The sequence below is a fragment of the Loxodonta africana genome, chromosome 19, assembly GCF_030014295.1.
Source record: "Loxodonta africana isolate mLoxAfr1 chromosome 19, mLoxAfr1.hap2, whole genome shotgun sequence".
NCBI lineage: Eukaryota > Metazoa > Chordata > Mammalia > Proboscidea > Elephantidae > Loxodonta > Loxodonta africana.
In genome coordinates, this window is record NC_087360.1 from 72,599,303 (window position 1) to 72,743,481 (window position 144,179).

Genomic DNA, 144,179 nt, shown 5'->3' on the forward strand with positions numbered 1-144,179 from the left:
TTCAATCCTTGTGGGTGGCTGCAATACTAAATACTAAACTCACTAACTAAGCAAAAAATAGATAAGCAACATTTAGGAAAAGTTTATATAATTAAATAGATGCCAAAATTAACATTTTTCCCTCAAATGTGGGAATTAAGAAAAAATTAGTAAGGTCGTACATTGATGAGAATGTGGAGAGTCAGTACTTCCTTATAGCCATTCTTTGGAAACCCTGTGGGGCAGTTCTACTCTGTCCTACAGAGCTACTACGAGTCAGAATCAACTTGAAGGCAATGGGTACTGTATTAAAAAAGTGGTAGTTAAATTCTTACACACATTATGGACCATTTAGGGCCTTGGCGGAGAAATGGTTAAGTGTTTGGCTGCTTACCAAAAGGTTGGCAGTTCGAATCCACCAGCTGCTCCTTGGAAACTCTATGGGGCAGTTCTACTCTATCCCATAGGGTTGCTATGAGTTGGAATCAACTTGACAACGATGGTTTTTTGTTTTGTTTTGTTTTTTTCTTTTAGAGGGGCATGGGCCATTTAGCAGGATTTAAATTTTGTTTTCAAGGTGCATACTCTTTTAACCTAGGAATTCTACTTTTTAATATCGGTCAAAGGGAAATTCTCACACATGTGCACAAGGAGAAATTCTCACACCTGGGCACAAGGGACAATGCACAAGAAGTCTAATTACAGCATTATTTGTAAAAAAAAAAAAAAAGAAAGAAAGAAAGAAACAACCTAAATATTGATTAACAGAGCAATAGTTGGATAAATTATGTTACCTTTCTACTATGGAACTTTATGCAACAGTGAAAAAGAAAGGCTATATATACAGACACAGAAAGTTCTCTAAGATCTCAGAGTAAGTCCAAAAAATGTAAATTGATCCCATTTACTTTAAAAACTGAATATTTGTTTTTGTGCTTACAGGGGTTACCTCTGGGGTAGAAGCTGGGATGGGAGGGATGATCAAGGGGGACTTTGTTTTGTATATATTATTTCAACTCTTTATGAGGAGAATATATTCCTGAATTATTCATGAATCTTACTCCAGAAAATCCTAATGTCAAAATGAAGTGATACATGCCCACTGTAAAATTCAATTCAGAGATATAGATAGTAAAGAAGGAAAGTCCTCCCCTTCTGCCTCCTTCCAGGAACAGTTTGGAGTGGAAGCTCACAGACTACTCCCTAAGTATGTGCAAACAAACATACATACATACAGGGTCACAAGAGAATTTATCATCCGAAGTGGAACCCTTCCAAAAAAGAGAGAAGGCACTAGTAATAATCACGCCTGGACAAAGGGCACACCCAAGCCTATCCTGGTAAATCTGTAAGGAAGTTCCCTCTGCACAGACACATGCCTCCCCGCCCCCCTCGCCCCACACACACGTAAATTAGATCCTCTTATCCATATCATAAGATCGCTATGGGCCGGAATCGACTTGACAGCAACTGGGTTTTTGTTTAAACCACATTGTACCGAAACTTTTTCTTTTCAGCAACCAGAATGCTCCTTAGAAGCAAGGATGATGAGACTACGTCTCACATACTTTGGACACGTCATCACAGGGATCAGTCCCTGGAGAAGCACATCATGCTTGGTAAGGTAGAGGGTCAGCGAAAAAGAGGAAGGCCCTCAATGAGGCGGACTGACACAGTGGCTGCAACAACGGCCTCAAGCATAGCTACAATTGTGAGGATGGCGCAGGACCGGGCAGTGATTTGTTCTGCTGTACATAGAGTCGCGATGAGTCAGAACTGACCCAATGACACCTAACAACAACAACAAAGCAATCTCTGAGGTCTATTTTGTTTTCCTGTAGGAAGGCAGAGACAGCTTCGGGGTGGGGGGAAAGCGACTCGGCGGCACTGGGTTTATTTGGTATTCTGGCTTAAGGAACTTCAGCTGGGTCCCTGGAGGTGTGTTATATAAATGAAAGAAAGATGACCTCCGTGTATTGGCTTCCAGGTTGCTTATTTCTTCATACGACACTGGAGTCCATTAGCCCCAAAACCCCGCTGGTCCCAAGTTCAGATTTTTATACATTCAATTTCTTCGAAAATAGCCCAAATGAGCAGATTTTTAGCCTGTTTTGTATGCACTGTGACACTGTGCTCAACATCTAAACCAAACAAAATCAAACCTGTTGCTGTCAAGTCAATTCCAACTCATAGCGAACCTAAAGGATAGAGCAGAACTGCCTTGTAGGGTTTCCAAGGAGTGCTGGTGGATTTGAACTACCTACCTTTTGTTTAGCAGCTGAGCTCTTAACCTCTGTGCCACCAGGGCTCCCAACATCTGCAAGCCATAGATAAATAAGCCCTGTAGTTATAAAGACCCCAAGCCATTGCTGCCCTTCAGAGCTCTCTGACCCAGCGTTTCCCCATCTGGCTGCTGAGGGACATTGCCTAGACATGTAAGCCCCCTCTCTGCTTCCCCCCTCCCCAGGGAGTTCCTTTGTTCTCTTCCCCTTCTGGTGCCCCTCCACCATATGCCACTTGCCTTTGAAGGCCCTTCTGCTGTGAGAGACTGCCCCCACATGCCACACCTGTCAACACTTTGGCTCCAGTAAATACCTTGTTTTGAAACACTGCTATTCTGTGGTCACAGGTTTTTCCTTGATGAGCCCTGAAATCCCTTGCACCCACTATATGGTGTTAAGACATAAATGCAAGAATCTTATTCTAACACTGCCAACAACTTTGGAGGGCTCAGGTTTTGGATTAAAAATGTATTTGATCACATAAACAAATATTAAGTTTTTAAAGTAAATGGGATCAATTTGCATTTTTTTACTTAATTTTATATTTCATAAGTTTTCAATTTCTTCTTTATGCTTATATATTTGTTGATTTCTTCCTACCATGCACAAGGCATTATGCTGGCCATTATTGGGGCCAAAAGAATAAATTAGAAGAGGCCCTCATCTGCAAAGAGAGTATGGAGACAGATCTCAAGGGCAAGAAAGGGAACAATATTTGGGGTAATTAGTCGTGTGCAGGGAGTTGCTAAGTGATGAGGAGCATGACTTGTAAGGCAAAAGTTCCAGGTTGAAACCCTAGTAAGTAGATTAGCTATGAGATATTAACTCAGCATTTGAGTGCTAAAGGAGTGTTTCCCCAGATCTGGGGGTTCTGGAGATTGTATACCCATTGCCATCAGCTCATAGCAGCCTTATAGGACAGAGTGGAACTTCCTCATAGGGTTTCCAAGGCTGTAATCTTTACGGAAGCAGACTGCCACATCGCTCTCCCACAGAGCCACTGGTGAGTTCAAACAGCTGACCTTTCAGTTAGCAGGTGAGCACTTAACCACAGCGCCACCTGGACTCTGAAGATTGAATAGAGGTTAATTTTAAAATCCTTTCCAGTGTCCAGATTACATGTGCTGAATCCTGCCACATACTGACAGTCTCTTGAATCAAGAGTTAACTTCCCCCTCTGTTGACAAATGCTTCAAATGCCATAAATTAAAAGCTGGGTGATGAGGACTTAGAAAATCTGACCCTATGGCTGAATCCATCCAATGAACTGTTTCCATTTCACTGTCTTCACAGACAGATGAGAGAGATAAATGCATTTTAATAGGTCCTTGCTGGAAATCCTTTGACAATAGCATCTCTGTGAAATTCCTGGAACTGTAAGACAAACAAACTTCAATATTTTACTGCTGTCAGGTTGGAAGTCTCTTGGAACATTGAGTTTAAGCTAGAACATTGAGTTTAAGCCCTTTAATCTTTTAGTGACAGGATGGCAACTGACTGATCAGGACAGTAGGATAGAAATGAAAATATACCAAAAGAGCTTTTTATATCTTCCTTATTGTTCTTTAATCCAACAGCATGTTCCTTTCTGCTTGACTTCCAAGACAACCAATAGAAGTCATCAGAACTCCCTGTGAGTCCTTCTGAACCAGTATGTGTTGAGCCCTGATACATGCCTGGGTGTGCTGAGAGGGCAAAGGGCACCAGGATCATTAAGACGAAGACTGTGCATATTTAGGAATTAGATATTTTTCAGATTGTTCTTAAAATATAAAAAAAGACAAAATCATAGATGATAAAATTGAGATTTGGAAGCAGGAAAAAAGTAGAAACTTTTATTGATCGCATATTATGGTCAGGCACTACACTAGGCACATTACCTTGGCTATCTCATTTAATCCTTCAAATACCCATAAAGGTAGATAAACCCAAAACCCACTGCCATTGACTCGATTCCGACTTGTAGCGACCCTATAGGACAGAGTAGAACTGCCCCATAGAGTTCCCAAGGAGTGCCTGGCGGATTCGAACTACCAACCTTTTGGTTAGCAGCACTTAACCACTATGCCACCGGGGTTTCCATAAAGGTAGATAGCTTTACTAATTTGTTATATGATGCAAACAAAATTTCTTCGTCTTTTATAAACCCTCAAGTTTCATCTAAAGAGTTAGTTTCTGATCACTGGAAGGTCTGATGTTTGCTCATCTTGAGATGGGGGTGGAAGTACAGCCTTGATGAGTTTGGAGATGCTAGGGTGTCATGGATTAAATTGTATCCCCCCAAAATATGTGTTGACTTGGTTAGGCCATGATTCCTAGTACTGGGTGGTTGTCCTTCATTTTGTGATTGGTATAATTTTCCTATGTGTTGTAAATCCTAATCTCTGCCTGTGGTTAATGAGGCAAGATTAGATTATGTTAAAGAGGATTAGGGTGGGATGTAACACCCTTGCTCCGGTCACATCCCTAATCCAATGTAAAGGGAGTTTCCCTGGGGTGTGGCCTACACCACCTTTTATCTTACAAGAGATAAAAGGAAAGGGAAGTGAACAGAGAGTTGGGGACCTCATACCACCAAGAAAGCAGCACTGGGAGCAGAGCTCATCCTTTGGACCCAGGGTTCCCGAGTGGAGAAGATTCCTTGACCAGGGAAAGATTGATGACAAGGACCTTCCTCCAGAGCTGACAGAGAAAGCCTTCTTCTGGAGCTGGCATTCTGAATTTGGACTTCTATCCTACTAGGCTGTTAGAAAATAAACTTCTGTTTGTTAAAGTCATCCACTTGTGGTATTTCTGTTATAGCACCATTAAATAGCTAAGACATAGGGACAAAGAATTCTGCTTAAGAAAGGCAGGAAAAAAAAAATAGAAAGGGTAAGAAAAGTAGAGGACTAGACTGAGGTTGGGGGCGAGGGGAGGGAGAGAAGAGGCTGTGTGAGGAACGGTCCAAGGAGGAGGAGGAAGGGAAGGAAACCAAGAGGCTGGCCATTGAGGAGAGGTATCAGAAGGGAAAAGAAATGTGTATAGTACTTTTAAAGAATGATAATCAACTTGCTAAGTATTTGCGATATAAACCACTTTTTCCATCTCCCGTTTCCCTCCTCTCCCTAAAAAGCAATTTCAATAAAGTCTACATTGGGTTTTCTTTGTGAAGAAATGCTAAGAGTTGCTTCAAAGAGGACATCGAGTGGGAACAGGGACTGCCAAGGCCAGAGCGGAGGGAGTGCCAACTCTGGAGTTTCATAGTGTTTGGATAACTGAGACTCCAGGAGTTTCAGTGACTTCCTCAAGAGATCATAGGTAGGAAGTGGAACTGGGATTTGAAACCAGATCTGTAGGATTCCAGAGTCCATTTCTGTTTGGTCGATACCAGTAGTTCACAGATGTAGTCCCTGGGCCAGCAGCACCAGCATCACCTGGGAACTTGTTAAAAATGCAAACTCTCAGGCCCTACGCTAACAAAGGAAATCCTGGTGGCACAGTGGTTAAGAGTTTGGCTGCTAGCCAAAAGGTCAGCAGTTTGAATCCAACAGGTGCTTCTTGGAAACCCTATGGGGTAGTTCTACTCTGTCCTATAGGGTTGATTGAGTCAGAATTGATTCGACAGCAACATTTTTTTAAAATACACTATACGTTTATAATATATATCTAAAATATTTTTCCAACTTTGACCTTTCCCATAACTTTGATCTCTTGTATCCACCTGCCTCTACTATATGTCCACATGAGCATCTAATAGGCATGTCATACTTGCTCATAACTGCACTCTCGATTTTTGCCCTCAAGTCCCAAAGATGCTTCCCAACTTACCATCTTAGTAAATGGCACCACCATTAATCTAGTTTTCCAGGTCTAAAAGCCTTGAGATTATCCTCAACTCCCTTCAATCTCTCACACTCAATATTTGATCCATCAAAATCATCTGGGTTCTGCCTTTAAAATATAGCCTGAATCAAAACAGTTCTCACCACCCTCACCCCCTTCATCCTACCATCATCTCCCTCTGAAAGTTCCACAGTAACTTCCTAATTAGCCTTGCAGTCTCCATCCTTGCCCCCTGTACTGAGTCTAACCATGCTAATTTAGCAGAAAAAAGATTTCTTGGAAGCCACTCAATGGCTTACAGGATCAATGGGAAAGATGAAGAAACAAATGTTTATATGAGCACCAATAAAAACTTAGAAGATCAGACTGCAGAACCAGACCACCAAGACAGAGACCACCACTTCCATAATCACTCAGCTGGTAAGCCAACAGATCTAGAACAATGCTGCTGAGCCGCAAATAGGAAGCCACCACGATCAGGAGTGCCACTTTCTCTGGCAATCACACCTGCCAACAGAAAATAGAAGTAATAGCCAATTGACAGCCTTTACCTTTCTAAATCTCTTGTGAGTGCCTCTGATTGGTGGAACCTACATCACTTCCAGAGCCTAGATAAACAGGAGTCTGGGTGGTGTGTTTTTATATTTCTGGTCTCTGCCGGACAGAAAGGCATTTTAGAAAGATGCTGGGATAAGTATTGAGCACCAAACCTCAGGACTCATTATACTCCCCAACAACCGCTTTACCATACGGCAGCCAGAGGGATCTTTTCTAACATAAACCTTACCACGTCATTGCGTTGGTCAGTACTCTCCACAAATGCTTTCCCATTCTGCTTGGAATAAGATCCCAAGTCCTTACAATGGCTTATAAGGCTTAACTTGGTCTGGCAGCAGACCCTACTTCCACTCTCTGCTTTGCTCTCTAGCATGCTAGAAAATGTCTGCTTCTAGGCCACTTGGGGTCCTGGTGGTGCAGTGTTTAAGAGCTCAGCTATTAGCCAAAAGGTCAGCAGTTCAAATCTACCAACAGCTCCTTGGAAATGCTATGAGGCAGTTCTACTCTCTCCTATAGGGCTGCTATGGGTTGGACTCAACTTGACACCAGCTGGTTTGGTTTTTTTGGTTTTTCTAGGCCACTTGCTGTTCACTGGAACCCTGGTGACACAGTGGTTAAGAACTATGGCATGCTATGGCTGCTAACCAAAAGGTCAGCCGTTCGAATCTACCAGCTGCTCCTTGAAAACCCTATGGAACAGTTTTACTTTGTTCTATAGGGTTGTTATGAGTTGGAATAGACTTGAGGGCAATGGGTTTGATTTTTGGTTGCTGTTCACTGGGCCAAGGAAGGTTTTCTCTCAGATGCTAGCAATGCTTGCTGTCCCACTTCACATAGATCTCTGTCCAAAACTCTCCTCATCAACATGACCTTCCCTGACAACCCTCTATTAATAACACTGCCAGCGGCCCTCCATCCATACCTGACCCCTACCTCCTCCATCACATCTCTGTCATCTTCTGACTCTGTATCTTGTATCATTTTTTGTCATAACCCTTATATTCCCTACACTATATTTATGTGTGTAAGTGTTCATAATTTGTGTCACCTCATTAAAACATAAACTCTACAAATGTGTTTTGTTATTCCTGCGGCCAAGAACAACAGTGTGTGGCACGTAGCAGGTGCTCAAGATGTATTTGCCAAGTATATTGATTATTCAGTCCATCAATATGAGCCCCGAAGTATGAAATAAGAAATGTAGGTATCAGTAACAAAGTAACTGTAGTTCAAATCTGCAATTCCTTGCCTTCAATTCTAAACTCCTTTTTTATAAACCCAATTTTTAAAATAAATTCCTTTTAGTAACTAGTCCACTATTTTTTTTTTTTAATGAAACACCATTTTTACTTGAAATAATGAATGACAGAAAATTATGGTTTTTTGGACTTGAGTATTTGGCAGACATTTTCTTGAAAATGAGTGATGTGAGCCCATTGCTTCAGGAAGGCACCTGGTGGTGTTTGTTGCTGATAAAAAAAAAATTCCATCTTTTACGTGAAAATTAAAATTTTGGAGAACTTGCATCTTCCACTGTGAGCTTGTCAGCTTCCCAATACTAAAGACTGTTCCGGCGAGATCAGTGGTGATGCTAATGAATGCCATTTTATTACTTTGTAGAGCAAATTATATTACTATTTGGAAGGTCTACATATCTCAGTGAACCAATATCTTCCAAAGGCGCCGTCTTACAAAATCATGCACAGGTGAAAGATTTTTTTCAAAATGCAAGAGAACCCAATGCAATTTCATGGATTAAAATACAAAAATTTTGTTGATAAGGTTTCAGGGTCCACATTGTAACTAACCTCGAAGAAACTGCTATTTATCAAGTTGTGGTGTAGTATTGGAGCCCTGGCAGCACAGTGGTTAAGAGGTTGGCTGCTAACCAAAAGGTCAGCAGTTTGAATCCACCAGCCACTCCTTGGAAGCCCTATGGGGCAGCTCTACTCTGTCCTATAGGGTCGCTGAGTCAGAATCAACTCGACGGCAGTGGGTTTGGTTTTTGGGTGTAGTATCAAAGAACACCCACCTTTACTTGAAAAGACTATTATAACACTTCCCTTTTCCAAATACGTATCTGTGTGAAGCCAAATATTTTTCATATACTTCAGCCAACATATCACAACATATTGAATGCAGAAACAGATATGAGAATCCAACTTTCTTTTATTGACCAAACATTACAGAGATTTTCAATAAAGTAAAAATAATGGGACTCCTCACCAATTTTGGGGGGAAATATAGTTATATTTTTATGATAATTATGTTATATATATATTAACATACAATGCATCTTCTGTTTTTAAATGAATTAACAAATAAAAATATCATGCTTTAATTCCTAAAAAAATAAACATCTACAGGTATTTTGCACATAAGCAAAAGCTCTTTGGAGTTTTTATTAATTTTTAAGAGCATAAAAAGAATCTCAGATCAAGAAGTTTGAAAAATGCTGTTTAAAGCATCTCATCAAATTAATCTATACATTTAATGTAAATAAAATCATAATACTAATGGTGGATTTTATGTAACTCAACAAAGTAATTCTGAAGTCTATTTGGAAAAGGAAAATGTGCATGACTACTAGCTGAGGATATTTTGAAAAAAGATTGGTGAAAGTGGATATCTCTACAAGATATGTAAATATATAATATAGCGTGGAAAACCTGATATTGGCACAAGATCAGACAAATAGATCAATGGAACAGAAACGAAAGTGCAGACATGTATCCTTATAATTATGGAAACTTGTTATGATAGAGGCATTTCAAATAAGTAGGAAAAAATGTTGCTCGATGAATGACTCAGGGGCAAATTTGGAGGAGAAACATAATTTAAATCCTGTTTTGGTCATGGTTTCTATTTGCAGGGAGTAAAATTCACTCAACTAGCTTAAGATAAAAAGGATTTATTAAGGGGCATGTGGAGTTCACAAAATGGTTACAGTGAATAAATGAAGGGAAACATTTCAGATTGAATTTCCAGGAATGGCTACCAAAACCACCCCAGAGAACTAAACAGTCAAAAAATCTCATGTGTGGAGTACAAGAGGAAGCTGTAGAACTGGGATGCTTATAGGTAGCACAGCTGTTTCTTCAGAACCACAACACTTGAGCCGTGGCAGGCAGCTGCCAACACAGGAGTCCATCTACCCTAAGTAGAAATGACCACCAAAGATGCTGACTTCAGACCTTGCTTCCTCTGCTGTGATCCAAGCCTGCAACATGGAGATCCCATGCCCTTACTTCTCCCTAAGTCCCCACCCCAGTTGTCGTGGAGTTGACTCCAACCCCTGGTGACCCCATGTGTGTCAGAGTAGAACTGTGCTCCGTAGGGTTGTAAATGGCTGGTTTTTCAGAAGTGGACCATCAGACTTTTTGCTAAGATACTTCCGGGTGGACTTGAACCTCGAAACTTGAGGTTAGAAGCTGAGCATATTAACCATTTGCACCATCCATGGCCTCCTTCTCCCTAAATAACTCACTTGAAATAAAAAAATTTCTTGTGACACATATACAAAGGGAAGAGACCATGTAAGGAACTGTCTATAATCCAAGGAAGGTGAAGGAACTCTTTACGGTTGCCGACAAGGAAGGATTCTCCCCTAGAACCAATGCCCTGATTTGGTCTTCTAACCTCTAAGACTGTGAGACAATATTGGTAGAGCAACCAGGCTTACATGCAAAATCCCTACCTATATGAGAGTCTGGAAAGCGGTTGGAATGGTCATTGACTGAGGCATTCCAGTGTTGACCACGACTCTGATCTTATGAAAAAGCAAAAAAAGAAGGTACTATAAAAGCATTATAAAAAAAACAGGACACAGGAAGGAGAAAGCTGTCACAAACAAAATACAAACCACAGGGCAAAAGATCGGTAGGTTTGACTACCTAAAAATTTAAAACTTTTGTGTGACAATAGATACTTAGACAAAATTAAAAAGACTTGTAACTAACTGGGAAAAATATTTGCAACATACGTAGCAAACAAAAGATTAATATCTAGAATTTATAAAGGGTTCTTACAAATCACTAAGAAAAAGACAACCAACCAATGACAATGGGGGAGAGGGGCAAGGAAGGGAATAAGACCAATAGGCAAATCGTTGAAGAACTGTAAATGACAAAAATTTGTTTGGTTTCCCTAAAAATTAGGAAAATGCAAATTAAGAAAACAAGAAGAATTTTTTACTTAGAAAAGTGTCAAAAATTTAACCAGACATTACTGTCCAGAGTTGAAAAAGGGACACTCCCATACACTGTAGTTGGTACAATAAATTGGTGGCGGCTTTGTAGAAGACCATTGGGGAATATCCATAAAAGTTTTAAATGAATTATAAATAATTCTTTGATACCACTATTCCCCTTTTCACTTTCCAGCCAGAAGGCACACATGCACTGTGCACACACAGAAGCAGACGGGGATTTTTATTATAGCAGTTTGTAATAATAATAACTCAAAAATAACCTAGATCTCTATGAATAGAGAAACGGTTAAATAAAATGGAGTAAATCCACATGATGAGTGTCACAGGAGCAATTAAAAAGAATGAAGCAAATCTCTATGTATGGAGAGAGAAAGACTTTTCAAGACTTAATTGTTAAATGAATAAGACAAGCAGTAGAATAATGCGTGTAGTCTGATAATATCATGTAAACATGGCTCTCCATCTTATCTGTAGAGGCAAATATATGTTTGCAATTGTGCAAAAAAATGTATAGGAACATAACACAAACCTTAACCAAGTTTACCTGTGGGTGGAGCGTACAGTTGGGATGGGAGAGAGGTTGGGAAGAGGACCTTTTTTTGTTTTCTGTGCAGTCTTGCTTATTGTTTGCATTTTTATAAGACTGTATTAAGGTATTTGTTTTATACATGAAACATAAGAGCTTATATTGCCGTTTTTACAATATTGGGCAATAAATATCTATTTTTACAAGTCAGCATGATCTGGGAGCTGTTCAGCACAATAATAACGATAGCGAGCCTCTATGACGTTTAGCTATGCTTTCTGAAAATCGGATTGTGGTTACACTTTGGGTCATGGCCATATTCTTAATAATCAGTTCTGTGTAATTTATACCATTTTATTTACTCATATGATGCATATCTCTTGATAATTGAAAAATATTTTATATTTTCTTTTCTATTTTGAGTAGTAATTACTGAGCCTCCAGCAATAGAGCCAGCATTACCAATTGCTACTTCCCTAATTTCGTACCAAATAACTACATCCTTATTTTTCTACCTACCTACAAGCATGAAATTGTAACTAATTCTAGAAATCACAAGAGAAAAGGAATATATGATGGGAGAAGAGTCTAAAAACGCTTTTTTCCCTGAAGGAATGCAGCAGTATTGATTTAGAGCAGTTGACTCCTTTTATCACTTCTGTAAATACATCAATCAGACAGAAATAGCTTATGAGAACTGAACCTCTTCCTGGTCAGAAAAGTGCTGTGGTGGTAGGATGGCTAAGAATTGTGGAGGACTTGAAATTGCCACAAAAAGAATTGAGGTCAAATTTAACAATAAATTTCATATCTGTGAAAGTTATTAAATATTTGAAGAATCATAGAACTCTGATGAACACCTTGCTTAAAAAAAAAGTAGTAATAATTGCTCCCCCCACCATCATCAATAGCATTTTAGCCACTCCACAAACGTTTTTTGAGTGCCTATCATGTGCCAACGTTTGTGCCAGTCACTAGGAAGTGTAAAGATGAATGAGATGTGATCCTATACACAAGGAATTTATCTAACCTGCAGAGCAAATGAAATGTACCCATCTATCCATTCATTGGAGCCCTGGTGGTGCAGTGGTTAAGAGCTTGGCTACTAACCAAAAGGTCAGCAGTTTGAATTCACCAGCCGCTCCTTGGAAACTCTTCGGGGCAGTTCACCCTGTCCTATAGGGTTGTTATGAGTCAGAATCGAGGGCAACGGGTTCGATTTTCTTTCTTCTTGTTTTTGTCCATTCATTATCCATGGATGGCACAAACGGTTTGACAACTAACTGAAAAGGTGATGATTTTAACACACCCAGCAGCATTGCAAAAGACAGGCCTGGGGATCTGCTTCTGTAAAGACTAGAGCCAAGAAAACCCTATGGAACTCAGTTCTACTCTGTAACACAAAGTGTTGCTATGAGTCGGAATTGACTCCACAGCAATGCGTAACGGGTACCCATTAATTCATTCGCTCATTAAAAAAGTATTATGGAGTGTTATTAAGCACCAGCCATTGAGCTAAACACTAGGGATACAATCACGACCAACTCAACCATGAAAGTGCAATACAGGAAGAAATTTCTGTGGTAGTTCAGAGTGAACCAAGGTTACTCCGTCTGTGATATGAAGTAAAGCTTCATATAAGAGACATTTGAGCTGAGTCAGGTATAGGATTTTAATAGCTCAAGAAGTGGAAGGAAGGAATTTCAGGTTGAATGAACAGTAGAAGCAAAGGGAAGAGAAGTGTGATAGCAAAGGATGTACTAGCACAGTGTCTATTACATAACTGAAATTCAGTATGAAATAAACCCGATAGGTGCTATAACAAATAGCCCCAAATCTCAGTAACTCACAACACAGCCAAATTCAGGAGTCAGTAGGTGGCATTCCACATGAAGATTCATGGACCCATGAATCTGGCAATTCCTGTTCCGTGTTCAGCAGTGAGATCGAGGCTAAGACTGAGATTATATCACATGGGAAGTTGTACAGAGTAGGGACCAGGCTGAAAGGCATCCATCACTCTGCCTACACTCTATTGACCAGAACTAAGCCACATGGTCCCACTGAACTGCAAGGGAGACTGGGCTATGTTGGCCTCCCCTTGTGCCCAGGAGGAAAGCAAATGTGGTTTGGTGATCACAAAGCATTGTCTCTGCCATAGAGACAATATTATCTATCAAGGCTAATTATTGTCCGTTATTTAAGTATTGCTACACCAAACATAATCATCATAATTTATATTGCAAGCAAATACTGAAGAATTACTTTGCAAGATGACGCGCTGGACTCTGGAGATGCAAGAAATGATGCCAAGTACTCAAGCTTACAGTTTAGTCAGGAATCAGGATCCACATGTCCTAAGAGAAATAACACAGTGTAGCAGCATGTACTAAGCGTCAGTAGACAAAGCAACACTTTATGCAGGTTTCGTTTATGATTTGTGTAACACTGTTCTGAAAAGAAGCAGAGAGAACATTCTCCGGATATCCTTACATAATTTAAAGTAGGCTCACAGTCTCTCCCAGCACAGAGACCGAGGTATTACCCATTTAAGACTCACAACTGGGAAAAAGAAGACTGAAGAAGACCTTGATGGACAGCGTGTGATTTGCTCTCTAAGGGCAGAGGCAATTCATACAGCTGTCACTGGGATTTATGCAGTAAAGCTTCTGAAGGCAGTTAATGGATCTCCTGACAAGTTAAAAAAAAAAAAGTTTTATTTGGATCATTTACATTTATCAAGTAGAGGAGATAAAATCCTTAAGAAAACTGGCTTTAAATTCAGATACAACTCAGTCCAAGTCAGAGCCCCATCACTTATTAGCTTTGGGCAAATTATTTAACTTCCCTTAGCCTCAGTATTTCCATTTGAAAAAAGAATGATGATGATAATAATAAAGGATTACATGAGATAATACATGCACTGGGCTTTTGCCCACTGCCTGCCACATGATAAACATCTTTAAAGTGAAATACGATGATGATAACAATGTTTTGGGACATTATTTAACACCATGATATATCACACAAAGACATGCCTCAGAGTAAAAATGGATACAGTATAATCTCAGTTTTGTTTTAGAAAATATTAAATAGGCACAGACAGCCAGGAAGGAGATTAACTAAATGTCAAACAATGGTGCCTTTAAGTGGTATGATGGTGAACTTTTTTTTTAGTTTCCATTTTTTTTTTTTAATTTTTATTGTGCTTTAAGTGAAAGTTTACAAATCAAGTCAATCTCTCCCACAAAAACTTATATACACCTTGCCACATTGTTTTGGGTACATACTCACAATTGCTCTCCCTCTAATGAGACAACCTGCTCCCTCCCTCCACTCTCTCTTTTCGTGTCCATTTCGCCAGCTTCTAACCCCCTCCACCCTCTCATCTCCCCTCCAGGCAGGAGATGCCAACATAGTCTCAAGTGTCCACCTGATCCAAGAAGCTCACTCCTCACCAGCATCCCTCTCCAACACATTGTCCAGTCCAATCCCTGTCTGAAGAGTTGGCTTTGGGAACGGTTCCTGTCCTGGGAAAACAGAAGGTCTGGGGGCCATGACCACCGGGGTCCTTCCAGTCTCAGTCAGAACATTAAGTCTGGTCTTATGAGAATTTGGGGTCTGCATCCCACTGCTCTCACGCTACCCAGGGGTTCTCTGTTGCGTTCCCCGTCAGGGCAGTCATCAGTTGTAGCCAGGCACTATGTAGCTCTTCTGGTCTCAGGCTGATGTAGTCTCTGGTTTATGTGGCCTTTTCTGTCTCTTGGGCTCCTAATTGCCTTGCGTCCTTGGTGTTCTTCATTCTCCTTTGATCCAGGTGGGTTGAGACCAATTGATGCATCTTCAATGGCCGCTTGCTAGTGTTTAAGACCCCAGACACCTCTCTCCGAGGTGGGATGCAGTATGTTTTCTTAATAGATTTTATTATGCCAACTGACTTAGATGTCCCCTGAAGCCATGGTCCCCAAACCTCAGCCCCTGCTACACTGGCCTTCGAAGTATTCAGTTTATTCCAGAAACTTCTTTGCTTTTCGTTTAGTCCAGTTGTGCTGACCTCGCCTGTATTGTGTGTTGTCTTTCTTGTCACCTAAAGTAGTCCTTATCTACTATCTAATTAGTGAATACCCCTCTCTTGTAATCATCAAAGAATATTTTCTTCTCCGTTTAAACTATTTCCTGAGTTCTTATAATAGTGGTCTTATACAATATTTGTCCTTTTGCAACTGACTAATTTCACTCAGCATAGTGCCTTCCAGATTCCTCCATGTTATGAAAATGTTTCACAGATTCATCTGTTCTTTATCGATGCGTAATATTCCATTGTGTGAATATACGTAATTTATTTATTCATTATCCTTTGGTGGGCTCCTTGGTTGCTTCCATCTTTTTGCTATTGTAAACAGTGCTGTGATGAACATGGGTGTGCATATATCTGTTCGTGTAAAGATTCTTATTTCTCTAGGATATAATCCAAGGAGTGGGATTGCTGGATCATATGGTAGTTCTATTTCTAGCTTTTTAAGGAAGCACCAAATCGATTTCCAAAGTGGTAGTATCATTTTACATTCCCACCAGCAGTGTAGAAGTATTCCAATCTCTCCACAGCCTCTCCAGCATTCATTGTTTTGTGTGTTAATGCCAGTCTTGTTGGAGTGAGATGGGATCTCATTATAGTTTTGATTTGCATTTCTCTAATGGCTAATGATCAAGAGCATTTCCTCATGTATCTGTTAGCTACCTGAATGTCTTCTTTAGTGAAGTGTCTGTCCATATCTTTTGCCCATTTTTTAATTGGGCTATTTGTCTTTTTGCAGTTGAGTTTTTGCAGTATCATGTAGATTTTAGAGATCAGGCGCTGACTGGAAATGTCATAGCTAAAAACTTTTTCCCAGTTTGTAGGTAGTCTTTTTACTCTTTTGGTGAAGTCTTTGGATGAGCATAAGTGTTTGATTTTTAGGAGCTCCAGTTATCTAGTTTTTCTTCTGCACCGTTAGTAATGTTTTGTGTACTGTTTATGCCATGTATTAGGGCTCCTAGCATTGTCCTTATTTTTTCTTCCATGATCTTTATCGTTTTAGTCTTTATGTTTAGGTCTTTGATCCATTTTGAGTTAGTTTTTGTGCATGGTGTGAGGTATGGGTCCTGTTTCATTTTTTTGCAGATGGATATCCAGTTATGCCAGCACCGTTTGTTAAAAAGACTGTCTTTTCCCCATTTAACTGTTTTGGGGCCTTTGTCAAATATCAGCTGCTCATACGTGGATGGATTTATGTCTGGATTCTCAATTCTGTTCCATTGGTCCATGTATCTGTTGTTGTACCAGTACCAGGCTGTTTTGACTACTGTGGCCGTATAATAGGTTCTAAAATCAGGTAGAGTAAGGCCTCCCACTTTGTTCTTTTTCACTAATGCTTTACTTATCTGGGGCCTCTTTCCCTTCCATATAAAGTTGGTTATTTGTTTCTCCATCTCATTAAAGAATGTCATTGGAATTTGGATTGGAATTGCATTAAATGTAGAGATCGCTTTGGGTAGAATAGACTTTTTTTTTTAATAATTTTTATTGAGCTTTAAGTGAATGTTTACAAATCGTCAGTCTGTCACATATAAGCTTTTATACACTTTACTCCATACTCCCACTTACTCTCCCCCAATGAGTCAGCCATTCCAGTCTCGCCTTTCATGACAATTTTGCCAGTTTCTAACCCTCTCTACCCTCCTATCTCCCCTCCAGACAGGAGATGCCAACAGTCTCAAGTGTCCACCTGATACAAGTAGCTCACTCTTCATCAGCATCTCTCTCCAACCCATTGTCCAGTCCCTTCCATGTGTGATGAGTTGTCTTCGGGAATGGTTCCTGTCCTGGGCCAATAGAAGGTTTGGGGACCATGACCGCCGGGATTCCTCTAGTCTCAGTCAGACCATTAAGTATGGTCTTTTTATGAGAATTTGGGGTCTGCATCCCACTGTTCTCCTGCTCCCTCAGGGGTTCTCTATTGTGCTCCCTGTCAGGGCAGTCATCGGTTGTGGCCGGGCACCATCTAGTTCTTCTGGTCTCAGGATGATGTAAGTCTCTGGTTCATGTGGCCCTTTCTGTCTCTTGGGCTCATAGTTATCATGTGACCTTGGTGTTCTTCATTCTCCTTTGATCCAGGTGGGTTGAGACCAATTGATGCATCTTAGATGGTTGCTTGTTAGCATTTAAGACCTCAGACGCCACATTTCAAAGTGGGATGCAGAATGATTTCATAATAGTATTATTTTGCCAGTTGACTTAGAAGTCCCCTTAAGCCATAGTCCCCAAACCCCCGCCCTTGATCCGCTGACTTTCGGAGCATTCAGTTTATCCCGGAAACTTCTTTGCTTTTGGTCCAGTCCAGTTGAGCTGACCTTCCATGTATTGAGTATTGTCCTTTCCTTAACCTAAAGTAGTTCTTATCTACTAACTAATCAGTAAATAACCCTCTCCCACCCTCCCTTCCTCCTCGTAACCACAAAAGTATGTGTTCTTCTCAGTTTATACTATTTCTCGAGATCTTATAATAGTGGTCTTACACAGTATTTGTCCTTTTGCCTCTGACTAATTTCACTCAGCATAATGCCTTCCAGGTTCCTCCATGTTATGAAATGTTTCAGAGATTCGTCACTGTTCTTTATCGATGCGTAGTATTCCATTGTGTGAATATACCACAATTTATTTAACCATTCATCTGTTGATGGACACCTTGGTTGCTTCCAGCTTTTTGCTATTGTAAACAGAGCTGCAATAAACATGGGTATGCATATATCTGTTTGTGTGAAGGCTCTTACTTCTCTAGGGTATATTCTGAGGAGTGGGATTTCTGGGTTGTATGGTTGTTCTATTTCTAACTTTTTAAGAAAACGCCAGATAGATTTCCAAAGTGGTTGTACCATTTTACATTCCCACCAGCAGTGTATAAGAGTTCCAATCTCTCCGCAGCCTCTCCAACACTTATTATTTTGAGTTTTTTGGATTAATGCCAGCCTTGTTGGAGTGAGATGGAATCTCATCGTAGTTTAATTTGCATTTCTCTAATGGCTAATGATCGAGAGCATTTTCTCATGTATCTGTTAGCTGCCTGAATATCTTCTTTAGTGAAGTGCGTGTTCATATCCTTTGCCCACTTCTTGATTGAGTTGTTTGTCTTTTTGTGGTTGAGTTTTAACAGAATCACGTAGATTTTAGAGATCAGGCGCTGGTCAGAGATGTCATAGCTGAAAATTCTTTCCCAGTCTGTAGGTGGTCTTTTTACTCTTTTGGTGAAGTCTTTAGATGAGCATAGGTGTTTGATTTTTAGGAGCTCCCAGTTACCTGGTTTCTAGTCGTCATTTTTGGTAGTGTTTTGTATTCTGTTTATGCCTTGTATTAGGGCTCCTAGGGTTGTCCCTATTTTTTCTTCCATGATCTTTATCGTTTTAGTCTTTATGTTTAGGTCTTTGATCCACTTGGAGTTAGTTTTTGTGCATGGTGTGAGGTATGGGTCCTGTTTCATTTTTTTGCAAATGAATATCCAGTTATGCCAGCATCATTTGTTAAAAAGACTATCTTTTCCCCAATTAACTGACACTGGGCCTTTGTCAACTATCAGCTGCTCATATATGGATGGATTTATATCTGAGTTCTCAATTCTGTTCCATTGGTCTATGTGCCTGTTGTATCAGTACCAGGCTGTTTTGACTACTGTGGCTGTATAATAGGTTCCAAAATCAGGTGGAGTGAGGCCTCCCCCTTTCTTCTTCTTTTTCAGTAATGCTTTACTTATCCGAGGCTTCTTTCCCTTCCATATGAAGCTGGTGATTTGTTTCTCTATCCCCTTAAAATATGACATTGGAATTTGGATTGGAAGTGCGTTATATGTATAGATGGCTTTTGGTAGAATAGACATTTTTACTGTGTTAAGTCTTCCTATCCATGAGCAAGGTATGTTTTTCAGCTTAAGTAGGTCCTTTTTAGTTTCTTGCAGTAGTTCTTTGTAGTTTTCTTTGTATAGGTCTTTTACATCTTTGGAAAGATTTATTCCTAAGTATTTTTTTAAATTTTATCTTCTTGGGGGCTACTGTGAATGGTATTGATTTGGTTATTTCCTCTTTGATGTTCTTTTTGTTGATGTAGAGGAATCCAAGTGATTTTTGTATGTTTACCTTATAACCTGAGACTCTGCCAAACTCTTCTATTAGTTTCAGTAGTTTTCTGGAAGATTCCTTAGGGTTTTCTGTGTATAAGATCATGTCATCTGCAAATAGAGATAATTTGACTTCCTCCTTGCCAATCCGGATGCCCTTTATTTCTTTGTCTAGCCTAATTGCTCTGGCTAGGACTTCTAGCACAATGCTGAATAAGAGCGGTGATAAAGGGCATCCTTGTCTGGTTCCCATTCTCAAGGGAAATGCTTTCAGGCTCTCTCCATTTAGAGTGATGTTGGCTTTTGGCTTTGTATAGATGCCCTTTATTATGTTGAGGAATTTTCCTTCTATTCCTATTTTTCTGAGAGTTTTTATCATAAATGGGTGTTGGACTTTGTCAAATGCCTTTTCTGCATCAATTGATAAGATCATGTGGTTTTTGTCTTTTGTTTTATTTATGTGGTGGATTACATTAATGGTTTTTCTGATAGTAAACCAGCCTTGCATACCTGGTATAAATCCCACTTGGTCATGGTGGATTATTTTTTTGATATGTTGTTGAATTCTATTGGCTAGAATTTTGTTGAGGATTTTTGCATCTATGTTCATGAGGGATATAGGTCTGTAATTTTCTTTTTTTACCTGGTTTGGGTATCAGGGATATGGTGGCTTCATAGAATGAGTTAGGTAGTATTCTGTCATTTTCTATGCTTTGAAATACCTTTAGTAGTAGTGGTGTTAACTCTTCTCTGAAAGTTTGGTAGAACTCTGCAGTGAAGCCATTTGGGCCAGGGCTTTTTTTTGTTGGGAGTTTTTTGATTACCGTTTCAATCTCTTTTTTTGTTATGGGTCTATTTAGTTGTTCTACTTCTGAATGTGTTAGTTTAGGTAGGTAGTGTTTTTCTAGGAATTCATCCATTCCTTCTAGGTTTGCAAATTTGTTAGAGTACAATTTTTCATAATAATCTGATATGATTCTTTTAATTTCAGTTGGGTCTGTTGTGATGTGGCCCATCTCGTTTCTTATTTGGGTTATTTGTTTCCTTTCCTGTGTTTCTTTAGTCAGTCTGGCCAATGGTTTATCAATTTTGTTAATTTTTTCAAAGAGCCAGCTTTTGGTTTTGTTAATTCTTTCAATTGTTTTTCTGTTCTCTAATTCATTTAGTTCAGCTCTAATTTTTATTATTTGTTTTCTTCTGGTGCCTGATGGATTCTTTCGTTGCTCACTTTCTATTTGTTCAAGTTGTCGGGACAGTTCTCTGATTTTGGCTCTTTCTTCTTTTTGTATGTGTGCATTTATCGATATAAATTGGCCTCTGAGCACTGCTTTTGCTGTGTCCCAGAGGTTTTGATAGGAAGTGTTTTCATTCTCGTTGCATTCTATGAATTTCTTTATTCCCTCCTTAATGTCTTCTATAACCCAGTCTTTTTTGAGCAGGGTATTGTTCAGTTTCCAAGTATTTGATTTCTTTTCCCTAATTTTTCTGTTATTGATTTCCACTTTTATGGCCTTATGGTTTGAGAAGATGCTTTGTAATATTTCGATGTTTTGGATTCTGCATAGGTTTGTTTTATGACCTAATATGTGGTCTATTCTGGAGAATGTTCCATGCGTGCTAGAAAAAAAAGTATACTTTGCAGCAGTTGGGTGGAGTGTTCTGTATAAGTCAATGAGGTCAAGTTGGTTGATTGTAGCAATTAGGTCTTCCGTGTCTCTATTGAGCTTCTTACTGGATGTCCTGTCCTTCTCTGAAAGTGGTGTGTTGAAGTCTCCTACTATAATTGTGGAGGTGTCTATCTCACTTTTCAGTTCTGTTAAAGTTTGTTTTATGTATCTTGCAGCCCTGTCATTAGGTGCATAAATATTTAATATGGTTTTATCTTCCTGGTCAATTGTCCCTTGAATTATTATGTAGTGTCCTTCTTTATCCTTTGTGATGGATTTAACTTGAAAGTCTATTTTGTTAGAAATTAATATTGCTACTCCTGCTCTTTTTTGCTTATTGTTTGCTTGATATGTTTTTTTCCATCCTTTGAGTTTTAGTTTGTTTGTGTCTCTAAGTCTAAGGTGTGACTCTTGTAGGCAGCATATAGACGGATCGTGTTTCTTTATCCAGTCTGAGACTCTCTGTCTCTTTATTGGTGCGTTTAGTCCATTTACATCAGCATAATTATAGATAAGTATGAAAATTTTTCTTATGTGTTTAGTGTTGTCATTTTGATGCCTTTTTATGTGTGTTGTTGACAATTTCATTTTTCCACTTACTTTTTTGTGCTGAGACTTTTTCTTTGTAAATTGTGTGTTCCTCATTTTCATAGTATTTGACTTTATGTTTGCTGAGCCGTTATGTTTTTCTTGGTTTTTATTTTGAGTTGTGGAGTTGTTATACCTCTTTGTGGTTACCTTAATATTTACCCCTATTTTTCTAAGTAAAAACCTAACTTGTATCGTCCTATATTGCCTTGTATCACTCTCCATATGGCAGTTCTATGCCACCTGTATTTAGTCCCTCTTTTTGATTATTGTGATCTTTTACATATTGACTTCAATGATTCCCTGTTTTGAGCATTTTTTTCTTTTTAAAATTAACCTTAATTTGTTTTTGTGATTTCCCTGTTTGAGTTGATATCCGGATGGTCTGTTCTGTGACCTTGTGTTGTGCTGGTATCTGATATTATTGGTTTTCTGACCAAACAATTTCCTTTAGTATTTCTTGTAGCTTTGGTTTGGTTTTTGCAAATTCTCTAAGCTTGTGTTTATCTGTAAATGTTTTAATTTTGCCTTCATATTTGAGAGTGAGTTTTGCTGGATATATGATCCTTGGCTGGCAGTTTTTCTCCTTCAGTGCTCTATATATGTCATCCCATTGCCTTCTTGACTGCATGATTTCTGCTGAGTAGTCTGAACTTATTCTTATTGATTCTCCTTTGTAGGAGACCTTTCTTTTATCCCTGGCTGCTTTTAAAATTTTCTCTTTATCTTTGGTTTTGGCAAGTTTGATGATAATATGTCTTGGTGATTTTCTTTTTGGATCAATCTTAAATGGGGTTCGATGAGCATCTTGGATAGATATCCTTTCGTCTTTCATGATGTCAGGGAAGTTTTCTGCCAACAGATCTTCAACTATTCTCTCTGTGTTTTCTGTTATCCCTCCCTGTTCTGGGACTCCAATCACACACAAGTTATTGTTCTGGATAGAGTCCCACATGGTTCTTAGGGTTTATTCATTTTTTTAAATTCTTTTATCTGATTTTTTTTCAGCTATGTTGGTGTCAATTCCCTGGTCCTCCAGATCTCCCACTCTGCATTCCAATTGCTCAAGTCTGCTCCTCTGACTTCCTATTGCATTGTCTAATTCTGTAATTTTATTGTTAATCTTTTGGATTTCTGAATGCTGTCTCTCTATGGATTCTTGCAACTTATTAATTTTTCCACTATGTTCTTGAATAATCTTTTTGAGTTCTTCAACTGCTTTATCAGTGTGTTCCTTGGCTTTTTCTGTAGATTGTCTTATTTCATTTCTGAGGTCATCCCTGATGTCTTGAAGCATCTGTAAATTAGTTTTTTATATTCTGTATCTGGCAATTCCAGGATTGTATCTTCATTTGGGAAAGATTTTGATTCTTTAGTTTGGGGAGTTGTAGAAGCAATCATGGTCTGCCTCTTTATGTGGTTTGATATCAACTGCTGTCTCCGAGCCATCACTAAGATATTGTAGTGATTTATTCTATATTTGCTCACTGAGTCTTATCTTGTTTTGTTTTCTTTCAATATACGTAGATGGGCTACTAGATTGCACTGTCTTGATTATTGGAGCCCTTGACTCACTTATGTCCTATTACCAGCTGGTTTGGGCTGTTACCAGATATATAAGCCTGAGTCCATTCACTATTCTGGAGTAGAATCTAATTTTGGGTCACCAAGTGTGTGGTGTAGACTGTCACCTGTCCATCTAGAGAAGTAGTGGTGATAGTTGTGTGCACCAGATTCTAGTAGCAGCAGGGGTTCACATTCCGGGGGGCGGGGGGCAGGATGCTGACAGGCTTCCCCCAAGTGCCAGTGGGATAGGTGTGTCTCTATTCCTAAAGCACTTTGGTGGGTGGGCTCTGCAGCTGTACCTTAGGCCCCCAATGCAAGTACCTCTACAGATTGGTAGGTGTCACTCTCCTTAGACCCCTAAGGCAGGAGGTTAGGTGGTCTGGGGGGAGCTTCAGCCCTCAGTTCCCTGTTGTGGGTCAGTGAGGGTTCTGTTGAATATGCAGAGATATCAGACCTGGGAAACTTGTCTTTCCAGTAATCGGCTAAAACAATTACAGTCAGATTCCTATCAGAAATGCCTTTGCATTATAATAGCCACCTTGTTCCCTGTAGGGATGAAAGCCCAAGACTGTGGATCACATATGCTTGGCTGGAGCTGGTTCTGTGTTTTTGGCCAATTAGGGAAGGATTTTTGGTCCCTGGGTTTTTTGTAGCTGCTTCTCTCAGGCCAGGAGAATGGGTTAGGAAAAGACCAAAAATAAAGAAAGAAAGAAAGAAAAACGGCAAGCAGTTCACTCTCTGGCTCAGGAAATTCCAATGTTAATGAAGCCACCTGGGAAGGGGAGGGGAGGGTTCAGAAAAACTGGAAAGAGTAGCACCCCGGAATATAGACAAAGTTACTTATCTTGCTTGGGATGACTGTTTTATCTGAGATTCCCGAGGGGCGCGTCAACTGTGTGCCCTGGCTGGGTAGAGATTGCCCCTGAGGGTCAGGCCCACATCCTGTGCTTGCACTGTCTCAGAAGCTGTGGTTAGTTCCTCCACTCCCAGTCCAAAGCCCAGCGCCAAAGTTCCCCTGCTGGGAAGCCACACTCCCGTCTCCAAAACCAGTCACTGCCTCCCAGTGACTTCTCCTCCTGTCAGCCGCGTCACTGCGCTACCTGCGTGCACTGGCTGGGCTTCCCCTGAGGTCACTTGTGGGGGCTAGGGCTGCGTCCCATGTTTGTACCGTCTCAGGATGCCCTGCTCAGCTCCCCTGCGCCCAGTCCAAAGCCCAGCGCCAAGGTTTCCTGACTGGGACGCTGGCTCCAGGCTCCGAAAACAGTCGCTGCTTCCCCTTGGTTGTTCATTCTCAGTCTCTGTCACTCAGGTCAACTGTTTAGATCTGTGTTTGATGGTCAGGGTTGGTAGATTGTCATGTATGTGATCAATTCACTTGTTTTTCTGAGTCTTTGCTGCAAGATGGATCCGAGGCAGCTTCTACCTAGTCAGCCATCTTGGCCCCGCTAGAATGGACATTTTTATAATGTTAAGTCTTCCTATCCATGAGCAAGGTATGTTTTTCCACTTATGTAAGTCTCTTCTGGTTCCTTGCAGAAGCATATTGTAGTTTTCTTTTTATAAGTCTTTTACATCTCTGGTAAGATTTATTCCTAAGTATTTTATCTTCTTGGGGGCTACTGTAAATGGTATTGATTTGGTGATTTCTTCTTTGATGTTCTTTTTGTTGGTGTAGAGGAATCCAAGTGATTTTTGTATGTTTATCTTGTATCCCGATACTCTGCTGAACTCTTCTATTAGTTTCAGTAGTTTTCTGGAGGGTTCTTTAGGGTTTTCTGTGTATAAGATCATGTTGTCTGCAAATGGAGATAATTTTACTTCTTCTTTGCCAATCTGGATGCCCTTTATTTCTTTGTCTAGCCTAATTGCTCTGGCTAGGACCTTCAGCACAATATTGAACAAGAGCAATGATAAAGGGCATCCTTGTCTGGTTCCCATTCTCAAGGGAAATGCTTTCAAGCTCTCTCCATTTAGAGTGATGTTGGCTTTTGGCTTTGTATAAATGCCCTTTATTATGCTGAGGAATTTTCCTTCTATTCCTATTTTTCTGAGAGTTTTTATCATAAATGGGTGTTGGACTTTGTCAAATGCCTTTTCTGCATCAATTGATAAAATCATGTGATTCTTGTCTTTTGTTTTATTTATGTGATGGATTATATTGTTTTTCTAATGTTTGAACCATCCCTGCATACCTAGTATGAATCCCACTTGGTCATGGGGAATTATTTTTTTGATATGCTGTTGAATTCTACTGGCTAGAATTTTGTTGAGGATTTTTGCATCTACATTCATGAGGAATATAGGTCTGTAATTTTCTTTTTTGTGTTGTCTTTACCTGGTTTTGGTATCAGGGGTATGGAATATGGCTTCATAGAATGAGTTTGGTAGTATTCCATCCTTTTCTATGCTCTGAAATACCTTTAGTAGTAGTGGTGTTAACTCTTCTCTGAAAGTTTGGTAGAACTCTGCAGTGAAGCCATTTGGGCCAGGGCTTTTTTTTTTGTTGGGAATTTTTTGATTACCTTTTCAATCTTTTCTTTTGTGATGGGTCTATTTAGTTGTTCTACTTCTGTTTGTGTTAGTTTAGGTAGGTAGTGTGTTTCTAGGAAATCATTTCTTCTAGATTTTCAAATTTGCTAAAGCACAATTTTTCATAGTAATCTGATATGATTCTTTTAATTTCGGTTGGGTCTGTTGTAATATCACACGATGGTGAACTTTTTGATTTTTTTTTCAGAATTTTCAGACATTTTTAGAGTAAACATTTATTTCTTTTAGATGCACTTTATTACCTCTAAAATCCCTATACCTCTTAAACTTTGTATGCACACACAGTTGCTTTATAAACATGATGTGATTTTTTATGTGACTTCCTCATAAAGGTAAGCAGCTTTCCCAGAGAAAACTCTTTGCTTTGCTTTGCTTTTGTGTTAGAATAATTGGTCGGCAACATTAAAAATTAATCTGCTGAGAGGCAAACAATATTTTTTCTCCTGGATTTTTTTTTTTTTCTTTCAGTTAACAAGAAAGAGTTAAAATATCATTTCAGATCCTTGTTTTTCCTCTTCTTTCTTTGGTGTTCACCTGTAACCTGTGAATCCAGCAGGAACCCAGCTGGAGTAATCCCAAATAACATATCATGTGAAATCTCATCAACAGTTGAAGAGGACAATGAAAGATACAGAGCTCTAGAATCCCAAACTATTATAGACTATCTTTAATGATGGGGCAAAAACTTGCTGAACTTATACATTTACTGTAGTTTATTAATTCAGGGTTTTCATAAGGTTTTCACTGGCCAGTTTTTTCAGAAGTAGATCACCAGGTCCTTCTTCCTAGGCTGTCTTAGTTTGAAAGCACCACTGAAACCTGTCCATCATGAGTGACCCTGCTGGTATTTGAAATACCTATGGCACAGCTTCTAGCATCATAGAAACATGCAAGCCACCAAGTACGACAAACTAGCAGATGAGTGGTGGTATGCTGAGCAAATGATCTGAGAGGCTGAATTAAGTGAAGAAGAATGCAGCATCAGGGTTGGAGGAAGACTCATTAACAACCCGCGTCATGCAGATGACACAACCTTGCTTGCTGAAAGTGAAGAGGACTAGAAGCACTGACTGATGAATATCAAAGATTACAGCCTTCAGTATGGATTACACCTCAACATAAAGAAAACAAAATCCCCACAACTGGACCGATGAGCAACAACATGATAAATGGAGAAAAGACTGAAGTTGCCAAGGATTTCGTTTTACTGGGATCCACAATCAACGCCCATGGAAGTAGCAGCAAGAAATCAAATGACACATTACATTGGGAAAATCTCTTGCAAAAAACCTCTTTAAAGTGTTAAAAAGCAAAGATGTCACTTTGAGGACTAAAATCTCCTCATATGCATGTGAAAGCTGGTCAATGAATAAAGGAAACCAAAGAAGAATTGATGCCTTTGAATTACGGTGTTGGCAAAGGATATTGAATATACCATGGCTTTCCAGAAGAAAGAACAAACCTGTCTCAGAAGAAGTACAGCCAGAATACTCCTTAGAAGTGAGGATGGTGAGATTTCATTTCATGTACTTTGGACATGTTATTGGGAGGGACCAGTCCCTGGAGAAGGACATCATGCTCGGTAGAGGGTCCAAGAAAAAGAGGATGACCCTCAATAAGATGGACTCACACAGTGACTGCAACAATGGGGTCAGACCCAGCAATGATTGTGAGAATGGTGCAGGACCTGGCAGTGTTTCCTTCTGTTGTACATAGGGTCACTATAAGTCAGAACTGACTAGAAGGCACCTAACTACAATAAAAATTTAGGAACAAATTGAAAATTTGGAAAGAAAAAGATATTCGGTTTTGTTTTCATGGCTTTCTCTTTTGCATGAATGTTTCTTGAATAAAGTTAACCTTTGTATTCAACTTGGGTGTAGAAAAATGGTGCTTGGTATTTTTCTTAAATTGCTCTCTTTAGATTATGCTGATTTGATTCACAATCAGACAGGATTGAGCTCACAGGAGAAGAGACCCTATATTACATTATATTTGCCTACATGTGGCTGAAATGGTGAATGTGGAAAAGCTTTTGCTCTGGGGAATGGCAGAGTCACTATCCGAAATGATGGATAAGTTCTCTCCTGCAAATAATAGAAAATGTACAAGCCTGAGGTGGTCCCCAAGGACTTTCTCACCTGTCTGCCCCTTGGCAGTGACTTCAACTTCTGGGCCATTTTCTCCTTGAAAAGGCATTCTCCTGCTTTGTTATTCTTGTTGGGTGATGGTTGTTTATTTTTTCTTTTAGACATAAAACCTTATTTGATCTTTTGTGGCTGCTTGTCTGTTCAGATGGTTTGTTTTTTTTTTTATGTTTTTCAAAAACCATTCTATTGATTTTTTTTTTTTTTTGCTTAATTTATTTCCTTTTCTTCTTTCACGTTAAACCAGAAAAAGGATGTAGAAATTCCAAATAACAGACATGAGCAAAACCAAAGACCCTTCTTGCCCTGGTTAGCTCTGCCGAGGTTCTTCAGAGTCCCTCCTCTTGTCTCAGCTGAATTCCTCCAACAATGGGATGAAAACAATCTTCACAACCCTCTCCTATGTTAGTTTATATCTTGATTTGATGAGATTATTTCCAAACATAACCAGTTTTCTTTGCAAGATAAAGAAGATGAGACCATCATGGGCAGGCAAGAGAAGGAGGCTGCAAAGCCTGTGTTGTACAAACACCAGCCTCACTCCTTGTCCAGACACGTGAAGTGACTCTGTGCTCTGACATTTCTCAAAGTCATTCGTGAAACCACAACCACATCAAAGAATCCCAGTCCTGCAAAGAACCTAGAGGTAAACTAAACCCGTCTTAGTTTCATAGTGCTGCTATCCTAGAAATAAAACAAGTGGATGGCTTTAATGAGCAGAAATTTATTTTCTCACAGTTTAGGAGGCTAGATGTCTGAATTTAGGGCTTCTGCTCTAGGGGAGGAAACCCTGGTGCCGTAGTGGTTAAGTGCTATGGGTGCTATCCAAAAGGTTGGTAGTTCAAATCTGCCAGGCGCTCCTTGGAAACTCTATGGGGCAATTCTACTCTGTCCTATAGGGTCACTATGAGTCGGAATCGACTCGACGGCAGTGGGTTTGGTGTTTTGGGGGGGGGCTCTAGGGGGAGGTCCTTGTCTCTTTTCAGCTTCTGTTTCTTGGTTCCTTGGAGATCTCATGTGGTGTGGCATCTGTCTTCCCCCGTCTCTGCTTGGTTGCTTGGTTGCTTGCTCATTCTGCTCTTTTTATATCTTAAAGAGATTTAAGACACACCCTACACTAATAACTGCCTTATTAACATAACAAAGAAAACCCATTCCCAAATGGGATTATAATCACAGGTATAGGTTTTATAGGGGTTAGAATTTACAACATATATTTTTGGAGGACACAATTCAATCCATTACATGTCCTATGTGATGAATGGATTCCCTCTGCAAACATAACCAGTAAGTGACCTGGCATCTGTCTGCCTGTTCAGAAACAAAGAATTGTACCTACTTTCAGGCAGCTCAAATTTTAGAAGTCTCTTTCTCTTGAGTCTAAATGTTCTTCCCTGTAACTTCCATTCGCTGGTCCTAGTCTGCCCTCTGGAGCCTCTCAGAATAAGTCTCCTTCCTTTCAATATTTTAAATTCCTCCTAAATTCTTCACATGAATTAAATAGAAGCTACTATCCACTATTTGGAGGCCTGGTGGCACAATGGTTAAGAACTCAGCTGCTAACCAAAAGGTCAGCAGTTTGAATCCACCAGCTACTCCCTGGAAGCCCTGTAGAACAGTTCTACTCTGTCCTATAGGATCGCTATGAGTTGGGATCTACTCAACAGCAATGCGTTTGGTTTCTGATTTTGACCCACTATAAAAGGATTCGTAGTGGTGCGGTGGATAAGCACTTGGCTGCTAACTTGAACTCACCAACCGCTCCACAGGAAAACATGTGGCACTCTGCTTTCATAAAGATTTCAGCCTTGGAAACCTCATGGGGCAGTTCTTCTCTGTCCTATAGGGTCCTATGAGTTGAAATCGACCCAAGGGTACACAACAACAACAATCTTTGTCGTCTTTTCCCCCATGGAGCGGCTGGTGGGTTCTAATCGCTCACCTTTTGGGTGAGCAGCAAAGTGATACACTTAGGAAGAGAGCTGACATTTGACTTTACCTAAAAGACAAAATGTAAATGTAACAGGTAATTTAGCTACAATGCAAGACGGGGCGCACATGGCAGTGTCTTTGACACAGTCACGAGTAGCTTTTTGATACGTGACTGCTGTGGTAATTATGACTTCTGTACTTAAAATGGCTGAGCTTTCTTGCACTGCTGCACTTGAGAGTTTCAAATAATAATAAAGGGATCAAGAGGGCTCTCCAGGTGTTGATATTGCTGCTCATACTCCTGACTGATAACAGCAAGAATGCAACATCAATCAAATCCAATGAAGAAAGAGTTGTAGCTGCAAAGGGCTATGTTTTGCTCCTTAAACACATATAATTCCTTTAAAAATATGGAAGGATACGAAAATAAAAATTCCATCACCCAGAGAAAACCACTGTTGATATTTTGGTATAGTCTTCCCAGTATTTTTCTTATGCATATATGCTGACCTTTTGGTTAGCTGTAGCTCTTCACCACTGCACCACCAGGGTTTCCTTTTTTTTTTTTAGTTTTTATATGCAAGCATATAATATTCACAAAATTGGGATCAAAGTGTTTTTTTCACTTAACATTATATTGTGTTTTCAGGTCATTGAATTGTCTTCAGAATTGTGGTTCTGTATTTTTTCACCTGCTGGAAAAGTTATTTATACAATCCATTCTCTGTTGTTGGAATTTTTTTTTTTTTTTTTTTTTTGCAGTCTTTCTTCCCTCTAATAACAAATAAGGTCACCTTTCCCATTCTCTGTCCATACCATGCTAGAAACAAGCAACACACAAAATCAAGCTTGAGGTAACGAGGCCTGAGAGTGCTTCTTGAAAAAGAATTATGTAATAACACTTTAAAAAAAAAAAAAAAAGATAAAGTACACCAGGAGACATGTCATTCACTGTTCTGGCAAAAAGCTGACTCCAAAAATTACAGGATCACAAATCGTAGATGGTAAAACAGCAACGTGACAAGAAGTCAGAGGGAAAGGATGCAGAAGTAATTCTAAGCAGGTTCAGAGATAGAGAGGAAGTAAGCAAATGGCACAAAGAATGGCTGGACGATGACCAAGTTTTCTGCTGGGGCAACAGAAACAGCGTTGTTTAATATCATCAGCAAACATTATGAACTACAGAAAGAAGAGAGACAACGGGCTCTTGCTGGTGATAACAACAAATTATTAAGGTACGTATACAAGCTGTTGCTATAAAGTAAAGGATATTCTTGATAATGCTGGCAAAGAAAACAAGAAGTATTTGGACATAGATGACCCATGGATTTGTGGTAATGGAAACAAAAGCAGATAGCTTAAGTGGTAGCACGTTGAGATCAATATTTGAATGGGTACCTGCTATGTGTTCTATTCAATCCTGTGCAATACAGGAAAATCACGCAGTTCAATGTCAGACGTAGGTGCATATGTTCCTTCAACAAAGACTTACTGAGTGCCCTCTATATGTCCTTCAATAGGAACTTATTGAACGCCCTCCCTATGCATGGTCCTGGGCTGGTACTTTGAGGGTACAAGAATGGACCCTATACCCATCTTTCCTTCTAGGAGGAAAGTGAGACACATGAGCGCTCACAATACTCGGTAGTCTCAATAGTCTTCTTTCAAGATTCTTGCTTCAGTTTGGAATTTTACATTTTATCTGTGATACTTGCGATTATTTGATTAACGTATTTCATCCTACCAGCCTCTAAGTTCCATAAGGAAGGTATTGCATCTGCTGTCCTCATTGTTGCTTTCCTACCACAGTGCCTGTTCTATGACAGGTATTCAGCAAATATTTGTTGAATAAATAAATGAATAAATAATTTTTATAAAAGTTAGTGATAAGTGTCACAAGAGGAAATAGATAAAGAGTGGTTAAATTCATAGAACAGAGAGGTTAGTTCCAGATAAAAGCTAAAGGTTTTACGGAAGAGCTGGTCTTGAAAACTGGAGATTAGATTAAACAATGAGAAGTAATGAGACCTCAATGACTAGGGTAGAAACAATAAGAAACAGAGAAGTGGATAAATATAAGAGGCATTGCAAAGATGAAACTGTCAAACAAAGGCTGCCAGTGGATATCAAGGGCAAGGAGAAGCAGAGCCCAAGCATGTGGCGGTTGACTGGGATGTGTGAAACAGCCCCAGTCTGGTTGTCTTAGACCAGAAGAACCTTGTATACAGTAAATTGTCAAAGTTAAAATAAATCAAATAGTTCCACCTATAAACCTTAACTGGAGTCCTAGTGCCACAGTGGTAAGAGCTCAAGCTGCTAACCAAAAGGTTAGCAGTTCAAATCCACCAGCCGCTCCTTGGAAATCCTATGGGGCAGTTCTACTCTGTCCTACAGGGTTGCTATGAGTCCGAATCAACTCAACAGCAAAGGGTTTGGTTTGAATTTTTTATAAACCTTAACTAATCTTTTTTAAACCCACAATGTCTTAACTTTCACATAGTCAAGCCAAGAATATTTGCAGCTATTACAACGAACAAAAGGACACGTGGCCCAATCACAAGCTTGCCCTCTGCTTCCAAAGTACCCTCCTTTGCCTAAATAATAAATTTTCCAAAACCTATCCCCTTCTTTCCAACTAACTTCCTCAAAGGTTCTATAAAAGGAGATTGCTATCTTTCTCAAATTGAAGTCCTTAGTATCTCCTCTTGAGTGCCAGGCTTCTTTGCTGCAGCAATTTGGTTTACTCCCATAAAATCCTTGTGAAAAATGTTTTATAACTCATCTCCTGAATCTGTCATTTAACAGAGGTTGGGGATTAGCAGAAGTGAGCAAAGAGTAGCTGATGAGGTCCATGGAGGGGACAGGACCTTAGACTCAGACATGTTGAGGCACCCTGATGGAGATGTTGAGCAAGTTGTTAGCCATGTGGGATCGGAGGTTTGATGAGAAGACTGTCCAAAGATAGAGACTTTGAGACATCTATACTGAGGTTCTGCTTGAAGTTATAAAGGTGGATGACGTTGGCCAGGGAGAGGTTATGGAGAAAGAAAAGCAGGAGGTCAAGGACAGGTGCTTCGAAAATGCTGAGGTTTGGCTGGGCTGTTTTTTTATGTAGTTTAGGAAGAGGGCACAATCCGTCTTAGAAGAAGTAAAACCAGAATGCTCCTTAGAAGCAAGGATGGCGAGACTGCATCTTACATACTTTGGACACGTTGTCAGGACGGATTAGTCCCTGCAGAAGGACATCATGCTTGGCAGAGTACAGGATCAGCAGAAAAGAGGAAGACCCTCAAAGAGGTGGACTGACACAGTGGCTGCAACAATGAGCTCAAGCGTAATGATTGTGAGGATGGCTCAGGACCGGGCAGTGTTTCCTTCTGTTGTGCATAGGGTTGCTATGAGTCGGCACCTAACAACAACAACAGGAAGAGGGCAGAAGGACTGTTCCTCTTCTTGGCCCCTAAATCCATGTCAGATAAGAAACATCTACCCACGATGCTGGGAAATTCACTGTTTACCCCCAGGAGGCTGACCACGTCCGCGGGTCTGAAGATTACCAGTTTCTTGGATAAAGGTAGCTGCTCCAGACTCTCTGGCACCAAAATGGCTGGAAAAGTGAAGGATTTAGGACTTAGATGGATGGCATCCTGGGACTCCAGCCAGTGCACATCTAGCAATGCCAAGGACAGCTCTTGGTTGGCATTCCTATTTCTAAGATGTGCTGATTTATATTAGAAACGGCTGGGGGCACGTTGCTCACCAGACCAGTCTGACTGGCTTGTTGTGGGGAATTCTTTGAAACCAATGAGGCCAATAAAGTTTGTGCTTTAACTATCTCTGTTGCCAGAATGTTTTGTCTTCAGCCTCCTAAAGTGAGCACTGTGGGAAGGCTGAAGGCCTTCCCAGTTTCTTCCTGTGATCTGCAGCTAACCTCATGCTCGTTTACCATTCCATGTGTTGAGAGGTCCCGTTGCCTTATGCACCAAGACCTTATTGTGCTAAACTAGTTAAATTCATTTAAAGATACAGGATGACTTTGAAAGGAGGAGATATGAGTAAAAACACAGCATATTACGAGTCCATTACACCCATAATAGATTAAGCACCCAAAGTTGCTAATAGCCAATACTTAGACTAGTGCCTTGTATGCAGTACCTCCTTGAAGTTGAAATACATCAAATAGTTCCATAAGTATTATGCAGCACAGTTTGAGTCTATGGCAACATATGCAAATTCATTCATTCAAATACATGCACTGAGCTCCATTTAAGTGCTATGAACTGTGATAGGCAATGAGAACAAAACAAATAATGGCTAAACCCTCTAAGGATAGAGCTTACACGCATTCCTCGCATATACCACACTTTAAGAGACACAGAGTTATGGAGCTTAGGGCTGTGTAAACTGGAGAAACCTGGTGATTTTCCTCGGGCAGAGAGGTAGGTTGGGGCCAGGCTGTGAGGAGCATTGTCCTCCATTCTATAGAATTTGTGGTATCTAATAATCAATGGCACCACTTGTCTGTCAGTTTCTTGTACTGTGGTAGATTGCATGTTGTTGTCATGCTAGAAGCTATGGTACCATTATTTCCAATACTAGCATGGTTACCCATTATGGACAGGTTACAGCAGAGCTTCCAGACTAAGATAACCTAGGAGGAAAGGCCTGGAAATCTACTTCCAAAAATTAGCCAATGAAAACCTTATGATCACAACTGAACACTGTCCAACTTGCTTGTTTTGGACATGTCTTCAGGAGGAATCAATTGCTAGAGGAAGACATCACACTTGGTAGAGGGCCAATGAGGGTGAGGGAGACCTTTGGGGAGATGGATTGGCACAACAGCCACAACGATGGGTCAAACACACTAGTGATCATGAGGATGATACAGGACTAGGCAATGTTTTGTTCTGTTGTACATAAAGTCATCATGAGTCTGAGTCAACTCAAAGGCACCTATCTATCTATATATCCATCTATCTGATAAGCAGTGGAGAGTTGGTGATGAATCTTGAGCAGAAGGAACACAAAATAATTTGTTTTCACTATTTGTTTATTATATTTTTCTTCCAAATTTCCACTAAATAAGCAGATAAAAATAATATCTGCTAAATTCTGGTTGTAAACTTTAAAATAATGATTTAGAGCAAAATGTTATTTTTTTTTTTTGGAAAAATATTTAATTTTCCTAATTAAAGAAAGTCAGTTGGAAACCATGACTTTATATGCAGCAATTTGTTTTAAGATAACATCTCCAGAAAGATATCTCTTCTGTTTTTATTAGGGGGAAAGAAGGCCAGTAAACTGCATATAGCAGTGGAAAGAATATTTATAGCTTTCCTTCCTCTTATGAGATTGTTACAGGTAATCAATGTGTTATCAGATGGTTGCGTTAATCCAGGTTATAAAAAAGAGAAACAGGTTTTCTTCACTGATATTACTTCATTAGGAAGCTGCGAAAAGTAAGGAAGAGCAAGCAAGTTTCCACAGCCGTAAGGAGCTCAGGAGGATCCCGTAGGTCAATGTGGAAACACAGGAGCCCCAGAGAGCAGAGTAGATTGAGTCGCTTAGTCATCAAGGCATCCATTGTCCTCTACCATGTGACTGGGGCATACACGTGGGTTGGTTTAACTCTTTGCCCCTCCTTGGGCAGTAAACTTAGTGGTGAAGAAGACAGGCTCTCTGTGTCCAGGCTCTGCCTCTGCCTCCTGTTGAGACACCAGGGGGAACCATCTGACTGGGACTTACCTCTGTCCGATGCAGCACTTATCTATTTGACGGAGCTCTCCCAGCAGGTTGCCCTGTAGGCTGTAAGACAAACTAGGCACCCTTTTTGGGTGGGGCCTCAGTAGGTGGTTGAATTAGCCACATAAGGGGATGCATGGCCGGGTTCCTATGTATAAGGAACCACCCTGAGCTGCTTTCCTCAGGAGGTGCCAGTGAGCAAGTAGTCCTCCGAGAAGCATGGCCTGCCATGCACTGCCTCAAGAGATACCTGCAGATCCAAAGAGCTAGTGGAAAAAGGAAGCTAAGCAATACAAAATGAAGTTTAAAAATAAACAGGAAAACACTTGTTCAACCTTCCACACTGGTCTGATACCTGTTGAGACAACCACAACACATTTTGTAATGCACTGTAAGAGAAACCCTGTTACTCTATACAGACTCTCCCTACCGTCTTAGTTGTCTTGTGCTGCTGTAACAGAAATGCCGCAAGAGATGGCTCCAACAAACAGAAGTTTATTCTCTCACAGTCTAGGAAGCTAGAAGTTCAAATTCAGGGTGCCAGTTCCAGAGGAAGCCTTTCTCTCTCTGTTGGCTCTGGAGGAAGGTCCTTGTCATCAGTCTTCCCCTGGTCTAGGAGATTCTCAGCACAGGGACCCCAGGTCCAAAGGACGCACTATTCTCCTGGCTCTTGTTTCTTGGTGATATGAGGTCCCCTTGCCTCTCTGCTTGCTTCTCTCTTTGATAACTCAAAAGAGATTGGTTTACTACACAATCTAATCTTGTAGATTGAGTTCTGGCTCATTAACACAACTGCCACTAATCCCATCTCATTAACATCATAGAGACAGGATTTATAACACAAAGGAAATTCACATCAGATGACAAAATGTTGGACAATCACACAATACTGGGAATCATAGCCTAGCCAAATTGATACACATATTTTTGGGGGACACAATTCAGTCCATGACACTTACTAATAATAGTCTCAGAGCGTGGCATCACTGATGTATTTGTTTTTTTGTTTTTCTTTTCTTCCTATAAATAATTTTCATTCTAACAGCCAGTGTTAGGAAATGTCATAAGACCGGTGCTGACTCACTGAAAGTAAAAATTTTCTTCTTGAAAAAAAAATGCAGATATCATAAATACAATGAACCCCATGTACTCGCCCAGCATTAGTGACTATCGTTGTTTTGCCAGTTTGTTTTTTCTAGCCTTTTCTCTTTTTTTGCTGGGAAATGAAAGGGGAATTCTAATGCAAAAAAATAAAGAAAGAAAGAAGAAGAAACTGTTAAAAAGACCAGCTGTCAAATAGCGAATGTTATGCTTCTGTAGTGTACAAATATTTTTCACATTCCCACAAAAGACAAAAAACCAAACCCCTCACCATGGAGTCGATTCCAACTCATGGCAAGCCCACGAGCTACAGAGGAGTAACTGAGCACAAACCATTTATGGCACCCACCGATTCTGGTGGTGACTGGGGAAATGCCTCTTAGGATGGTCTCAACTAGAATAATCTCTTTGTTTTTCTCCCTGTGTCCAAATAAGGAATTGGTCACTGAGGTCCACAGGCCTCTGCAAATTCCATACTTCTGCTTCAGCCAGACTGTGAGTCCCCAAAAAGGGTATGGAAATATTTTTACATTTCTTTATTACATACACAGGGGTGGGAGATATGGGAAGTATCCCAAAGCTTCTATCACAGGAGCCGATTACCTACAAAAAGTTAAGAACCACCCATTGCCCCTGCCCTATCCTGAGTGAAAGCACAACGTGCTTTCTTTCCCACTTCCATCCCTTAGCCAATTCTCCATATGAAAATCCTGCACCTATCACCCACCACCACCTCCAGGATCCCTTCCCTGACAACTCATCTATACTGACTTCCCTCGTATTTTCTTACACAATTTCAGACCACTTTAGTACTTACCACATCCTTTTTTTTTTTTTTTAATTGAGGTTTAGGTGAACTTTTACATAACAAATTAGTTTCTCACTAAATTAATATGCATATTATTTTGTGACATTGGTTGCCAACTCCGTAACGTATCAACACTCTCCCCTTCTCGACCTTGGGACCCCCATTTTCATTCGCCCGGGGTTTCCTGTCTCCTCCTGCCTTCTTGTCCTTGCCCTTGGGCTACTGTGCTCATTTAGTCTCATACACATGGTTGAGTTACATGTATTATTGTTTGTTTTATGGGCCTGTCTAATCTTTGGCTGAGGGTGAACCTCAGGACTGACTTCAGTACTGAGTTAAAAGGGTGTCCGGGGGCCATACTCTCAGGGTTTCTCTAGTCTCTCCAGGCTGGTAAGTCTGGTCTTTTTTGTATGACAGTCTGTTTAGATCCCATTCACTTGACAAGTATTTATCAGGTACCTTTACTGCATGTCAGGCACTTCTTGTTAGCTGCCATGGAGTCGATTCCTACTCACGGTAACCCCATGTGTGCAGATTAGAACTGCTTCATAGGGTTTTCAAAGCCATGACCTTTCAGAAGCAGATCACCTGTCTTCTAAGAAACCTCTCGATGGATTCGAACTGCCAATCTTTTTCACTAGTAGTCAAGTGCTTCACCTATCCCACCACCCAGGGATTCTTGCCAGGCCCTAGTACTACCCTTATTTAGTGTGTTCTGTCTCCTCTTGCACTGTTAGGACGGGTGAAGGAATTCCACAGTATCCAGCATGTATCCTGTGTTCAAGAACATGTTGTAGCTACAGTGAATGGAAGCAAAAGTGAGCAGTGCCTTTCAGCTGGCATTCAGCTCAAGAAGAACATATCAAACCAGGGTCATGGTATTTTGTTTTCATTTAAATAGGAAAAGGAGATGTTTACAGGAAAAGGAATTGTCAATATCCTGGGCTTGGTGATAAAAGGGCCCAAATCAAGGTCTGCCCCCACTCCCACCTCAATATACTGTGGCACTAGAAAACCATTTCAGAATTACAAACTGCGTGCTAACCTCCACCAGCCCTCCTGGTAGCACCTCGGACACACCCATGTCTCTGTGAAACACATAGGCGTGTCCCCACAAATAACCACCACTGAAAAAACAACTCAACATGAAGTCCCCCCCACCCCATGGATTGGCAGCATCAACCTCATACACAAAAGGGCAGCAGAGCAATTACTGAACGCTGGTTTTTTATATCAGCCTGTGCACTTGGTAAAGTACGTAGGCCCCTGATGAGAACTGAAAAGTGTGGTTGAATAATATGTGTGGAAGATGATTAAGATAAAGATCTGGCAGGAAGTAGTTAACACTATTGTTACAGAAGGCATAGCAGTGACGTCGCCAAAGAGGTGCAGACCACACCGGGTGACACTATAAAATTTTTGTGCAGTGTTTCAGCAGAAATTTATTACTTTTTATAAAACTATCCCTGTAGTTAGTTTTTTTTTTTTTTTGGTTTTGTAGTTAGATATAACATTTTTTTTTTCCTAAGCCCAGCTTACATGTATCCATATACCTACAAGGCTGTGCTAATTTACTTTTTGAACCTTCTAATGCCCTCTCAAAGCCAAACCCTGGTGGCGTAGTGGTTAAGAGCTGTGGCTGCTAACCAAAAGTTCAGTAGTTTGAATCCATCAGCTGCTCTTTGGAAACCCTATGGGGCAGTTCTACTCTGTCCTATAGGGTCCCTACAAGTTGAAATCAACTTAACAGCAATGGGTTTGGTTTTTGTTGTTTTTTCAATGTGCTCCAGTCAGGGCTGTCATTACGACCCAATTACCGGGAGGTTTCCAATTACATAGTTTACACATGCTACAAGCAGGAGCAGTTGTTTTCCTTGTCCTGGCGTTTTATAGTCACTCATTTTGTCAAATTTTCTGGAGTTTTAGCTAGAATATTGTGGTAGCTGGCATTGGGGGGTGACACCATGCGTTACTGCACTGGACGACATCAACCCTAGTGATGCCAGTGACAACAGTGGGGCACCATCCAATTTCAGACAGAAACTTTAAGTTTCATCCCTTCCTCTGATAGATGCTACTTCGAAGGGGCTAGTTTTGCAAAACTCTTAACAACAGATTAGAGGCTGTTTTGGTGGCAAGATCCGGAGGCTAAGCAGTCCACCTTGAGTCTAATCCCTCTGACCTTCGGTTAGCCCAAGTACCCAGTTGGGACATTAGTGCTGAAGTAGGTGGTTGCAAAGATCAAATGAGAAAAGACATGCCTAAGCGTCACGCAAATCCTGGGCGTTGTTGTCACCCCAGGTACTGCGTTGCTGCGCTCCGGGCCGGCCCAGGTGTGGCCGCCTTGGCGTCCTCTCCCTCGCAGGACAGGCCACGCCAGCAGGGACAGAGGAGACGAGGGCAGTGAGGAGGCAGGGAACTCACCCCAAAGCCCAGGCAGGAAGGGCGGGCAGAGCCTCACCCTCGGCACGTTTGGGCGGGGGTTCCCAGGGGACCGGGCAGGGAGGCCGACACTCCCCCGGCTCCGCTCCGCGCACCGCTCTGCTGACGGCCGCGGGCCTCGGTTCCCGGGCTGCGGAGCCGGAGCGCCGCCTTGGGAGAGGTGAGGGCGGCCCGGGGAGGCGGGGATGGGGACGGAGAGCCGCGCTCCCCTCGCCCCGGAGCGCTGCTTCCCGCGCGGGGCGCGCCCGGAGAGGCTGGCGGAGCTGGGACTCGGGCCGTGGCGGGAGGAGGAGCTTGCTAAGGGCCACCCCCAGCTCTGCCTGCCCAGCCGCGGCCCCGGAGGCGCCGGGGGCCTCGCTGCAACTTTGCTCCCTCCAAGGCCGACACGCCCGGGAGCGCGCACAGGCTCACCCTCGGGCGCGCGCACACCCGGCGCCTGGTCCCCCTGCGCGCTCGCGCGCGCTCCGTCTATTTTTTCCTCTTCCTTTTAGTCGCACACTCTAAAATAGGTCAAGGGGTGGGAATTACACCTGGTACAGCTCCTGGCCCTGATGCAAAAGCAGTTTTTGTCGCCGGCTCTGGCACAGCGTTTGAACTCTTCGGTTGTGTAGAGCGTCCCGCCCCCATACCGTGCAGAAAGCGCCGGCGACCGTGGCGCTGACAATAGTCTGCAGCGGGAGCGGCGAGACGCCTCTCTGCACCCTCAGTTCTGACGGCTCTGCGCCTGCCTCCCCCCGCGGGCACGGAGGAGGGGGCGCCACCGGCCGCCTGGGTGAGTTCTGCCCTTCCTGTGCCATTCACTAGCTGAACGTGAGCTGTTTACCTTGGAAACTTCGGCGTGATGAAAGCAGGCGAGCCTGCTGTGCAGGGAGGGATTGCGGGGTGGGCTTTAGATGTCAGACCTGATAAATCCGAGCCCAGAGCGGAAGGGGCTTAGTGACAGAAAGGTGAAAATGAATCTGTGTTATAAGGGATTGCACGTGCGTCTTGCCCTTTAGAAGATAGCACTTGGGGATTGGTTTTTAATTAGCAGGGTACCGCGAACCTGAGATAACTTGAAGCCAGAAAGTTTGTCGGCATATTTGATTAGTTTATCTGAAATAATTTATTGAAATAGTCAAACCTGGTAATGAGATTACCGTTTAAAAGGAAAGCCAAAACGGGGTAGTAGGACTGGTGTAATATCTGCTATGTGTATGTCATTTTCTACTGCCTGGGTTCTTGGTGGTAAAGGCTTTATGTAGAAAGAGGGCAAGACTAAACATTTACGTGCAAAGCTTTAGATTGGTTGGTATGCATGAATTAAATTGTCGGTAGAGCATTGCGAGTGGGTAAAGAGCTAGAATATATTGTATGGTTTTGAGGTTAAGTTACTTGGCAATGTTACGGACAGATAGCGATTGACATTGAACCCCTTGTTTCTGGAGCTACGAGTATTATTATTTCTGTGACTTGTGGGCACATCGAATCCTTGACCTTATTAATTTGTTTTGAACTTCAGCGAAGGGAGAATTGCAGGTTTTTCTGTCCTTGACGCCTGGTTGAAAGTGCAGTGTGAAAAGGCTCACTCTCCAGCGTTGGTGAGTGGTGCCTTGGAGTTGCCCAGAGCTGGGGAATCAGACAAAAATGAAGGAAGCTGGTTGATAGCCATTGATTGCATATAATTTATTTTAAAGGAGACCTTGACAAGTTGGAAGGTATCTTGTCATTAGGGAAACAGCTCCAGAGAACCGCTGCCTGATTCAGGCATTTGGTAAGATTTGAAAAGGAAACTCTCTATAGACTCCTTTTCCTAATTTGGAAGAAATCCTATTTCTAGAAAGACTCAACGACTGTAATGATGTTCTTTGAAAATAATTTGTCGTTGTGTGTGTGTCTTAATATAGCTAAAGAACCAAGGTACTGCAAAGGTCTTAATAGAATTTACTTACCAGAGGAATATGAAATCAGAAATGCAATGCGTGCAGTTAACCTTGGCTTAAAATGGGGGGGGGGGTCCCCAACAGATCTTAAATCTGTGTTTATGCATATCTTCTAAAGCCGGGTCATACTGGGGATTAAGAAGACTGTGAAGAAGGGTCACTCATGCCTATGATATTTCCGACGAGTGGATATGCGAACACTTCTATGCATTTCACTTGTGAAGAATTCATATGCGCCTACGGAAAACTAGCCTCCAAAAATTCTGATAAAAGGCTCTGTCACCGCTTTGAAGAAGACACAAAGGGCCAGACAAGCTTGACAATATACCGGATATCAGTGTTAAGAGAAAAAAAATGCAACAAAATCTTTGTGTTTACTGCCTGTCGATGTTCTTATTTATATTTTTAAATAAGAATTGAGTCCAAGCTCTCATGGCGATTTAGTGCATGGTATACTGCGTTGTTGAGTTTAGGCTGTCAGCACCTGTCTTTGCAATCTTACGTTTTTACTCATCAATGAATTAAGGAGTGTGCGGAGAAGAGCGTCGTGAATGTATTAAGATGCTGAGGAATTTATTTAAGGACAAGCTGAAGAAACTAAATATGGAGGCTGCTCCTGGCACAGGTGGTCCCTGCTAAGGCTGAAAGTATAGTGATGCTAAGTGGCCAGTTGAATGTGGTTCAGCTTTTGGGATTCTCTTCCCTTGGTTGCGTAAGAGAGTACATGGCATAGAACCGCTAGCTAAGAGCCAGTCTAAAGGTGTCCTCGCAATTCACTCAGCACTCATTTCACATTCAGGGAAGCTTTTAACTGTGCAAGAGAAGGAATTTTAGAATTTGAACTGCGTCACCTGAAGTGAGTGAGTCCCAGCTCTGAGCCCATTGTCTCCTCTGTGAAATGGAGATAATGGTCCCTTCTAAGGTGGCTGTGAGGAGCAAATGGAATAACAAGAGTAAAATGCCAGAGTACACTGTCAGCACGTGGTAAGCAGTCAGAGAGTGGTTCTAACAGGAACCAGAAATAGGTTGACGTCAGTGTCATCTCCTGGGGCTGCAGAGGAGTTGCTGCGTGAGTGGCGTGGAGTTGAATATTTGGGTAAATGGGTCACTCGCCAGTCCTGGTCTATGCAGTCCTTTAGTAGGCATTGCTCTTTGGGAACCAGGGGTTCTCCTCCACCTTGCGTTTTCTCCTTGCATCTCTGCCTTACACAGGCCTGTATGGATTGAGTTGTGTCCACCCGAAATTTGCATCAACTTGGCTAGACCATGATTCCCAGTATTGCGAGATCGTCCACCATTTTGTCATCTGATTTGATTTTCCTATGTGTTGTAAATTCTACCTCTTTGAGGTTAATGAGGCCGGATTAGAGGCAGTTATGTTAATGAGGCAGGACTCAATCTGCAGGGTTAGGTTGTGTCTTGAGATGTAAAAGAGCAGAGAGACAGAAGGACTTCATACCACCAAGAAAGCAGAGCCAGGAGCAGAGCTCATCCTTTGGATCCAAGGTCCCTGTGCTGAGAAGCTCCTAGACCAGTGGAAGACTGATGACAAGGACCTTTCCCCAGAGCCAACAGAGAGAGAAAGCCTTCCCCTGGAGACTGTACCCTGAATTTGGACTTCTAGTCTCTTAGACTGTGAAGGACTAAATTTCTCCTTGTTAAAGCCATGCACTAGTGGTATTTCTGTTACAGCAGCATTAATGACTAAGACACAGGCCTTTGACTTACTGAGATTAAAGAAGTTGCTTGTAACTTGATAGTGATAGAACATGACAGAAAGGGAAGGAAGGGGATGACTCGTTGAATTTTTAAAATAGAATTTAATTAAATAGTTTGTGTGCCTTAATGCAGTTAAGAAGTCCTGGTGGCACAATGGTTAAGTGCTTGGCTGTTAACCGAAAGGTTGGTAGTTTGAATCCACCAGTGGCTCTGTGGGAGAAAAGACCTGGTGATCAGGTCCCATAGAGATCATAGCCTAGGACAGCCTATGGGGCAGTTTTAATGTGTCCTGTAGGATCACTGTGAGTTGGAATTGACTCGACAGCACACAAAAGCAACAACAACAATGCTGTTAGAAGTATGTCCATTGCACCACCAAGGCATCTTCATTAGAAGTACGTCCGTTGCACCACCAAGGCTTCTTCATTAGAAGTACGTCCGTTGCACCACCAAGCCTCCTTCATTAGAAGTATGTCCGTTGCACCACCAAGGCTCCTTCATTAGAAGTATGTCCGTTGCACCACCAAGACTCCTTCCTTAGAAGTATGTCCGTTGCACCACCAAGGCTCCTTCATTAGAAGTATGTCCGTTGCACCACCAAGACTCCTTCCTTAGAAGTATGTCCGTTGCACCACCAAGGCTCCTTCATTAGAAGTATGTCCGTTGCACCACCAAGGCTCCTTCATTAGAAGTATGTCCGTTGCACCACCAAGGCTCCTTCATTAGAAGTACGTCCGTTGCACCACCAAGGCTCCTTCGTTAGAAGTATGTCAGTCACACCACCAAGACTCCTTCATTAGAAGTACAGTCTTAATCCAAAAACCAAACCAAATCCATTGCCGTCGAGTCGATTTCGACTCGCAGAGACCCTATAGGACAGAGTAGAACTGCCCCGCAGGGTTTCCAAGGCTGCCACCTTTAGGAAAGCAGGCTACCACACCATTCTCCCACAGAGCAGCGTGGGTTTGAACTGCCGGCCTTTTGAGCACTTAATGAGTGCACCACAGGGCCCCATACAGTCTTCAAAAATTAATGAGTATTCCTAGTTTTCCCAGGGACAGTTAGAAAATGCAGGTATGGTTTATTATGGGAACACCCGTGGTGATTTAGAAATGGGATATTTGGACTTCCGGGGTGAAGCAGCAATAACACTCACACAGTTTTTCAGTCATTCTGCATTTCTGAGACACCTGAGACACCGTGCTGAGCGCGGGGATACAGCGCAAGGACAGCACTCCTGGCCCCTGCTGTCGTGGAAAGATCGTCAGTGGTGATAAACAAGAAAACCCGTAACTGCAACCTGTGCTAAGTGCAGTGCAGGAAAAATGTCAAGGGCAGAGTGGGGGAGTTCGACCTGTGTGAGGGGGGTGTCAGGAATGTGTCCTTAAGGAATGAGACTGGGGTTATGAAACCAAACCAAAAAAGCTTTGCCGTGGAGTCGATTCTGACTTATAGCGACCCTATAGGACCGAGTAGGACTGCACCATAGGGTTTCCAAGGAGCAGCTGGTGAATTTGAGCTGCTGACCTTTTGGTAAGCAGCTGAGCTCTTAACCACTGAGCCACCAGGGCTCCGCAGGGGTTGTGAAGGGGGAGAGGAAAAGAAGAGCGGTTGATGCAGAGCAGACAGCTCATTGTAGAGACCCTGAGCGTGTGTGTGAGTACGTGTGCGCTTGTGCAATGTGTGTGTGTCTGTGTGCGTGTGTGTGTGCACGTGTGTGCATGTATATGTGCGTGTGTGAGGGAGAGAGACAGAGAGAGAGGGAGTGGAGGCGGTGTGGGGGACACGGTAGAGAGAACAGGTGTCTTTGAAGAAAGAGAAGGCTTTGTGTAAATGAGACTGGATCAGTAGACCTAGGCCTTGAGATGCTTTTTTCTTTTTCCCTTTTGTGTAAAGATAACAGTCTCAGTACCTTAGTCTTTTTTCCAGACTATTCTGTTGAATTATAAAAAGGATATTTACGATCATTTTGTTTAGTTGGTCAGAAACTAAACACATTTTTACCATAATTGACTAGCTTTCCAGCTTCCTGTGTTATTAATTGCCTGACTTTAAAGCCATTTGGGTTATTTCTTTTTAAATCTAACAGACGTTTGTTTAGAACACATGCTTTGTGTGTGTCCAGCTAGTGTATATATATCCAGTTTGAATTTCCATATTTTTTTTTTTCTGTTAAAGAGACGTGGGGGCTGATTCACTCTGATTTCTCACATGGAAAAGGATTACTGTGGCTTTATGTGGAGAAACCCTGAGCTCACCTCTCAAAGGCAGCGGCAGGAAGCAGCACTCACATTTGGTGGATTGCTCTCCGGCACTGTCCAGCCAAGGTCACTTGAGTGAGTTGGTGTATTGTCCCTGGATTAGTTCCTAGCGCTGCCCTAACAAACTGGGTGGCTTAAAACAACAAAAAAATGTGTTTTGTTACAGTTCTAGAGGCTAGAAGTCTAAAATCAAGGTGTTGGCAAGACCATGCTCTCTCTGGTAGCTCTACGGGAGGGCCTGTTCCTTGCCCTTCTCTTAGCTTCTGGTGGTTGCTGGCAATCCTTGGCGTTCTTTGGGTTGTAGACACATGGCTCCAGTCTGCCTCTGTTGTCACACGGCTTTCTCCCTGTGTCCTTATCTGTGTCTCTTCTCCTGTGTTTATAGGGGCAACCACCACATTGGGTTCGGATCCCCTACTCCATTATGACCTCATCCTAACTAATTACACTTACAAGGACTCTATTTCCAAACACGGTTACGTTCTGAGGTTACAGAAGGACATGAGTCTTGGGGGACCACACTCTAAACCAGTACAGTCCTCTTCGCCATATGCATGATTTTATTCTCTTAACTTTTTCTTGTTTCTTTCCCTCTTCCCTTCTTTTTCCCTCCTGTCAGTTTTTCGCTAATGATTTCTCTCCAGTGTATGATTTAGTTCCTCTAGGGGTCCTCCATGGTTAGTTCTCAGCCCTTGTAATTATGCTTAAGCCTCCATCTCAGGCCCTAAAGGCCTTTATGTGGGTAGTCCTAGATGGTACAGCAGTGTCCCTTTCCTGTTCTTTAATGTGTAACTGTACATGTCATATGGGTACAGCTTTCAGAGGGGCATCCAATGCCTCTCAGCCTCAGCATGGTAGAGCCGCCCCAAGTTCTTGACTTTTAATTACAACTTTGTCCCTGGCAGTAACTACTTTGACGCTATTTCCTGCTTCATTGTGAGCTACAGCACACCACCCCCACTTAAATGAACTATTTCCGACAAAAAGAAACATACCAAGATTAATAACCCCATCCCCACCTGTTGTCTTTTTTTCTCAAGAAATTTAGGGATTCAGATTTTAGTGTTTTGAATAAATTTTAAAACAGTTTTGTGGATATTTACAAGTTGTAGGCCAAAGTCCTTGATTCAAGTCTGGAAAATTAAACAAGTTGTAATAAATATATGTTGTTGTTAGGTGCCGTTGAGTCACTTCAGACTCGTAGCAACCTGGTGTATAACAAAACAAAACATTGCCCTGTCCTGTGCTATCCTCACTGTGTTTAAGCCCATTGTTGCAGCCACTGTGTCACTCCATCTCCTTGAGGGTCTTCTCCGTTTTCACTGACACTCTACTCTACCAAGCATGGGTACTGGTCCCTCCTGATAATATGTCCAGAGTACGTGAGATGAAGTCTTGCCATTCTTGTTTCTAAGGAGTGTTCTGGCTGTACTTCTTCCAAGACAGATTTGTTTGTCCTTCTAGCAGTCCATGGTATATTCCATATTCTTAGCCAACACCATAATTCAAAGGCATCAATCCTGCTTCAGTCTTCCTTATTCATTTTCCAGCTTTAGCATGCATAGGAGGCAATTGGAAATACCATGGCTTGGGTTAGGCCCACCTTAGTTCTCAAAGTGACATCTTTGCCTTTTAACACTTTAATGAGGTCTTTTGCAGCAAATTTGCCCAATGCAATACATCGTTTGATTTCTTGACTTAATAAATATATAGGTAAATGTTAAATGTGAAGACTAGGTCTTAGGTTTATGGGGTAGGAAACTGACTTCCCACAGCATCAGAGCTTCATGAGAACAGTAACCTGGTCAGCTCTGGGAGGCACAAAAGGTGTGCACTAGCTGCTAATTTAAAAGGTTGGTGGTTTGAATCCACCCAGTGGCGCTGCAGAGGAAAGACAATCTACTTCCATAAAGATTACAGCCAAGAAAACCCTGTGGAGTAGTTCTACTCTGTAACACGTGAGTTTGCCATGAGTGAGAATCAACTCGGTGACATCAGGCCATCCTCAAGGCCTAGAACGCTGCCTGGTACAACGAACCAGTTGCTGTTGAGGCGATTCTGACTCATGGTGACCCCGTGTGTGTCAGAGTAGAGCTGTGCTCCATGGAGTTTTCAATGGCTGATTCTTCAGAACTTGATTACCAGGCCTTTTGAACATAGGTGATCCAAAAAGATTTCCTGATAGTTCTAGGAATGAAACCCAGCTGTGAAAGAGCAATAAAACTGCCTTCTATCATAGTCCTAGCATATTTTTAAAGTTTAAAAAAATTAATAGATTTCAAGCTTTTCTCCCCTCTCATTCATTCTTGGCCCCACTTCCTGTCATCTTCCGATCTTCTGGCACATATACTTCTTAAAGAAATTGCCCTTTTCTCAGCTAGGTTCCTGGGCTGTGTCTCCATATTTAGTACATCCTTTGAAACAGCCAATTTATTATTGCCTATTCTTAGTGCTTTAATTGCTCCATCTAAGCATTCCTTATGGAGAAAGAGTTATTTTCTGTTTCCATTTCACAGGTTTTTGACAGTCTCTTGCAATTATGTTTAGTCACGTTGTTGTCTTTTTTCAAAGCTGTGCTGTATTTGCTTATTTATCTGTTCTTGTTTGTGTCAAGTTAGGTACATAAAGTGCAAACCTTCAGAGTCATCTCTCCACCTGCAAAGAAGAATAAGAAGGCACTGACTGGTTTATAACCCAGGTCTGGGGGGCATCTCCTTGGGGGGTGAGGCTCTGAATAATCAACCCTAGTGTCCCTTTTGCACAAATCCTAAACACCATGCCCTATGTCTTCCTACAGCCTACCTGGAGGTGATTTCCGCTTCTGCTTACCTCGGAGTTTGGCTTTTTCCAAGGGGGCCCGTGTGTTCTCAGCCCCCCCTAATCCTTCTGCCCCTGGCTGCTGTTGGCATTCTGTTGCTTAGATCCTTCAGGTATTTGTACAGGCTGCTGTACAGGAAACCTTTCTAGCTAGGGTTAACCTAGCATTTATGGGAAGTGATGAGTCTGAGAGAGCTCCCTAGGTATGAATCCTCCTTCTTATGGGTTGAATCATGTCCCTCAAAGATGGCGTCAACTTGGCTAGGCCATGATTCCCAGTATTGTGTGATTGTCCACCATTTTGTCATCTGATGTGATTTTCCTATGTGTTGTAAATCCTACTGTATGATGTTAATGAGGCAGGATTAGAAGTAGTCATGTTAATGAGGCAGGACTCAATCTATAAGATTAGGTTGTATCATGAGTCAATCTTTTTTGAGATATAAAAGAGAAAAGCAAGCAGAGAAACAAAGGGACCTCATGCCACCAAGAATGCTGAACCAGGAGGGAGGGTGTCTTTTGGACTCGGGGTCCCTGCTCTGAGAAGCTCCTAGACCAGAGGCAGATTGATGACAAGGGCTTTCCCCAAGAGCCAACAGAGAAAGAAAGCTTTCCCCTGGATCTGGTACCCTGAATTCGGACTTCTAGCCTTCAAGACTGCGAGAAGGTAAGTTTCTATTTGCTAAAGCCATCCACTTGTGGTATTTTTGTTATAGCTGCACTGGATAATGAAGACAGTGTTCAAGCATGTGCTTGCTGAGTTACCTGGGCAAGTTACCAAAGCCTCTGGCCAAACCTCAGATTGTATTCTGAAACAAGGAACTAGCAATAATTCCTTCATGGTAGAGTTGTCATGAGGATTAAATGAGATTATGAAGTGTGCTTCACATAGTGTCTCATAAATTGGAAGTGCTCAATAAATGTCAGCAGCGATCATTATTTTAAAACAGTGGTGAATGATAATTATGAGTCCAAGAGACAGAAAGGGCCCCCATGAACCAGAGACCTACATCACCCTGAGACCAGAAGAACTAGATGGTGCCCGGCCACAACCGATCACTGCCCTGACAGGGAGCACAACAGAGAACCCCTGAGGGAGCAGGAGAACAGTGGGCTGCAGACCCCAAATTCTCATAAAAACACCAGACTTAATGGTCTGACTGAGACTAGAGGAATCCCGGCGGTCATGGTCCCCAAACCTTCTGTTGGCCCAGGACAGGAACCATTCCCGAAGACAACTCAGGAGCCATGAAAGGGACTGGACAGTGGGTAGGAGGGAGATGCTGATGAAGAGCGAGCTATTTGTATCAGGTGGACACTTGAGACTGTGCTGTCATCTCCTGTTTGAAGGGTAGAGGGAGTTAGAAACTGGCAAAACAGTCATGAAAGGAGAGACTGGAAGGAGGGAGCGGGCTGACTCATTAGGGGGAGAGTAAATGGGAGTATGTAGTAAGGTGTATATAAGCTTATATGTGACAGACTGACTTGATTTGTAAACTTTCACTTAAAGCACAATAAAAATTATTTAAAATAAAATAAAACAGTGGTGAAGCAACAGTTAAGTACTTGGCTGCTAACCGGAAAGGTTGGCGGTTCCAACTCACCCAGTGGCTCCATGGGAGAAAGACCTGGCGATCTGCTTCTGTAAAGATTACAGCCCAGAAAGCCCTATGGAGCAGTTCTACTCTGTTGCATCTGGTTTCTATGAGTCTAATATTGACTCGGCCGTTCCCAACAACAACAACATGGTGGAAAGATACAATTTTGCTTGCCAAAAATGAACACAACTTGAAGCACATACTGTGAAGCCAAAAGACTACAGCCTTCACTATGGATTATACCTGAACATGAAGAAAATGAAAATCCTCACAACTGGGCCCATAAACAACATTATGATACGGGGTGAAAAAATTGAAGCCATCAAGGATTTCATTCTACTTGGATCAACAATCAATGCCCATGGAAGCAGCTGTCAAGGAACTAAATGATATATTGTATTGGGCAAGTCTGCAGCAAAAGACCTCTTTAAAATCTTAAAATCAAAGATGTCCCTTTGATGACTAAGGTGTGCCTGACCCAAGCTGTGGGCTTTCCAGTCACTTCATGTATGTGTATGTGAAATCTGGACAAAGAAAAAGAAAGACTGAAAAAGAACTGACACATTCGAATTGTGGTGTTGGTGAAGAATATTGAATATACCATGGACTGCCAGAAGAACAAACAAATCTGTCTTGGAGATATTGCCATATCTAGGGTACTGCACTGGGCCTGGGTGCGTGGTGCCACCTAGCAGTTTCTGTTAACCTGGTCTGGAAACCCTGCTGGTGTAGTGGTTAAGTGCTACGGCTGCCAACCAAAGGGTTGGCAGTTCAAATCTGCCAGGCGCGCCTTGCAAACTCTATTGGGCCGTTCCACTCTGTCCTGTAGGGTCACTATGAGTCGGAATCGACTCAACGGCACTGGGTTTTGTTTTGTCTTTGGTCTGGCCCAATGTCCTTCCTCAAGCACAGTAATGTGTTAATTAAAAAATTAACAAGCTTGACTTGTATTTTTCAGCTGATACTATGGTAAAGTTACCTAAAAGAAGGGTGTAAGATGTTGGAAGTTTCCGTGCTTGCCGTAGGTGCCATTTTCTGTAGATAAGCCGCTGGCCATACCAGGTTACTAGAAACTGCTCTGTGGTGCTACGTGCCCAGGGCCGGTGCGATACCTGCCTCTCTTCCCATCCAGCTCGTCTCACTGACAGAATCGAATCTGTACCCAGGACCCTTGCTGCGAGGGACTCTGGGAAATGTAGCTTAGAGCTTTCCAACCTCAGGCCGAGGATGGTAGACTTGAATGAGATTGGGGTGAATGCTGAATGAGAATCCATCATGTCTAATGTGTACCCAAGACACTGCATCAGAGACTTAGCTAGAATACTTAATTCACAGCAGGTAGGGGTTGGCTTTGGAAGTTGATATATAAGAATGAAAAAAGGAGTGAGTTGCTAACCATTTTTTCCACTTCAAAAGGTGGATATTATAGTTATTGCAGTTAAAATTCGTGGAAAAAGCATTAAGCAAATAAATTACTAACAATTACGTGCACCTGCCTCTGCATGTAGTTCTCTTTGAATGTGACATAATATTCCTTTGGTTTGGTTTAGCAAGCAAGGTGGAATATTAGAAAGATTATTTTGAAAAAGGTCCTTCCGACCAAAGTCCCAGATAGCCTACCAGCTTAATCAATCTGAACACAAAGAAAGAATATAGTGTCCTCTCTGAGAAATCATAGTCCCTGGCTGGCTGTTCCTTTCATGGGAGAAATTATCTGTGTACCTGTGTATCTACTGAATCCTTCTTTGCTCTGTGACTTTCATGGTGCTTTTCTTTCTCTCTCTTTTTTTTTTTTTTTAAGGAGTATGAAGATAGAAATGAGCTGTTTACTGGAGATTAAAATAAGAGTATGCTTGAATTCACTGTAATCACATATTGGACACCCTTGTGCTTGTCAGACTTCTTTTTTGTAAACTATTAAAGTAGATATGATTGCATCTCTTCTATTCCTAGCTAATAAATTATTGGTTTATTTTTACTCAGAAATTACAATGGAACATCCAGGAGTTAGTCTTGATTATTGAATGAAATCATCTTATATTTTCCTCTGATTTAGAAAAGAGTAGCTACAACAAATGAAGTTGGTTGTCGGTGGACCAGTTTATTGCCCATACATTTTTAATAGATTTTTATGTCTTGAAAGGTAAGAATACTTTCAGATATCTTCTCTGATAGATTATGGAAGTATTTAAATGCAAAATGGCCAGTGTTACTTCAGGTAAATCACACTGTAATACAAATATGCTTATTTGGGTCCAAGAGTTTGGCCACCGAACCCCAAGCCACCAAAAATAAACATAACAAAATAAAAGCAGTGCTTTTGCTCTGTAAATGCAGCTTCAAGACAGAACTGCTACCTCCTTATCCCTGGCGCCTCCTAGGTTGTTATCCCTAAGCCCCATCTATGTAGTATTCTCATAGCCCAGGTGGCACAGTGGTTAAGAGCTTGGCTGCTAACCAGAAAGATGGCAGTTCAAATCCACCAGCTGCTCCTTGGCAACCCTATGGGGCAGTTCTACTCTGTCCTATAGGGTCGCTCTGAGTCGGGATTGACTTGATGACAACAGGTTTGGTTAGTGTTTGTTTGTTTGTTTGTTTTGTTATACAGTATTCTCACGTGGGAAGTGTTTGGATGTAACGTTATATTATCACTTGGTTAATTATAAGGGAAAGTCAGTGGTATTGACTGGTCTATGTTGTAGTAATGCATTCTCTAATTCTCATTTCTTCCACCCCTCCCCCCAATTTTTCTCTTCCATCATATTTGAGTCAACATTGAAGAGAAAAACCTGAATTACCCTCCCTCTCAATTTTAAGGGTGAAAAGCTCTTGTCTCTCTCTAAATATATGGAGCTTAATTTTTAATTGAAGATTAAGTTGTAGGACACAACTTCTTTTATGAACTGAAAACCAGAATGATCTATTGATTGGCCAAGTCAACTAGAGAGTAGACGAAATCTCTCTCTAGTTAAATCATTGATGAGCCAAACTGAAGGGGGTTGGGGTAGAGACAGCAAGGGATTTTGTATATCTTTAAAATCAAAATTTGAGGAGAACCAAGCAGGACTAGGTTCTGAACAACGATGAATGAATTTGATTATTTGTTGATTCAGAGAAACCGGAAACCAAACCTGTTGCTGTTGAGTCGATTCCAACTCCTAGAGACCCTACAGGACAGAGTAGAACTACCCCATAGGGTTTCCAAGGAGTGCCTGGTGAATTCAACTGCTGATCTTTTGGTTAGCAGCCTGAGCTCTTAACCACTGAGCCACTGGGGCTCCTTTGTTGATTCAAGAAGTGGGTAATAAGAACCTATTTGCTACCAGGATTGGTGCTAGGTGCTATAGATACATGGCTTTGCCCTTGAGAGGCTGATAGTATGGGGATGGGGGATGGGGTGCACAGCAATACAAGGTTAGAATAATACAATACTTATATTACGAGTTTGGAGAACAGTGATTTCCCCAGAGAAGAAGTGGTCTATTCTCTCATGTTGAGGTGAAATGCGGACCTAACTGAAACCAAAATATATTTCTGACTTCAAAGAATAGTTGCTGATATTTTTTCCAATAAAAGGTACCTGAGGGAGGCAAAAAAGTGGCCACTGTCTAGGACCATGTTTTTCTTTTATCTGCTCCCTTGAATCCGCAAAAAAATTGAAATAAGTGAACTTGTCAAAAGTTAGAGTGTTTTAACTTTTAAAGAAATACTGAGTTTATAAAAAAAACAAAGAGTGACTGTCAAGTCAGTTTCAACTCATGGTGACCCCATATGTGCAGAGTAGAACTGTGCTGCATAGGGTTTTCTTGGGCGTGACCTTTTGGAAGCAGATTGCCAGGCCTTTTCTTCTGAGGTGCCTCTGGGTGGGTTTGAACTGCCAACCTTTTGGTTAGTAGTCAAGCACTTAACCAGTTGCACCACCCAGAGTATTCCTTATAAGAAAAGAGGACTGCTCTTGATACTCTAGTCAATGTTCAGAAAGCAGTCAGTAATCTTCTGATAATTATCGGAGCCCCATAACATTCCTCGAGACGTTGAGTTTATAATTAGTGTAATTTGAGAAAATGCAGACACATTCTTAACGTTAAGAAATTTGCAAATGCAGATTGGAGTGCAATCAGTTATGCAATGATGAAATTAAATCTAGGGTGACCATGTACCTTGTTGTCCAAACTGGGTTACTTTTTAGAGTGGAGCTGGCACTGTTAATGGTTACGCTGGGAAAAGTGGCATAAACTGAGACTGTCCAGCAAATTGGGATTTATGGTCAACCAAGATAAGGTGCTAATTATGTAGTGTGATTGGATTCATTGCTATATTGGGTAGGGGGGTGAGAGGACATTCTTTCCCTCTACAGGATCTTTCTGATCATGCTTCTTCAATGTAGTGCTCCCGCAGACTGGAGCCCAGCTAGGCCACTTCAGGGTTCATCGGACAAAGCAGTCATTGCAGACAACCCAAAGAACCCACCGCCTGATAAAAGCACCCAGGGCCTTCCATTTTGTCCTCACCCAAGAAAGGAAGCTTGTTTATCTGCCCACAGTTACCACAATGCATGAACCACAAATGTTTCTGGGTGCAAAGGGTTGGCATCAAGAACGTTGTCAGAATCTGAGTCAAGGGAGTGGTTTAGAGCACCACAAAGAACCAGGAAATCGACAGCATGAGACTGGGCAGCAGAATGTTCCACCTGACAGAGAACATCTTTGTAACCCGGGAGACCTTGAACTTCCTGGAGAAAGGCAACAAAGCCAACAAAAATCTGTTGATTTGGAAGCTGAGATGAAAGGCGGCAGCTCTAGCAGATATGTGGACCTTCCAGGCACAGGGAAAATCGCTGTATCTTCAGAGCTGCTCGTATTCAGAAGCACTGCAGGAGTAAATATCAGAATGCTGACATCAGGAATATTGGTGCATCTGATCTCAACTTGTTGTTGTTAGCTGTCCCCAGCTCCTGGTGACCCCATGCACAATGAAATGAAACACTGTCCTGTCCCGAGACATCCCCATGATTGATTGTAGTTTGGACGATTGTGATCCATAGGGCTCTCGCTGGCTGATTTTCAGTAATAGAACCCCGGTCTTCTGTGTGGAAGTCGAGAATTCCACCACTAAACCACCAATACCCTTCTGATCTCAGCTTAGATAACCCCTTTATGGAAGTAGAAGCATCAGAGTATAACTCTTCATCTGAAATTTTAAATAATTCCATTTCCCCTAGGGATTTGCAGCTCCCAGAAAGTACTGTTGACCTGTCTGGAACAAAGAATTAGATGGGCTTTGGTCCAATTCTTTAAGTCTCTATGGCAGTTGTCAGTCCTTTGTAGAGTCAATAGAGGAATCTTGCTCCGTAACAGCACCCTTGAAGGAACTTCATGAACATGAGTCGTGAGTAGTGAACCAGCTTCAGAAAATGCATCTGAAGAAGCTATCTGTCAATCAGAAATGGTAGCTGAGGGCCAAACGGCTATTCAGGAGCTTTCTGGAAAAATGGACCCAAAGTCTTATCGCTGCTCAGAATGAACACTTGTCCACAAGCCTGCTCTCATGGGGCCTATCTGTGTAGTGAAGACTGAAAAATTAATAAGCACTTCACCTGGTGCTGGAGGAGAAGAGCTAGAAAATGTTAGTGTTAGGGGTCCAGGTGACAGCGTGTCAACTGATGGGAAACGTAGTCTAAGTCAAGGTAATCAGTAAAGGAAAACAGTGCTACCATTCTAACTTCAGCTGAAGCATTTACTCAGCTGTATTATCTAAACCTTAGGTGCAGAAATATTACCCAACTTTTAGCAGATGAGAATGTGAAAACTAACTCTTTGCCGTCCATTTTCACACTGGTTAAAGACTTCAGTCAGGCGCACAGAGGCCACAGAGAGCCTGGACCTGCCACAGAGAGCCTGGACCCAGAGAAATATCTGTTCTGAAGCTACAAGGCCATTGCTTGAATTTGACCATCATCCATGATCAAGTCCCTTCAATCTTCCACCATTAGTTTTTCCCTACAGTAGACATTGACTAGATTCTCTGACTGGCTTTACTTGACAGGAAGCTCTTGGAGCTTTGCATCCAGTTGGCAGAAATGCGAACCTTGCTCTTCTTGTTCTGCTAGCAAAGAATATTTTAGTTCCTACACGACCGTGGAAATGTGGGCCAGACCACATGCCATTTCCTTTAAAAAGCTGTATGTACACACATACACACCCATATGGAGGCAGTACATGTGGAAACCTGCAAGCAGAAGGTTGCCCCAGATATTTTAAAAACATTTTTACAGCCAAAATAATTTATGATCTCTTGTCTGATGGATTTGTCTATTCTCCTTGTTAAAATTTGGTCCTTTGAAAATGTATTGGCAGCAAATGCACACAAGAGTTTTTTATTCTCATCAAGATGATGTATTCTGACATAAAATTGATGGGTGTATGTATAGAACAGCACTCTGGAATGAGAGCAAATCTTTGAAAAGCAGAAATCATTAAAATCCCATCACTGTGCAGCTAAAATCAGATCAGCTCAGCACTGTGGGTCTTTAGCTCTGCTGTAGGCAACTGACTCAATTATCAAGTCATAAACTTTTGGCGAGGATGGTGAGACTTCATTTCAAGTACTTTGGATATGTTATCAGGAAGGACCAGTCCCTGGAGAAGGACATCATACTTGAAAAAGAGGAAGACCCTCAAGGAGATGGGTTGACACAGTGGCTTCAACAATGGGCTGAAACATAGCAATGATTGTGAGAATGACGCAGGACCAGGCAGTGCTTCCTTCTGTTGTGTACATGGAATCACTATGAGCCAGAACCAACTCCGCTGCACCTAACCACAGCATTGAGTATTGTGCAACAAGTAGTTAAGGCTCTTATTAAATGATTCTCGTTTTCCTGGAGGCTTTAGTTCTGTTTATCGAACCTAAAGTATGGCATGGTGTGTCTCTGGGCTTGTAGAATGAGCGCACATGGGTTCTAGGCCTTGGTCTTTCAGAAACTAGTCATATAGTTTTCTTTTGCATACTGGTTTGTTCTCAACTATTTATAAATGCCATGAGTGGTAATAATTTTCACCTAATATGGCATAAAACTCATCACACACAGACCTGCTGTTACCCTCGGTCCCACTCCCTCAGCGTGACGCTGTTCCCTGTTCCCACCTCATACCCTGCAGCCACCTCCTTTTATGCCTTAGAATCTCAAGTCCTTCACTTAAGCAGCATGGTAGCTATTCGGGGCTTCTTGCCTGTTTGGAACCGACTCCTGAGCAATAATCAATGGCTTCAGAAAGAGTACATTCTGTTCCACCTGCTAACATAGCTGCCAGCAAAATTACCATCCAGTGGAGTTCAACAATAATTTTTCTCAAGGGTGATCTTGCTATAAAACCTAGTGGTAGAAGCACGTGGCAGGAAAAACCAAGAGGCTTTTGGAGTAGAGTGGTGTTGTATAGCAGCAAGGTCGCAGTGGGTTGAGAGGAGAAGGAGAGATGAGGAAGCAGATAAGGCTTATCGACCTGTCTTGAGAAGGAAAGGAGAAAGAGGAAGCTAAAGATTGAGGAGCCCAGGTGGTGCAACGGTTAAGCACTCAGCTGCTAACCAAAGGTTGGCATTTCGAACCCACCCAGCCTCTTCATGGGAGAAAGACCTGGAGATCAGCTCCTGTAAATCTTACAGTCTAGAAAACCCTATGGGCAGTTCTATTCTGTCATATAGGGTCACTGTGAGTCGAAATTGACTCAATGGCACCTAACAATAACAACACAGCTTGAGGGCAGAAACAGGGTCTGGAGATAGGTTACATTTGTGTGCTGCTGTCTATTTGTATTTAAAGAGGCTTTGCTGTCTCCTGGATGAGGAGAGGGAGCCACTGGGAGAGAGACAACTAAAGAAGGGAAGGCAGAGGATAGGCTAATGCCTCAGGAGAGATGCTAGCCTTTGAAGCCAAATAAAACCAAACCTGCTGCCTTGGGGGTCGATTCCGTAGCAACCCTGTAGGACAGTGTAGAACTGCCCCAAGGGTTTCCAAGGCTATCAACCTTTATGGAAGCAGACTGCTATGTTTTTCTCTCGAGGAACAGCTGGTGGTTTCAAACCTCTGACCTTTGGGTTAGCAGTCCAGCACTTGAACACTGTGCCACCAGGGCTCCTTAGCCTTTGAAAGCAGTCTAATAATTCTGGGGGAGAAAAAAAGGAATATACAAAATTTTGAGATAGAAGGAGGGAAGCTGAGGAAATTGACATTTTCTTAGTGAAGTAGGCGCAGAGTCTAATGAGATACTGTTTCGTCAGTATCTCAGGCTACGGAAGGGGAGAGGATTGAGGGAAGTGCCCAATGTAAGCCATACACATTTAAGCTTTGGTTTTATATCCATTTGCCTGTTTTTGACTGTAGTTTTCTCATGAATGAGCTATGTTGCTTCTCACTTTCTAACAATTTAGGAGGGCATAAAACAAAGATCTGGTAATTAAAGTAGAATACTGGCCTTCCTAAGGGAATAAGACACTTAAAAAAAAAATTCTAGTCATTATTGTCATATTTGTTATTAAAAATATTTTTCAAAAATACTATATTTCATTGATTTTCCCTGATTATTTCACATTTTAACATCTTTAAAATTTGGGCCCTAAGGTGTGCCTGACCCAAGCCGTGGTGTTTTCAAACATCTTATATGCATGCAAAAGCTGGACTAGGAATAGGGAAGGCTGAAGAATTGACGCCTTCGAATTATGCTGTTGGCAAAGAATATTGAATATACTGTGGATTGCCAGAAGAACAAACAAATCTATCTTGGAAGAGGTACAGCCAGAATGCTCCTTAGAAGCAAGCATGGACATACTGTCTCTCACATACTTTGAGCATGTTCTCAGGAAGGACCAGTTCCCGGAGAAGGACATCAGGCTTGGTAAACTAGAGTGTCACCAAAAGAGAGGAAGACCCTCAACAAGATGGACTGACACAGAGGCCGCAACAATGGGCTCAAGCATAGCAGTGATCATGAGGATGGTGCAGGACCAGGCAGTGTTTTATTCTGTTGTGCATAGAGTTGCTATGAGTTGGAACCAACTCAGTGGAACCTAACAACAAGATGTTCCTTGATTTTAAAGATGTTAAAATGTGGCCACATCTTACCGTTGATGGCATATCATTGGCTTTCTTAGAGATCATAAAATAATTGTGAATATTACAATATAGGTGATATTCTAGATTTTGTTAAATATTGTATAGCCATTTACAAGTAGTTCCATCTTGCCTTGGGAATGTTAGGTTGAGTGTTTTGTCTTATTTATTTTTAATTTCTCATTTAAAACCAGAAGGCTTGTACTCTAATTTAACTTGTTTTGTTCACTTTGAAATAGATTATGATGAAATCCCTTAAGGGTAAAAAATGGTAATTGTAGTTTTAAATGAGAAATAATAGACTGTGGGTCCTTATAGCCTTTCCTCTGAAGAAACACAGAGTGATAAAATGGAATATGAACACTGAAAAAAATTAAACTTTTCAAAACAGTCTGGCTTATTCTGGGCACAAAGATAATAACTTCTGCTTCTAGGAGAAAGAGAATTTACTGCCATGGGAAAGCTTAAAATGTCAAACGTATTCTTATAAAACACAATGCAAGCTGCCTGCAAATGAGACCATTCATTCAACTGGAGTACTTCCTACTTCTGTGAGGCTTTTATAATTGTGGCACTTACTCCCAGTTGGAAGCCTGGATGTGTGATGTAAACATTCAAACGGTACCACCGCACTGGTTGCACGGGTATTAGGCAGGTGGGTGTTGCTGCAGACCATGAAGGGAAGCACAAGATCTTGGCTAGGAAGGAGCTCAGTATAAAGGAAAAAGGCCTTCCCCCATCCCCCCACCCGCACACACACAAAAAGACCTAACCCATTGCCGTTGAGTCGATTTCAATTCATAGTGATCCCACAGGAGAGAGTAGAACTGCCCCATGGGGTTTCCAAGAAGCACCTGGTGGATTCGAACTGCTGACCTTTTGGTTAGCAGGCAAGCTCTTAACCACTGAGCCAACAGCGCTCCCAATGAAATAGAACTAACACTTAAATGAACACACAGCAAAGAAATGTTGTCAGAGGGCACTGGTTAAAAACCAAAAGGCTGGCCATCAGAGGGTCAGTACCCAAGGACATTTCCCACAGCAGAAGGTCACAAGGACAACAAGCCTTACCCAGATTCCAGATCCTGGTCCAGAACCAAGAAGGCTCAAGAGCAGTCCTATGATGTCACAAGACTTGTTTATCCAAAACTACCCCCACAGATGACCCTGAAAGTCTTTCTCTTCGTATTTTAGAGACGATTTCAACAGACTTTGTTGTCTGATTTTTTTGTTTTGTTTTGTTTAAGTCCCATGCAGACTCAGAGCAGAAAATTAGAAAGTGGAGGCGCTTACTGGACACAGGCACATTGATAGTGAGAAGTGGCAACCAACAGCAAGACTGGCAGAGAAATGGTTAAGAAACAGAAACAAGTACTTCAGACAACAGCCTAAGGCCATGTAGTGTGGATGCTGACACTTCCTTACGTCCTGGGAGCATAATAGACTATATGTTATCAATGAAAATCTGTTATTGATAAGCTATTTAGAAGGCATGGCAGTATAGGGAATTTTTTAGAAAGATTTCCATAAATATGATTTAAATAAATGATGTTTTGGTCCTTGTTATGGATTGAATTGTGTCCCCAAAAATATGTATTGTAAATCCTAACCCCTGTACCTGTGGTGGAAACCCTGGTGGCGTAGTGGTCAAGAGCTACAGATGCTAACCAAAAGGTCAGCGGTTCGAATCCACCAGGCACTCCTTGGAAACCCTATGGGGCAGTTCTACCCCGTGCTATAGGGTCACTAGGAGTCGGAATCGACTCAATGGCAACGGGTTTTTTGGTTTTTGGTACCTGTGGTTATAATTCCATTTGAGAACGGGTTTTCTTTGCTGTGTTAATGAGACAATATTCGTGTACGGTGGGTTTTAAGTCAATCTGTTTTGAGGTATTAAAAGAGATTAAACAAGCAAGCCAGCAAGCAGAGGTGGGGGAGAGAGATGCTATGGCCCTTGAAGATCACCAAGGAGCCAAGGAATAGAACCTGAAGAGACAAGGACCTTCCACCAGAGCTGACAGGGAGAGAAAGCCTTCCCCTACAGCCGGCGTTCTGAATCAGGATTTCTAGCTTCCTAAATGTGAAAAAAAAGAATTTCTGTTGGTTAAAGCCACCCACTCGTGGTATTTCTGTTATGGCAGCACTGGAAAACTAAGACGGAACTGAACAGACTAAGCATCAGTTATTTCTAAAATTAAATTGTGTGGTGCAGCTTTTATCTAAATTGGTCTAAATTTTGAGTTCAGTGCGTATTTATCACGGAATTTCTCAGACTAATACAGGAGGTGGCGTACACCAATATCACCCAGTGTAGAGTGACACGTAATCTTCCAGAGCAGAGACAGAACGCTGTGGGAGTCCAGACAGCACCATCATGTCTAGTACGTTGGATCTGGGGGCCATCCTGTCTGAGGTGGGACCTCCGCTCTACCCTGCAAAGTGCCCTGAGGAGTTAGGAAGCTGGGTGGTGCAAGTCTAAAGACCTCATTTCCACAGCTCAAAAATAGAGTTTATAACACTTTTGTGCTCTTGCTTCTATTTTGCAGTGTCCTTTTCAATTTTTGGATTACGAGATTATAATCCAAAAGCATTTTAGGATCAGGTAATGTTAAAATCATCATAACAGACCTCGGTTGTTAATACTTTAGAACTGTGGGAAGTATAGTTAATAAAATTCTAGATAGCATAAAAATGATTTTTTTTCAGTACATAAAAAAATCGGATTGAGAAGCAGAAATAACATGCAGATTTCGTGTTTGTTGTCGTTAGCTGCTGCCAAGCCAATTCTGACTCATGGCAACTCTGGGTGTGCAGAGTAGAACTGCTCCGTAGGGTTCTCAAGGCCATGACCTTCCAGAAGCAGATAGCCAGGCCTGTCTTCCAAGACACTTCGGGGTGGCTTTGAGCCGAGTAGCCAAGCGTTTCACTGTTTGTGCCACCGAGGTACTCCAGTGTGAACACTGCTTAACTCTAGGATCCTGGGTAAATTATTTCCTGTATTTGTTTTCTCTCTGGAAAGATCATCCAGAAAGACGTTGTTGTGGGCCGTGGGGGTTGGTTCCGACTCATAGCGACCCTGTAGGACAGAGTAGAGCTGTTCAGTAGGGTTTCTTAGGTTAACCTGTGGTTAAGAGCTCGGTTGCTCATCAGAATTTGGCAGCTCAAATCCATCAGCCACTCCTTGGAAACCCTGTGGGCCAGTTCTACTCTGTCCTATGGGGTCACTGTAAGTTGGAATCAACTCCACGACATTTTTTTTTTTTAAATCTTTACAGGAGCAGATTGCCATGTGTTCCAGCCGCTGTGTGGGTTTGAACCGCCAACCCTTCAGTCAGCAGCAAGTGCTCAACTACCGTACCACCAGGGTTCCTTAGAAATATGTACCTGTAAGAACCCATTGCCATTGAGTCGATTCCGACTCCTAGGGACCCTACAAGACAGAGTAGAACTGGCCCATAGAGTTTCCAAGGAGTGGCTGGTAGATTCAAACTGCCAACCTTTTGGTTAACAGTCAAGCTCTTAACCACTACACCACCAGGGCTCCAGAAATATGTGCAATGCCCTAAAATCTTAGATTACTAGAGTTAAATACTAGTGTGTTGGGTAAAAGCACAATTAAAAACCCACCCAAGGACTTAGGAACAAAATGTGTTCCTTAATGGGACTACAGAACGGCAGAGCTAAGACTCGACCTCGGGGCCGTAGGCATTGAAGCCCATGTCCTTAACATCTCTTCCCTCCTAGACCATGGACACACTGAACCTTGTTCGACACAGTGAAGCCGTAGGGATGACTTGTTCACCCCACAGATTTTTCTTGTGATACATTGTGTTAAAGTTGACATTAAAAAGTCAAATTTTTCCTGTTAGCATGTGACCAACCTCAGCCCTCTCCGTTTAGATTGTTTTCGACTCTTCTACACCAACGCCCTGTAACTGACTGCATTCTTTCTAATTAAGTTGACTCTCTCTTTAACGTTAGTAATTTCTAGGGAAGGCGAAGCCTTCTGATTTTTCAACTTTTTTTTTTCCATTTAAGCAAGTCCTCACTTCCATCATAGAATTATAATCATTAACTCACTTAGAACGCCAGAGCAGTATTTCACAAAAGTGGTTACCGTAAATAATGCTTTGGTACTGAAAAGATTAACCTTAGTTATTTCTAAAATTAAATTATATGACACCAAAAACCAAACCCACTGCATTGAGTTGATTTGGACTCATAGTGACTTTAAAGAACAAAGTAGAACTGCCCCACAGGGTTTCCAAAGAGGGTCTGGTGGATTAGAACTGCTGACCTTTTGATTAGCAGTCATAGCTCTTAACCACTATACCACCAGGGTTTATGTTTCTGAACGCTGACCTTACCCTATATGGTAGTTGTCAAAATGAAAATATTAATTGGGACTATGCTATTAGTAAACAGATTTTGAAACATTGTTACAAAGTTATCTTTGCCACTTTCATTGCACAAGAATTGCTAAAGGGCTTTACACACCTTGTAAGACAGATTCTTACAAAAAAAAAAGAGAACAATTGATACTAATTTATATTCTAAATGAGATAGTACCCAAAATCACAAAAGACACACTTCGAAGTTGGAAGTTCAAGGAGTATTGAATCTCTTATCAAGGGGGCTATAAAGGTCTGGAGAAATATATGGCTCTCCTGGGATGAGGATGAGGCCTGGAAGGGATGACAGTAGGCAGGCCTTCATCATTCCTGTTCCTTTAACCTAGAAAGTGGTGGGCTTGCTCTTTGGAATTGCTGTGAAGAAGAATTTTCCTTCATAAATAAACCTTACCCAGTGACAGACCTTAGGAATTCCTTATTTACATGTCATGAAACTCTGCAAGAGCTCCTAATTGCCAGAATCTCTCCATGCTTTCTAGTCTGAAGTCTGAATTTTATATGGAATGCAATCAGGTTAAAGGCCGTTTTAGACAGTGACGTTTTGAGGTGTGAGCTGACGCCCACGTTGACTGTGTTCAGCTCCCCACTCTGAGGAGGATCAGTCTTCAGGATGTGAAGGGGGAGGACAGTTTGAGCAGCTGGCAGCCCAGTGGTTCAAGGGCACCAGGAGAGTACACCTCTACCTGTTCCCGTAGGCATTTGCCTGTGGAACAGTGTCAGGTAATTCCTAAAAGAGATGAGGCATGGTGGATGTGCAACCATGGAATTTATGAATAGCCTGATGAGCATCACAGAGAAAAGCAACAGGTGTGCAGCACTTCACAAGTCCTCACATAACCATGCAGGGACTTATGTATTTATATATAACCAGAAGTTCCTCCCACCTTGATTGCACCCATGTTCCCATCCTGGACTCTGGGACAGTACTGCCTATTTTTGGTGCTCACATAGGCTTGTAAATCCACCTTCCTATGTTTCTGTGTCATTTATTGATACATAAATGTAAATAAACTCACACACACCCACCCACCCACACACACACAACCTACCCCCCTCCCCCCGCACACGCAGTTATTTGAGAGACCTCTTTAAACTGGTAAAAAGCAAAGATGTCACTTTAAGGGTTAAGGTGCACCTGACCCAAGCCATGGTGTTTTCAGTCACCTCATAGGCTTGCAAAAGCGGGACAATGAATAAGGAAGACCAAAGAAGAATCGACACCTTTGAATTATGGTGTTGGTGAAGAATATTGAATATACCATGGACTGCCAAAAGAACAAACAAATCTATCTTGGAAGAAATGCAGCCAGAATGCTCCTTGAAGCAAGGATGGTGAGACTTCGTCTCACCTACTTTGGACACGTTAGCAGGAGGGACTAGTCTCTGAAGAAGGACATTGTGCTTGGTAAAGTAGAGGGTCAGCGAGAGAGAGGAAGATCCTCAATGAGATGAATTGACACAGTGACTACAACAACGGGCTCAAGCATAACAGCAATTGTGAGGATGGAGCAGGATGGCAGTGTTTCTATCATACATAGGGTCGCTATGAGTCAGAACCCAACACCTAACAACAATAGGCTACATTGTTGGTGCTGAGCATCCCTTTAGCCCTGTCTTAGTTTCCTAGCGTTGCTGTAACAGAAATACCACAAATGAGTGGCTTTAAGGAACAGAACTTTATTTTCTAGTAGTTCGGTGGGCTAGAAGTCCAAATTCAGGGCTCTGGCTCTAGGGGAAGTCTCACTGTCAGTTCCTGGGAAAGATCCTTCGCTTCTCCACCTTCTGTAGTCTCAGTGTTCCTCGGTTCCTGGGTGATCTTCACGTGGCATCTCTCTCCCCGATTTGTGCTTGCTTGTCTCTGTGTCTCATACTGCTCTTTAAATAACTGAGAAGTGGTTAGGTTTAGGACAAACCCTACACTGATATGACTTCATTAACACAACAAAGAAAACCCTATTTCCCAATGGAAATTATATCCCCAGGTATAGGGGTTAGGATTCCAACACGTATTTTGGGGTGATACAATTCTATCCGTAATAAACCCTTCCCTGCTGGTAACGCCAGTACTACTGGATTTTCTTACAGGTAAACACACGCAAATTATATTTTACTTCTGTGAATGAAATTATGTGACAAAAACAAGTTTACTCTGTTAACTTTTGTGGACATCTGTTATTATTAAACAGACCAATCTGTTCACTCTACTGTCCTTGAACTTTTGGTTCTGGGATCTGTTTTTTTACATAGCCTGTTTTCCCTCTATTCTCATTCCTTATTTCTGAAGTAGCATTTGAGTGACTTTGCTATTCTACTGTATTCTCCATCACACATAGCAGTCCAGAGAGGAGATTTATGACAGTTGTGTTGTACTTTGTGTTATATCTTTCTCATGGCTAAGCCTTAGCAGTGGGCTTGCTTCTTGGTGAGTTTTCGCTCAGTTTTTCAGATCTTGCTCCAGCACCTTCTGTGAAGACTTACACATTTAGATGTCAGTGACAGAGAAGAGATGGCTACTCTGATCTGGTCTTTTTTGAACTTTGTAACATATTCCAATGTGTTGGATGCTTAATGCAGCTGTCAATATTAATTCTAGTTCACAGATTAAAACCAAACCAAACAACAAACCCATTGCCATCGTGTCGATTCTGACTCAGAGCAACCCTACAGGACAGAGTAGACTGCCCCATAGGGTTCCCAAGGCTGTAATCTTCGTGGAAGCAGACCGTCACAGCTTTCTCCTGTGGAGTGGCTGGTGGGGATCCAAACCACTGACCTTTTGGTTAGCAGCCGAGTGCTTAACCACTGCACCACCAGGGCTCCAAGTCCACAGATTAGGATCTTAAAAACATCCAGCCAAGCTTAAAATGTATTGTTGTTGTTAGGTGCCATCAAGTCAATTTTGACTCATAGCAGCCCTATGTGACAGAGTAGAACTGCTCCGTAGGGTGTGGGGTTGCTATGAGTCAGAATTGACTCCATGGCAATGGGTTTGGTTAATCTTTATGGGAAGGAGCCCTGGTGGTGCAGTGGTTAAGCACTCGGCTGCTAACTGAAAGGTCAGCAGTTCAAACCCACCGGTTAGTCTCCACAGGAGAAAGATGTGGCAGTCTGCTTCCGTAAACATTTACAGCCTTGGGAGCCCTATGGGGCAGTTCTACTCTGTCCTATAAGGTCACTATGAGTCGGAGTCCACTTGGCAGCAACAGGTTTTAGTTTTAAACTTTATGGAAGCGGAATGCCAGTTCTTTCTCCCACAGAGCGGCTGGGTGGGTTCGAACCGCCAACCTTTTGGTTAGGAGCCCAGCACTTAACCATTTGCATCACCAGGACTCCTTTAAAAAGTATTGAGGACAAGAAAATTATAATTACATTTGAAACTGGAAATAGGAATTGGCACTGAAGCTTTTCATTAGACTGTTTACTGCTGGTCGCTGCACGCTTCTAGCCTCTCAGTTTGTGTAAGGTAGTGTGTTTGGGGCTGTGTTAAGAAGAAATTCAAGTCTGCTTAGCAGCCATCGGTGCTTGAAAGTTACGTTGTGCTTTTGTTTTGTTAAAACACATTTCTATGTGAAGAGTCAGAGTCTTAGAAGAGGAAAGACGCTTTAGCAAATATTTACCTATACTTCTCATTTCTAAGAGGAGGAAACAGATACCCAGAGAAGCTGAGTGATTTGCCAAAGGTCAGGTCTCCAGGGAGTTACAGCCCCGGGCCAATCACTGATGCCTTGTTTCCAGAGTGCTCTGAGTTCTACTTTTCAAGTTTTACTTTGAGGTTTAATATACTGTGCTGGTGTTCTAAGGAGTCCCTGAGTGGTGCGAATGGTTAATGAACTCAGCTGCTGACTGAGTCTGGCCAGGCTGAGTCGGAATCGACTCGACGACAGCTGCTATTTATTGGTGGTTTAATTTTCAAATTGTGTATTAGTCGGACTTAAAATAGACTTGTAACGGCCCCCTAGTATAGTATTTCAAACAGAGTTGATGTAAAGAAATATTTTATTGAGTGAATGAATAATGCTTGGAGAGCATACCCTAAGGTACCAAGAAACTATGGAGAAACCATTGCTGAAAAAATTAGTAAGTAATAAAATAGAAAAAAAAAGTAGAAAATGGAGTTAGCTGAAAATTTCAGCAAAAGGAGTTTTGCAAAGTTAACTATTTTTCTTCTATATATATTTGTACATGGTTATAATTTTTATGTCTTTTAACATAAGCAGATTTTCATGACTACAATTATTTTGTTTTGCTTGTTATGTTTGCATTAAACATTTCCTACAAATTTATTCAACATATAGGATTGAGTGCCTACTGTGTGCCAGGTGTGTTCAAAGCCTTGGACACATATCAGTGAAGCAAAAACATACCCTGATTTCATGGAGCTTACAAACCAGTTGGGGGAGACGGGTAATAAATAACTGCAGCAGGATGTTGAAATGGAATTTTTTCTTATCTTCATTTTTTATTGATTAGTGAGGGTCTAGTCAGGAAAACAGAAACCACACTAGACATGTTAACAAAGAGAATTCAGTGTAAGGACTTAGTAACAGATGGCTACAGTTGATCGTGGTCGTCGAATTGGCACCTGACTCATGGTGTCCCCATGCGCAACTGAATGAAACCCTGCCTGGTCCTGGGCCATCCTCGTGACTGATTGAGGCTTGGACCGTTGTGATCCATGGGTTTCACTGGCTGGTTTATGGAAACAGATCATCAGGCCTGTCGCCCTAGTCCATATTAGTCTGGAAGCTCCGTTGAAACCTGTTCAGCATCATAGCTACAGGCAGGCCTCCACTCGCGGACGGGTGGTAGTTGCGTATACGGTTCATTGGCTGGGAATTGAACCCCGGAGTCCCTCACGGAAGGCAAGAATTCTACCATTGACCTGCCTCTGCCTCCTAAACAAATGGTTGTTGTGCTTGTTAGTTGCCATTGACTCATGGTGACGCCATGTGGGCAAAATAGAGTTGCTCCATAGGGTTTTCAAGGCTGTGACCTATTGGAAGCAGATCGCCAGTCCTGTCTTCCAAGGTGCCTGTAGGTGGGTTCGAACCACCACCTTTTCAGATAGCAGTCAAGTGTTTAACACTTTAAACAGATAATACCCGTTGCTGTCGATTCTGACTCACAGCGACCCTATAGGACAGAGTAGAACTGCCCCATAGGTTTCCAAAGAGTTGCTCGTGGATCGAACTGCCTACCTTTTGGTTAGCAGCCTTAGCACTTAACCACTGCACCACCAGGGTTTCCAAACAGACAACCAAACCAAAAAAACCCAGTGCCATTGAGTCAAAACAGACAGCAGAGGACTGGAATTGCAGAGAGAGCATTGAGATGGCACGGTGAGAGTGATGCGGGAAGTAGCTGCCTCCCTGCGCTGGGAAAACACACAGCAGAGGACAGGCTTATCAGAACCTAGAAACTTGGAGGAAGGGACCCCAGAGCTGGAACCCAGACATGGGGAACTCATAGGGTCCCGTGGTGTTGGGGGCCAGACCTCTGAGGAGGGAACCTGGCCAGCTGGTGCCGACACCTCGAGAGCTCAGAGGAGGGACCGTGAGGAGTTGGGACACAGATCCCTTGGGAAGGGTGCAGCTTGGCTAGTGCTGGTATCTCTTGGGGCGTGCAAAAGGGCTGGTTCTGGGAGAGTGGAAAAAACCTGGAACTAACCAACTGCTGTTGGAAACAGATGCTGCTGCCAGGGTGAAGGGCTGTTGCTGGGCAACTCCGGCAGGAACAGGAAGCAAACAGAAAGGAGCCAGTTCCTTCTCCCTCCTCTTGCCTTCCAGGCTCCCTTTGGTTCCCTTGTCAACGGGGCCACTTGGCAGAGAAGAGATGTTGTTTGAAGTGTCCCCACCCCACAACACAAACCAATGTGAAGAAGGGTGAGTTTGGAGTGGTGAGACAATAACTTAATAACAGGCTCAGTCCCCAGTACACTAGGTGGCAGCTTCCTGTGTTCAGAAATCAGTTGCTAGACTACCCAAGTAGGACTCGCAGAAGAAGTGGCTGAAATCGGTTTTGTGTCCCAACACCCATGTTGAAGAACTTGGGCATGGGGGGAGGATTTATTTAGAGAGGTTTGTGGCCATGCTCTGGATACCCCCTTCTCTTGCTGCATTAGTTTCCCAGAGCTGCCGGAACAAAGTACCACAAACTGGGTGGCTCATAACATCAGAAATTTATTACCTCAGTTCTGGGAGCTAGAGGTCCAAATTCAGAATGTCTGCAAGGACACGCTGTCTCTCAAGGCTCTAAGAGAAGACCCTTTTTTGTCTCTCCCAGCTTCTCATGGTCCCAGGCATTCCTTGGCTCGCAGATGCAGCTTTGCATGGCCATCCTTCCTCTCTGTCTCTCTGTATCTCTTCTCTTTTATAGGACACCACTCAGATTGGATTAAAACCCACTTATGCTAGTATGACCTCACGCTAACTGATAACATCTCCAAAAACCCTATTTCCAAACAAAGTCACATTCACAGATAGAGGAGTTGAGACTTCAACATATCTTTTTGGGAGACACAACTCAATCCATTACACTTGCTAACACACACGCAGCATCCTTGGGAGAAGGGCAGGGGGCGTGTCTCCCTATTCTAAAGTCAAATGGCAGGTCTTCAGGGGACCACACAGAAAGTTTGATATGTACGCCTGCAGTTTAGGGGACATGGAGCACTGGGGTCCAGAGTATGCTAGAGAAATCTAAATGCTGGTAGACACAGCCTGTGCAGTGCAGTAGGGGTCTTGTTTGGGAAGCAATGGCACTCCCAGGCCTCGCTCCGCTGATGAAGCATTCTTCTGTCACTGGGCTCCCCTGCCATACTTCTCCCTTGGTTATGACAACCTCTAAATCTGCGAACCCAGAAGCATAATGACAAGGAGTAAGTATTTTTGAAGTGGATAGTTAGGTATAACTACTGAAGGTGCTGCTGGGAATTTTTGCTTCACTTCTACCCCGTGTTTCCCAGACCGAAGAACTCTGGCTGTGGGGAAAAAACAGCATCAGGCGCAGAATAATACATACAAGGCCACATTCCAAGTTCAGAAGATACTGTTTCCCACTCGCACCTTAACTGAGTCTTCCGTAGGCCATTCCACCATTATTCAAGACCAGAGAACTCTAGTTGATGAGTACATGGTAAGATCAGCAATAAGACGTTGTCTATTGCTTTACTTCTTTCACTGTAAAGTGAATTTCTTGGTCAGAAGCGATGTTGTCTGACATACTATACATAAGGAGTTAAGATGATGTATCAGCACGTATGGAGGCGGAAACCATATATCCAGTACTATCGAAGAGAGTTTATTGAAAGGCCTATTTATAAAGTGTTGACAAGGTTAAAAAAACTAACAGGAGACGATGAATCACCCTGGGGTTAGCAACAGCAGAAAGCCATTACCGTAGCTAAGCCTCAAACAGCAAGGAGAAAGGCCTGCATATTAGTTTCCTGCTGTGGTTGTTGTTAGGTGCCTGGAGTCTGTTCCAACTCATAGCTACTCTATAGGGCAGAGTAGAACTGCCCCCTAAGGTTTCCAAGGAACAGTTGGTGGATTTGAACTGCTGACATTTGGGTTAGCATCTGAGCTCTTAATCATTATGCTCCCAGGGCACCTAGGCCTGCTTTAAGAAAGAATCACAAAGTGGAAAAACAGAAATTTATTCTCTCACAGTTCTGCAGGGCTAGAGGTTCAAAATCACAGTGTCAGCGAGGTTGGTTTCTTCTGGAGGGCTTTGAGGGAGACTCCATTCCATCCGTCTCTCCAGCTTCCAATGGTTTCCTGCAATCCTTGGTGTTCCTTGGCTTGTACACTCTCCTCCATCATCGCATAGCTGTCTTTTCTCTGTGTCTCTCTGTCTCCGTGTCTTCTCCACTTTTTATAAGGACACAAGTCATATTAGATAAGGGCCCAACCTACTCCGGTATGATCTCATTTTAACTAATTACATCTACAAAGACCCTACTTCCAAATAAAATCACATTTACAGGCACCGGGGATTAGGACTTCAACGTATCATTTGGGGGATACGAATCGACCCATAACAAATGGGTACCAGAACTTGACAAGAACTTGAAGACCAGGAGAGGGCTGCCCAGCAGGAGCTGTGACCTTCAGTAGAGACACAAATCCATTGTTTAACTTAGGTCCACAGGAGGGAGTTGGGGTGATAAATAACTTGACCTCTGTCTCCTCCTACCGCTTCCCAAATTCTGCTTATGCCTCTCATTGGCCAAACCCAAACTGGAAGCCTGAGGTCAAGGGAGCTTCCTTAGAGAACCTCCTAGGAGCGCTGTCAGTAGATGGTGTTGCACAGTAGACAAGGAAAGAAAATCCAAATCCACGTTGAATGTCTACTCTATCGAATCCTCCTCCAGTTGCTGTGATGGAAAGTGCCCCGTACAATGAACTCACTATCAGGCAAATGGCTGATTCCTTTGAAGTCTTGTGTAATATCACGGGCTCAGAGTTCATTACTAATGCTGGTACATTGAGCACTCAGCAGTTACAATAGCAAGATCAGCCTGTTGAGAGGAGGACTACGTTATTGACCACATACTTCCACTCTTGCCCACATGGTCACATTGCTCATGACACCAAAGGAGCAAGCACTGGAGAAAGAGCACCTCTTGGCCATCTTATTTCCTCGAGTTAAGAATATTCTCACACTGTGAGCAATTCTGAGGAGTCCATCATTTTAACTCTCCGCCAAAATGTGATTCTGTTGCTAACCATCCAGCCAACCCAGTAGTCCCTACATGGCATGAACCAGGCCATCCTGCAGTATCATATCTCTTCTTTGACCAAGAAATGTATGGCATCTCAACTCTTTGGCTAGACTACCACTGAATCCAGATTTTAGTGTATCAAATGAGTAAGCTCCTGCTCAGGCTGGCACCTGGAATCCAGAGCCTCTGGTAAGTAGGCCCATATTGATAAACTTGGCACAATCTAAAATCATATTTCTCTCTCATTGGGCTATCTCTCTGTGTTGACATTTACCTCAGATCTCTGTCTTTCTAAATTGAACAGACTGTAATTCTTCTGGTATGTAAGCCTTCTGGGTTTGACTTTATTAATTGTCTCCCTGGGGCACACAGGAGAGTGACTGGAAACCTTAAGAAGTGGAGGGAATGTGGTGGTGTGGCTGTCTGCCTCTTTAAGACACTCCCTCTGGTGGGGGATTGGCAGGACCCCCAGGAATAAAGATGGGCCTTGGCAGGCAAGGCAGGAGGTGTTACATCCATAAATCCTCATTCCTATTCTCAGGGCCCAATTTTTTTCCCCAGGCAATTCCCTTTGAGTTTATTTTTCAGCTGCCTTAGCCCTACAGCTTCAAGAAATCAGAGCATCAGGCTTGTATCTTGAGTTCAGAATTAAGTGATTTGAGTTTGTCTTTCTCTTCCTTCAGTTATTCAAATGCCTGATCTGGTTTCTTGCATTCATCATGCACTCATGCTGTTCACTGCAGGAGCCGGGTTGTCCCCCAAAGACTTGCCGTATTTGGGCACATAATTCCTATGACAGTAGGTGGTTAACTTAATTTGCCTTTTGCCACTGTATCCGTGTGCTGCCAGATTTCTCTCCTGAAATATTAATGATGCTTTGACTACATTCTCTTCCAGATAAGCATGATAATCAGACTGAGAATTCTCACATACATCTCAATGATACGGATTGTAACAATTATGGATACTTTTTTTTTTTTTAATTGCTCACCATTTTTAATTGCAAGCAACAGAAATTAATTCTGGCTATCTTAACCAGAAAAGCCAGTTTTCCAGAATACATTGGGGGCTCCACAGAATCAAGAGAACCTAAGTTGGAAAATGGACATGAACCAAGGCAGCTTGAGAAGCACAAGAGCAGAAAGGACAAGGGCTGCCTTTTAGCAGTAATCAGCTGGTTAGGGCTACAGACTACTGCCATTGGCGTGGGCTTCAGTCACTGATGGACACCATCACAGTCCCTTTGCCTTTGAATGACTTGCTTTGGATTCAGAGTCCAGGATGGGAGTTTCTGGTTGACTGAGTCTAGTCCATATGACCAGGCCATCCCCCCAGGAGACAGAGAGCGGGTAGATCTTCCTGCTTCAGTGTGTGTGGTGAGGGGCAAGACCATGAATCCCACCAATACTGCATACTATGAGGCTGGCCCTAAAAGGACATAAAGTTGGATGTTAGGCACCCAAAATAAGCCAAACAATGTCTACCACATTGTAGTACCGAAGTGTATCTGTATGGTGCAGTGGAGCTACAAGCAAACACAAGGTGGAGACTCTATCTGTGTGGTACAGTGGAGCCACAAGGAAGCACAAGGTGGCGGACCCTACTGGGGGACAGGAACAGCTTCATAGAGAATAAGACACAAGAGGAGCCTTCAAAGATAATTATTCTTGTCAGATGGTCCATAGGAGAAAGGAAGCTCCAGGAGGAGGAAGCAGTTGAGCAAAAGCATAAAGACGTCAAGTGTCTATGGCATATACCAAGGCGGAGCAGTGGCATTAGATAAGGAGCTTACACCAGAATATAAACCAACTAAATCACTAGGGGGATGCTTTTGTTGCTTTTATCTTCAATTGCAGCAAGAGTTTCTCAGTAAAAGAAGCGGTGCGTTGATTTACATTCTGGTGCAAAATCTCTGTCTCATTGTAACACACAGTCCTTGACTGGCTACCATGAGTCGCTCTGCTAGAGCACAGGACATGGGGTGGGAGTGGGACAACACAAGAGAAGAGCTGGGAGGTGGTAATGTAAAGGATGAACTTCGGGGCACAGACCTGAGAAGGTGAGGAGCCTGGTGGGCCTGGAGGTCATTACTCTATTGGAGACCATTAACCTAGTCCCCCAAGTTTAGTTCTTTATGCCAGTGTTGGTTTGTGACCATGTTTTCACCAATCTATAGTGAAATGAGAACATTAAAGACAGCTTAGAAAGTTTAAAAAAAAAAAAAGTAGAAAGTTTTTCATAAAGCTAACTGTCATTCAATTTTAAAGGATTTTATGGCCTTACAACTTTTGGAAGGAATGAATTGCCCATTTGTTTATGCAGTTATGGTGATAGGAAATGATACCCAAAAACCAAACCCAGTGCAGTCGAGTCTATTTTGACTCATAGCGACCCTGTAGTACAGAGTAGAAGCGCCCATAGATTTTTAAAATATTTAGTATGAAAAAAATTTTTTTTTTTTTTTATTCTTCATCTGGCTCCTGGATCCTCTATCACTTTGAGATTTTGCTGGTCTGTGAAATCCACAAGAGTAGGACCTCCTGGACCAGGTGAGGGTCTAAAGCCTCAGGCCGAGGCAGCAGGAAAGGAGAGGGAGGATAAGAGGATTGAGATGGAGGAGATGGCATTTCCAGAATAAGTCACTAGACAGTTCAGATATTACTCTACTTTGTATGTGCCTTCCTGGACCTTCAATATAGAATCAGATTATGTATAAAAATAGTGATAATTCCATGGGCACCTCTTTTGAGTCAATCACATTATAAATATATTTTATGAAATACACTGATACACAATTCATCCTCTCGATTCCACTCAGAGAAAATCACCACGTGGCTGCTTTGTAGCTGATGACCACAGTCTTCACATCAGAGCTTTTTTTTTTAATCTCTTTTTTTTTTTTTAAAACAGTTTCTATTGAGCTTTAAGTGAACGTTTCAGAGCTTTTTTTTGAATGATTTTTTGCCAGTGCAGTGACTGTGGGGTCCCCCATTCCCCATCCTGCCTAAACCTCCTTTCCCGAGAAGGAAGACAACGACGGTAACAACATCCGCTTCTCCTCAGGTATTGCCTTTCCTTATATCGGAGCAATCCTCTTCCGCACTGATGTTCCGGGCACCCTATTACTTTTATCTTAACGCAGGCTGAGAGCTGGTTTTGTCAAATTGACACCAGCAGCAGAGGAAGCCTGGAGAAAGCTGGGTATTATATTATCATCAAAAAAAAAAAAAAAATCTCATACTCGATTTTCTTGTTCTTTCCTGGCATTCTCTAATCTACAAAATCAAAAGGAATCGTAATATAGTTACAGTGAATATGGCCTAGTCACTGCCTGTACAGGCCAACCTTTAATAACAGATCTCATAATCAATATTGTGCTTCCAGTCCTTTTTCCTACTTTTTGTGTTCTTCTCCTGGAATCACCACCCCCCCCCACCCCCCCAGTACACTCTCCACCCAGATATTACCACATTTGATTTCCTTGACTTAGATTTTGGACGTAATATCCTATTCCTGTTGTTGTTAGGTGCTGTGTGTCTGTTCCAACTCATAGCCACTCCATGTACAACAGAACGAAACACTACCCGGTCCTGCACCATCCTCACAATCACTGCTATGTGTGAGCCCATTGTCACAGCCACTGTGTCAATCCGTCTCATTAAGGGTCTATCCTATTCCTAAGTGAAGTCAATTTAGACATGTAATCCTAGAACATTTTCAGTAAATCAAAGCCTTCTTTGGGAATACTCAATTTCTTTCCCCTAAAATATAAAAGACAAAAAAAAAAAAAAAAAATTGCTCTTCCATGGCGACCCCATGTGTGTCAGAGTGGAACCGCACTCCATAGAGTTTTCAGTGGCTACTTTTTTCAAAAGCAGATCACCAGGCCTTTCTTTCAAGGTGCCTCTGGGTGGACTCTAACCGCCAATGTTTCTGTGAGCAGCTGAGCTGGGTAACTTCGCACCCCCCAGGACTTCCCTCTAAAATATACTCCCCTCATTGTGTCCACTCTCTTTGAGCCAATATTGCTCAGAAGTAACTTTCTAGTCCCTGTGGAGATTCTAGAGAGGGCCACATTCAGCCACTGCCGCACAGTGTGCTGTCTTGAAGCTCTGAGATTGTTCTGCTCATAGGATTCCTATTAGAAATGTCCCAAGTTCCGTTTCCTATGGTTTCTATTGTAATCCCTCTGAGAAGAGTAGGGATTAGAACCCTGTTCTAGGTACTGTGTTATTTAGAAGGAAAAAGATGTGGCAGTCAGCTTCTGTAAAAATTACAGCCTTGGAAACCCTTTGGGGAAGCTCTACTCGGTCCTGTAGGGTCACTATGAGTTGGAATTGACTTGACAGCAATGGGTTTTTTGGTTTTATACTTAGAGTCAAAGTGTCACCCGAATTGTAAAAGCTGATATTGTTTAATATCTATGCTTTTCATTTTTATCAATAAATCATAGCTTGCTCCCTAATATTGTTATTCAGCTGTTACTCTTACTCTTATATTGGCCTATAGCTTCTTGAGAGTGGAGACCACACACTTTTCATTCTTCTTCTGGCTTCCAAAGCAGCTGTTTAGTACTTGGTGCTTAGTAGCTGCTCAGTCAGTATTTCTGGTATTAAATTTAATTATGATGTTGCTGTTAGCTGCCATCGAGTCGCTCCAACTCATAGCAACTTTATGCACAACAGAATAAAACATTGCTGGTCCTGTGCCACCTTCACGATCCTTGGTATGCTCAGGTCCTTTGTTGTGGCCACTGTGTATTTTAAGTGCCTTCTGACCTACAGGGCTCAGCTTCTAGCTCTGTATCAGACAATATTCTGTCGTGATCCATAGGGTTTTCAATGGCTAATCTTCAAGAGTAGATTCACATGTTTTTTTCCTAGCCTGCCTTAGTCTGTAAGCCCCAAACCTTTCCATCATAGATGTCCCTGCTGATACGTGAAATGCCAGTGGGATGGCTTCCAGCATCATAGCAACAGAAAGCCACCACAGTAGGACAAATGTAGGGGTAAATGTTGGTGATCTTTGGTGTTCTAACTTCATTCCTTTTCTTACTCTGCATTAAATCTGTGGATTTCAGTTAGAAATGTCCTAACTGCCCTAACTGCCGAGTCCTAGGTAGGGATGATTTTCTAGTTATCTCTAATCCAGCCTGCTCTCCTGAGCTTCATACCCACCTGACTTAGTCGTCCTTCAGATACTATGTGAACTCCGTCATCAGGGAGTCTTCCCTCTGTCTTCCTCTGTCAGTCTTGCCGTCTCTTCTCCTTTATAAGACACCTCTCATACTGGATTAGGACCCACTCTGCTCCCGTATGACCTCACGTTAACTGATAACGTCTTCAAAGACCTATTTCCAAACAAGGTCACAGTCACAGGTACCGGGGGTTATGACTGCAGTGTAAGTTTTTGGGGAGACACAATTCAATCCATAATGCTGACTAAGGCACTGACACTAACGTTTGTTAGCGTGAAGTAGCTTCTCTGAGGGAGCTAACACACTTAGCTGCTGACACGTGAGAGGAAAGCACCTAGGCAGCCATGTCTGCTGGTGACACTGGAAGAGACTAGGTCAGGGCCTGGAGGGGCACATCCAGGGCACAGCCTGAGGTATGGGGACCACATGGGCACCGGAAGCAAACCTCATCTCCGTATAATTCAGGCAGCCTCTAAAAGTGCAGAAGGAAAGAAGGGACCCTTTGGTTGGCAGCTCTTCTGCCCCTTTTTCTTGAGCCCTCTTTCTGAAAGTGAACCTCTGTGGCTCTCACCGGCAAAGACGGCATACCTGCATGTGATGGAGAGGTGACTGGAGCTTAACTGCAAATTAATTAACATGCAAATTCAGAAGACCGGAGAGCAGCTTGCAAAAATACCTGCTATGAGAGCAGCGTATCAGCGATTCTTAGATAGTGGCTCAGATGGGGGGCGGGGTGCAGAGCAGAGGGAAGCAAGTGTGCGCCCACCCCCCCCACCCAGTCCTGAGACTTACTGTGTGTGTCGTCGTTGTCGCTAGGTGCCTTCAAGTCAGTTTTTGACTCCTAGCCACCCCATGTGACAGAGTAGAACTGCCCCATTGGCTTTTTTAGGCTGTAATCTTTGCGGGAGCAGATTGTCAGGTCTTTCTCCTGCAGGGTCACTGAGTGGGTTCTAACTGCCAGACTTTCGCCAAGGGCTTTACTGTTGTGTCACTGGGGCTCCTTTGTGTGTGATGAGAAGTACAATTAGTGGCAGTGTGGTGTCTACATAAAGGATATGGGGACTAGGGATAGTGGCTAAGAATGAGATCTAATTAAAGTCCAATCGTCTCAAAAAAAAAAAAAAGCTTGCCTTCAAGTTGATTCTGATTCATAGCGACTCTAATGGCCTGAGTAGAACTGCCCCATAAGGTTCCAAGGAGCAGCTGCCTTGGTTCGAACTGCCAACCTTCTGTTTAGCACCCTGACTTCTTAACCACTGCACCACCAGGTATCCAAAATCATTTGTAGAGGAGGACTCAGGCCTGGAGGTTTTGTTGGATGGGCTTTTCCTCACAGGACACCATTCTGTAGCTTTTTGGCCTGTGACAGGCATATTTTAGTAACTAGGAGCCTTTTGAGAACCCTGGTGGCACAGTGGTTAAGAGCTCAGGCTGCTAACCAAAAGGTTGGGAGTTGGAATCCACCAGTTGCTCCTTGGAAATGTTATGGGGCAGTTCTACTCTGTCCTGTAGGGTCACTAGGAGTCAGAATCGACTCTGGCACACAACAACAACAACAGGAGCTCTTGATGACAGACCTACTCTATTGTGAAAAAGAAAAATTAAAAAATGGAACAATGAAGAATGACTTGGAGTACTCACCAAGGTGACCTGGAAGTAGCTGATAATCTGACCAAATATTGGGCAATCAAATTGGCCTGAAATGATTTAATAACATTTAGTAGTATCTTCTTAAATGGTATCCATTCAATTAAGCCACTGGATTCAGAGTTGATTCTCCATGCTTGTAATTTTTCCAGGAACAAGATGACACCATCAAATGTAGTTTTTTTTAGAAAAAGCCCTGTATATTTTACAGAAAGCTTAGGACTTGATTTATAAACTGTTCTTACACTTCTTATAATTCACACTTCATGTATCAACAGTGCTTTCTCATCCCTAGTGCTCAGCATGGGTCAAGAGGCCAACCTGTGCAATGGCTAGTTCAATATTTTTATTATGTAAAAATACCATGAAGTATTTGTTTGTTTTTCTAGCAGGGCCTGTATTCCCTTCAGAGACTCCTACAAAATGATTCATCGTGTGAAGGACCTCACCGTTTGATTTCGCTCCTGTGATTTCTCGTTTACGTTACACACAGAGTTACTCAGAAGAAACAACCCTCAGTTTGAGGTGGTAGCTGCCAGATTCACCAAGAGGAGGAGCGATTCTCCTGTGATCTCAAGATGACTCAGGTGAGTGGCTTTCAGCTATTACCACAATTCAGGCAATACGGTTGTGTGGCAATGCGCCTAGTCAATAAACCTTATCAGCCCCAGTACCTGTAATTTTATATTTATGACAATGTGATTGATAAAAAGTAACTTGGTGTTTATTTTTGTGCTAGGTGGGAAAAGGATTTCAAAATGGTCATACAGAGTAAGTAAAAATTACAGATTGGTTCCTGTTCTCCAAAAAAAACAGTTGCCGTCGAGTTGATTCCAACACCTGGTGACCCCATGTGTCAGAGAACTGTCCTCCACAGGGTTTTCAGTAGCTGATTTTTCAGAAGAAAATTCCCAGACCTTTCTTCTGAGGTACCTCTGAGTGGGAAGCTTCGACTTTTTGATTAGCAGCCAAGTGTGTTAACCATTTACACCACTCAGGGACTCCTGCTGGTCTCTGGGAGTTTATAATCTAGCTGGGAACAAAGGTGAGATTTCAAGGTAGTATCAGGAGAAACACCCTAAGAGTAATAGAGATCCTAAGTTTGGGGTATTCAGAAATACTGAAAGCAGCAGCTGTGCTAGATTTTTCAGGTAAGATTTTGGAAGGGTAAAGAGATCGGAGAGCATTTAAGCAAAACTTCAGCAAGGACTTGAATGAGGAACTATACAAGGTCCACTCGGGGAACGGTGAGCAGATGACTTTGGGTGGAGCCAAGAGTTCCAATTACAGTACTTACAGAAAAAAAAAAAAAAAATTGCCCTCTAGTCAATTCTGACTCATAGTGATGCTATAGGACAAAGTAGAACTACTCCATAGGGTTTCCAAGGCTATAATCTTGCAGAAGCAGACTGCCACATCTTTCTCAGCAGAGCAGCTGGCGGGTTCAAACCTCTGACCTCTCAGTTAGTGGCCAAGTGCTTAACCACTCTCCACCAAGACTCCTTAGTTACATGAAATAAGACTGGAAAGGTAGGCTGGGGCCAGGGCATGGAGGATTTTGAATGCCAGACAGAGGAGTGCAATCTTTACCACATAGGCAGTAGAAACTAAAAAAAAAAAAAAAAACCCATTGCCATCAAGTCAGTTCCAACTCATAGTGACCCTATAGGACAGAGTAGAACTGCCCCATAGGGTTTCCAAGGAGCAGCTGGTAGATTCAAACTGTCGACCTTTTGTTTAGCAGCCGAGCTCTTAACCACTGTGTCACCAGGTTTCCATAAGCAGTAGAGGCCCCCTCAAAGGTTTTCAGCAGGGAGGGGATATTAGCAAAGAGATGTTATAGGCAAATCAATCCAGCACTGGCATGGAGTAGAAGCTCTAGTCTGCTTTTCTTGGATTCTTGCAGGGAAAATAATGTTTTACAGCCAGCAATAATACATTTTATGTTGTCTATGCAGCTGCCTTTTACTCTAGCAGTGTGTGTGTGCGCCTCCGTAAGTGAATATTAATGAGAAGGGAACGTTGCAATCTCCTAGCATTGTGCATAGAGGTGAGGGGGTAGATGTGTGGGGAGGTGTCAGGGTGGAGAGGGGGACAGAGAGACCAGCTAGAAGGTTGTAATAATAGCTGAGATATTAAGTTGTGGCAGTAGGAAAAAAAATAAGGAAAGACAGCAAAGATGGCAGCACTGTGACAACCACTCTGATCTTCCCTTAGGCTGGTATTGCTGACAGGATGTTCCAAGTATACCCTGTTGCTGGAGGGCTCCAAGAGAGTCCTTTCATCTATTGGCAGGGAGCCCTGCTGGGCACGCTGATCACCACAGTACATCCCTTCTGAGGTGTGTGCTGTGGTTGTGAAGAACTCTTCAAGTCTGTAATAATTAAAGTCCTTTGACTGCAAACATGAAAATAATTCTTACTTCAGCAAAAAGGGATTCATTAGGAGTGTGCTAAGTAGCTGATACAACAGAAGGAAGAGCTGAAAATCAAACCTCAGGGAATTTAAGTGGTTGTCGTTAGTTGCCATCAAGTCGATTTCAACTCAGAGTAGAACTGCTTCATAGGGTTTTCTTGGCTGTAATCTTTATAAACCCTGGTGGTGTAGTGGTTAAGTGCTACAGCTGTTAACCAAGAGGTTGGCAGTTCAAATCTGCCAGGCATTCTTTGGAAACTCTATGGGGCAGTTCTACTCTGTCCTACAGGGTCGCTATGAGTCAGAATCCACTCAACAGCAGTGGGTTTGGTTTGGTGTTTCAATCTTTATGGAAGCAGATCACCAAGTCTTTTCTTCCGAGGTACTGCTGGGTGGGTTCGAACTGCCAACCTTTAAGTTAGCAATCAAGGACAAAATGTACCACCTAGGGACCTTTAGGAAAGTTAGGAATGGGGAAGAAATTTGGGGCCCATTACTTTAGGGTTATACCATTGGCATTACCATTTGACACCAGCCACCTCTTGTCCTGTTTGTCTCCATTCAGTAGTCAGCTTCTCAGGGGAGACTGATTGGCCTAGATTGCATCATGGGCCCACTCCTGTCAGTCATGGCTAGCAGGCCTCAGCTTCACTTGGGGTTCCAAGGCACAGTCCCACAAAGGAAGAGAGAATAAGCAGAAATATTTAAAAAGTATTTCGATCCATAGAATCTGTAGAAGAGTCCTGATCAAAAGTGGGGGGGAGGGAAATGTGGAACAGAATATCAAATTTTCAATGGAATCCAAACTTTCTAGAGCCATCGAGGCTGGATACACCCCTGAAACTATTGCCCTGAGATAATCTTTAAACTTTAAACCTTAAACCAAAAAGGTATCTCCTCAAGTCTTCTTTGAACCAAAAAAATGGCTTGTCTTAATTAGTAAAGCATGTCTGCTTTGAGCATTGTGCTCTTTTAAAGAATTATCTCTATGAGATCAAATTGACAACCGCACGTCTAAAGGTTGGATGGGAAGCTTAGGGGGCAGTGGGTTTAAGGTAATGGTGATGGAATAATCTGGGAAAGGATAGTGAAGAATGGTAGTACAACCTGAAGAATGTAATCATGTCGCTGGATCATCCATGTAGAGATTATTGGAATAGTGGGGATCTTTGGCTGTGTATACTTTCACTAAAATCTAAAAAAAAATTTTTTAAGTATCTTGATCTTTTAAATGCCTAGTGTTGCAAATACTTTGCACAAGTGCATGAGCCAGGTATGGGGTGATCAAATATTCCATAAAACTTGAAGTCTCCGGAAATGACTTGTCACTACTGTTCTTGACAGATCCTCTGCTCCTTTCAAATTAATGGCTCACTGTTAAAAAAAAAAAAAAAAAAAAATACTGATCTTGACGTAAAATTGCCTCCAGCAATGCCTTCATGCCTTCATGTTGCTCCTGGGTCCACTCTTTAGGAAACACAGAATAAGCGTCCTTTCTCCGGGCCTCTCTCCCTTCCTTCCTTTTGTAGTGGTCAGCTTTTCAAACACATCGAATGACCTGAAGTCACTTGGTTTGTATGCCTTGGAGCCCTGGTGCTTGGCTGCTAACCAAAAGGTCAGCAGTTTGAATCTACCAGCTGCTCCTTGGAAACCCCATGGGCCAGTTCTACTCTGTCCTGTACAGTCACTACAAGTCAGAATAGACTCGATGGCGACCGGCTAGCTCCATTAGATTTTTCAAGTTTGCTACTTTCTTTGCAAGGCAGGTTAACAAGATCCTAAGAAACGCAGTGGCTTGACCTCCTTTGGGCCATTCTTGAACCGATACTTCCGATAAGTGCAATTTAAAGTGCAAGAAAAGAAATGTTAAAAAATAAACGTTGCATAAAAAAAATTGTCGTTAAGTGGATTTGGACTCATAGCAACCCTGTAAGTTGCATGGCGATGTAATTTTTGTAGAATTTCTCTCTCTCCTGCTTGTGCTTCTAAGCTGAGGTCTAAGGTAAAGTTCCCAATTTCTCCTGCACTCATTTTAAGACGTGTGGTTTTATGCAGAAGCCCGACTGACTGACAATGCCTTGCTTCAAATGTTTATCACACTGGAAATGAACATCAGTAGCTTTAATGTAACACATTAAACTCCAACTTATTATACCTCTGCACTTAACAGCAAGACTTTTTAACCCTCTTGGCTGTAGAAATCAGCACTTATTTTGGGTTTTATTTTTTTAATACAAAGGTTCAAACTAATTTTGGTTGCATGGATTCATGTATAGTCAGTTATTTGACCAGTTGAAGTTAGAGGGTATAAATCTATTTGCCAGCCCTATTGGGAATAGATATAAAATTAATAACAAATATATAATGATGTATTTCTATCTCTTTTTTCCTTCACTGTATTTTTGATCCTTATTAAATCCAAGCTCTCAGGTCTTTACCGACCTTTCCAACTCTCATTTTCTGGCTTCTTTTGCATCACTGTATGCGAACCTCTTCAGAATCACTCAATAAACAGCAAAAGCTGCGAAAGCCGGAGCCTGTGCGAGGCAGAACCCTGTCAGAGAAGGAAGACTCAAACTACCTTCCACTAAAACGTGTGATAAAAAAAGGGTAAAGGATAGAAAATCAGGGGAACCTAGGACAGAAGTGGGGAGTGTGTTGACACGTTGTAGGGAACACAACCAATGCCCTGGAGCGCTTTATTGGATGGGGTAACTAATTTGCTATGTAAACTTTCCCATAATGCTAAGTAAAAAAAATTTTTTATAAAAGAAAGAAATGTGGTAAGACTGCACCCTGTTTGAGGTGGAAAACTTGGAGACCCAAAAAAACAAGGCAGTCCTGTTGAGCTCCGACTCTCTCTCAGTTTTCACTGTGTATTCCTTTCCCCTTTTCATATTTGCAGAAAAACTTACAATGGTTATTACTTCATTGCCAAACCATTATTTTCTGAACCTTATTTCATGGGTAAAAAGTAAGCATTTACTAGCTTTTGGGCTACTGTGATGATGTTACAGTGAAGGTAGTGTTCTTTGCAGCTTGTAAGGAAATGTAAGAACAGCACAGCTTTTGCAGTTGTACCTGTACACAGTTGCCATGAGTCAACGCCAGCGCATGATGTGTGTCAGAGTAGAACTCTGCGCCACAGAGTTTTCCAAGACTAATATTTTGGGAGTAAATTGCTACGCCTTTCTTCTGAGGTGCCTCTGGGAGGACTGGAACCGTCAACCTTTCTTGCTTTAACATTGTGTACCACACACAGGGACTTGGCAGTTGTAGGTGCCCAGTTTGGGGAAGTCTGCACTATCCCTCAGCCATCTGGTGCATGCCGTGACCTGCTTTCCTTGGGTTGGCCCTCTTTTCCCCAGGATGGATCATGAAGCGGCCCAGCTGGAGAAGCAGCATGTACACCAGGTGTACGAGAACACCGCAGCTTACCTCAGCGACCTGCAGAGCAAAGCCTGGCCTCGTGTCCGCCAGTTCCTCCAGGAGCAGAGGCCAGGGAGCCTCATTGCTGACATAGGTAACCCAGGGTCCTGCCCCAGGGTGGAAAATATAGTCCATCTTGCCTTTCCTTTTCAGATTCAGTTTTCATTTCAATTCTAAGAAGAAGACTGAAATTGTATCCTTGGCACCCCGGTGCCTAGAACACTCACGTTATAGCAGAAATACTTATTGTCAAGGTAGCTAGGAGAAAGGTTCCCCAAATCTACATTTAGACAGTGGTGATCTTTTCAGAGCCTCTGTGCATACCCCTTCCACCAAAATGACCTGACATTGACTGAAAAGCTCAGGACTGAAGTGACCACTTGTGAAGTGGCCCTTTTTAAATGTAGAGACATTCACGTTTGTAAATACAACGTTTTGCACTGGTGGCCCACCTTGAGTGGTTCTCAAGGTTTCTACAGAAGAGCCAGAATTATGGGATCATGGAAGAGGTCCTATACCTGAAATTGATTTCATAGATCCTTTCCCTTAATGGTTCTGTAGGCCTTTTATACTTAGATCATATCTTTATACTTAGATCATATCTTCATTTTAGATCATATCTTCATAACCACTGATTAGCCTAGTGGACTTTGGCTCAGTATCTTTCTGACCTGAGAAGTGGTAAGCCACAGCTCAGTAGATCTAAGACTAAGATTTAAGACGTGCCACAGAGCCCTGATGGCACAGTGGTTAAGAGCTCGGCTGCTAACCAAAAAATTGGCAGTTTGAATCCACCAGCTACTCCTTGGAAACCCTATGAGGCAGTTCTACTCTGTCCTATAGGGCTGCTATGAGTCAGAACTGACCTGATGGCACCTAACAATATAACATTTGGAGCCCTGGTGGCAGAGTGGATAAGTGTTCTGCTAACTAAAAGGTGAGCAGTTCAAATCCACCAACTGCTCCTTGGAAACCCTATGGGGCAGTTCTCCTCTGTCCTGTAGGGTTGCTATGAGTCTAAATTGACTCGACAGCAACAGGTTTGGTGTGTATGTGTTTTTTTTTAAGAACAACAACAATATAGATTTATAGTGAAAATTGTGTTTCAACCTTCCCAGATAAGGCATTTCCCCCTAAAACTGCTTTCTAAAAATTTCTAGCATTTATAATCATAAACCTGTACTTACAAATTCTGCCTAGTTTGACATTCACTCTAAATACTGGTAAGAGAAACATGTACGAGCCAGGGCTTTGGGCTTGTTAAAGGCAGTGGAAGCAGTGGGAAATTTAGAAAAAGGCTGTATGTCACATAGAAATTGAGAGTTTTTGAAAACAATCTCTATCATGTCAATTTTTTAAAAAAATGATTCTGGTTTCAGAGGAAGCAGTGAGTTTGGAACTCTTACCACCTACCGTTCACGCAAAGTACTGGAAACTTAAACTCAATGGGAGCAAGGGGATTGTTTAATAGCTTCAGGACAACGCCATAGATATATGAAAATCCTTATCATCCTCGTTATCGTCATCATGAGAGTTAATTTTGCATACCCGACATCAAAATAAATTCCACATGAAGCAGAGGTTTTAAGTAGAAGAAAATGAAATCATCAAAGCCCTAGAAGACAATTACGTTATTTTAAAAATAGTCTCAGAGGCACGAGGACTCTCTCTGTGTCTAACACCAAAACATCCAGAAATGATAAAAGGTTGATATCTTTGACCACATAAAAATTAAAAAATCTACAAGGCAAAAATCTAGACAAATATATAAACAAAGTGAAAACACTAAAACAAGCTAAGCAAAAATACCTGTAAGACATTTAGTGTGTAACTTGTAGTTAACTAAAATTTTATTAAGCATGTCTCCCCATTCCCGAAGCAAGCTCTTTTGTGATAATGGCTCATGGACGGAAATTAAGTGTGGACAGCAGATATCAGGGACTAAGTGAGCAAAAACTATAATCTAATGAAAAGAATTTTAGTTATTGTTATGGGTTAAAGTGTGTCCCCCCCCAAATGTGTGTCAACTTGGCTAGGCCATGATTCCCAGTGTTTTGTGGTTGTCCACCATTTTGTCAACTGATGTGATTCTCCTGTGTGTTGTAAATCGTATCTCCATGATGTTAATGAGATGGGATTAGTGGCAGTTATGTTAACGAGGTAGGACTCAATACTCCCCTTTCGTATTTCTGTTGTCATAGCACTAGGTAACTAAGACAGTTATCCAAAGGCAGCAGGTATGCCAAAGTACCCTCAGGAAATACTTTGACCTGGCCAGTAAGATTGAGTCTGTTAGACAATGCTCGGATGGCATTCTGTGGCTTGAGATCTTTCCTTGGATCGCTTAGAAAGGCGAGAAAAACCAGAGCGAAATTCTTTTTTGAGTGAGACTTTTTTTTACCTTTTTATTGTAAGTCACAGACAAATGTCCTAACAGGACTGATAATTTTGTTTATGTATATATATAATAAAAATTACCTTTTCAATAATTAAGATTCAGTTTGCCTCTTAACTCTTATTACTCGGAGCTCTGAGGTCAGATTTAATATGGTAGATTATTCTCTAATTACTGTTCCCTCACTGAGTCAGTAAAAATATAAACCACTACTGTGTGGCAGCCACTGTGCCTGCAGAGTGAAATACATGCCTTCATCTCTGGCCTCAAGAAACGTATATAAAGTAGGAAACACATAGGTTATACTCTTCTCTTTCTCACCAGAAAAGCAAATTCTCTTTCGGTTAAGATCTCGCCAAAGGACTCCCAAGGAGGTGGGAGGAGTGAAAAAAAAAGTAGTTGTTTTTGCAAACTTCAGAGAAAACAGTCAGATTAACCTAGTTGTTTTCAACAAATACTTGCCCACAGTGGACTGAAGCGTTTTACTGAATCAAGGCAGCGATCTGTTTTCGTCTTTAGCGTGGTGTGGTACAGAACACAAAACAGAGGCGCGTGTAAACATGCACTTCCTTTTATTTCTCTTTAGCTCCTCGCAAGGTTGTCATTTAATGAGATTCTGTGAAGAAGCCTGATTGTTACGCTGGAGCTTGCTGTGGCGTCGTACATGTTCCGGTTTACTTCTTCACACTTAAGATAATGGGGTGACTAGGCCTGGCAATAGTCTTCATTTCCTCATTAGGATAAAATCTTCCCTTTCTAGCATTGCTATATGTGCACTTATAAAATGGCTAATTGCATCATACTTGGGAGTTCCACTACTGCCCTTGAGAGTGAATGCCATTAGAAATGAATGTGGGATAAATCAAATGTGCCAGGGGCGCTGGAGATATTTCAGGAGCTGTTTAGATTTGAAGAGACCTCCGTTTCCTCATTATTGTCAGTTGCTGTCTTAGTTGTCTAGTGCTGCTGTAACAGAAATACCACAAGGGGGTGGCTTTAATAAGAGAAATTTATCCTCTTACAGTCTAGGAGGATAAAAGTCGAAATTCAGGATGCCAGCTCCAGAAGAAGGCTTTCTCTCTGTTGGCTCTGAAGGAAGGCCCTTGTCATCAATCTTTCCCTGCTCTGGGAGTTTCTCAGTGCAGGAACCCCAGATCCAAAAGACACACTATCCTCCTGGCTCTTCTTTCTTGGTGGTATGAGGTCTCAGTGTCTCTCTGCTCACTTCTCTCATATCTCAAAAGAGATTGGCTTAAGACATAACCTAATCTTGTACATTGAATCCTGCCTCATTAACATAACTGCTGTTAATCCCATCTCATTAACATCATAGAGGTAGGATTGACAACACATAGGAAAATCACATCAGATGACAAAATGGTGGGCAATCACACAATACTGGGAATCACGGCCTGGCCAAATTGATACATATATTTTTGGGGACACAGTCCAATCCATGACACTCTCCGAACAGTTCCTTCTAGCTTTACTGGTCTATGAACTTGTTTTTATTAGTATCTTTGAAGTTTCTCTTCCATTTCTCTAAATGTAATCCCTGAGCCAATAAAAAAAGCAAAGAAAAAAAATTGTGAGGTTATTTTTCTTAATGTATGACTATCATCTCTGAAATACATAGGATTTTAATTTCAAAATACTTTGTGAATGATATTTTCCCCATGATTGCCCTCAAATAGTGGGTATTCTTTCTCCACGAGCATCATCAGGAACAGTGGCTATTTGATCTAAAATGTTTCCAAGAACCCAATCATTTACACTGAAATAATAATGTTGGAATTTTTTAACACGCAGACTCTCCACTGTCTCAGCTGGCACCAGTGAGCCTTAATTATGCTTTTAGTGTCTTTGTATAACTTTGAAAAGTACCTATTAAGAGAAGTTGTTAAAGAGTGTTGTGATGTATTTCAGAAGTAGCAAACTAATTATCTTTAAATAGCTGTAGATTTTTGAGGCAGAAAAATATATAGCTTATACCTGTAGATATAAAAATCTCTGATTGATATATTTTTTAATATTTCTGGAAAGGAATTAGATGGTATGTCTGTGCTAGAATGTAATACAAGGTGCTGGATGAAAGCTTTGTTTCCAGATGGCTATTCATTCACTAGTGTTTTTACCTTCTTCATCGATAATATCAGTAAGATCTGTGTCTTACTTACCTAATGCTGCTATAACAGAAATACCACAAGAGGATGGCTTTAACAGAAATTGATTCTCTCACAGTTTAGAAGGCTAGAAGTCTGAATTCAGGGAGATATTTCTAGCGGAAGACTTTCTGTCTCTGTCAGCTCTGGGGAAAGGTCCTTGTCATCAATCTTCCCCTGCTCTAGAAGCTTCTCAATGCAGGAACCCCAGGTCCAAAGGACCTGCTCCACTCCTGGCACTTCTTACGTGGTGACATGAGGTCCTTCTCCTCTTTGCTCAATTCTCTTTTATATCTCAAAAGAGATTGACTCAAGATACAACTTAATCCGTAGATTGAGTCCTGCCTCATTAATATAACTGCCTCTAATCCTGGCTCATTAACGTCCTAGAGGTTAGGATATACAACACAAAGGAAATTACATGAGGTCACACAATGGAGGACAAACCGCACAATACTGGGAATCATGGCCTAGCCAATTGGACACACATTTTGGGGGAACACAATTCAATCCGTAACAATCTGGTTGATCTAAATCTTTGAGCCACATAAATCCTGACTCATGGGGTCTCTGTCACTGGAAAGTAAATGTCAAAAAAATGGTCTACTTAAGAAAAAAAGAGCTCTCTGTCACAGTAGTACGTGGAGTTAAGACGTCATTTAAAACTCAGCAGTTACATGGATTGAATGATAAGTTGTTAAAAATTCTTTTTTTTCATTGAAATTCAAATAAAAAAAACTTGAAAAGGATATTTTAGTCTAAAATTATTTACATCCATGGAAAAGCTGTTGACGATGTTTTGTTTTATATAGCCAACAAGTGGTAAGAATGTCTGGAAATAAATGCTGTAACCTATATGCATACATTACGAAATACGTGTGTGAAGGTAACTGATGTTAAGAGACTGCACTGTCTCTGGGATATGAGGGAGCTATCGTGTCCTGCTGCGGGCCAGCTAAGATGTTTTGGTTGTGAACGTCTGATACTATGTTGTGCTCTGTCTTGGTTAGTTAATAGAAACTTACTTAAGTTCTTTGTTATAAGACAAACTAACTGACTTTTCTTCCACCACCTGTTAAGAACAACATGTAACACAGGTGTTTCTCTTACAGGTTGTGGGACTGGAAAGTATCTTAAAGTGAACAGCCAGGTATATACGCTGGGCTGTGACTACTGTAGGCCATTGGTAGAGATTGCCCGGAACAGAGGATGTGAAGTCATGGTATGTGACAACCTTAATCTCCCCTTTAGGGATCAGGGCTTCGATGCCATCATCTCCATAGGAGGTAAGGCAGCCTGGTCACACGTTCACACTTCACCATGAGAATAATGTAACATGGTTGAGGCCACTCTCATGATTCAACACCCATTCTGTGTAGAAAGGTCTACATCATTCATTTTATATAATTAAAAAATATATATTTCAACTGGTTGGATGATTTAGCTAATAACAGACGCACTTGTGCTACGTATGATTTTTTAAGTAGTTAAATCTTCGGTGTCATTGTATACTTTGTTTTGGTTGTTGTTCTAATAAAACTTTATTTGCATAATGGGGAAGTGACCTGGATTTGGCCCATAGGCTGTGGTCTCCCAAACCCTGGTCTGCTGTTTGCTGTTGTTGTTAGTTGCCATTGAGTCAATTCTAACTCATTTCAGCCCCATGTGTGTGGAGTAGAACTGCTCATATTGTATGCTTTTTGATGATTCCTTCCAATTTCTTTTACTTATGAGTAAGCAAGTATTAGAGAGGGATTTTATGCCCTGAAAGCAGTACTTTGTTATATTGAAAAGAAGCCAGATTCTTCCAACGTGAAGTAGATTTTCAGGAGTCATATTACCCTTTCAGGCTACAAGAGTGCCCTTTATTAACAGAGCATTGTAGGACTCGCCTGCTGAATGTGACGCAGAGAATGTGTCATCCAATCTGCCATTCACTGGCACTCAAGCCACCGGAGAAGATGGGGCCCACCTGGTCCCAGATTGTGCTGTTTTCATAATGCCACTCGGCTCCCTTCCTGCCAGAAAGTGTTCATGAATCTCGGGAAATGTGCTCTTCACCTTCTCCCAGTAAATGTGCCCATAAAATACCCAGGCCCCCCAAAATGAAAAGACACACCAAAAATCCTTGTCTAAAATACACACAGGTAAGACTCGTTTTACCTGATACGTGTCTCCCTGAAGCCCAGTGTGTTAATCACATTTAAGTATGCTGGAGAAAGTTTCCATTTAAGGGAATCCTGTGGCAAGTCCTTTTCCACAACAAAAAACACTTGTCGAAGCAGTGTCTGCTCCAATACATTTAAAAAAATTAATCTATTTTCACACAACAAACTCCATTAAAACAAGGTGATTTTATATAAAACTACTATTCATGATACAAATACAGAATAAGACTGTTTCCTCTCTCCTGAAACAGACAGGAGGTTGATTTTTTCAACATTAGCTGGAGATTGTACTTTTTATGTAGGAAGTGGGGGCAGACCTGTAACCCATAATCTTGGAGCTAGTTAGGACTGACAGGGAGTGGTTGCCACGGACACCTGCTCTATGACAGCCCTACTGGGTTGCAGTTGAAACTGTTGGGTCCATTTTGGTTGGAGCAGTAAGAGGAGAGAGTCTTGTTGAACTAAGTGACACAGTACAACGTGTGGACCCCTTAGCAGAAAGAAAGGGTTCGGCTTGGCCTTTCGCCCTGAATAACTAGAACTGGGAGAGAGAGAAGTGCTATCTCTGCTCCACTTTTGTTCACATTAGTTTTAGGCTCTTCGAGGCTAAGGACAGCCAGGCAGTGGGGCTAAGCCACTGGTAGGGGCTGTGGATAGTGTTCCACCATGCCTTCTGGGAGGTGCTCCCTGTTAGCATCACTGGTAGGGACTGTGGATAGTGTTCCACCACGCCTTCTGGGAGGTGCTCCCTGTTAGCATCACTGGTAGGGACTGTGGATAGTGTTCCACCACGCCTTCTGGGAGGTGCTCCCTGTACGCCTAGCTAAGTCCTCCTCCACCGGGTGCAGCTGAAATCTCATGCCTCGTCCTCAGTGGAAGTAGAGCACACCCGGTTACCATCTTCTAATTAAAAATGCTTCCTTAATGGACACATAACCCACGATTTTATGAGCTGTAACTATAAATTAACACAGCGTGGTAATTATCAGCCCAGGCTTCTCATTTAGAACTCTATTATGAGGAATTTCAATAGACTCTTCTCTCTTCTGCCCACAGAGGTTTACTTCCCCGATTACAGGTGTACATGTCAGCACTTCTTCCTTAACATAAAGAAATGTATTTTTTGCTTTCCAGGTCTTCTAGTAATAGTAATGTGAGAGGTAAATATCATACCTGTTTATACATTCAGTATGTTTTACTGGAAACCCTGGTGGTGTATTGGTTAAGAACTACGGCTGCTAACCAAAAGGTCGGCAGTTCGAATCCATCAGGCGCTCCTTGGAAACTCTATGGAGCAGTTCTACTCCGTCCTATATGGTCCCTATGAGTCGGAATTGACTCGACAGCAACAGGTTTGGGTTTGTTTCTTTTTTTTTGGTATGTTTTACTAACAGATTAGAAAATGAAACGCCCTTTCTACTTACTTTTAGAATAGTCTGGAAAAGTTGTAGGGAAATTTGACAATATATTAAGATAGTGTGAGTTAACTATACCTTTTTTGCTAGAGGTTCTCTACCGGGGTGACGTTGCTCCTCAGGAGATATTTGAGAATGTCTGGAGGTTGTCATAACTGTGGGGGAGTGCCACTGACCCCCCACAAAGAGTAATTAAGTAGCGGGAAATGTCAGTAGTACCCACGCTGTGAATGTGAAACCCTGCTTTATGCTAAACCCATAGATTCTGACTGAGATGGCTTATAGTTAGGGAGACAAGACAAACACACTTGAATTGTTGAATAATAAATATATCATAAAATATAAAGATTCTTAAGAGGACTTTAAAGTCAATCTTGTATAACTTTCCATCTGATTCTGGAATCCAATAATTGAATTCAGCCTACTTATTTTCTGGGCTCTCTGCAGGAAAACATTGCTATAGGATACATAGAGTGTTATATTTTTGCCTTTAAATTGCAATTATGGTTTCTCAACAAAAGGAGACATCTTTTGAATCTTTTAAAAAGTCGACATAGTTTCCTGACATTGACAAGTCATATAAATGCATCCCTTAGTCTTTGTTTTAGTTCTATTCACAGCGTTTCTTTATAGAACATGTCTATATATGCATATTAATATTTTATATATAATGAATAAATATTTGTAAACCCTTTTTTTCTTTTTCAATAACATTTTACTTAAAGGTAGTTATTATTACATGTTAAATATAAACATAAAAGAAATTCACATATTTTCTGGGTAGAATTATGGAATCTCAAATATTGGTGAATTGATGCATAATAAATGCTTAATAAATGAATATCAAGACTTTCTGCCTTAAAACAAAACAACCACCACAAAATCTTTTGTAAGCCCTATATGGTACAAATGGTTAACACACTCAGCTGCTAACCAAAAGGTTGGAGGTTTGGGCCCATCCAGAGGCACCTCAGAAGAAAGGCCTGGCAATCTACTTCTGAAAAAATAAAATATTGAAAGCCCTGCGGAGCACAGTTCTACTCTTGACACACATGAATTGACACCATGATAACTGTTTGTCTTGTTTTTGTTTAAATAGAAACTGAAATGAAATTATTGTATTAAAATAGTCCTGTTTTAAAGATTTCTTTCTTTTATGTCAAAAAAAAAAAAAAAAAAAAAGATTTGGGGAACATACCCATAGAAGTTCACAGTGAATTAGGTGTAAATTGTGGGAGATATTAATGAAGACTCAGATTTAGACATGAACTTTGGGTGTCTCTATCAGTCCCGTCCCTGCTCCCTCTTCCTCCCGGTAACTCAGTGACCAAGTCCCTGCTTCTAGAAATATATACTTTAATTTAACCACTCTAAAGGGCTCTTTCCTTGGAGGCAAAAACAAAACAAAAAGTAAAAACAGTCTGAGGCCTAGTGAGATAAAATGGTTGGTCAAAAGTCCCAAGTCTGGTTACCGATGGATCTAGTAGCAAACACACTGGGTCCTGTTCTGCTAACACATTTGCCCCGTGTGCCTCCAGCTTTCTTACGTTGTGTGTGGTAGAGCCATCATGGTGAGACTGGAGGTGCTGTCTCTCTCCCTCTCTATCCTCACTCCTCCCATCTGAACAGGAGTGTTCAGATTTTGCCTGGGGCTAATTTCCTACCTGAGATATGTGGTAGGCACTTGTGTGGAAAAACAACTGGATGTTTTCCCTTGACATAGTGCTTGGTTAAAGCCCCCCAGGAGCTAACAGATCAGCACTTTCCATATATAGATGGATAAAAACATGCCCTGGTGGTGTAGTGGTTAAGTGCTACAGCTGCTAACCAAGAGATCGGCAGTTCGAATCCGCCAATCGCTCGGGCAGTTCTGCTCTGTCCTATAGGGTCGCTATGAGTCGGAATCGACTCGATGGCAGTGGGTTTGGTTTTTAAGGACATGCTTAAGACTAAGTGAAGGCAGTTCCGCTGGAATCTCACGCTGACTGTCGCCATTGGAAGTAAAATGATGACCAGTCTGTTTGTTTTTAAAAATATACCCATTTTATATTATATTAAAATTAAAAAAAAAATTGTAAGCAATCATTCGGACTCTTGTTGGGCTGGTTATCTTTGCATCGTCTAAACAGAAAAGCAATCTTTAACACTTTTCTCTACTTCTGTTTACTTTATTAGTTTTATTAATGCTGACCAGTGTCAGAATCAACTGGACAGCAATGGGCAGGGTAGTAGCAGTATTAATCCCTGTGTGCTTTAGAAGTACCTGTTACTCATTGGAACAATAAATTAGTTCATAGAGTTCTACCAGGAAACATTTGCCGAACTTAGGGATCCCTTTAAAATTATATTAATTCACAGTGGTCATCCTTCTGGTTAATAAAATTCATAGAATTTTGGAACTGGAAGAGATCTTATGGATTCTTTATTCTAGGCTTCTTATTTATAGACGAAGAAACTTAAAACTATAGAACTTAAATAATTTGCCCAAGAGCCCCTGTCTAATAAGTAGATGAGCCAAAGCTGACAGTTGTGTCTTTCCAAAAGCTAGGCTATTTGTACCATTGCCCTATCCTGCGGGAAATAAGATTTTGCTACATGTAAACATTTCATCACCGTTAGACAGACAATACTAGTATATAAATGCGTATGTTGTGTGTATGCACATTGAGGCTCGTTTTCTTCTTTTTCAGTCATACATCATTTCTCTACCAAACAAAGAAGAATCAGAGCAATAAAAGAAATGGCTAGGGTCTTAGTGCCCGGGGGCCAGTTGATGATCTATGTCTGGGCTATGGAACAAAAGAACCGTCACTTTGAGAAGCAAGATGTGCTTGTTCCATGGAACAGGGCCTTGTGCTCCCAGGTCTTCTCAGAATCCAGCCAGTCTGGGAGAAAGAGGCCATGTGGACAGGCAGAAATGAGCCTTCCCTACTCTCCTCCTTGCTTGGAGTGTGGTTTTTCTGTTTGTTTTAAAGAGAGGTGCAATTCAAAACAGTCCCACAGCACGGACCACTGCATGGCTAGAACCTGCTGTGGAAATATTTCTCAGGAAGGTGAGGAAGAAAATGGATTCTATAACACATTAGGAAAATCTTTTCGTTCCTGGTTTTTCTCCAGATCTTTGGATGAATCAGCTCTGAGGAAGCAAACTGAAAGAGTAAGACCCTCACAAAACACAGAAGGTTGGGCCAGTAGCACCATCTCAGTTCAACCTTCCAGACATGCTAGTTTAGACTTAGGTCACCAAGCGCCATTTTCAATGAAAGAGCAAAATTTGGATGAGGATGTGTTTGTGGAAACTTCTTCCCAGAAAAACGTGCAGTGGCTGAGGGCACCACGCACACTGAAGCATTTACATGGAGACCATCAAGGAGAACTGAGGAGAAACGGAAACGGTCGTTTTCTGGACGGCACCAACGCCAGTGAGAATTGTGTGGGTGCAGGTAGCTTAGAAGAAGGTAGCTCTTCTGCTAGTAAAATATTGAGAAAGGTTTCTACAGTTGATTCCACAGATTCCATTCCAGATGCCACAATTCCTGTGGGAGCAGAGCAGCAGGCCACTTTGGATCCCAGGTCCTTCATGCGCTACTACCATGTGTTTCGAGAAGGCGAACTCTATGACCTGCTCAAGGACAACGTGTCAGAGCTGCACATACTGAGCTCCGGGAACGATCATGGCAACTGGTGCGTTGTTGCAGAGAAGAAGGAAAACTGATTGGTTGGGTCATTTTAGACTACTCCTCCAAAAGGCCAACCACGTTCTTTGTATTCGACTTAGCATCCAGTTTTATTATTTTTTTCTCCTATTTATGTTTTGGTCTGTAAAGACTATGAATTGATCATCTTTTTAATCTTTGGGTAAGCATAGTACCTGACATCGAAAGCATTCAATAAAAGGTATATGTGGCCAAATATTCATAAATGTTCAATCTGAAGAGACAGTTATAAGATGTTCATCAGTATGGTTTGGATTTTCTTTTCCCCTAAAAGATGAAATTCGTGTAAGAATGTGTTGTTTTCCAGTATTATACATTGATTTTAAAAGATTCTGTTTTTAAAAATATATCTTTAAAATACGGCATTTTTATAAAGTAGGGGAGTAATTTCTGTTTCTCTGGTTATAATTTAGATTGTTGTGCAAGATAACAGGTAAGCCCGTTCTACTGCACGATTGTAAATATTGTTGTTAGGTGCCATTCGGTCAGTTCCCACTGATAGCAACCCTATGAACAACAGAACAAAACACTGCCCTGTCCTGCGTCATCCATAATCACTGCTATGTTTGAGCCCATTGTTGTTGCCACTGTGTCAATCCACCTCGTTGAGAGTCTTCCTCTTTTTGGCTGACACTCTACTTTACCAAGTATCATGTCCTTTTCCAGGGACTGGTCCCTCCTGACAACATGTCCAACATGCTTCCAAGGAGCATTCCGGTGTACTTCTTCCAAGACAGATTTGTTCATTCTTCTGGCAGTCCGTAGTATATTCACTATTCTTTGACAACACCATAATTCAAAGGCATCAATTCTTCTTTGGTCTTCCTTATTCACTGTCCAGCTTTCACATCCATATGAGGTGATTGAAAACACCATGGCTCAGGTCAGATGCACCTGTCCTCAAAGTGACATCTTTGCAGAGCAGATTTGCTCAATGCAATGTGTCGTTTGATTTCTTGACTGCTGCTTCCATGGGCACTGATTGTGGATCCAATTAAAATCCTTGACAACGTCAATCTTTTCTTCATTTATCATGATGTTGCTTACTGATCCGGTTGTGAGGATTTTTGTTTTCTTTACGTTGAGTTGTAATCCATACTGAAGGCTGTGATCTTTGATCTTCATCAGTAGGTGCTTCCAGTCCTCTTCACTTTTCAGCAAGCCAGGCTGTGTCATCTGCATAGCTCAGGTTGTTAATGAGCTTTCCTCCAATCCTGATGTCCTGTTCTTCTTCATATAGTCCACCTTCTCAGATTATTTGCTCAACATACAGAATGAATAGGTATGGTGAAAGGATACAACCCTGATGCACACCTTTCTTAATTTTAAACCTTGCAGTACCCCTTTGTTCTGTTGGAACAACTGCCTCTTGGTCTATGTACAGGTTTTGTATGTGCACAATTAAGTGTTCTGGAATTCCCATTCTTTGCAACGTTATCCATGATTTGTCATAATTCCTACGGTCAAATGCCTTTGCCTAGTCAATGAAACCCAGGTAAACATTTTTCTGGTATCCTCTGCCTTCAGCCAAGATCCATCTGACATCAGCAATGATATCCCGTATTCCAAGTTCATGTGACTATACCATATGATAAATCATTTTTGATGCCAAGTCCTTGCTTCTACTAAAGTCTTCAGAAAAGTGAGAGGCTGTGGAAAGAGACAATAACACAAGAAGTATTACAAGGATTTTTATAAATGACAAGCGACATCATTTCAAGATAAGTAAATAAGGTTTTCAGTGTTGGCATGTGGAGAGTGGAATATGTGCGTAGCAAGAGTTGATGCAAGTACCTAAGTGATATTTTCCCAACTTATTAGAAGTGTGAATTTCCAGTTAAAAGACCACATATGATTAATGAGGAGTTTTTGAGCTGGAATGATGCTTTTCTTATGAATTAAAGAGGTATTTATGAAATGAGAATCTCACTGAAGCACTGTTATTTTGGCCTTGAGACTTGTTAAGGTCCACAATATTTGACCTTGGTGGTGGTTTGAATGGGATTTGCTCTTAGATTCTTAAAAATGAAATGCAGGCATTTATTTTATATAAAGCAACCATATTTTATCAGTTATATTAAGGATTTAGATAGAAACACCTCCTACTATTAAAAGATTGAATTTCTGCCTCTTTATAGACAAATGACTAGTTGTCATAGAATCAATCCCAAGTCATGGCAACCCTATGTGTGTCAAAGTAGAACTCTGCTCCGTGGAATTTTCATTGGCTCATTTTTTGGAAGTAGATCACCGGGCCTCTCTTGTGAGGCACCTCTGGGTGGACTTGAACCTCCAGTCTTTTGGTTAGCGGCTGAGCACATTTGGTCATGTAGCGGGTCAGTGAAAATGAGGGAAATACCCAGTGAGATGAATTGACATAACAGCCACAACAATGGGCTCAAACATACGAACGATCATGAAGATGGTGCAGGACCAAGCAACGTTTCATTGTTAGGCATAAGGTCATCATGAGTGGACCTAATTCGACAGCAACTAACAACAGCAATGGCATAGACAAATGAGTAGACTGGGCGTTGGGTGGTCACTGCATCTGTTTGGATTTAACCATGGATCTGTTTCAGTCTTTGCCGTAGGCAGAGATAGAATTAGAATAAAACAAACTGGAAAACTTGGAGAAGCTGAAATAGGCTGACCTAGGCAGATGGTCTCAAGTAATTCCTTAGTAAGGAGAAAATCAATTATTTGACAAAAGGTTTTTTACCGTATGGACTACTAGATGAAAATCCAATTTTTGTTTTATTTTGCCACTAAAATTAACTCAATTAGCTAAAACTTAATTTATTTTGTATTTTTTTTCAGTGGTGGTGCTCAAACTTAAAACAATGATGCTACTTTCAAAGAAGTTTGAAAGATTATTTTAAATGTGTATCTGAAAATTATTGTTGTGTGTAACTTTTGTGGCCTTCAAATAAGAGTGCATCATCACCTTGGTTGATGGAGTTGTCTGATGGAAATGATACACGTGATTTCTATTATTCAATGCACATTTTGTATTAGAGGAACAACAAGAAAAGAGATGGAAAGGAGAGCAGATTAAAAATTTAGTGGGTCTTCCATTGCTTACGTCAGGACATTAAACCTTGAGAATGAGTGGTTTTCTTGATGGAAGGGAAGGCTTCTCAGAGTGGAGATGCTCTTACAATTAGGGTTTGATGGCCTATTTTATGAGTGGATTTTCCCTCCCTCCAAATCCTGTTGTCACATGTATTTTGAATCCTAGTCTTGCTGCCAGAAATCTGTTTGAGATCATGTCTTTCTGGGGTAGCCTACCATTTAGAGGTCACGCCATAGAATTCAGTTTATTAAACTGTGCTAGAATAGCTTTTGAGCTAACCTCAATGAGCAACCTCTTAAACACACACACTATATGAAAGGGTTCTGTAGACTGGTTCTTGGGAGAAAAAACATTTTCATGGAATTTTGATAGGGCTGTAAATAAAACACCACTAATAACTGCATTCTTTTGTTCTGCGTCTGCTGAGCCCAAGAATTCTAGGTATCCTTCTGTTGTTTTGTATGCAAATATTTTACTGCAAACATTTACCTCCATAGTTGGGAAACCCTCTTGAGGTGGATTAATGTGAAAAGCACTCTTAAAATTGCCTTCTGCTTTTGGATTAAAAAAAAAAATCCATTGAAGAGCTAAATCATGTAAATAGGCTGACAATTTCCAAACCTGGCTCACCTTTAGGATGGTCCTCAGAAGGAAATCCAAGTCATAAGTGAATATAAATGTGTACAGACTGTGAGTGTTACGTCAACCTCAGCTTGCCTGATTATAGATGTTCTGATTTTTCCCGTTCGATTTTAAAACTTAGACTCTGTTATTATTACTGAATCAAAGAGTATCTTTTTGTTTCTGTCTCCTGGACTTACTGGCCTCGGGGCAAAGTCCCACTATCTGAAGTGGAGAGGGGCATTAGGAACATGGTTGCAGGGTCCTGAAAAACTCTGGCTGGCTTATTGCTGGCTCACTGGCCTCTGGGAGGAATTCCTTGTATACGGCCACACATCTGGGGCAAAGTGCTTGAACGTGGACTAAGGAAGCAGCCAACATTACCTTAGAATGGGAGCCATGCAGGAGACCTATCTAAATTACCATTTTTTCAGTAGGTAGTACTGCGGTGAAAAGACACGAGCTTAAACCATCTGCACAAATGTCTTGGCTGATCATATTGGTTTGTTCCTCCCTTCTCATCACGCATACCTGAGCAGGAGCATATTAATTCCTGCGTCTAATTTGCCCTTTTATTCCTTCCCAAATTCTAGATGTCAAGAATTTCTCTGTGACCCTCAATTGTAAGAGCAAAAATTGGTGGTAATGCCAGAGAGAAAATAATCCAAATGTAAATCGATAGAAAGAGTTTGGAGCCCTGGTGGCACAGTGGTTAAGAGCTCAGGCTGCTAACCAAGAGATTGGCAGTTGGAATCCACCGGCCGCTCCTTGGAAACCCTATGGGGCAGTTCTACTGTGTCCTGTAGGGTTGCTATGAGCCGGAATCGACTCAACAGCAATGGGTTAGAATCATTAATGTGTTTGTTTAATGGCCACAAAAAGAAGTACTGAAGGATTTTTAAAAACATATGTAAATGTGTTTGGAGAAGAACAGAAGAGCTAACCTTAATAGTTGTTGAACTTGGTAGGGGAGGGTACTCCTAAAAAATGAGCTGTGAGCTCCCAGTTTGAGAGGGAGGGGAAATGAAGACTTACCACCAGCCAAGCAGCTGCAGTCTAGGGAGAACATAATAGGGCAGGACCGAGCTTCTTTCATTTTATGTAGAAAACTTGACATCATCATCATAATAGTGACTATTCTAAATATCTCGTATTTATTATTTTATTTGTAATTCTCACCACAGCCCTCTGAGGTGAGTATACTTATTGTTCCCATTTTGCAGATGAGGAAAACTGAGGCAGAAAGAAATTAATTAAATTGTCCAAGATCACACTCTAGTAAGGGGCAGAACTGAGTTAAACCTGGGGATGTTGCTCTGAACCTGTGCTCTTAACCACAACACCGTATACTCCTGCCCACGGGGTCCCAGTACTGACACATTGTAGAACAGCCTTTCAAGGTAACTATGATTAGCCCCTTTACAAATTAGCTTTGGTGTGGTTAAGCAAAGAGTACATAGCTAGACAATAATTGGGTAGTAAACACTTATATCAAGGAGTACTAGTGGCAAAGTGTTCCTTCATGTAAAACCCGTTGCCATCAAGTTGATTCCAACTCCTAGCGACCTTATAAGAGTTGAACTGCCCCACAGGGCTTCCAAGGAGCAGCTGGTGGATTTGAACTGCTGACCTTTTGGTGAGCAGCCCAGCTCTTAACTACTACACCACCAGGGCCCCAGATCTGACTTAAGAGAGTGGTTAAGTACTCCGCTGCTCACCAAAATGTGGGTAATTCGAACTCGCCAGCAGCTCCACGGGAGAAGGATGTGCCAGTCTGCTTCCGTGAAGTTACAGCCTTTGAAACCCTATAGGGCATTCTACTTTGTATCTGAGTCAGAATGGAGCCTTGATGGCTCAGTGGTTAAGAGCTATGGCTGCTAACCAAAAGGTCAGCAGTTCAAACCCCCCAGGTGCTCCTTGGAAACCCTATGGGGTAGTTCTACTCTGTCCTATAGGGTCACTAGGAGTTAGAATCGGCTCGAAGACAAGGCCGTAAATCTTTATGGAAGCAGGCTGCCACATCTTTCTCCAGAGGAGCAGCTGGTGGATTCTAACTGCTGACCTTTTGGTTACCAGCCGGGTGCTTTAATCACGGTGCCACCAGGGTCCCATGATATGCCAAAAAAAAAAAAAAAAGCCAGATGTATAAAATATAAACCAATGAATATCGAGTGTGTTGAGTGTGCACAGAATATTAGCTGACCTAAAAGTGCCAAGCTTGAACATTTTTCATATTCCTTGTATACGTATTATCAAGTTATATAGCATAGTTTGAGAAGAGCAATATGTATATAAAAACCCTCTTGGAGAATCACAATGCATATTAGCATAATTAAGGCCCAACCTAAAGTAGACCTGGACTTAATCTAACTGAATTTGCCCTAGACATACTGGTTAAGAGCTTGGCTGTTAACCAAAAGGTCATCAGTTCAAATCCACCACCAGCTCCATGGAAACCAAATGAGGCAGTTCTGCTCTGTCCTGTAGGGTTGCTGTGAGTCGGAATCAACCTGATGGCTACAGGTTTTTTTTTTTTTTTTTTTAAGCACAAGCATCCTGTGGAACACATTTCAGAAAATAACACTCCTTATAGAATAAAATACAAACTCCTTAGTATGGCACTCGGGCCCTTCATAATTTGACTCTAAATTATTTTCAACCTCACCTCCTGCAATTTCACCCTATTTTTTGTGTTGTACAATCTGCTATTTTCAGCAATGCTTTCACTGGAAAATACATCCCGACAAGTAATTATCACATATATATACGTGGATTTTGAATGCCATAATTGCAGTCTTTCTCCAAAGGAAAATGCACACAGCAGGTTTGGTTCCATCAGGGGCACTTGAGATAAGTCTCACACACACCCATCCAACAGGTGGCAGAGCCAGGAGAGTGTAAGGGAATTACAGGCCCCAGACCAGAGTGCTCGACTCCCCTTATCCCAGACTTAAGCTAAAATTATGGCTCTTGTTTTGATGTTATAAACTCCGTAACTGCAACCTCAGTTATCTACAAATGCAGACTGGGAACACTTCAATTTGGAGAACACAAACAGAAACCTAAGAGAGCTAATCAAAGAGAAATCAAACCCAACCAAACCCACTGCCGTCGAGTCGAGCCAATTCCGACTCCTAGCGATCCTACAGGACAGAGCAGAACTGTCCCATAGGGTTTCCAAGGAGCGGCTGGTGAATTCGAACTGTCCCCCTTTCAGTCAGCAGCCTGAGATCTTAACCACTGCACCACCAGGGCTCCCCCAAAAGAACAGAGCCTTGAAAACCCCATGGGGCAATTCTACCGTGTTCTATAAGGTCTCTAGGAGTCGGAATCAACTCGATGGCAGTGAGTTTTGGAATAATATATTTTATCCAGTGGAACATTTATTTTTCTCTGGGTATTATCTCCACAGAGAAGGGACTGTGGGTCACGGAGATATTCTGTAGCTGATGTAACTGAGTATTGAATTCCCTGAGTGATACTTTTATTTAGGCTCACCCAGCAGGGAATTTGGTTGAATGACAGGCATTCCTCTTATGAGCTAATCATACCACGTCCATTAGATTTGCTGATAACCCAGGCAGAGGGACTCCATTAGTGAAGACTGCTTTTCCGCTCTGTTATTTACACAGAGTGCTGGCAGTATTTAGGGCTGACTAATACCAAGTGGCATTTCTGAGACACTCTAAATATATATGTGAAAGCTGTCCCCATTTCTTCAGATGTTCTCGTAAATATGTATGTATGTAAATATATATATTCCTAGATGGCTAGTGTTTGTTGTCATTAGTAACCAAGAAAAAGTAGCTCTCTTGTACGCTTGTGAAAACATGAAATTAGAAATGGCCATAGAAATGTATTTCGTGGTATAGATTTTTGTTCGTTTCAGAGAAATTTAAAGATAATTGTAAGATGTTGTACCTCTTCTGGTGTTCACATGTGTATTTGTATCAAAAGTGCAAAAAGTTTCTTTTTTTCTACAATATCCAGTTATTTTAGCCCTTCCCAGAGGAAGCTGGCAATAGTTTTAAAAGCGCAAATTGATGTAAAATATCTGGACTGCTGGAATAATTTGACAATATTTTATTTGTATTAACCAGTGACAGTTAAGGTCATTTTGTAATGAGTATTATTACAAACAGTCTAATTTTCATGCTTATGAAATATATTAGATTCTGTGTATTTAAGCTGTGTTTCAGTGTACTGTATTTAAATGGTACTGGATATACAAACTTTTCATCTCTGCTCTGAGTGTGACAGGCGTTCGTATCCTGTATCAATTCAGAAGGTCAGCACTCGTCTGAATTGAAAAGAACTGGGCAAGTTTGTGTTTGACTTGTCTTTCTCAAAGGAAACCAATGTGACTAATAAAAGATTAAGCCTCTAGCGTGTTAATTAAAAAAAAAAAATTGTTGGCTAAAAAAAGATATATTTTAAGATTAATAAAGATATATGAGACAATCCGAAAGTGTGTTATGTGAAAATATAGTACTAAAGTTGAAAGCATATCATTTTTTATGTAGCTTGGAATTTAAGCGTGTTTATTCCCGTTGGGGTCCCTGGATGCTACAAACTGTTAAAAGGTTGGAGGTTCCAGCATACCCAAAAGCACCTTGAAAGAAAAGTCTGGCAATCTACGTTAGAAAAATCCCTTACTGGCTCTCAGTCCCAGTGCTGTTGAGCAGATGCCAAGTCCTAGCGGCCCTATAGCACAGAGCAGAACTGCCCCATAAGGTTTCCAAGGCTGTAATCTTTACAGAAGCAGACTGCCACATCTTTTTTCTGCGGAGAAAAACCAGTCATTGAAAACCTTATGGAGCACAGGTCTGACACACCTGGGGTCTCTACGAGTAAAAACTCACTCCTCAGCAACTGTTTTTCGGTTTTATTTTTTCATGTTGTTGTTCCTTTTATCGACCTGCTCCATCTTCAGGTTGTCAGATCACCCTTCTTGCGGGGGCTTTGAAGTGAGGAAGGATTTGCACCAGCTCGGCTATGTCTCTAATGTGGCTCGGAGGGATGCAGCTGAGCTGCAGATGGTACCCTGGTTTCCTGGAACTTTGACTGCCTCCCACCCCCTCCCCGGTGATGTAAGAATTTACTCCATTTCCCTGGGAGCCTGTTTGCCCCTCGGAGTGGCTGCTTAAGAGATATAAGTGGAAAATTACCGATAACAAATGAAATATGCTGTCTGCCAATCTTCTGGCAGGAGTGAGTGAGACGTCAGTCATAGGCTCTCTTCTATTTGGCAGAAATAGCTCTCAGATTAAAAATACCGCTGGTTCTCATCCTTAGAAGCGGTCGCTTCTTTGGTCCTCGTACTTCACTGTGTGAAATATCTAAGCATTTATTCAGCTTAAAAACTATACACTGAGCAGATTTTTTAAAGAGGTTTTTACAGTTTTCTTAGCGGTTGAAATCAAAAGAAAACTCAAATTACCTGCAAGCGTTCGGCTGCTAACTAAAAGGTCGGCAGTTCAAATCCACCAGTCGCTACTTGGAGACCTATAGGTCAGTTCTACTCTGTCTTACAGGGTTGCAATGAGTTGGAATTATGGGTCGCTATGAGTTGGAATCGACTCGATGGCACTGGGTTTGTTTTTGGTTTTCTATGAGTTGGAATGGACTCCATGGCAATGGGTTTGTTTTGCCAATGGGTTTCATGACCCACCCAGTCCCCTGAGGGAAGACACAGGAGATACTTCCCATAAAGGTGCACGTGTATGCAGCCCCAGATTCTTCGGAAATGTCTGAGCTGCCAGAGACCCTCCGCAGCCTCAACTCCACCACCACCATTTTCCAGGTGAGGACTCAAAGAGGGAGAGACTCTCCCAAAGTGAGAACCAGATCTGCTCACTGCAGTGCTTTTCCTATTGCCCCTCAGGGTTTGTATTCCCGCAGGCAGCTGCTGCCCTTTGCACGTACCCAGAGCTCAATCATATTACAGGCCCCAGTTCAAGGGCCAACTTTAGGGAAATCACCCTGATCTCACCACCCTACATGGTCTTCTTCACCTTCCTACAGCCCTTTTCATCCATATATTTCACAGAACGACCCTCTATACTGTACTTGCCTCTGGTAGTTAAAAGCCTTCCTGCATCATTCATGATTTGTTCCCTCAAGTCGCCACAATTTAAAAAAGAACAAAAAAGAGGGATACTTGACAAGGGACTCTTGAAGCTCCGGTCTCACTTTCCTCCTTGGTATATTTCTCCTCTGTTTCACCCCTTGCCCTGGCCGCCAGGAACAAACCCGCATTTACCATTTTAGAAGACCCTATTCTCCATGGAAAGTAGCCCCGATGGTGCAATGGTTAAGCGCTCAGCTACTAATCGAAAGGTTGGAGAGTCAAACTTACCAGCAGCTCTAAAGGAGAGAGATGTGGCAACCTGTCTCTGTAAAGATTAAAAGCCAAAAAACCAAACCTGTTGTTGTTAATTCCGACTCATAGTGACCCTATAAGACAGAGTAGAGCTGCCCCATAGGGTTTCCAAGGAACAGCTGGTGGATTTGAACCACTGACCTTTTGGTTATTAGCTATAGCTCTTTACAACTACACCATTAGAAATCTCTGTAAAGATTACAGCCTTGGAAACCCTGTGGGGCAGTGCTACTCTGTCCTATGGGGTCACTATGGGTCGGAATCGACTCAACGGTAATGGGTTTGGATTTTTGGTTTTAGGTTCCTTAGGTCTAAACCTCCTTTCATTTTTCTCTAAGACTTCAGACGCGAAGAGCAAGTGTTCAGTTATTTGTCAGGTTTTTGAGTACAGGAAAAAAAAAAAACCTGATGATGTGTATTGCCCCTCAGTTAATTCCTTAAGGATCAAAATGGAAATCACCAGTGGCCAATATTTAAACATCAGTCACTGGCTTTTCTCTCTCTCTCTCTTAAATGAAAGTGATCATAGTGCTTGGCTATGTATCAAATGAGGGGCATGATGCTACCAGTTGCTGTCAATTCGACTGTGCTCCGTAGAGTTTTCAATGGCTGATTTTTCAGAAGGAGGTCACCAGGCCTTTCTTCCAAGGGGCTTCTGGGTGAACTTGAACCTCCAACCTTTGGGTTAGCAGCTGAGAGTGTTAACTATTTGCACCACCCAGGATTGAGATAAAAAGGGAAATCCTCCCTCACCCATACGCCACGCCTGAAAAATCAGGGTAGCTGGGCCTCTTGTCTGAGCTCTCTTGAACCAGAGGAGAACCAACAGCGCACCATGAAGTCAGCCGCACCCACACCTTTGACAGCCCGGGGCTTTTAAAGGGTTTTTAGACGCAGACTGTGGTGTTGAGTGGGAGGCTGGAACAGCTCCACTAGTAGGGAGCCACTTGGGGCAGTGAGCTGGGCCCCATGGATCCAGTGCCCAAGGAGTGGAAGGAGCCTGAATGCAGATAGCCCAGGATCCTGAGCCTGGGCCTGCAGAGATTACTGTGCCTGGCCTTGGCGTGAAGTCAGTGGAGCTGCCACCTTCAACGTCCCAGCTAGGAGGAAGCACTTTGATGGGCCTTGTTCCTTAGCTGGGTAGGAGACCACTTCCCCATTCCCGCGAGGTGGGGGGCTGCCAGTGGTCACCCTCATCAGAGGCAACTTAAAGTGTCTCATCAAAAGAAACGCAGTCGGACACCCACAGTTCCATGAAACAAGACAACTCTGTGAAGATGGTAGGGAGCCCCAGCCCAATCCCACAAGCCTCTGTTTTCCTACCAGGGAACACCAGTATGAGCGTTGAAGTGACTTGCACACCTCACTCAGGTAGAGCTCATTTGCTCCAGAGAGTGTTGAGCCCTCTTCTTGAAGAAACCTTCACCCATGCCATCTGGTGAGGCCCGAGCCTTTTTAAGGTGATCTGCAGAGAGCTTGTGGTTTTTTTTTTTTTTTTTTTCCCTCACTGCTATAATGTGTTGAAATTAAAACAAATGGAGTACTTGCTCCCAGAAAGACACTGAAAATCCAGGAAACGGCATCTGTTTCTCTATCACCTTAAAGATGGCAACTTAAGAGCTCTATGTTTTCTTGTATTTTGTGTTGAACAACTCCCGTGTGCAAGGGACTTTTCTAGGCACTGTTGGAGATTTCTTGGGAATAAGCTGCAGTCCCCGGTCCTAGAGAAATAAAAACTAGCAGAATAGATCCAATGTGAACAGCTCTGACTTCCTGAAATATTCTTCTGCTTTCCACTTGGTCTGGCTAAATCATGCTTCTATCTCTGCTTAAATGTACCTTTCTCTTGCATGCTTTTGGTGCCCCATCTCTAAATCAAGGAGCCCTGGTGGTGCAGTGGTTAAGTGCTATGGCTGCTAACCAAAAGATCAGCAGTTCAAATCCCCCAGCTGCTCCTTGGAAACTCTATGGGGCAGTTCTACTCTGTCATATAGGGTCACTATGAGTCGGAATTGACTGGACAGCAATGGGTTTGGTTTTTTGATCCCTAACCCAGAACAGAGACCAGGTTCTGTTCCCACTATCTGTTCCCCAAGCTCTGTGTCGTCTCCCTTTTGAAACTCATCACACATATTTATTTCCTCTGCATATCTTTTTTCTACCAGAGTATACAAGTCACGAGGTCGGGGACCCAGTCAGCCTCTCACTGCGGTATCCCACAGTGACTAACCAGTGCACCTCCATGGGAATGCTCAGGAATGTGTTAAATGTGCAGTTCACACTCAGGATGCAAGGGGTGCCCAGAGGAAGTTATGGAGAACCGTGGGCCCCCAGATGGAGAGACAACGGTTCTTTCTCAAAAAGCAGGTGACATGAGGCTGGACCTCAGAGGAGAGTGGACTGTTGATGGCCGGGGAGGCAGGGCACTTGGACGATGGCAAAGAGGCAGAGAAGCACAGAGTACGTGGATGACAACGATGATGACAATGACATTTATCACATGGGCTCCATGTTCCACAGACGTTCACAGTCATAGTTTCATTTCCTCCTTACACCAGCACTGAATGGTAGGTATCACTGAGCCTCGTTGACAGGTGTGGAGTGTAGGGCTTGAAAAGTTTAGGCTACTTGCCAAAGTCAAAACACTGGAGAGTGAAGGGGCTCAGGTTTGTTCTGCCCATTTCGTCGTGGGAAGGTGGGTTTCATGTGGAAGGGGAAGAGGTGAGAAAACTGGAGCAGGGTCTTACAGTGTGACTGTCCAAACCTTGAAAGCTACACTAAGGAATTTATACTCGAACCTATGCTAGAGAGCTTTTGAAGGTTTTTGAGCAGAGTTTCTGTAAAGATTACTCTGGAGCAGAATGAAGGGTGATGCTGGAGGCAAGGCTGAGATTCAAGGCAGCCTACAGCAGTCCTTGGGAGGCACAAACGGTTAAGCCCCCAATTGGTAGCCCCAAATTTGGATGTTTGAACCCACCTAGAGGAGCCTTGTAAGCCAGGCCTTGTGATCTCCTTCCAAAAGGTCACAACACTGAAAACCCTATGGAGCGGTTCTGCTCTGCACACGTGGGGTTGTGATGAGTCAGAACTGACTCAATGGCAACAAATAACAACATAGAAGACCCCGTGGAGGACCCGAGACGACAGGTTTAGAGATGAAAACAAGATATATGCAGAGCTAAGGTAGAATGGGGCTGCCAGGAATCAACTCGATGGCAACTTTTTTTTTTTTTTTTTTTTTGTAACAGAATCTGAATGGAGAGTCAGGAAAATAAAAAGGAAAAAATGGCTCCCAAGTTCACACCTGTCTGCCTGGGAAATGTGATTCCCTAACAAACAAGCGCCCAGAAGAGGCTGAATTCCTCACGATGAAATGTGGAACTAGGCTGCCCCCTTCTGGAACGTAATAGCCTACTACTGAAATCGCCCCTGGAAGCAGCAGTCAAGAAATCAAAGCACGTATTGCATTTTTTTTTATTGCATTAAGCAAATCTGCTGCAAAAGACCTCTTTCAAGTGTTAAAAAACAAAGATGTCACTTTGAGGACTAAGGTGAGCCTGACCCAAGCCATGATATTTTCAATCGCCTCATATACGTGTGAAAGCTAGACAGTGAATAAGAAGACTAAAGAAGAATTGATGCCTTTGAATTATGGTGTTGACGAAGACTGCCAGAAGAACGACAAATCTGTCTTGGAAAAAGTACAACTAGATTGCTCCTTAGAAGCAAGGATGGTGAGACTTCATCTCACGTACTTCGGACACGTTATCAGGAGGCTCCGGTCCCTGGAGAAGGACATCATGCTTGGTAAAGTGGAGAGTCAGAGAAAAAGAGGAAGACCCTCAACGAGATGGATTGATACAGTGGCTGCAACAATGGGCTCAAACATGACGATTGTGAGGATGACACAGGACCCGGCGATGTTTTGTTCAGTAGTACATCGGGTCTCTGTGAGTCAGAACTGACTCCACGGCACCTAACAACAACTGAAATCTGAAGTGTTCCTATACCCAAGTCAGTTTAAATGTCTTACCAGAACTATCTGATGCCGAGCTAATGCTAACTGGCCTGTCAAACACCTGGTAACTAACAAGTTGGTAACCAGGTGGTAATTCAGACCAATCTGGTTGTACAGAGAGAACAAGAGTCTTTCAAAGCAAGTTGTTACATCTTCTAATCCATACTATTTCAGATTTAGAAGTAGTTCAGTGATAACAAAAGAGAATTATATTAGCATGAAACTATATAAGAATATAATCTGTGGAAGAAGATGAAGAAGGCAAATCTTCTGGGAACAGAAATACGTTCAGGAGCCCTGGTGGCACATTGGTTAAAAACCTGGCTGCTAACCAAAAGGTCAGTAGTTCAAATCTACCAGCTGCTCCTTGGAAACCCTATGGGGCAGTTCTACTCTGTCCTGTAGGGTCACTATGAGTTGGAATCCACTCCAAGGCAAGGGTTTTTGTTTGTTTGTTTGTTTTAATACGTTCAGAGGCAATAAGGGACTCATAAAATGATCTTTGGAGCCTCAATGGGTCAGTGGTTAAGAGCTCGGCTGCTAACCAAAAGGCTGGCAGTTCAAATCCACCAGCTGCTCCTTGGAAACCCTATGGGGCAGTTCTACTCTGTCCTGTAGAGTTGTTACGAGTTGGAATCAACATGATGGCAGTGGGCTTGTTTTCAGGTTATGATGATCTTTAGCTGCGAATGTTACATTGGAATACTTAAAGCTTACACTTGAAATGTGGAGGTTCCCAATGGTTTCAAAATATTACATGAGCTATTTGGCAAAGATAAAAGGAGAAAACAAATGGGACTGAATCAGAGCTCACTCAGTGGGAGGTCTCCAGGGTTTTCCTCAACATGCCCCACAACCCAGCTAGATGTCCACATCCCACTTGATGTCCACACCCCATTCCTGTGGCATAGAAATGGCCAAGGCCATCAAAAGGGGCTGTCCTGCATGGCAAGAGTCCCATGGAGGCTGCCCTTGCCTGAGAGTCATGACAGGAAAATATACAACGGCCTTCAGGGACCTGCAGGAGTGACCCCCTTGACTCCCATCTCTCACTCTGCTCCCCTCACGCTCTCAGCGCTAGCCCTGGAGCCTCCTTGCTATTCCAGACCTCAGGGGCTTACACTTGCTGTTCCCTCCACTGGGAACGCTTTTCTCTGAAGTATGAGCTATGTTCCCTCACTTCCTTCCTTCTGCTCTGCTGTCATGTTCTCTACCTGCTCTCCCTGGTCAACACATTTAAAATTGCACACACACTCCTTATTTCCCTATCATGGCTTGTTTATCTTCGTTTTCCATAATCTCATCATCTTTAAATACTAGGGCCCTGGTGGTCCAGTGGTTAAGAGCTGTGGCTGCTAACCAAAAGTCGGCAGTTCAAATCCACCAGCCTTTCCTTGGAAGCCCTATGGGGCAGCTCTACTCTGTCCTATGGGGCTGTTACGAGTCAGCATCAACTTGATGGCAACAGGGCTTTTTTTTTTTTTTTTTTTTTAATCATCTTTAAATACTACATCTTTTCTTGTATTTGCTATTGTCTGTCCACTAAGATGTAAGAGGAGGCACTGGTGGTCCAGTAATAGTATTCTCAACTTCCATGCAGGGGACCTGGGTTTGATTCCTGACCAATGCACTCCACGTGCAGCTATTTGTCAGTGGAAGCTTGCGTATCCACAGAGGTTCCAGGCTAAGACAAACTAAAAAGAAAGACTTAGCAATTTATTTCTGAAAATCTGGCAACGAAAACCCTATAGATCACCATGGTCTGATCCACAACCAATCATGGGGATGGTGCTGGACCAGGCAGCTGTTTCCTTTAGTTGGGCATGTGGTTACCATGAGTTGGGGGCCCATTCAACAGCAGCTAACAACAACAAGAAGATGTACGTCTCCATGAGGAAAGGAATGTTGGTCCTCCTTTGTTCACTGCTCAATATTCCACACCAAGTAGAGTAGGCAGCATGTGGCAATCACTGACTCATACAAACCAAAAAACCCACTGCCAATGAGTTGATTCCAACTCACAGCGACCCTAAAAGACAGAGTAGAGCTGGCCCACAGGGTTTTCAAGGAGGAGCCGGTAGATTCAAACTGCTGATCTTTTGGTTAGCAGCCGAGCAGCTCTTAACGACATAAATCCGCACACCCATTGCTGCTGAGTTAATTCCAACTCATAGCAACCCTATAGGACAGAGTAGAACTGCCCCATAGAGTTTCCAAGGAGCACCTGGTGGACTCAAACTGCTGACTGACTGCTCCCCCTGTACGCTCTCCCAGGCCTGTGGAATCCCGTCGGAAGGTGAGAAAACTCATTTTACCTTCCACCTGGGAAGTAGTAGCAGAAATTGAAAGCTAATAATTTGTTGCCTTGGTTTTCCGATTTTGAAGGGACATCCTTCCAACAGCTGAGGGCAACTTCTCCTAGCTGTCCGGCCTAGGGAGAAAGCCTTCAGGGTCCAAGTGAAAAACTGTGGCAAGCATGGTGAACTTGAACCACGAGGGAGATAAGAAGCAAATGGCTTACTACTCTCGAGTAGTAGCCGCCCACTCCGACGCTCTTCTTGCTGCTGTTAGTACTACCGGCTTAACCAAACTGGTTCTTCCTGAGCCTCGGTTTTCTCCTTTGTACAATTTCTTTGTCTGTAAAATCAGGTTCATGATAAAGTCCTGGGTTAACTAAGTAAGATATAACCTGAGTTTGAGTTTCAAGGCATCAAGAAAGGTGATAGTTGTCAGGAGGGCCCTTAAACCCACAGCTGTCGAATCAATTCTGACTCCCAGCCACCCTATAGGACAGAATAGAACTGCCTTATAGGGTTTCCAAGGCGGTACTCTTTATGGAAGCGGACTGCCACATCTTTCTCCTGCAGAGTGGCTGGTGGGTTCAAACCACCAAACTTTCGGTTAGCATCCAAGTGCTCAACCACTGCTCCACCAGGGCTCCTTAAGAGCACCCCTAGCACACAGTAAAAGGTGATATAATACCCAAAAGTGTGGCACAAAAATTTCATTTTTAAGGACCAACAGGACAACAAGAGTAACTTGTAACTTCAGGTTTTATGACTTTTTTCTTTTCCTTTTCTAGTTGTACAAGGAGCCCTGGTGGTGCAATGGTTAAGAGTTTGGCTGCTAACCAAAAGGTCAGCAGTTTGAATCCATCAGCTGCTCCTTGGAAACCCTGCAGGGCAGTTCTACTCTGTCCTATAGGGTCGCTATGAGTTGGAATTGGCTTGATGGCAATGGTGGTTGTACAAAGAAAAACATTAGAGATCTATATTGGTTAGAAGAAAACTGAACTAAAATTGAAAGAATCAGAGGAAGCAAGCATTTGTAACAGGAACAGGCCAAATTCCATATTTCTAAGTTATACAAAAGCATCTTTCCTGATAGCGTATCCAATTAGGAATTCCCTAATGGTGCCAGGGCCAGGTCAGGGCAGGTCTAGGCAAAGCTGGAGATCTTCTCCACTGATGTTCATTGTCCTCAGTCTCCCTCCCACCCCCATCCCCTGCAGTGCATCTACTGTGGTCCCAATGCGTCCCCATTACATATTAGGGTTCCAAGCTACCCCCAGAAGCCCAGGGACTCCAAGTGAGCTACAGGCCAAACTTCCCTGGATAACTCCTCAAGCCCAGATTTCTAATCTGTGTTAATTCAACAGCTAAAGGAAATTCCCGAAGCGACGCTCTGAGTTGAACATGGGCTCCCTGTGTGCTGCTTCATCTACTGCAGCCTCCACGCAGCTATCAGCATTATCTAAGACACACACTTGTGTTAAAAGACCCTTTCAGTGTTCTCCTTTGCTGACAGAAGCGGTTCTCAGCCCGAGTTGCAGATTGGAACACCTGGGGACCTTTTAGTGCACACCAAAGAACACTCAAAACCAATTGATTTAGATAATCTGGTTGGGAGCTGGGGTCCTGGTAGAACAGTGGTTAAAGAGCACAGCTGCTAACCAGGAGGTTGGCAGTATGAATCCACCAGCTGCTCCTTGGAAACCCTATGGGGAAGTTCTACTCTGTCCTGTAGGGTCACTATAAGTCAGAATCGATTCAACAGCAAAGGGGTTGGGTTTTTTGGTATGGGTATAGCACCAAATAAAAATCACCTACCTGCTTACTCCTGGAAGATAAGACTCTGAATCAACAAAAGAGCTTACTTATCAAGACTCACAGCTTGTACATCAAGGCTGGCTTCAAGACCCTCACCTTACTGTGCTCAGTAACCTAATATGTTAAAATTCTGTGCAATCCCAATTCTGCCTGGCAAGACTCACCTTAAAATCACCCAGCCTGGGTCCTGAAGCCATATAAATATCCCGCCTTAATTTTCTTTTCGGAGCCACTACGAGGTCGATCAAGGTAATGTTCTAGCTCATTAAGAGTCTTTCATGAGGTTGCAGTCAAGATGGCGACCAGGGCTGCTGGCAGAAGGCTTCACAGGAATTAGAGGATATACTTCCAAGATGATTTATTCTCAAAGCTGTTGACTGCAGGCCTAGTTCCTCACTGACTGTTGGCAGAAGGCCTCAGTTCCCTAACACATAGCCCTGTCCATAAGGCTCCTCTTGACTTTCCCCAGAGCGAGCAATCCAAGAGGAAGAACAAGCAGGGAGGCACAGTGACTTTCATGACCTAGCCTCTGAAGTTATACACTGTCACTTCTGCTTTATTCTATTTATTACAAGTCAGCCACTAAGTCCAGCTCTCACACAAGGAGAAAGAAATTAGGCTCTACCTTTTGAATGGAGTGTTAAATAATTTGTGGTCATATTTTAAACCACCACAATCTACCCTCTGGCCACAAATTATTTATATTTCCCCCACAGGCAAATTATTCTTATCCCCTCCCAACATCTCCCAAACATCCCGGACTTTTACAGCATCAGCTCAAAGTCCAGAGTGTCATCAACTACAGCAGGTCCAGGTACGGAGAAGGCCACTCAGGTATAGTTCTTTTTGTACAATTCTTCAAGTAGAGGTCCTCTCTGTCTGAAGACTGTGAACAAAACTTAGTGGTTTAAAGCACTAAACATTTATTATCTCAGTTTCTCTGGGCAGGAATTCAGAAGTAGTTTCACTGGGTGGGTCTGACTCAGGACATTGAATGAGGCTGAAGTCAAGATGTCAGTTTGTCATCAAATTGAGGTCAAGATGTCATCTGATGACTGCCAGATGTCAGTCATCGGAAGACTTCCTTGGGGCTGGTCGATCTGCTGCTAAGATCACTCACCTCACATGGCTGTTGGTTGGATGCCTCAGTTCCTGTCTTAGTTCCCTAGGACCGCCATGACAAAATGCCACAAAGTGGGTGGCTTTAAAGAACAGAAATGCATTTTCTCACAGTTCTGAAGCCTAGAAGTCCAAATCAGGGTATCGGCTATGTAGATTCTTTCTGAGGGCTTTGAGAGAGGTACTGCTCCATGCCTGTCTCCAGATTCTGGTAGTTGCTGGGAATCCTTGATGTCCCTTTACGGCTTATAGATGTATCTGCTTCTGGTGTCTGTCTTCCCCCTGCGTGTGTGTCTCCCTTTTTAGAAGACACCACTCAGAAGGGTTAGGATCCACCCTACTCCAGTACGACATTGTTAACTGATAACATCTACAAAGAAAATGAAAAATCCCATTTCTCCAAACAAGGCCAAACTTACAGGAACAGGGGTTAAGATTTCAACATATCTTTTTTTGGGGGGGAGCGGGGGGCACAATTCAGTTCCCAACAGTTCCTGTCTATGTGGGCTGTCCATAGACTTCTCCAATGTCCTGGTGACATGACAGTTGGCTTTACCCAGAAAAAGTGATCCAAGAGAGAGCAAGCAAGATGGAAGACACAAAGTCCTCTATGAGCTAGTCTCAGATGTGACATACCATCACCTCTGCTGTATTCTATCGGTTACACTGACCAAACTTGATCTAATATGGGAGGGAACTACAGGAGACCATGAATACCAGGAAGCAAGGACCATTGTGGGCCATCTTGGAGACAGGGTAGCACACCTGCTAATTAGTTAATGCTGGGAGCTGAACCCAGGAGTTCTATCTGTAGATTCTTATGATGTTTCTACCACTAGTCATATAAACTTGATACATTAACAAAATTTCTGGGTAATATGAATATGGGAAAAAAAATATGGGATAATAATAATTGTTCCTACCAGATGAAGGATGATTGAATAATGATAATTGATTGATAAATTGACTGAAAGGATTCATAGAAAAATAGCCCATAGAAATCCAGGCATTTTGAAACATGCTTATCTGAAAGGGAACTTTGAAGTTAGGTATATCTGGCAATTGTAAATTCCATTTTTAGCACTTACTGGTAATGCAATCTTGGAAAAATCACTAACCTTCTATAGGTCTTGGTTTCCCCAATGTCAAAAAAAAAAAAAAAAAAAAAAGCTTAATAATAGCTGCTTTGGTGGGTTTTTATGAGGTTTAAATATTAGGTATATACAGTACCTAGCAATTAATAAATGGTAACTATTGTGAGGATTTTTCTATAGTTTATGATATTATATGGTAACCAAGCAAGTTGATAAATGTCTTTCAGTTTTAAGAAAGAAACTTTTAAATAAATAAATAAGGTAAATTTCTCACATTTAGTAATATAACCCTATCTCAGAAAACTAAGAAAATAGACATGAAGGGAGGCAGTGAACCCTTTACCCTACAACTCCAACACACTCTGTTTACCATCTTCCCTTTCAGACTCCTTTACTGAGCATTCTTCTCGTAACTGAACTCAGGGTGTATGTAAAATTTGCTCCTTGCTTCTTTCACTCTGTTCTTCTTTCACTCTGTATCTTAACACAGCGTAGCAACTTCTATTAGAGTTTGATGCAAAAACTTGAGAGTGGGCCATGCTCAGACTGGCGATCTGATAGTAGGAGTGGGAGGTGGGTCAGCAAATGGCCAACAAGGCTGTGTGTCAGGATTAGCTCAAGTTCTCAGAAGCAGAAGTCACAGAGAGTGTCTAAGGCCAACAAGGGGAAACAGAAGGAGGTGCTAAGAGATTCCGGAAGGCATGGTCTAGGGATGCAAGTTACTTAGTAGCTCTGACTCAGTTCTTCTATAAATCAAACATGTTCCATACATCTACTTTTATAGGGTTATTGGGAGGATCAATGAAGTTAACATACGTAAAGTTCTGCAGGAAAGATGCTATTTCTAAAATGAAAAGATTCAGTCAGGATCTAGGGTTTACCGAAAACTGTTTAACAGCCTAGAAATTCTTAACAGACTCTTTAAGCACACAATCTGTCCCCTAAAGCCTCAAGACTAATTCTATAATGCAGGGAAGCGTATTTGGTTATCAGGTCAGTGCGTGGTTGGACCATTAATCTAAAGGCCTACGGGAACCGGATGGACAACGTAAGGATGAAATGCTTGTGGGGTGTGCAAAACCGAGGGTGCAACCCCACCTCAAGGGGGCAGCGATTATGGCTCATTGTTGCTCTGTGGGATGTGGAACCCAGTTGCCATTTGACAGCTGGACAACATTGTTCCAATATTACCCAGAATTAACGTGCTATCCCGCATAGGCAAAGTGATGCTACTGAGACATTTTGGAAACTTACACTCACACACATGAACTGTTAACAGTTGTTAGGTTACAGAGCTCCTAGTGTTGTTAATTTATAAATTACATCAAAATACAAGCAATTTATGAATTAGAAGCCCCTGGATGGCACAAGGAAACCCTGGTGGCGTAGTGGTTAAGAGCTACAGCTGCTAACCAAAGGGTCAGCAGGTCGAATCCACCAAGCTCTCCTTGGAAACTCTATGGGGCAGTTCTACTCTGTCCTATAGAGTCTCTATGAGTCGGAATCAACAGCAATGGGTTTGGTTTGGGTGGCACAAACAGTTAAGTGCTTGACTACTAGCCAAAAGGTTGGTGGTTCGAACCCACGGAGTCACCTTTGGAAGACAGGCCTGACAATCTGCTTCTGAAATATCCCAGCATTGAAAACCCTATGGAGCAGTTCTACTCTGCACACTTGGGGTCGCCATGAGTCAGAATTGACTAGATGGCAACTAGCAACAACAAAAATAAGCTTATAAATTAAATAAAGAGTACACATTCATATACAAAGAGCTTCAAAAAGTCCTATGCTAGAGCAAGGAAAACCATACTATTTCACCTGGGAGCCTTGTTTTTTCGCATAAGATCTATTAACACATTTTGGGAAAGGCTGCCCTGCTTTTAAAAGGAAGACCCAAATAAACCAATCAACAAAAACTAATAGAACGCTAATATCACGAGGTACCTGAGGTGTTCTTTCAATGGTGCCACCTGGCATCCTTGTGTCAGTGTCTGGGACGTGGAGGATACCCTTAAGGGCCTGTCCATCCACCTTCCTCACTTTTCAGCTCCCAGGGAAGAGGTCTGTGAAAGTACCTGCCTTGGTCTGTGCACCTAGTTTTTGTTGTTAATTGCTGTCCAGTTGATCTAGTTGATTCCAACTTACCGTGACCCAAAGTGTGCAGAGTAGAACTGCTCCATAGGGCTTTCAAGGCTGGGACCATAGTTCGTGCTTAATGAATAACAGTGAGTCCCCCTGACTCCTTGCAAAACATATTTTTTGAAAAAACAACCTCTCTAACAACTGCCTTACGATAGCAGCTTTGTGAATATGTGAAAGATACTGAAATACCTCCGCTAATGTGGCCCTGGACGATTTACCTGGTGTATTGCTGTCGGTTAAGTGCTACGGCTGCTAACAAGAGGTCGGGAGTTCAAATCCACCAGGCACTCCTTGGAAACTCTACAGGGCAGCTCTACTCTGTCCCAGAGGGCCACTATGAGTCGGAACTGACTCGACGGTAGTGGGTTTGGTTTTTGGTTTTTGTTATTGCTGTTGTGGGTGGTGGTTGCCTTTGACTTGGCTCGAAATCATGGAGATCTTAAGTAAAACAGAACAAAATGTTGCCTGGTCCTGTGCCATCTTCATGATCGTTGGTCCGTTTGAGTCCACTGTTGTGTGGCCATTGTGTCAGTCCATCTCATTAAGGCTTTCCCTTGTTTTTGTTGGCTGTCTACCAAACATGATGTCCTTTTTGAATTGCTAGGAATTGGCAAATTGCACTGTGTGCCATGCCATAAATGGTGTTACAATGAATTAATAAATCATAATGACAGCAATAGTATATTTCTCACTTTCTTCTCTTTCATGTTCTTTACTAGTTTGTAAACCTGGAGAGCAGGGCTAGTGAGCCCTTATCTGTAAAAGGAACTTAGTGATATGTATCTTTCAGAATTTTGTAAATCAGCATTTTTAAAGGTTAAATAAAAAAGCAAATGTGGGTAAAACCCAAAACCAAACCCATTGCTGTCGAGTCAATTCCAACTCACAGTGACCCTATGGGACAGAGCAGACTGCCCCACAGGGTTTGCAAGGAGCGGCTGGTGGATTCGAACCCCTGACCTTTTGGTTAGCAGCTGAACACTTAACCATCGCACCACCAGGGCTCCAAATGTATGTAAAATACCTAAAATAATACCAGAGACATTGCGGTATCCAATAAATGACAACACTTGGTATTATTTCCATACCGCCTGTTAATATTAAATTCTTGGAGATGAAACAAAGCATTTCCTGCAGTAAATCACTGAATTGTAGTGTTTGGAGTTGGTTTGAAGTTTTTAAAGAAGTTAGGAATTATCTGTTACAGATGAAAAAATGAGAAGCTGACCCTGATAAAAATGAAGCAACCTGCCCATGTCCAGCACATTACTGTTGTTAGGTGCTGCCAAGTCGATTTTCAACTCATAGTGACCCCCATGACATATGTTTTGCCTAGGACCATAAATTACCAACAGACAGCGTTTGCCTCCCACACTGAGAACACAAAAACCTCAGTGAAAGTTAAAAACTGAAGATGACTCACATCTACAGCGCACACACCCATTAATCTCCACTTAGCGTGGCCCTAGGGATTATGTAATTGACACGAATTTGCACGTTTTATAACAAGCTTGAACTTTTGGTATACGGAGTTATCTGCTGCAAATGTTCCCAGTATTTTGTTTAAAGCCCTGTTTGCCTTTCTTTCAGGCAACAGGTTTTCTTCATCAAGGATCTTAGGAACCAGGCAATAAGGTATCCATCAGCCCATCGCATCCCATGTTGTTGTTGTTGTTAGGTGCCGTCTAGGTCACTAGATGGTGCTAAACCCAACTGTAGCCCATCTGGAAAAGCAATCTGAGCGTGGGGGACCGGAAGTCTGTATAAAACAAGAGAAGTGAATGTCCTGGTTCCATTTAAAATGTTCATACTCCGACAAGAAATTAAATTAATTAAATATGCCTTTGTCCTGCATATTTAAGGCCTGATCTAATTTAATAAAAATAGAGCCGAACTGGATTAGTGGCCTCCAGCCCGGCATCTCCAAGCTGCAACATGGCCTGACAGAAAGGGCTCCCAACCTTTATGCTCTAGACACCCGATTGGCAGGACAGGAAGCGGTCACATTCTGGACCTTCTTTCTAAAATAAAGTCAACCGTTTGGTAATTTTTTTCAGAGACAATGGGTGCTGAATAATAAGAGCTGGTGGGGGAGGACCATTTCTAGAAGGATTTAAATGTAGGAACAATAAAAGGAACTGAAAAGGACAAAGAGAGGGAAAGTAAGATCAGGAGGAAGAAAAACAAAGGTTTTAGAACAACAAAGTGTAGGGAGTTGGAAAAGGAGGCTCTGGGCCAAACCCAGAGTAATTGAATTTCAGAGCCGGAAAGGATCCTTTGAGGAAGTGGAACTGGGCCTAAGTAATTTGCCAGAAAGGAGCCCTGGTGGGGCAATGGTTAAACGCTCTGTTGCGTAATTGAAAGGTCTGCAGGTAGAACCCACCAGCGATTCCTCCAGAGAAAATACCTGGCGATCTTCTCCAGTAAAGATGACAGCCTTGGAAATCCCACGGGGCAGTCTACTCTGTCCTATAAGGTTGTTATGAGTCAGAAACAACTTGACAGCACACAACAACAATTTGCCCAAAACCATGCAGATAATTAGCAGCAGGTTTTGCTAACAAGTTAAACATTTGTCTCTTAAAACACTTGGCCCTCTTTATTTATTTATTTTATTGTACTTTAGATGAAGGTTTACAGAACAAACTAGTTTCTCATTAAACAGTTAGTGCACATATTGATTTATGACATTGGTTAACAACCCCATGACATGTCAACACTCTCCCTGCTCAGCCTTGGGTTCCCTATTACCAGCTTCCCTGTCCCCTCCTGTCTTCTAGTTCTTGCCCCTGGGCTTTTGTGCCCCATTAGACTCATTTTGTTTTATGGGCCTGTCCAATCTTTGGCTGGAGTGTGAATCATAGGAGTGACTTCATTACTGAGCTGAAAGGGTGTCCGGGGGCCATACACTCAGAGTTTCTCCAATCTCTGACAGGCCAGCAAGTCCGGTCTTTGTTTTTGAGTTAGAATTCTGTTCTACATTTTTCACCCACTCTGTCCGGGACCCTCTATTGTGAGCCCTGTCAGAGCAGTCCGTGGTGGTAGCTGGGCACCATCTAGTTGTACTGGACTCAGTCTGATGGAGGCTGTGGTAGGTGTAGCCCATTAGCCCTTTGGACTAATCTCTTCCTCGTATCTTTAGTTTTCTTCATTATTCCTTGCTCCCGAAGGGGTGAGACCAATGGAGTATCTTAATGGCTGCTCACAGGCTTTTAAGACCCCAGACGCTACTCAGCAAACTAAAAAGTAGAATATTTTCTTTATGAACTGTGTTGTGCCAGTTGGGCTAGATGCTCCCCGAGACCATGGTCCCCCCAGCCCTCAGTCCAGCAGTTTAGTCCCTCAGGGAGTTTGGATGTGTCTATGGAGCTTCCATGACCTTGCCTTGCACAAGTCGTACTGGCTTCCCCAGTATTGTGTACTGTCTTACCCTTCACCAAAGTTATCACTTATCTATTGTCTATTTACACTTGGCCCTCTTAATGTCTAACTGAAAACCTTTCACAAAATCCAAGAAAATCTACATAGACACAATGTCCCTTCTGTCTCCACGTTTTCTTTGCCCACACGTGAACATGTGCACACCCAGCCACCATTATAACCATACAGGAAATTGAAGGAAGCCATCCGAAACGTCAGCATTGGGCACAGCCGCCCCAGATAACATAGCAAACTATTCACATTCACACAGGAAGCCCAACTCCAGCAGTTTGACCCTATTTAGTAATCAGTTCCATATTCTCCAAAGAATGCCAGAACAAAAACAGAAAGAAAGGGGGAGAAAAAAAAAAAAAAACATCCTTTTTCTTTAGGAAAAAGAATTATTCCAAGAAGTTTAGAGAAGGATCCAGCTGGTTTATAGAGTCTGGCAGGAAATTTGATAACCGTTCTGTGACCTCGTTGTCTTCCAGAGCCCAGGGAAGTAGCATACCAAGGTGGTTATCAGGATAATTCAACAAATCAAAGCCATCCTTTGCCTCAATTGTGCTAATATTTTAGGTGAAAGTACTTTGGACCTAAACATTTCTGATAATTGTCAACATGTCCTGTGTGATGGGAAGTGTTGGATTCTGCCATTCATTTATTAGCTGTGTGATCTTAGACATGATACCTAAGTCTCTGAGCCTTGTTTTCTCCATCTATCAAAACAGTATTGATAGGGGACACCGAGCTTCTGTTAAGGGTTTCGGTATAATTCAGGAGCAAATAAAGGTGGTGGTTGAGCAAAGAAAAAAAATTTTAGTGAGAACAGTGGTGTCAAATTTTCAAAAATCTTTGTAATGTCTGTCTTAGTAGAAAGCAGCTGGATTCTCATATCCGCTTTTACATTCATCTGTTGTGATACCTTGTTTTGGTGGAAGTACGTGAAGAAAAATTGGCCTCACACAGACAAGTAGTTAATGAAAGAAGTTGTACACACTAGAACACTGACCACTCTGACAAGGATCGTAATATAGGGTCCCAGACAGAGCAGGAAAAAATGTAGAAAAAAATTCAAATGCACAAAAAAAGACCAGACTTTCTGCTCTGACAGAGACTAGAGGAACCCCTGAGACTATGGCCCCCAGATGCCCTGCTATCTCAGAACTGAAGCCACACCCGAAGTCTACCTTTCAGCCAAAGGTTAGACAGATCTACAAAACAAACAGTAACACACGTGAGGAATGTACTTCTTAGTTCAATCAAGTATAGGAGAGTAAATGGGCAATACCAGCCCCAAAGCAAAGATGAGATGGCAGGAAGGGACAGGAAAACTGGATGAATGGACACGGGGAACCCAGGGTGAAGAGGGAAAGGAGGAGAGTACTGACATATTGCAGGGTTTGCAACCACTGTCACAAAACAACTTGTGTATAAATTTTTGAATGAGAAACTAATTTGCACTGTAAACTTTCACCTAAATTATAACAATTTTTTTTTAAAGGAGGTGTATTTTAATAGCTCTTTCAGGTAATTCTTTGATTCTTTGATATCACACCTAAACTTGGTAAATACTAGTTTTTTTTTTTTTAAAGGTGAGTTTCAGTGTGAAATCTGCACCCTTATTAATAAACTTTTTAAACTGTCCCATGAAATCCATCAATCGATTCTGTACTTTAAATGAATCTTTTACTTATACATGATTTTATAACATGGTGTATGAGTCCTTTGGAAAATATGAGTCCTTTGAGTTATACAGACCTTCCACACGTTGGCACGTTTCATTATGTAATACCTAAAAATCACATTTATTAGTATTATCACTAATCTCGTCAAAAAGTCTTTACAGGTTATTTAAAAAAACAAAACAAAACAGATAATAACAATTGTTAGTGAGGATGTAGAGAGATTGGAACTCTAGCCACTGCTGGAGAATGTTAAATGGTACAGCCACTGTGGAAAACAGTTTGGTGGTAGGTACCTCGGTAAGTTAAACATAGAAATACCGTATAACTTAGCAATTTCACCTCTGGGTATACACCCCCAAAAAATCGAAAGCAGGGACTTAGATACTTGTACACCAATATTTATTACAGCTCTACTCCCAACAGTCAAAAGGTGGAAAAACCCAAATGTCTATCAAGAGATGAATGGATAAACAAAATGTAGAATATACATGCCATGGAATATTATTCAGCCATAAAAAAGAATGGGGTTCTAACACACGTACAACATAGATGAGCCTTGAGAACATTAAACTAAGAAAGAAGCCAGATAAGAAAGGGACAAATAGTGTATGACCTCACTTAGGTGAAATGTATAGAACAGACAAACGCATACAGAAAGTAGACTAGTGGTTACCATTGTCTGGGGGGAAGGAAGAAATGAGACTTTTTGCTTCCTGGGTACAGAGTTTCTGTTTGTAGTGACGAAAAAGTTTCTGAAACAAATAATGGTGATGGTTTCACGACTTTAAAATGGTTAAAATGGCAAATTTTTTGTTATACCATATTTTTACACAAATAATGCATGTCTTCTACGTTGGTTTGCCAACCGTGTACCCCCCTGGAAGTATTTTCTTTAGCACGTTATGCTAGTTTTTTTTACAGCAACATGTAAAAACAAATATTGACACAGTGGCGCTTATGAAAATATCTTGATGGGGGAGGGCATGGTTGGCAAACACACAGAAGGTGTGCATTATTTGTGTTAAATATGGTAGATTTTATTACCAGAAAAAAGGTTTTTATTTTTCTTTTTAAGTCTTTATAGAGAAACTGTCAAGTTCACTGTGATGGACCCAATTTGTCCATGATTCTAATTTTCTCCTGAAAGTTCAAGTTTTGTCATTGGCAACAGATACTGCCAGTGTTTTCCTTGAAGTCATAGGCTCACCTCATTTTCCAGAAAATGTCTGTCAGATAGTTAAGGCTAAACAACTCTACTTTGTCTTTCTTTCTTTCAAGTAAAAATAGCATTTCATGAAAAAAGTGGCTAGTTTAGCTTACAATTCAAATGATCACCAAGTGTTTCCCCTCAAGAAAGCTAACATACTTCATCTATTCAGCAGAAATGCTTCATATGGACTTCCCATTTTGTCACACAGAATGTTAAATAGATAAGTACTCAAGATCTGAGATCTAACGAAATTAGTGATTTTTACTTATGTATCAGGAATGGTCTTAAGTAGAACGCTCCTTTGTTTCCTGCGAGTGTGTGGTGATGTCTCAGATCGCTTAGTGCCACTGCCTTCATAGATGCTGAAGCGTCAGCAGTTTTATCATCTGTTATGGGTTGAATTGTCCCCCCCTCCCCGAAATGTGTTGAATTGCTGATCCTTGTACCTGTGAATGTGATCCTATTTGGAAATAGGGCCTCTCTTGTGTTATGTTAGTGAGGCCACACCAGTGCAGGGTGTATCCTAAGCATAATGACTTCCGAGTTATAAAAAGACCAGAACCAACACAGAGACACACACTTGAGGGAAGACAGATGCCACGTGAGGATTGTCTACAATCAAGAAATGCCAAAAAACCAAAGAACACCCAAGGCGACCGACAAGGAAGGAATTGACATGGCCAAGACCATGATTTGGACTTTTACCCTCGGGAACTGTGAGGAAATAACTGTCCGTTCCTTAAAGCCACTCACTGGTGGTATTTGTGTTACAGCAGCACTGGGTAACTAAGACGCCTTTTGTTTGCTTTTGCACCATCAGTGGAAATGGTGACACAGTGAAAAGCACACATAATGTCTTCGTATACCATTAAATAGTTTTGGCTTTACATACCCCCTGGGAGGATCTTAGGGACATCCCCACAAAAGCTCTGCAGACCACACTTTGAAAACCTCTGCTGTAGACCCCTTTCCAAACCTTAATACTCCTCTTTCCTTAGGCATCCACCTTCTCAGTTATCTCTGGCTACTCCAAGTTCACCCACTGCAGCACTCAATAGAATATCCGCCCTTTTCCCCAAAGTTCCCTGACTTAAGTTGACTCTGCCCTCTATTCTCAACAATAAAATATATTTGTCGAGTGCCTATTATATGCCACACGCTGTTCTAGAAACTGGAAATAGTCAACAAGACAAATGAGGTCCTGTCCTTTCTCTAAACATGTATAAAAATTAATGTACAATATAATTTCAAACAGTTGTAAGTGCTGTGAAAACCATAAAAATGGAGTGATACGATTGAGTGTGACTAGAGGTGGGTCAGTAATGAGATGGCCCCAAGTTGAGAGGTGTCAAATTTGTGTGGTCAACATTAATAACAGCACTTGGGTTGTAATTCACAGGTAGAAATGGGGATCGGTGGAGTTTCCAGTGAGAAACTTGGCAAAGGTAAAACTGGAATACCCCTGGAAACCTGGGAAGAGAAAAAGAGAACGAAGTATGGTTCTTTGTATTAGAAAGGGGTGCTAGCTCACCCCTCCTGGGAAGAGGTTTTGCCTTGCAAGCCTCCTTGGGGGAATAGCCAGGCACTGGGGGAAATGACTTAAGAAGAGCTTGCTGGGGCTGGACAAGAAGCCCTTCTGCCCCACTGAGGGTCATTGTGGAGTTGCTGACGTTATTAGCTGTCACGTGTTCTGCATAGAGGGTGGGGGCAGAAGGAGCGGACAAGGTACAACTTGGGTTATCTGTAAGACGAGGTCTCTATTATTCTGGTTGCAATGCTTTCCTTACTTTGACGCTTCAAAGCTGGCTTTTATTTCTGCTTCAAGATATTACAGAGCCACTTCTAGAACACGCTACCTTTTTTTTTTTTTTTTATCTACACCAGTATTAACCTACAATAGATATCTAGGGCAATCATTCAACAATCAATCAATAAGTAAATATTAAACACACACGCACATGGCATGGAGACCCCATTGAGAAAAGCCTTTTACCATAGTGGAAATATTTATGCCACTCGAGGAAGTTTCTATAGAATTAATTCTTGCCTTATTTTCGTCTCGCCTTTATCCCAGCCAAAAGGTAGCAGTTCAAATTCACCAGACACTCCTTGGAAACCCTACAGGGCAGTTCTACTCTGTCCTATAGGATCAATATGAGTCGGAATCAACTCAATGGCAAAGGTTCGGTTTTTTTTTTTTTTTTAAGCCCAGCAAGATGTTGCTGTTGGTCACGCTGAAGAAATGCATCGTCGGCAGCTGGGATAGCATCTCCCAGACCAGTTTCTGGTGTTTTCTGATGAAGCTACTCTCTCCAATGGTGGGGAACAGCCTAATCTTTTCAATTCAGCTGCCTGTGGGTGCTTTGAATGATTTCTCGGTGCCTTCCCTTGTCATGTTCCCTTTGCTCCAATGTTCCTCCTGGCATGCCTCACTGAAGAGCCTCATTTGTGTTTCAAGAGCTGTCCGCTTTTCCCGTGAGTATGAATGATTGTAACCCCGACAAAAGGATCTTTTCTCTCTTCCATAGGTCATTTCTCTTTTATCCACTTTGCCTGTGTTTTCCTTCCCATGAGGTACATTCTGGAGTGGCCCCAGGCTCTAGGCAGAACACTGCACTTTCTACAAAATCGTGTATATTTGACTTTTAACTGTGACAAATCTCCCTGCCGTAGAAATGGTCAGGGGCCCTGGTGGCTCAGCGGTTAAAGTGCTCAGCTATTAACCAAAAGGTTGGTGATTCAAACTCACCAGCCTCTCACAGGAGAAAGATGTGGCAGTCTGCTTCTGTAAAGATTACAGCCTTGGAAACTCTATGGGGCAGTTCTACTCTGTCCTCTGGGATTGTAGGAGTCTGAATCCACTCCACGGCAGTGGGTGTAGAAATACCCATCCAAAACAATGGTTTAATCTCCCCTACGCATTAAATTGGTGCCCTGGTCGTGCAGTGGTTAAAAGCTCGGCAGCTAATCCAAAGGTCAGCAGTTCACATCCACCAGCTGCTACTTGGAAGCCCCATGGGGCTGTCATATTCTGTCCTATAGGGTTGATACGAGTTAGAGTTGACTCAGCGGCAACGGGTTTTTTATTTTAACCATTAAATCATAAAAATTCATACTTGTTGTTGTTGAGTCAATTCCAGCTCCAGAGTAGAACTGCCCCATAGGGTGGATTCGAACTGCCGAACTTTTGGTTAGCTACTGAGCTCCAAAATGTTCCTACTCCCCATTAAATCATAAAATCATTGACAGCAAAGGCTATCATTTATCATTGCATTCCTACAGCCCCAGCCCTTGGAGATTATTGATGTTTATTGTAAGGATGTTGGAAACCCTGGTGGGGTAGTGGCTAAGTGCTATGGCTGCTAACCAAAAGGTCGCCAGTTTGAATCCATCAGGCACTCCTTGGAAACTCTATGGGGCAGTTCCGCTCTGTCTTATAGGGTCGCTATGAGTCCCAATTGACTCAAGGGCAACGGGTTTGTTTGGTATTGTAAGGATATTAGAAAATTTGCTTCAGTCTACCGCAGTCTTGTCATGATGTTCCAGAGACAGTCAGGGTGGGGTAAGAACTGGTTCCAGTTCCAGCCAAATTGATTCAACTCATAGCGACCCTGTGTGCATCAGAGCAGAGCTGTGATCCACATGGTTTTCAGTGGGCTGACTTTTTGAAGCAAATAGCCAGGCCTTTCTTCTAAGGCACCACTGGATGAATTTGAATCCCCAACCTTTCATTTAGCTGCACGTTAACTGTTCGCACTACCTAGGAACAGGGGTAAAAGAGTGGATTTTTCTTTAATCTCTATACCAAGAGTAACAGTACTTCTAGGGTAACCACCCTTTCCCCGATCATGTAACTGATTTTATGGCCCTCTTTTGGCTTTATACCCCACATTGAGCAACTCTCCAGGATCTTCTCACAAACGTCTCATGAATTAGATATATGAAGAGCTTCATCGTATTTTTCCCAGCTTCCAAGTCCTTTTGTTCTGACCGCCATCTCTTCGTCATCGTTCTGTCTCCTTCTTGAACGTTTACTTATGTCTTGGATACATTTTGACTCCTGAAAATTGATGCTACATAAACTTTAACAACTTGGTCCTGCGTTTCTATGGCAGGGACATTTTTCACATCTAAAAATCGCATGAATTATAGCGAGGCTTCACTTGGGGCTCTGGGGAATACTGCAGAGGCCCAGCACATTGTAACATGGAAAAAGCAAGTCAGAGTCACAAGAGAGCCCCGGGGTGTTCCCAGCTGCCTAGCCCAGTTCTGCACCATCAGCACACACTATAAGTAGCTTGTGAGCAATTAGCCTTGCCAGCCTATTGAGCGGATGAGCATGGGGGCGGGTGATGGTAAAGATGGAGGAAGTGAGCAGGAAATCATACAGAAGATAAGGAAAGCTGAAGCAGAGATGTCCACTTGTCCTTTGTTCCTTCTTCGGAGAACTTGATACTTTCCAGTAAACTCATGCAGTGTAAGGGAAGCCAGAAAAACCAGGGTGTACACTCACCGGTCATTTTAAGCCCCACTGTTGCCAGATTCTTAGCCTTATGTCCCAGCTTCAGTCTCTACCTCCAGCTCTCTTTGGTTTCTGCAAATGTTTGATGCACCTCTTGTTGTTGTTAGGTGCTGTCAGGTCGGTTCCAACTCACAGTTACCCCATCTATAGCAGAACGAAACCCTGCCTGGTCCTGCGCCATCCTCACAATTGTTGCTATGTTTGAGCCCATCATTGCAGCCACTGTGTCAGTCCATCTTGTTGAGGGTCTTCCTCTTTTTTACCAAGCATGATGTCCTTCTCCAGGGACTGGTCCCTCCTGATAGCATGTCCAAAACACATGAGATGAAGTCTCGCCATCTTCTCTTCTAAGGAGCATTCTGGCTGTACTTCTTCCAAGACTGATTCATCTCTCAACTTCTTAAAATGAAGCATTCTTCCTGTCTCACTGAGTCTGCTCAGTTCCTTGGTTTGCGTGTCTCCTTCTTGTCCTTTGAGAGCCATGTTTGAACTGCTTAACCAGTAAACATAATCAAACCCCTTGCCATCGAGTTGATTCTGACTCATAACGACCCCATAGGACAGAGTAGAACTGCCCCATAGGATTTCCAGGGAGTGACTGGTAGATTTGAACTGCCGACCTTTTGGTTAGCATCTGTGCTCTTAAGCACTATAACACCAGGGCTATGCTTAACCAGTAGTCAGTCGTAAAAGTAGAAAAGAGGAAGAGGAAAGCAATCAGAAAGACCTGGTCAATTACACCATGTTGTTTAAAAGTCAGCACGAAGTGAACCCAATGAGAGTATTGTGTATGGCCCACACCTTAATTGCACAAAGGTTTTCCTTCAAATTTTTCTTTTATTTTTTCTGTATAATTCAGTACATGGAGAAGAGGGAGAAAAGCAAAACAAAACAAAACAAAACAAAACAAAACAAACAAACAAGCAAAAAAGGAACCCAACCTTAACCAGTGGGTAACTTCCACAATGTAGTATCAACTCATTTACATTTAGACAAAGATTCAGCCTGTTTTGTAACCCTCCACCCAGGTCCTCAGTGGAGGGTAGCAAGCACTGATAATGTTAGATAGAAAAAAGCTGAGATTTCACATTTCCATTGCTTTTTTTGGCTCTGGTAAGCCAAAGAATAAAGCTTTACTGGGAACACCCAGTTCGCATTTACAGTGTTTACTAAAGCAAGCATACTCTAGCAGTTGTTTTGAGGAAGAGAAAACTTTTGTCAGCTGAATTCCAAGAAGAGAGGTCTTGAGTGTGGGAGGACTCTAAGTGCATTTGACTAACACATGACATTCATCCTGTGAGGAGGACAGATGGAGCTGCTTCAGCAATAAGCTGCCTAGCTTTGGTCAGTAAAATCGAAGCTATTTTGATAGGCTTCGTTTTGGTTTCTGTTTATGGCACTTTAAAATTGTCATTTGAAAAGTCAGATCTCCTAGGAAAAGCACTTATTCCCAAGCAATGGTATAAATTTCATGGCCGTAAACAGGACAATTGCTCTGAGTTATAGTTTGGATAAATTTTCACCAAAGCAGGTTCAAAGCACCTTGAAGCCGGTTGCTTTCAAGTCAGCACCTAGTCATGGGGACCCCATGTGTGTCAGGGCAGAATTGTGATCTGTAGGGTTTTCAATGGCTGATGTTTCAGAAGTAGATCTTCAGGCCTTTCTTCCGAGGTGCCACTGTGGACTTAAACCTCCAACCTTTCAGTTGGCTGCTGAGTGCGTTAACTGTTGGCACCATCCAACAACACCTGTTGTTGTTAATTGCTGTCTAGTTGTCTTTGACTCATGGCGACCCATGTGTGCAGAGCAGAACTGTGCTCCACAGGGTTTTCAGGCTGTGATCTTTCAGAAGCAGATCGCCAGGTCTGTCTTCTTAGGTGCTTCTGGGTGGGTTCGAACTACCCACCTTTCAGCTAGTAGTTGAGAGCTTAACACTTTGCGCCACCCAGGGACTTCTTCAGACTCCAAAAGTATCTTAAAGCTAGGCCTTACTTGCCTTTGCACCCCCATCATGCTCTTTTCACAGTAAGTACTCAACAAACTGATTTAATTTGACATCTCTCCCCAGATGAAACATAGTTCTGAATACCTATTTCCTCCACTGAACAGTGTAGGGGTTATATTTAATGCCTCCAGTTCTGGTAGTTCAATGGCAAAATTTAAGTCTTAAGAATGTAGAAGTGTAAAAAGACCAGTCTTAATGGTCTGACTGTGACTAGAGGGACCCTGGAGGTCATGGCCCCTGGACCCTTTGTTAGCCCAAGCCTGGAACGATTCCCAAAGCCAACTCTTCAGACAGGGATTGGACTGGACTATAAGACAGAAAATGATACTGGTGAGGAGTGAGCTTCTTGACTCAAGTAGACACATGAGACTATGTGGGCAACTCCTGTTTTCTCCATAATTTTTCTCAAGTTGGTGTTCCAATGTGCTATTGAATTATTTTCCCATCCTCTTCTCTTTTTCCCATCCCCACACATTTTTCCTAAATCCCTACTCAAAGGTAGGATCCAAGAAATTGATTCCCTTTGCTTGGTCAACCCCAAGGCTCCAAGCAGAAGCAACCAATAAAAGGGAGGTCCTAAACTCCATGAGGATTCCTACCTGTGAACCCATACATCACACATGGTGGGGGTTTCCTACAGCCATGTTCCACAGAGCAAAACAAGACAAATTTTTCAGTTCATTTCTGATAACACACAGGTACATCTTTGTTTTCTGCCTGACTCCATGTATACGAAGACTTTTGAAAAAAAGGAAGGCATCTTTGCTTTCAGTTAGGTTTTTGTTTGTCTTTGTTTTCTGAACTTGTAGCTCATAGACAAAGTCAAATTATTAAATCTTAAATGTGGCATTTTAGGTCTCTAGATTATATCTTTTTTAAGTTGTTTTTATGTGTGGAGATTATTTGAAACAAATGCATAGTTTAGGTTAAGTCATTAAACTAGTAGTCAATAGAACTGAGCACTAATTAAAATCTGGATAAGTCATGTAATTTATTTCTACCAGTGTAGAAACACTGGATAAAGTCAACAGATTGTTTTCCATGTGGCTTTGAGGAGTACTGTCCCTTGGTGAGGTTAGCATGGATGTAGGTCTAGAACTTCAAAGATTAATTCTGCCACGTTGGATCAGAAAAATTTGGTCTCCAAGTTGGATTACCTTAAGAGTTAAGTTTGTTATCTCTTATAGCGCAGAGTCACCTTTTCTACCAAAGGGACGTAACTCACAAAGTAGATACATAATGACTTCCATTGTTTAGGGCACCCTTCCTTTGCACTTTGTTGGAGAAATGCTAATTTATTATTTTATTCACTCATTTAGTCAATGGTTTTGAATGCCTACACTATGCTGGTCAAAGCACTAAAACTAGATACAGGACAGCTAGAAGGCTTTTGTCTGCAAGTAACTCAACCTGTCTTGGACCATGAGGAAATGTATTATCTCATATAATACAGATTCAGTCAGAGCTCTTCCTCTATTTCCATATTGTCCTCTCAGGTATTGGCTATTCTCTGAATAGTTTCCCTGGGACAAATGTTTCTTGGGGTAGCATTTTTAACTGGGAGAGAGAGAAAATCTTCTTTGATCCATGGGAGTAAACGTCCTTATTTTTTGGGCCAGCTTAGGCAGTCTGTCCATCCCTGTGCCAATAGTAGCCAGCAAAGGGATAGCATGCATTGACTGGCTCCAGAATCAATCATTCCAAGAAGGATGGGATTGCCAGTCAGAGTCCAACTCTTGAGCTGGAATGAAGTCAGTCTCTGCAGAGCCACAAGGCGTAGACACCTGAATAAAAATCAATGTTCTGTCAGAAAGGTGGAAGGGAATGGGGTATTGGGTAGAGACCTAGCAGGACCCACTACAAATACAATGATAAAAAGAGGCATTCCCAGCTGTCAAAGATATTAGAGAATAGTGGGGGAGACAGAAAAGTGAGTAGTGAATTATAATGAAGACTGATGAATGCTCTAGTAGGGGGTGGAGTGGAATTGTGCAAATTGGTATATATTGTGATAAGTCTAAGAAGCAAACAAACTGGTACCTTGAGAGAGGATAAAGGGATAGGGGCTCTACTTGTTTGGGTGGAGGAAAGAGTTTTGAGAAGATAGCATTTGAGATCCAAGATGTAAAGAGGAAGAAGAAGCCAGCTGAATTTACAGACATAGCAAGAGATTAGTTGAGGGAGAGTAGCGGTGAGGGAGATAGACAAATCATGTATGACTCCCAGGTGTCTGCCTTGTGCGTCTGAACAGGTACACCTGGATTGGTGGTGGTTCTATTTACATGGAAGCAGAAGTGGGGAGAAGGAGGGATGCAGAAAAACCAAGAGTTATGTTTTGCACATGTCGTATTTGTGATGACTGCGAGACATCCAAGGGAAGATACCAAGTGAACTCAAGAGTCAGGGTCCGGCAGGAAACCAGCGTCATTTGAGAAGAGTTTAATAAAAGGACTATTTACAAAGGCATCGGAGGGGTTTAGGAAAAGCCAAGAGTGCAGTACCCTGAGGCTAGTAACAGTGGGGAGCCTGAAGGAGCAAGGGAAAGGAACATTTTCAGAGATTAGGTAGAGTAGGAACAGGACTTTACAAAGATAATAGAAAAGAAGTAGCCAGAGGCCCAGGAGATAAAACAAGACTGTGGTGTCTCAGAAGCAAAAAGAGAAGGCAGTCTCAACAGGAAGCAGTGGTTGGTTGATTCTCTTGAGTCAAAAGCTCTTGAAAAGTTGAGTAAGAAGAAAACAGAAATATGCCTTTTGGATTTGGCAATGTTCTTTAACAAATACGCCAAGCACTGTGCTCGTGGGTGTTGCAAAAATGAGGAAGACCATGATTTAGAGGACATCCCAATATAGACAGGGAACCAGATAACACATTGTGGGATAACTATTTTGACAGAAATAGAATCAAGGCCTTTTGAGAGCAGACAGGGTATTGGGAAAGGACAATGAATTCCACACGTGGTGTTTCAATTCTTTGGCACAAAGAAGGCTTGTTCTGGAAAAGTCCTGCATTTTAAAGGAGAGGGAAATGAAGCTTAGAAAGTAAAATGGCTTGGCCCTCCTTGACTTGGTACCCTTCTGGGAAAACTCTGAAAATCTGAATATACTCTTGATTTCAGAATTTTCCCACTAGACCTTCAGAGGATAAATCGATGACTTACTCTTTATTAGAATGAAAACATAGAATGGCCTATGCTTAAAATTTGTCTTTGTAAGTAACACACTTATGCCTGGAAAATTTAAAGATCCATGTAAGACAAAGAAGAAAATTAAAATCACTCATAGTTCCATAATCCATACCCCTAACTTTCCAGCATAGGCTTTCCTGGGTTTTTTTTTTTTTTCCCTCTGAGTGCATGTGTGTGTATAAATGTTTTCCTCTTTAAAATGTTTTACAACTTGGTTTTACTCCATAAATAATATCAAAGGAACATCTTTCATATCAGTGAACATATTTCTGTGTTATTATTCTTAGTAGCTACACAATGTGCCATTTTATTATTGTATAATATGGTTAATCCAATCTTTATTTTTGGAGATGCAGGTTTTCTGCAAAGTTAACCATCACGAACAAACTGCAACGAACATTGCTGTAGCTGCATCTTTGCCAACTGTGGAATTATTTCCTTAGCATAAATGCCTAGGATGGAATTGCTGAGTCACAGAGATGCAGGACTTGAGTTAGGAAAAAGGTAGGGTGGGAAATGCTACTTGAAAGCTGAAATTTGAAAACCAGCCATCAGAGAACTGAGGTGGGGTGTGATATAAATTAAGTGCTATACAAAATACTTTCGGTCACTGAAAGGAAATGTTATTGATTCATTCATTTATCACTTACATAAGTTGAATCAAGACTCTACTATGCACTGCTATTCTAAACCGAAGCCATTCCCATTGCCGTTGAGTCGATTCTGACTCATAGTGACCCTGCTCCACAGGGTTTCCTAGTGCGACTGGTGGATTCTAACTGGTGCCCTTTTGGTTAGCAGCTGAGCTCTTAACCACTATGCGAGCTCCACCACCATTCTAGACACTGTGATATCAACTTGAATGAGGACGACGAAGGCTAAAAGAGAGAAACAAGGAAATCAACAATTTAACATGATGTAATGGAAATATGCCCAAGGTGTACTGGGAGCAGAAGAAGTTCATTTGAGGGGCCTCAGAAGATTTCCCAAAGAAAGTGACATGAGCCGAGTTTTGAGGGACAAGTAGAGTCATTTTAAATTAAGAGGGTGGCTAACTACATGGGTGCTAGGAATTTAAGCCAACTACAAAGTTCAAGGGCAGCCTCCACACAACACTGCTCTCATTTCTGATACCAACTGCAACTTCAAAGCAGGGGCATTCCCCAAAACCACCCTGATGTTTGTAGCTCACTAAAAGCTTTTATACTCACGGGTTACAGCTTATTGCACAGAAAGGATACAGGTTAACATCAGCCAATGGAAAAGAGGCAATGGACAGAGTCCAAGAGGGCTCTAAACATGGAACTTCTGTTGTCCTTTCTCCACGGAGTCTGTTCAGGTTACTCTCCTGCTATCAATGAGTGACAATTTGAATGGAGCACTGCCAACCAGGGAAGCTTGCCTGAGCTTCAGTGGTCAGAGTTTTGCTTAGGGCTCTATTATGTAGGCTTGACTGATTGGTTGCCCACATGGTTGATCTCAGCCCTCAGGACTCTGGTGCCATGTGACCAAAGCCCCCACTCTATATCACATTGTTGGTAGATATCATGTAGGACTCAAGGCCACCAGGCAAACAGAGACATTAGAAAAGACATTTCTAGTGCCCAGAACATACCATCAGGATTGGAGGAAGACTGATTAACCTGTGATGAACAGATGACACAACCTTGCTTGCTGAAAGTGAAGAGGACTTGACGCACTCACTGATGAAGATCAAGGACTACAGCCTCCACTGTGGATTACTTCTCAACATAAAGAAAACAAAAATGCTCACAGTTGGACCAATAGGCAATATCATGATAAACAGAGAAAAGACTGAAGTTGTCAAGCATTTCATTTTACTTGGATCAAAAATCAATGCCCATGGAAGCAGCAGTCAAGAAATCAAAAGACATATCGCATTGGGCAAATCTGCTGCAAAAGACCTTTTTAAAATCTTAAAAAGCAAAGATGTCTCATTGATGACTAAGGCGTGCCTGACCCAAGCCATTGTATTTTCAATCACCTTGTATTCAGGCAAAAGCTGGACAATGAATAAGGAAGGTGGAAGAAGAATTAATGTATGTATTTGGATTATGATGTGAGAGAAGAATACTGAATACACCATGGACTGCCAAAAGAGTGAACAAATCTGTCTTGGAAAAAGTCCAGCCAGAATGCTCCTTAGAAGAGAGAGTGGTGAGATTTTGTCTCACTTATTTTGGACATGTTATCAGGAAGGACCAATTTCTGGAGAAGGACATCACATTTGGTAAAGTAGGGTCAGCGAAAAAGAGGAAGACCCTCAAGGAGATGGATTGACACAGTGGCTACAACAGTGGGCTAAAACATACCTTCTACGTTAGGGCGGCACAGGACTGAGCAATGTTTCATTCTGTTACACACAGGGTCACCATGAGTCAGAAGAGACTTATCAACAGTGTCCAGAAGTCGAGGGCAAAGGCCATATTTTCTCCTTAGGGAAGGCCATAATTCTTTATACACAATGGGCTAGTCCACTTCCAAGATGGCCCCAGGTATTCACAACCTTGTGTTGCCTCCTCCCACACTGAATAGGGGCTGGTCTGAGTGACCAGTAGAATAGGGCAAACGTGATGGTTTATGAATTTTGAGGCTAGGTTATAAAATATATTGCAGCTTCCTTCTTGCTCTCTTGAATTTCTTGTTCCCAAGGAAGCCTGTTACCATGCTGTAAGGATATTCTAGCAGTCCTGTGGAACGGTCAAGGTGAATAACTAAGGCCTCCCACCACCAGACAGAACTAACTTATCAACCATGTGAGTAAGTCACCTTAGAAGTAGATCTCCCAGCCCCATGGATGACTGCAGCCCCACCTGACATCTTGACTGCAATCTCATGAGAGCACCTAAGTAGGAACCAAGAGCCTTAATAAGTGATTATTGTTGTTTTAAGCCACTAAAGAGATTTGGGGTGCATTTTGTTTCTCAGCAGTAGTTAATTTAATACACTACATTTTAAGCATGTGGGAATGCATAGCTGAAAATTTCTAAAAACAGGAGGCATTTGGAGTGATCCCAAAACCAAAAACCCAAACCCACTGCTGTCGAGTTGATTCTGACTCATAGAGGAGAGAATAGAACTGCCCCGTAGGGTTTCCAAGGCTGTAAATCTTTATAGAAACAGAGTGCCACATCTTTCTCCCGAGGAGTGGCTGGTGGGTTCGAACCATTGACCTTTTGGTTAGCAGCCAAACACTTAACCACTGTGTCACCAGGGCTCCTCAGAATGGTCACAGAAAACATTACACTTGGGGGAATGGCAGGAGCTGGAGCTAGAGAGGAGAGAAGGGGCGAGACTGGGCACACACTGCTGTTCTTGCCTTCTTCCTTACAAACTGAACCTGCTTTTGCTTATGTATCAGGTGGCTGTTTAGATGAGGTCAGAAAGAGTGAGGGTGTGTATTCAGAATAGCACGGGGCTGAAGGCAAAGCCTTGGCTGGGAGAAAACCCTTAAAAGGGAAAGCAGAGGAAGAAAACCACAGAAGAATCAAAAGAAAGAGCGGTCACTCACATAAACCAGAGACTCCACCAGCCTGAGACCAGAAGAACTAGATGGTGCCCGGCTATCACCAATGACCGCCCTGACAGGGAGCACAACAGAGAGTCCCAGATGCAGTGGGAGAAAAATGCAGAGCAGAACTCAAATTCACATAAAAAGACCAGACTTAACAGTTTGGCAGAGGCTGGAGGAACCCCCAAAACTATGGCCCCCAGACACTCAGTCAACCCAGAACTAACTCTTCAGACAAGATTAGGACTATAAAACAAAAAATGGTACTAGTGAGAAATGTGCTTCTTAGTTCAATCAGATGCGCGAGACCAAATGGGCGCTCCTGTCTGGAGGCAGGATAAGAAGGCAGGAAGGGACAGGAACTGGTTGAATGGACACAGGGTATCCAGAGTGGAAAGGCAGAGTGTGCTGACACATTGTAGGGGTGGCAACTAATCTCACAAAACAATATGTGTCTAAATTTTTTATGGGAAATTAACTTCAACTGTAAACTTTCACCTAAAGCACAACAACAACAACAACAAAAAAGAGTGGTCAATGAAGTAGGGAGAAAAAGGAGAAAGGGGAATTACAGATGTTAAAGGAAAAGTTTCAAAAATGAAGGAGTGGCCAATGGCATCAAAGACAGAAAAGGAACCAAGCAAATAAGGCCTGAGAAATGCCAACTGGAATTGTCACAGTCGTGGCCACGTTGGCCTTTGGAAACCGTGGGAGCAGAAGCCAGACTGCATCAAGGATGGACTCCTTTTTCAAGACACTTGCTTGATTGGGAAGGAGTTGAGAGCGATAGTGTAGTAGTTCCCTACCTACCTAACTACCCACTGCCGTTGACTCTATTCCGACTCATAGTGACCCTTATAGAACAGACTAGAACTGCCCCACAGAGTTTCCAAGGAGCACCTGGTGGATTCAAACTGCCAACCTCTTGGTTAGCAGCCACAACACTTAACCACTATGCCGCCAGGGTTTCCAGTAGTTCCCTAGGCTGCCATAACAAGCACCAGAAACTGGGTGGCTTGTAAGAACAGATGTTTATTGTCTCACTGTTCTGGAGGCTCGGACTCTGAGCTCAGCTGGTTTGGTTCATTCTGAGGGCTCTGAGGGAGAATCTGTTCTATGCCTTTCTCCTAGCTTCTGGTGATGACTTGTGATCTTGGCTTGCAGTCTCTGTCTCCACCTTCATATGTCCACCTTCCCATTGTGTCTATGTGTCTATGTCTCTACTGTCTTATAAGGACACCATTCGTAGGATTAGGACCCACCCTACTCCAGTATGACCTCATGTTACTTAACTGATAACATCTTCAAAGACCCTATTCCAAACAGGGGTTAGGGCTTTAGCATATCTTTTGGGGAGATATAATTCAATTCGTAAGAGATAGTGTGGGTGTAAAAAAGAGGAGGTTGTGGAAATGTCCAAGAGTTTTCTTTGAACACACTTGCAAAACATAGTTCAGCCTTTTTACCTTGGATCATTTTACAGAATTGAAAGAAAGCTATTCTAAAGGAGGCGCTGTAAAGAAAACCATCAAACGGAAACACATTTTAGCCTGGAGGTTGCTTAAAAAGATACAAATAGACTGAAAGGACAGGAATAAAATGTGTCCACCCCAGCCTGCCATTCAATACTAGACTCCAAAGGGTGCCATGATGATCGATCGTCAATGAAGATCTCGGTACTTGGGCTCTTCTCTCCCATGTCCTGGATTTAAGTGGTGACAACATGCCACTGACACAAAGCCCTGTCACATCTGGGAGGAATGCCTCAATTACAACCATATACATTAAAAGGGTAAAATCTTTTAAATCCCTAATTCCTATTCATAAGCCTACATGCGTGGCGTCAGAGGTTTTGTTTAACAGCTTAGGGTTTTTGATGGTATTCTGGGTTCCCTGGCCTTGTGCATGTTCTCTGGTCGTCTGATGGGCTCATCTATTCCATGATTCAGCGACCATTTACTGAGCACTTTCTCAGCACTGGGCTGACTAATGACAAACACTAAGTTTTACTTCCCGTTCAGCCCACTCCCCTCCAGACTGACCACACACATACTCACATCATTGTCTTAATGTCAAAAGAGTGACTGTGGTTTTCCCCCAAACCTCCTCCTCCTGCACCATCCCCATCTCAGCTTCATCCTCCCAGCCACCCAGACCAGAAATCTGGAAGTCATCCTTTTCTCTCTCACACCTCAGCCCCAGTCCCTCAGCAAGATCTGTCAGCTTTATCTTTAAAACATCTCCAGATTTGATCTACCTTTCACCACTAATCTTCCTGCCACTTTGGTCTGGACCATCATCATCTTGCCCTCTCCAGTCTTCTCAATGTGGCAACCAGAGTGATTTTGTTCTCACAGAAATCAGATCATGCCAGTCCTTTCAAAAACCCTCTAGTGTCTGACCCTCTCAGGTAATAACCAGAGACCTTACAATGGCCAATGGGGCCCCAGGCCAGCCGACACCTTACCTAGCTTCTTCCTCCGTTTTCTCTCCCCTGTAGCCACAATGGCCTCCTCAATGTTCCTCAGATATGCCGGTACACTCTCTTCTCAGGCGTAATTGCAGCTCTGTTTCTCTGGGCTTGGAACAATTTCCACCAGTGAGCTACACAGATCAGAGAGATCTGAGGTTGATATCCATGTCACCCTCTGTGTGTGGCCTTCCCTGACCATCCTATTTACAGTTGGAATGCCCTCTGCTCCCGGTGCACATTCTCTGTCCCCGTGCTCTGTGTTACTGTTCTCTACAGTGCTTGTCACTCTGTAATATGCTACATATTTTACTCCTTTATCTTGTTTATTGTCTGTCTTCCTGTCTCTAAGATGTCAGCTCCCACGAGAGCAGTGTTTCCTGTCAGTTTTGATCACCGGGCTCTATCCCCAGCACCCAGCACTCATCAGGCATTCTTTAAACATCAGCTGAACACTGCAAGAAGAAGACAGTTTTTGTTTTCAGAGAGTGCATGCTGCAATGTGGGAAATTGACTTCAAAGTGTGCCTAATCCATTTCTCTAGAGTTGATTCTGACTCATAGCGGCCCTACAGGACAGAGGTGAACTGCCCCAATAGAGTTTCCAAGGAGCAGCTGGTGGATTCGAACTGCTAACCTTTTGGTCAGCAGTTGTAGCTCTTAACCACTGCTCTACCAGGGCTCCACATTTAAGGTATGAACAAAGTTCTACAGAAATCATTCAGGAAGGAGAGATAGAGGAGGGAGCGTTTGAGCAGATTTGTGAAGGGCGAATCTGGGACCAGGGGAGGGGAGGCAACAAGTCAAAGGGACAGCATACCCTGATAAGGAGAGGGCGAAGAATGCTGTGGCCTCACGGTAAACGATGCTGAGGAGCACACTCAAGCACCTTCGCTGTAACCTAGAGGACAGTGAATTTCAAACTGTACCCTGAGGCTTCCTAGAAATCCACCGTAACCAGGCCCCTTGTTGGTGGAGGGGAGGAACCCGCAAAGCTGTGTTCTGGACTCCACCTCCATCCCTGTTCAAACAGAGCAGCTTAGGAGTGACTTTCATACCTTGTGCTTCTGATCAGTCCTTCTTCTGAAGGCCATGTTCCATGATCAGAAGTTTGGAAACCATCTCCGTTGGCAGTGGAAGCTGTGTTCTTAAGGAATGACGAAGTCCAAATGGAATAGCTCCACCCCATGGGAGGTCAGCAGGACAGAGTGACCTGTAAACAGTGTATATTTCCCAAAGCACGCTCAGCTGCCAGGGGTTACAAACCTGGGACTTTTGGTAGAACTTAAACTTTACCAAGGCTCAGTGCCCTACACGGTGCTGCCTCCCACGGAGACAGTAAATCGCCCTTCCTCACTGCAAACCTGTGATTCACGCACTCCTGTTGCGTTCACTGTTTCCCAAGGGGCAGGGGAGCCCTGGTGGCACAGGGCTTAAGCGCTGGATCTGCTTCTGCTTCTGGTAGAGGTAACAGCCCAGATAGCCCCATGTGGCAGTTCTGCTCTGTCTCACCAGGTCACTGTGAGTTGGAATCCATCCCATAGCACCCAACAACAAAGACATACTCAGTAGCAGAGGTGGGGTTAGTGCTCCTGACTTGATTCTGGAGGTTTCAGGTGCACTGCTTAAAGTCCTAAACCAGCAGATAAAAATGGTGGAAGTGCTGGATGATGTGAGACAAGGGCAAGGAACCGATGGGGGAAGGAGAAGGGGACACCCTAGCTCTTTTGAATTCGGCCAAATCCGCTTCCTTATCTGAAAAGCAAGAGGCTAAGCCCCCTGCTAGCCCTTACTCCTTGACACTCTTTGCTTTTTGAAAAATACGCCCAGTCCCAATGTGCCAGATTCCCATTTTCTGTCAGTTTCTAGAAAGCAATTTAAGGCAAAGAAAGAAGGACGCTGAAATGTTACCTGTGTCACAAACGCTGACCTTCACAGCTCCCTAGGTTGGGCTGAGCCGTCTTGCCCTGGCTCTGGCTACATGACCCTGCGCTTGCGGCGCCCCTGGGCTCTCCCCACCTCCCCAGGACAGCACCGCCAGGCCGGCTCCTAGCACAGAGGACCAGACAGGGAGGTGACCCATGCAGAAGGACACACGTCCAGATGCAGAATTCCTTTTCCTTTGCCTAAGATGCCCAAGTCACCGCCTCTCCCCGGCCTCTGTTCTCTCATGCCAGACTAAAGAGTTGGTTCTCTCAGCTCCAGGGTCTGAGTCTATAATTTTATGAACAGTGCTTTTCAATTTTGTGAAAAAGAAGGAGCCCAAGTCCCCAAAGCCCTGTGAGTTCCTTGAGGGGATAGTGCTTAGTTTTTTTCCCCTACTGCCTATAAAAACCAAAAACCAAACCCACTGCCTTTGAGTCGATTCCGACTCATAGTGACCCTATGGGACAGAGTAGAACTGCCCCATAGAG

The 144,179-nt window shown here is 42.3% G+C and overlaps 1 protein-coding gene across 20 annotated transcripts; it reads left to right on the forward strand.

The window, feature by feature from the left end:
• The first annotated feature begins 40,138 nt into the window (after positions 1 to 40,138).
• Positions 40,139 to 103,413, forward strand: TRMT9B (tRNA methyltransferase 9B (putative)). 20 transcript variants are annotated; one of them, XM_064272851.1, is made up of 7 exons: positions 40,469 to 40,842; positions 45,890 to 46,047; positions 48,587 to 49,456; positions 79,861 to 80,058; positions 85,255 to 85,409; positions 90,985 to 91,158; positions 96,146 to 103,413. In XM_064272851.1, exons 5-7 carry the CDS (start codon positions 85,256 to 85,258, stop codon positions 97,168 to 97,170), a joined length of 1,353 nt encoding a protein of 450 aa, XP_064128921.1. In that variant the 5' UTR covers positions 40,469 to 40,842; positions 45,890 to 46,047; positions 48,587 to 49,456; positions 79,861 to 80,058; position 85,255; the 3' UTR covers positions 97,171 to 103,413. The 20 variants fall into 20 exon arrangements, with proteins under 20 accessions (XP_064128932.1, XP_064128929.1, XP_064128921.1 ...); XM_064272846.1 differs by lacking the exon at positions 40,469 to 40,842 and having other exon boundaries at positions 40,862 to 46,047; positions 48,587 to 48,670; positions 48,770 to 49,456; XM_064272849.1 differs by lacking the exon at positions 40,469 to 40,842 and having other exon boundaries at positions 40,862 to 46,047; positions 48,591 to 48,670; positions 48,770 to 49,456.
• The last annotated feature ends 40,766 nt before the right edge of the window (positions 103,414 to 144,179 follow it).

Coding starts and splice junctions, on each gene's coding strand:
- TRMT9B (XM_064272862.1), top strand. CDS start 85,256: ATGGATCATGAAGCGGCCCAGCTGGAGAAGCAGCATGTACACCAGGTG. Junction 85,410..90,984: donor GAGCCTCATTGCTGACATAG/GTAACCCAGGGT, acceptor TTTCTCTTACAG/GTTGTGGGACTGGAAAGTAT. Junction 91,159..96,145: donor TGCCATCATCTCCATAGGAG/GTAAGGCAGCCT, acceptor CTTCTTTTTCAG/TCATACATCATTTCTCTACC.